This window comes from Sminthopsis crassicaudata, chromosome 5, assembly GCF_048593235.1.
Source record: "Sminthopsis crassicaudata isolate SCR6 chromosome 5, ASM4859323v1, whole genome shotgun sequence".
In the NCBI taxonomy this organism is placed as follows: domain Eukaryota; kingdom Metazoa; phylum Chordata; class Mammalia; order Dasyuromorphia; family Dasyuridae; genus Sminthopsis; species Sminthopsis crassicaudata.
In genome coordinates, this window is record NC_133621.1 from 273,392,129 (window position 1) to 273,536,307 (window position 144,179).

General features: G+C 34.3%; 1 pseudogene; it reads left to right on the forward strand.

The window, feature by feature from the left end:
* Positions 1-8,394: 8,394 nt before the first annotated feature.
* LOC141543995 (protein O-mannosyl-transferase TMTC3-like) lies at positions 8,395-66,132 on the forward strand (annotated as a pseudogene).
* The last annotated feature ends 78,047 nt before the right edge of the window (positions 66,133-144,179 follow it).

Consider the following 144,179-nt stretch of genomic DNA (forward strand, 5'->3'; position numbering starts at 1 on the left):
GAGAAAGATTTTTATGGAATAAAGAGCCTAGCTAGGGAGGGGAAAGCTGGTCTCAGCCTGCATTCTGCAGAATTTAAATTACCCTATTGGTGGTGTTATTGATGGAGTGGGCAGAAAGGAGGAGGGATTCCAGCAGTTCAATGGGGGGAAAATATATCACTTTTAATTGAAAGAGTAAAGCATATTCTAAGGCTATAGAGGATAATGGTCTCATTCAACTCTGGGCTGATGAGATCCTGTCCAGAGAATTGGGTTTATTTAAGGATGCCACATTGTAGAAGGGACATTGATGAATTCAGAGACAAAAGATACAGATAAGATAAAGAAGTCTAAAGGAAGCTATGATGACTATTTTCAAATATCCCCACACAGATACTTTGATTCTCTATATTAATTTATATCATTGTTGCAAGTTTTCTTTAGAAGAGATAATCAAAATCCGCTTTGTTTTTAAGTCACATATAATATAGAGTAGAAAATAGAAGTAATTTGTTTTACTGACCTCAGTTCAACCCCCAAACCATATGGAAATTTCTGCAAAAAGAAACAGTACTGGTTATTATCTAACTGGCCTTTGCCTTTCACCCCTGCTTCTTTATCAACTCCCTTCTCTACATTCTATTCCTGAGGTGAAATGTATTCTCTGCACTGCTAGCTCACATTAATTTCTTCTTTCAGCTCTAGGATCACTGAATTTGAAAATATAGAAATGATGCATTCGCACCCTGATGACAATTTGCTGCTGCTTTACCTCCTCCTTCTCCCTTCCTCCATCCATGTCTCTATTCCCTTTCCTCTTATCCCTTGTCTTCTCTCTCCCCTTTCCTCTTTCTTTTTTTTCCTTCTTCCCCCTCCCCTTTTCTTTTCCCCTTTGCCCCTCCTCTTTCTTCTCCTCCTTCTCCTTTTCCTTCTCCTATTCCCCCTTTCCCTTCCCTCCTTGTGCTTTTTTCCCTTTCCACCTTCTTTGCAAACAACCAAAATATCAGCTCATCCTGTAGGTCTTTTGGTCTCAGTAGGGACTATTTGTGATCCACTGTGTAAATCCAGTCAATATGTTGTTGATTATACCTGTGACATGCCTTGTCAAAATCTCTTTAAGAGATATACCCTTCCCATTACAAGTGTCATAACTGATGATATGCTATAAAACTTCAATGCTGTCTCAAAATTGCATATGATGTTCTATAACATTTTCTATCTTTTAGTACCATGATCTATTACTCTGAATACATTTGGACAATGGTTTGGCTACTTAGAAATCCCCTTCAACAAGTTACAGACTCCATTATTATATACTTATTATATTTTAACTAACTTGTAGAAAGAAAATTTGTCATAAATTATACAATAGATATACTTCTTATTGGAGAAAAGTTCCAAGGTATATGAAGAATAAATAAGTACATTTAGGTTGTTAATACTCCAAATATAGAGGCAAATCAATAATTAACATCTTATGACTTACATATATTTGACTAAAATCTAGTATGAAATCTGTGGAAGTTGAAAAACATTTTCATGATTTTTTATTGATTTTCATAATGAAAATAGAGTAGAAGAAAATGGAAAAATATATATATTTTTAATAATTCTTATTGGTGATACTAATAGCTCCCACATACCTATATCTTATGGTTCATATAGCCTTTACACATTTTATTTCAATTTTTACAGAATTTTACAACAAATAGGCATTTTAAATACATTTTTCTCACTTTCAAGGTTTGAACCCAGTTCTTTGGATATCAAATTTAATAAAGTCATTCTTTTGAAGTTTCTCCTTGGTTTTCCTACCTATAGGAAGTATCTGTATTGTATGCCCTTTTCTCTAGCTGTTTTTGAGAAGATATATATTATAACTATATCTGATTGAGTCTATATATGTTGTCTTCCCTTTGCTTCCCAAGCCAGAACTTACTTTAGTTCCAGTTAATGAAAATATTGAATCTTGTAAATTGGTCATATACATTAGTTGGATGCTTACAGCATGACTTAGCTAGTCTAGAACCAATGGGCATAGTTTGCATAAATGTAACTTCAAATACTCTGAATATGTGAGACAACTTCAAGGAAGTCATTATTTGTACTAACCAAGAGTTATCTGTATACCCACAATTCTACTAAAGAAGCAATAGGAAGGTTCAAACTCCTACTTCCCTCTTTCTTGCCCCCTTCATATTCCTTTTCTTTTATGGCTTCCATTCATAAGGACTCTTCAAAAAACTTCAAGGTAAAGTAGAGTAAGGGAATGGTGGAAGAGTTCTTTTCCAAAGTCAGTAGATGACTGATTCAAAACATCAAGATGAATGAGTCCAGATAACCTTGTAAATTTCAGGAAAGTCTGGAAACTTTGGAAGTCCACTAAAGCTGGATTAAAGTATTTACTGAAGTGGTCAATTGTAGTAATAGTAGCAGGCTAAACAAAAGGAAAAGTTGGCCCTTGAAAAAGAGAGGCCATTGAAGAAGACCTCCCTTTGAAACAAACACACACACACACACACACACACACACACACACACACACACACACACACCTTGTTTGCACCTTGTTCTTGAAAAATGTGAAATTGTTTATTAGAATTGTCAAACTGACAATGCTTGTTTTAAGCCTCCTGGAAGATATTTACAAATAACAACTTGGCTACAAGTTGAATTTACAAATCCTATTTTAGTTATTCTCTTAATGTACACTATAATTCCCTTATACTCATCATTGCTTTCTAACTGGGAAGAAAATGAATGTTCCTATTATCTTGTGCATGGGACAGCATTTTTACATTTTTCCTCTTTGGGGAAACTTTAGATTCCCAAAAGTAACACTATTATAAATAGCCATTTTCTCTCTGAAGCAGTATAAGGATGGGTAGAAGGGAGGGATAGGAGCCAAAGAATATTCTAATAGTTTTCACTTTCGTAGTTTTTCTCTACTATGTGAATGTCAAGCATCTCCCAAAATTGAACCTTGGGGAAAGGGTGAAGGCAGGTAAAGGACAAAAATTAATGGAGGTTGAGATTCTTTGTGGCTTCTACCAAGGGGCATGTAGCTAGCTAGACATTGCTACATGTGGGGACTTTACCATAATTTTGGAGTTCTTTGCATTTGTAGGGTAACTAGGGGGCACAGTGGATTGAGTGCAAGACAGGGAGTGAAAAAGACCTTATTCCAAGTCCAGCCTCAGATACTTACTAGATATATGATCCTGAACAAGTTAGTTACCTTCTGCTAGCCTCAGTTTCCTCTTCTGTAAAATCAAGATAATATTAGCATCCACTTCCCAGCATTGTTATGAGGATCAAATGAGATGACATTTACAAAGTGCTTAGTATAGGATCTGGCATGTAGTGAGTACTATATAAATATTAGTTATGATGACAGTAATGATAATTATTGGAGGGATTCTCCATAGAGGATTCTTGTAAATTGGGGGGGGGGGGGGCTTCCTATATGGAGAGTCTAGCATAGGCTCAACTAGCTAGATTTCTTCCAGAGCCTCTAGATTTCCTTTGACTTCCTTGTGTATTTTTTTTCCTTTAGCACTGACCTTGAAAATATTGTAAGAGGTGATGGTTATTGTCCTTCACTTTTGAAGAGGACCATAATGACATTTCTATGTTAGTGACATATTAATGTGTTCTGCGGTGGTTGATCAGACCAATATGAGCTTGGAATGCTCTGACTGAGATTGGATACATACAATTAGTCCCTATGAACATTTGGAATAGCTTCTTTGATTTTCACATTTCCTGCTTCTTCTAAGCTAATTTAATTCTGCTTTGCTCATGGAGCACAGCACTTTTCTTTGATGGGCCTACACCATGGTGGCCCAGTGTCAGTCAGTGTTTCCCATGTCAAACTATCAATTCTAAAGAGAAACCTTGAGAGTGTCTCTGTATTGCTTGTTCTGACCACTTTATGAGTGTTTGCCCTGTATGAGTTCTCCATAAAGTAGTCTTTTTGGCAAGCATACATAAGGCATTTGGAACAATGTGGTCAGCCCAATAGAGTTGCGTTCTTTGCAATAGAGTTTGAAGTTTAGTTAGAGAAAGAACCTCAGTGCTGGTATCTTATCCCACTAGCTGTGATCTTCAGAATCTCCTCAGAATTCAAGTGGAAGTGATTCCATTTTCTGTTATGGTCCAAGTTTTACAGGCATACAACAATGAGATCAGCACAACTATTCTGTAGTCTAATACTTCTCCTCTCCAGTGCTTTACCTCAAAGCCTCCCAAATACTGAGTTAGCTCTGGCAAAGTGAGTGTCAAACTCATAATGTGTACATTTCTGAAAGTATACTGCCAAGGTAAGTAAACTTATTCACAGCATATGAAACTTCTCCATTTGCTGGAACAGTAATTCCACATATGGATGGTTTGGTGTTGACTCATGGAGCACCTGAAATTTCTAGGTATTGTTAAGTCAAAATTAGTAGAAGCAGCAGAGAATCAATCCATATTTTGTTGCATCTGAGCTTCCCAAACTATGAGTACACAATCATCTGCAAACAAACAAACAACAAAAAAGAAGTAAATGCTTTCATTATTATGATTTTCATCTAATGTGATATGAGAAGCATTAGTCAACAATTTCAGGAATACTGAGTAGTGTTATTGACAATTATAGAGATTTAAATCCAGCCTCAAATTTTTTTCTAAATGTGTGAATGGATTATATGAGATTTACATATGTAAAGTACTTTAAGACCTCTATAAGTGCTAAATATTGTTATAAGGCGATTATAACTACAGCAGGAGGTATGAATTGGGACCAAAGGGAATAGTTTACACTGGGAGAGAAGAGACAAAAATTGAAAATGAAAAAGTCAGCAGAGACAGAGAGACTAAAAATCAGAAAATTCTACTGACTGTTAAATTGTCTTATGCCTTGTGAAGAACAGCACTGAGAAAACTGAATATTAGCTTCCTAAAGGATCTAAAACAATGAATTCTAGTCTAACCATTCTATAATTCTCTAATTGAGAAATCAAGTTTTCAAGCCCAATGTGGTTATATTGGCAAACCTGTTTGGCCCAAGTTGTTGATATTTGGAGCCTTAGCTAAACTGTACTTCACTAGCTGCTAGATGTTATGATGAATGGATGGAGAAGATCATTGACTGACTGGACTTCTGTGGAGCTAGGAAAAGGTAAGGAAGTTCATTTTATGATGCTGGAGAAACTGAAGCAAGATAGAGATTAGAGAGTTTTAATATTTTATTTATTGGAGAGTTTAATTGATTGACTGGACAGGACTCTTGTCTCAAAGTATTCAGTAGTGAATGTGAAATCTCAATGGCATATATACACAAATGGGTCAGCTACAGGGGTAGATCAAGACAAGGGCAGAGTCAGAACATTGAGTGTGGAAACGGGCTATCAATCTGGTTCTGACAGGGTGGTGGGAGACATGGGACATTCTGGTAAATTGGGATAAAGAACAATTAAAGGATAAGGGTTAGGACCATAAATTCTTGATCACAGAAGGAGTTAGGGGCCAGGAAGTCTGAACTCCCTTTTATTTGTTTATAATTGACAATTTATAACCTTAGAGTAAGTGGTCCTCAGTTTTAATGAACTAGTGGAGGGGAGAGGGGGATGGGGAAGGTTGCAAGTAAGGGGATTGAGGCAGAACAGTTAAGGAAACTGAGACAGAAAAAAATTAGGGAAACGGAGGCAGAACTAATTAGGGAAACTCATCACAATTAGGGAAATTTGAGTCAGGACAATTAGAACTGTGGCACAACAATTTTCTTCTAGGCAAAATAGTACCAACCTTGGGGAAACTTTTTAAATTCAACACCTTTCTCAGTGTCTCTCAAGGATTTGAATTCTTGTTCTTGTTTCATTCTCCCCACACAGAGCAGATTTTGTAGTTCTGCAGATGTTTGAGAGAATAAGGATCTTGTCTTGATTTTATAATATTATTATCCTGTGCTTTCTCTATTAAAAGCAAAAGCTACAGTGAATGAACAACTTCAAGATATGTTGTGGGTTTTTTGTTTTTCTGATTTTTGTTTGCCTACAACTTTTAAGTGGAAAAAAGTTGTTGCTATAACATTTTACACTAAAATGGCTGTTAGATCTGAGCAAGATAAAATAAGAATGAGGCAGCTTTTTAAAAAATATCTAATAAATAATTATAAGGTGATGATTTTTTATTTAGTAAAAGTAACTCATAAAAAACCGATCTAGGCATGACCTATTTTTTATTCAAAGAAACAGTTATATTAGTGAAATCATAGTTTTGCCACAAATTTCTTTTCTTGAAAATTATTTACTCATGGCAGAAACTAGGCATGGACCCCCTTTAACACCACATACTAAGATAAGATCAAAATGGGTACAAGATTTAGGCATAAATAATGAAATCATAAATAAATTGGAGGAACATGGGATGGTTTACCTCTTGGACTTGTGGAGGAGGAAGGAGTTTGTGTCCAATGGAGAACTAGAGATCATTATTGATCACAAAATAGAAATTTTTTATTATACCAAATTAAAAAGTTTCTGCACAAACAAAACTAATGCAAACAAGATTAGAAGGGAAGTAACAGATTGGGAAAACATTTTTACAGTTAAAGGTTCTGATAAAGGCCTCATCTCCAAAATATACAGAGAATTTAATTTATAAGAAATCAAGCCATTCTCCAATTGATAAATGGTCAAATGATATGAACAGACAATTTTCAGATGACGAAATTGAAACTATTTCCAGTCATATGAAAGAGTGTTCCAAATCACTATTGATCAAAGAAATGCAAATTAAGACAACTCTGAGATATCATTACACACCTGTCAGATTGGCTAAGATGACAGGAACAAAAAATGATGAATGTTGGAGGGACTGTGAGAAAACTGGGACACTGATGCATTGTTGATGGAGTTGTGAAAGAATCCAACCATTCTGGAGAGCAATCTGGAATTATGCCCAAAAAGTTTTCAAAATGTTCATACCCTTTGATCCAGCAGTGTTACTACTGGGCTTATATCCCAAAGAGATTTTAAAGAAGGGAAAGGGACCACCATGTGCAAGAATGTTTGTGGCAGCCCTCTTTGTAGTAGCCAGAAACTGGAAACAGAGTGGATGCCCATCAATTGGAGAATGGCTGAATAAATAAATTGTGGTATATGAATATTATGGAATATTATTATGCTCAGTGTGCTGTAGTATGATGTAGTAGATGAATTTAAGGGAGTCTCAGGTACAGAAGACTCTAAGCTACAGACACAAGAGAAGATGCCAGATTCCAGACTCCATCTTTGACCAGCCATGTGGCAATTCCTGCCTCCTTCACTCCTACATTAAGACCAAGGACTCAGGCTGATAGTGAGATCCTCTAAATGGCTAGTCCGGATTTTACAGAGAACCATATCCAGTGGGGGAAGGGCAAACTAGGCCTTTACCTTCCCAAACCAGCAGATCATGAAAATAACTATATGTAGTTTTCAATCCTAAATTTCAGATTAACTACCAAAAATCCCAATCAAAAACCTTCAGAAACCTAAAGGTAAAGAGACTGGAATTCTACACCCAAAACCAAACTTTTCCAAAACCCAGCAAGTTCACAGATAGGGTTGAGTCCACCTCCCCTGTCTGTACAACCCCACCTGAGAGTTCCAGAGACAGGGAGAAGACAGTGATAGAAACCAGGTTAGCTCCATGCTCCCACCCTTTGGGGAGGTGGCCATTCCTTGTGTCTATTGTAGCCTCCATTTTGTCTGTATCCTCTTCCCTAAATAAATGTACCTTTTGCCAAAAAGACTGGCCACTGAATCCTTCATATTACCAAATTCCAACTTTTGGTGCCTATCATCATCTGATATTCATATAACCCAACATGCTGTTCCTTGCTCTTCCATCTTGTGTCTATCTGTCTTTATCCAACATCCCATCCATCTCTCTGTCCATCATCCCATTTCTCTCTCTGCCTAATATCCTAATTCACATCAATAATATTTAACAATTTTAGGTTTTGATATTATCCACAACTCCAAATAACTTAACTAGCAATTTTACAATTTTCATAAGTGATAGCCAAATGGACATAACATAGCCTACCACAAAAATGGATAGGAATATCATGTAATTTACAGTCAAATTTCCAATTTTAACATACCAATTGAAAAAGAAGTTACTTTAAAAATCAATAATTTATCTTGTGAGATTCTCACAATGTTGCATTCAAACTAGCAATCTTTCTTGTCCCTTGTTTTAAAACTACTTTAAAAAACTTTTAAGATTTACAATATAAGTAATATCTAAATAACTTTGGGCCAAATTCCATAAAACTTATACATATATCTAGAAGAGATGACAAAACTTTAAAGCATAGCTCATAATTTTTTACAAGTGATCTAATATACATTTTAGAAAGCAATGTATTTCATCTAATGAAGAGATGCAAACATGGGACCTCTTTAGGTAAGTTACCAGAGAACTTTGTTTTAATAACCATTTTTTAACTTCAAACCAAATACAGATTTAAACTTTTAGTAGCAATTCTATAATATTAATGCACAGATATTTCTAAAATCTTACTCCCAAATGCATCAACTGAAAGGAATTCTATCATATACCATTTAAATTTAAAATCACAATAAATTAGTCACATTTTTGGGAGAGAACTCCTCTTTCCCCTTAAAAACTCCATTCTTCTAGCCTACCCAAAATCTTTGAAATGGCAGTAAACTATTTGAGACCCAAGATGGAGAAAAGGTCCCTGAGAGCAAAATGGCAATGGTTCCTACCTTTCCCACTAAATCTTGTACTTTTTTCCTTATGAACTGCTGTACTGAAAAGGGGGAAAGATATTAAAGTATAAACTGGATTTCCCTAGATTTCCTCAAGCCATGGGGAGAATTTTTACAGAATTCAGAGTGCCCAGAAATCTGGGGAACATTGGGACCCATCTAGAGAGATACTGAGGCTGACTCCAGAGCATAGGCTTTTTGGGAAACCTATCATGATGAAATGTGATTTGGGGATCCCTTGACCTTGGGGCTTCTGTTCTAACGGGTCTGTGATCCTAGGTCTTCTGGCTTGGAATCTGTCTTAGGAAACAGCACACCCAATCTGTCTGATTCTGACCACTCCTTAGATAGCTTTTTGCCTCAGGAAATTCTAACATATCAAACTCCTGAGACAATAGTGAATAAGACCACTCTTCAATTGATTGCTGAGAGGCCTTTGGTACTTCTTCCCAATTCTCTTCATTGATTGAGAGGATTTTGAGGAAATTGGCTTCTGGAAAATGAAGTGATATTGGCTAAAATTATATTCTAATGCAGTAAGATTATTCATTTGTCTTTGTAGATAGAGTAATGGAAGAAATAATTAACGTATTTCAAAGATTTAATTTACACTATTGTATCTCATTTGAATCAAGAAGATGTGTTTCTAAAGAGTTGTGTAAAAGTTCATTGAAAAGAACCCTAAATTTATTTTTTAAAAAGGAAAGAATACTTTCTCATCTTGGATAATGATTACTAATTTTTTTTAATTCAAATTTTCTTAAGTGCAAAACACATCTGTGAATAGAATAATACACAATAAAACTTTTTTTTTTTGCTAGCTTTAGGTTTGGTTGCTTTATTAGTTGGCTTTGTGTTCAAGGAAAGATTTCTGTGTGTGTTAAAGTATTCAAAAAAGTAAGAAATTTGGCCCCAGCTGGGTAAAGATGTATTTTACCATTAAATATATATATTTTTAGACTGGAATAATTTGAACAAGTAGAAGTTATGTACTCTCGCCACAAGAGGGCACTCAAAGAATGTTAATAACATTTATGGCATTTTTTTTTTTTTTTTTTTTTTTTTCCCCCCCACGGAAAATCAAGTATTTGAAGCATGGCTTATTAACTAATTTTCTATTTTACCTTCTTTCTGTTCTAGGTAATAGGTGTTATAGGAAGAGCTTAACTTTTATCATCAGTCTTTTTTCTAACTGCATTTTTGTCATAGACAGAATCTAAAGAGCTAAATAATACCATAAGTAAATGTCTACATTTTCTGTTACTATAGAGAAGTAAAGAAAACTACTTTGTAAGGGGATACAAGAATTGGTTTTATACACATACTTCTTTTGGATTTATCATTAAAACACCAGAGGAATGCTATATTTTTCATGAAGAAAGCATATCTATATATATTTATTTTCTCAATATAAATTTATGATATGTAGAAATGTCCTCTGATTCAAATGCTTTTATTTATTCCCAGCTTTATTTTTTAATATCTTTATTTGGGGTAATTAATTTAACCTTTACTGCTTTCCTTTAACCATGAGACTGAAGTAATAACGGTGGCACATTTCTGATGAAGAGCATTAATGATTCTTCAAAAATCTGTTGTGGATATACAATTGAAGTGAACTAAAAATTAATTTTTATCCTTCATGTATTTGACATAAATTAAAATGTGTAAAGAAAAATTTACTTTGGGTTCACTTCGTGTACTTATTAACAACATGTTTTTATTTCAAACTGGCATTCCAATATTTAATGTCCAATATATTCAGAACATCGTAATATTTTTATAAATTATGTACTGGCAGAACACAAAATGATTTTTTGATTATAAGTTGCAGAATATGTCAAGCATTTGAAAAGCAATTTTGATGTTGTTTGTACTTTTGAATTAGCCATGACATTATTTCCATCTTGGTTTGGGTATAAAAGAATGACTTGTGTGTAAAATAAGTTTAGAACCATACAATTTTAGAGCAGGAAGGGATATTAAGACTAGAAAAACGATCTAGGTTATATTGTAACACATGTAAAATTTATGGGATTGCCTGTCATCGGGGGGAGGGAGTAGAGGGAGGGGGGGATAATTTGGAAAAATGAATATAAGGGATAATATAAAAAAATATATAATAAAAATAAAAATAAAAAAAGTCTAGAAAAATGATTCAGAATATAAAATTGTTATGGTTTTATTTCCTCTACTAAGTCCAACTCACATTCATACCAGTGAAATCACAGATGTTTGAAGGAAGTTTCATATTTCTAGAATTTTCAGTATAAATGTATTTAAGCTGATTTCATTTATAGATGAAGAAACTGAAGCCCAGAGTAGTAAAGTAATGTAACCAACATTAAATCATAGTGAGAACTCGACTAGGACCCAGATTTAACAACTATACTTTTTTTTTTTTTTTTTTTTTTTTTTTTTTTGTAATTCAAGCAAACAAATTAAAAATACTCAGTTTTTGCAGAATTACATAGAGTTTTAGCTATACAGTCTGCCCATATAACAATGAATGTGTCTAATGTCATGTGCACCATGTTAGTTAGAAAGTCTTTACATGCAATAAATAACTGGTTGATAAACTAGAGTAACCAAAGTAATTTTTTCCTGGCATTCTCTTGGATCCCTTTGGAATGCCATTCCTTCTTAGTGTTCTCCCTTTTGTTAAGTAACTTAGGTGTCATTATAGAAAGTGAACTTGTCATTCTTATTTCTTCTCCATCACTTGTTCCTGTGTTGTCTTGTTCACTGAAAATTGCTTCTGTCAAACAAATTTTGCTTTGTTTTAATACATTTTAATTTTTGTTTTCCCGTCAGTCATTTCTGGATATGTTCCTCATGTTATGCCATCATGAACCTTCCTTTTAGAGAGAACACTCCCTTCTTTCTAAGAGCTGATAATCATGCAACATTCTGTCCTCCTAGACCCTGCTCTGTAGAGACAGTATTAGCTTTTTAGTTCACTTCCTATTAATTGTCTTTTTTACCTTGCTGTAGTAATTATGTTTGTTCCTTTGGTTATTTCACTATATCTATTTGTCCTTCTCTATTCCAAAGTTTTGCTGAATACTTGCTCTTTGTCATTTCTCATTTCACAATGATTTTCCATTACATTAACTTAGCGCAGTTTGTTCAATCATTTATCAGTCAATGGACACTCATTCTGGTTCCACTTCTTTGTTACCAAAAAAGAAAAAAAAAAAAAAAGAAGTAGTATTTGGAATATTTTAGGACATATTAGATCTTTCTCTTACTGACCTCATTAGGATTTGTACCCAGCAGTGGAATCTTTTGGTCAAAAGCAGACATTTCTAAAATATCTTTTCTGATCTCTTCCATATATTTATCCATTTGTCAAGGCCTGCATGAGGTCCTTTCCTCCAATAAATCTGCTCAGCACTGCAACTTAATTTTCTTCACTGACACTGTTGGAGGAGAAAAGGTGTTCTTATTTTAGAGTTGTCCTGGGGCACTCAGAGGTTAAGTGATCAGCTATTTTTTATGGCAGTATTTGAATGAGCCCAGTCCTCTACTGCACCAAGCTCCTCTGCAATTTAGATTAGAAGTGTAATATAGTTAACATTCCTGGCCAAGTGAAAGTGAAGAATTCTCATTAAAATGAAATACATATTACATTTTAAACAAGAAGGTTTTGGGGACAGTTTGCTACATAGGGCTCAAAAATATTGTTGAGGACTTTTTCATTAATCAAAAATAGCAGTCAAATCTAATTTATTCTGATGCTATGATCAGATTATTTCATAAATTATTTTTGTTCCTTATAGTATGAACTTCAATTGGATTGATTGTGGTTCTAGAAGCTATTTACACCTTATGTAAAAAGCAATGGGTCACTGGCATGGGGATATGCTGTCTCTATGAAGTGTTTATAGCACAAGGAGTAAGTAGACAACTAAACTTTTGCATTGCTTCGTTTTTTTAACAGTTCATTTAAATTTTAAGTAATATTTAATAAATAGGATTCAACTTTTTTTGCTTTAGAGGCAAATTAATTTTAATTACTATTTTAAGAGAATATTAACATGGCTTAATATTTTAAAATAGGAACTACTACCCTCTTCTTTACCAATTCTGAAAATTTGTTAATATAATTGTTAAAATCAATTTCAAACCAGAAGCTTATTATATAAAATATATTTTTTGGCCTTTATTATTTTGTTTTACATTTTCAGATTTCATCTCTCTCATATTTTAAAATTTCTGCTTTTTTCTCATATTTGCAAATTTGTTATAGTTTATATCTGTCTGATTTTGTGTTTAGCCTAGTGTTTAATGTTTTAAGTTTGTTAATGAACTAAGCTATTTAGCACTTTTCTCCTCACCAGTATACTTTACTATTATTATACAATATTACTATGCAGATTCTTTGTGGAAAGGGCAGTATTCCTTTTTCTCTGTTGCAGATACTGACAAAATTTATTGTCTTGATATTCAGCATACTTTTGCTTGTTGTGATTAGGTCCAGATTATTCAATCTCAGCTTCCAATATTTACAAGATAAAAAAACATACTAACAAGTTTATGCTTTTTGGGTTTTGTGGTAGATTACTACAACTATAAATGGTCAAATATTTCAGAAACACTTAATTTTAAATCAACATTTTGTATTTTTTTATTCCTAAAAACACTAGCTTTTAGAGTTTAGCCTTATGCTATTTGATTTGCTGTAAGTGAAAAACCTTTAGACAAACTGGCATTATAAGCAAAAATTCTGTTAAAGAGTCCTCTCTAGCTGACTGTAATGCTGTACCATTTACAAAGGCCTTATCCTTTATGGTTTAATCAATTAACTACACTAAATAAAGTATCTGGGAGGCAGTAGAGTCTAATTGATAAAGTTCTACACTTGGAAGCTTGTATTGCCTCTCATCTTAACTATTTTTGACCATGAGCAAGTTGCTTATCTCCAAGGTTTTTTTCCATATCTATAAAATAGATATGATAATATCTCACAGGGTTATCTTGAGGTTCAGATGACATTATTATATAAACATTTGCAAACCTAAAAGTCGTATGTAAATGTTATCTAATAGTATTATTCTAGGAGTTATGTCCTGGGTGGTGATTTTTCAACAACAAACAAAGATAATATTTATCTTGGATTCTAAGTAGGCATCTAGCTGAAGTATTTATTAATATTAGCACATTTTTAAAGTTAATTTTATTTGGTAATTTTTATTTAAGAGAAGCTTTAGGTATTCATTTTTTTGTTTGTTTTAACCAAAAAATTTTAAATAACAATATAACTGAGAGTTATGGTTTCTCATTGACTTAGAAAATAATTTTTAAATTGTTAATTAGGATTAAGATTTTGTTTTAATTCTTACTTATATGTATTGTTTTGAATACTTTAAAACTTAATTTAAAAACTCCTTTTTTCTCTCCTCTCATCCCTCTAGGTTTGATAATCCAGCAGCTGTAAATCCAACTCCTATAATTGACTTTTAACTCCCTCCTTCCTATAAATGCTTGACTTCTGTTTAATCCCTTAGAACTGTACTGTGTTTGGACAATGGGAACGATATCACTTATAGAATCCTTTTTAGACATTACAAATTTTGCCACATTTGTTTTCTTTTGCTTTTTGGGTCACTATTAGTATTCAGTGTTCATTATCCTGATAATTCTTCAGACTCTGTTAATGATAAGAAATTCTTTGTTACTAATAGTTTTATTGTTAAAAGTCTTATACTGATTATTTCTGGTGACATTTAATGAGTATTCCTTTTTTTTTTAAATTAAACTACAATAAAGCAGATAACTTATGAAAAAGGATGTTTTTTAATATTCTCTTTTATTTTTTTTTAAATTGTAGTTCCATGAAGGCAATTGCTTTATTTTAAACTTATCTATAAAGCTGAATCAGGTGTTTTGTGTTTCTCTTTGTCATTATTGTTTTTTCATTACTATACATTTACAAAAATTCACGAAGATCTTTCAGTTTTACTTATGTCTTGTATTGCTACTATAGAATTAAAAGGATTGAGTTAAAAAGCCATCTGTTTTATAAATCCTGAAGCAAGGAGAAAATGTTTTATCTCAAATCTTCTGAGGCCAGACCTACTTTTGGTTCACTCAATTAGCTACTCTGGATAATGATAGAATAGTGAAATAAGAATGCAAAAATCCTTAGAGAGAGTAAGGATTAAATTTATTTCACAGCACAAGGTTTTAGTATAACCATATGGTAACTTCAAGCAGTTAAGGAATATAATAGAGAACTGTCATGTTTTACTATTAATCCTCTGTGCTTATTTGCTGTTCTAATTTAAAAAAAAAATACTATTTGTCAGTCATCAATTCTTTGATTCAAAGTAATGTGTTAAATGTTTCAAGTTTTTGAGATTTAATAAGGAACTTTTATTTGTGTGCTTTAATGTAGAGATAGAAATATATGCTATTCTTAATTTTTTTAATAAAAGTTTGTAGAAATGGATGCATAGAAAACCAGTGAAACTGTATTCTATGAATAGTTCCACAATTCAGATTGAATCTGATGTTAATTATCCTCAATTTAAGTTTTTGTTGAATAATTAGAGTACATACATAGATGTATATACAGTAGAAATTACAATTTTTCCTTTTTCAATAAGTATTTATTGTTACTTATTACTAAACAAAATCCTTTTTGAGAGTCTAACATTAGCAAAAATTCTAGTATATTCATATGTGCTAATGTATTCTGTTACAGTACGAAGCCAGACTCTCCCCTCCAGGTAGTCTTAAGGTTTTCTTAGAGCTAGTAAAATATCCTTACTTTTGCTTTACTTAGTTTTATAATAATTTTCATGTGTAACTCTTCCACATTATAATCCTAGAGTCACTACATCATTTAAGTCAGTTAAGAAGATAGGTTTGGATGTTTTTTTAGTCTAATTGAATTTACTTAAATTTCTAGGCATTTTGTTTAATGACATTACAATTTATTCCTGCATAAAACCTCTTTTTTCTAATTGGATTTTTGGTTGCAGAACAAGTATTTTATGTACCAAGCATGGGATTCTGTTGCTCATGTTTTAGTTGCTCATGTTTGGCAGAAATTATCAAAAAAAACTAAGTTAAAATTTTAATTCATTTTGATGATTACCATTCATAGAACCAAATCCAACAGACCTAAGCATTTCAAAGTAAATGTGTAGATGTACTGGAATTATTCTTGTTTTGAGTTTTATTTTGATAGTTTTTTAAAACCCTTTTTTTTTAAGCTCTCTCTTTGGTATTTGCTTCATTCACTTCTATTGCTTGCTCTGTCAATTTTGGAAACCAAATATTTTTATCAAACTCTGTGATATGAACTATTGATTGATGTATATATTATGGAGATAATAGCATAGACTTAGAGACAAAAAAAAATCTGAGGAATCATAACTTTAGAGGTCATATAGTTTAATTCTTTCATTTTATGGAAGAAAAAACTTATTTGTCTAAAGTCACACATTAGTCATAAGTTGCAGAATCAAAATCTTACAATAAACTGTTGCCTTTCTAATCAAATATGAATATTCTTGGAAAAAGTATCTATGTGTTTAATAATTGGAATTTATCTTATTCTAGTTTAACCACCCTACTCCCTCTAAATAGAATTCCTGGTTTGGGATGGGCTTAGGGCTTTTTCCTTGCTTACAACTCCTTCTTTGGACCCTTTGTAGTGGCCCTTTGTTTGCTAGGTCTGTTGACATACTGATTGGCTAAAATGACAAGAAGAGATAATGATGAATGTTAAAGAGGCTATGGGAAAACTGGGACACTGATATATTGTTAGTGGAATTGTGAATAGATCCAACCATTTTGGAGAACAATTTGGAATTATGCTCAAAAAATTATCAAACTGTGCATACCCTTTGACCCAGCAGTGTTTCTCCTGGGCTTATATTCCAAAGAGATCTTAACGAAGGGAAAGGGACCCAGATGTGCAAAAATGTTTGTGGAGCCATTTTTTTTTAGTGGCTAGAAACTGGAAGTTGAATGGATGTCCATCAATTGGAGAATAGTTGAGTAAATTGTGGTATATGAATGTTATGGAATATTATTATTCTGTAAGAAATGACCAGCAGGATGAATACAGAGAGTCTTGGAGAGATTTACAAGAACTGATGCTGAGTGAAATGAGCAGAACCAGGAGATCATTGTATACTTCAACAACAATACTATATGTTGATCATTTCTGATGGATGTGGCTCTCTTCAACAATGAGAGGATCCAAATCAGTTTCAACTGATATGTAATGAACAGAACCAGCTACACCCAGAGAAAGAACATTGAGTATGGATCGCAACATAACATTTCCACTCTTTCTCTCTTTGTTTGCTTGCATTTTTGTTTTTTCTTCTCAGGTTATTTTTACCTTTGTTCTAAATCCAATCTTTCTTATACAGCAAGATAACTATATAAATATGTATACATATATTGTATTTAACATATACTTTAACATATTTAACATGTATTGGATTACCTGCCACCTAGGAGAGGGGGTGGAGGAGAAAAGTTGGAACAGAAGTTTTTGCAAGGGTCAGTGTTGAAAAATTATCCATGCATATGTTTTGTATATAAAAAGCTATAATTAAAAATATATAAAATATTCTTCCTGAAATGGACAAAAGACTGGCTCCCTCATCCCTGGGTCAAGGGACCTCAGGCTTATAGGAAAATATTGTTTAAACTAAATTAAGGGAAGTTGTGAGGGATAGAAAATCCTATCCAAAAATGACTTCTCAGAGACCTCTCAAAGTAAAAAGCAGAAAAGTTGTTTATTTAACAAATTCTCATGAGAATGAGCAATTCCACCCTGAGGAGGGAAAGAAAGAAAGCTCACAGTAGAAGGACTAAAGAACTAAGGGAAGATATACAGTTTTTATAGGTTTAATTGCAAAAGGATTACATCATGAGTTTGGGGAACATTAAGGGATAGGTGCCCCCTCTTCTTCACCAGTTAATTGAATGTTATCATTCATGTCAAAAACAACAGATTCTCCAGTTCAGGGAAGAACCATACATTAAACAATTAGTCGCCTAAACATTGACAGCCTGGACAAACATAAATGTCATCATATATCTCAAAAACTAAACAATTAGTAGCCCAAACATCGATAGCCTGGACAGACATAAATGTCACCAAAAAATCTAAGCAATTAGTAGCCTAAACATTGAACATACCTATGCAGGTCACAGAGACATAGAGAAGATAGAATACAGAAAAGGAATTTAACATTGCTGTAAGTTCTTCACCATATCCTTACTTCATACTTCCTCCACACAAAGTGTTATGTTAAGACTGGGCCCGATCCCCCAGTTCATGAGACCCCAGATTTTCTGAGAAGTGTGTGTCTAACAGAGTCAAGACAACATTACAAAACATGCCGACAGGTTCTGACACTTCCATCACTGTGTCAGTGATTCCCAAAATTTGTAACTGCAAGGTAGAACAAGAATTGCTTATAAGCCTGTCTCTACTTGGGTTGGGGACGGAACTCAATCTAGAGATCTGTCCTGGCCGGTAAATAAACTGCTCTCTAAATTGCAATTACCTTGCCTGTCCTGTATTTTATTGCCTGGGCTTTTTCACTTCCTTTTCATAAAACAAAAAGTTGCTGATGATTTATAATAGAGAAGATTTTTATCAGATTGAACTTGTTTGCTTCTGAAGTTACTTCTAACTGAGATTCTATGTAATTTTGATCTTTTTATTTTTTTTAAGAGTGTGCTTAAAAAAAAAAAAAAAAACAAAAACTGTCCTGGCTTTGTCTATCTATATATATATATCATCTTATAGTGATCTATAAAGCAAGATAACTCTTGCCTTAAAAATGCTTCACAGAAACTGGGACTAGGAATCTGAATATACCTTGTTTATGTCTACCTTAAGGGTAGGTAAAGTGTTTTTCAATTATTTTCCAAAGCATATTTCAAAACCACATTTGTGAACCACAATCAACTTGTTTTTGTTTTGTTTTATTTTTGACAGTAACAGAATTGATTTGTAAATGCCATAGAGAACTTATAAGCTTCACTAAGTCACATAGCATTTAAATACTCATTGTGATTGGTTCTGTGTTAAGCTAAGTAGGTGTTAATACAAAAATACATATTCAGACCATATATTAATACTTTCTCATGTTAAACAAAAAAGGTTATACTGGAATTAAAAATCAGAGAATTTATAATTTTTCATGGGTATGTATTTAGAATATATATTTCATATATTACTTTCGGATTGTAAATTGAAAATAAAATATTTCCTGCTAGTGTTAAAATTTAAGATTGAAAAGTTAGTTTGAATAATAATTTAAAAAATACAGTTCAAATTGAAAACTTGTTATTGAGATCCTTTGAGTAAATAAAAGTTTTGATACAATTAATTTGGATGGAAATAATCACTAAAGTACTTTGTTTCTGTGATGTGAATGCATCAAATAGAATAGGGCCACATGAAAGATAAACATATAAACCTGTTACAGGATAAAAAATATAATCTAAAAAGAGGATATTATGGAAACTTCTTACTTTGATAATATATAGATCACTTAAAGAAATGGTGAGACTTAGCTGGATACACCCAGGGAAAGAACTCTGGGAGATGACTATGAACCACTACATAAAATTCCCAAGTCTCTATTTTTATCCACTTGTATTTTTGATTTTCTTCACAGGCTAAGTGTACCCTATTTCAAAGTCCTATTCTTTTTGTACTGCAAAATAACTGTTTGGACATGTGTACCTATATTGTATTTAACTTATACGTTAACATTTTTAACGTGTATTAGTCAACCTGTCATCTGGGGGAAGGAGGGGAAAAGTTGGAACAGAAAGTTTGCAATGATCAATGCTAAAAAATTACCCATGCATATATCTTGTAAATAAAAAGCTATAAAAAACAAAAGAAAACAAAAGAAATGTGTGAAACTGATTCAGAACATTATCCCACTCGCCATAGTCCTGCCCAGAACACTTAAGAGTTTCAGTTTCCTTCCCTTGAACATAATCCTAGAAAAGGGAGTGGGGTTAAGGTATGAGAATGAAAAAACTGAGGGTGTTGATTGCACTATTCAAGGCAGGGCTTGGTGAGCATGGGTAAGGAAAATTATCTTTTTTAAGTTTTTCAATAAATAGTTTCATGTTTAGAAAAAAAAAAAAGAAAGAAAGAAAGAAATGGTGAGACTTAGCTAAAAACAGTAAGTACAAAATGAGGAATTAGGCCCAGTGATAATAATTAGAAGCCTTTCAAATTAATGAAATTTATGATAGTACATTATATCAATATAAAATTTTATTATATTTTATGTATTTTTTCATATCATGTCACCTGTTCCTTAGAATATTCCTTCATCTCTAAGTAATAGACTCATGGTCACAGATGGTATATGTCAGGGGCAGATTTTGAACCTGTGTCTTCCTAAATCTAAGACTAACTTTTTATTCACTATGCTATGTTGCCTATTGGCGTAAAATTTTTGACATGAGATAATTCTTCAATAGATATTTCTAGAATGTTTAAAGAAGTAAAATAAATTGAACTCAGTCCTAAGTAGTGAGTAGAAATTGCTATGGCTGAAAAATTGTAATGATCCCAACATTATTAATTCCTCACCATGAGAAAAAAGTAGATTTCATCATACAGATTGAGTTAAGTTGTAATGTATTATTAGGAAGTATTTGAAAGTTAAACTTTGGCAATTATGATCACCTTATTAAAAATACAAGATTAATGTCTATTAAGAATTGAAATTGCCAGATACTGTGGAGGATAGGAAAAGACCTAGGAAATAAGTAAAAAGATACCTATATACTAGATTCCCTTTATTCCCTGTATCTGTTTTTGGTTACTAGACTGCCCCTTCAGATTTCAAACTGTCCTTACTTATATTCCCAAAACTGTCCTAGAAGAGGACACTTCAGTGTTTCCTTTGCCCTGTCTTTTAATAATAACATAAGTCATTGTGGATATTTAAATGATCATTTATATATATACACTATAAAGCTCAATAGGGAAGCTTAAATTATAGAGAGAATTGGGGGTAGTAATGTTTTTAAAAGTATAAACAGTGCAGTTTATAAAGGTTCCTATAGTTTAATCCTCATCTTTTGTGGGTTAAATATATTTACTACTCTCCTTAGATTTCCTCCTGTCTAAAATTCTTTTCATTGCACTTCTTGATTTTAACGCAGTTTTGGTTTCTAGGTCTTCAAAATAGCAAAATGGCTCTCCTTAAGAGTCTGCTTCTCTGGCATCTGGGAGCTTCACAAGGATTTGGTTCTCCAGTCCTCCAATTCAATAAACTCATTGTTTGCCTACAACCCAATAGCCAGACTTTTCCTACTCTAATCATTTCCCCTCTCTAGCATTGCTATTTTTTCTTCAAGAAAGAAATCCTTCCTTCATAGGACCTCAAGCCTGGGTAGTAATCTTGTTGGGGATCCAGGCTTATGGTGTGTGAAAGAAGGCACAGGTCTAGTGAAAGAATTCACTCAGTCAATTCTCTGGCAAAGAAATAGGAGAGTTGATTTCTTAAAAATCACTAAGAATGCAAGTCTCTTAGCAGACAAAAGGTCCCAAGATAAGATTAGGAGTTTTGCAAGGTGGTTCATCCAGAGTACTTAGTTTTATGATCAGAATTCAGGTCTTGGGGACTTTTGAAACAATAGGGAAGTTTGGGTTTGAATAGGCTTCAGTTCAACTCTATAGAAAGTCTGATTAGGGTTAGTTCAACTCAATAGAGAGTTTAGTTCAACTCTATAGAAAGTTTAATTGGTGGTAGTTCAACTCTATATAAAGTTTAATTAGTGGTACTTAACATTTAGTTCAGCTCAATAGAAAGTGTCTGCTGAACTTTATAGAAAGCTTAATTAGTGGTAATTAACAGAAGTGGGGATTGGTTTCTAGAGTGAGATAGGATTAAGAAATCTGGGTGGGATAGGAAGACAAAGTTCAAGGTCACTGACTTCTAGGAACAAGGAGTCTCCCATGTCAATCTCACTAGAAAAATGTTTTGTTTTGTTTTGTTTTTGTTTTTGCATCTCACAATCCTTGTCTCTCTAGTTCTCTGAAATGAACTGTATAAGATAGATTTTTGTGAATATTTGAGCAAGTAAGATTTGGGGTCATATATCTTACTAATTGTGTGATTTTGAGCAGATTACTTTTTTTGTGACAATCTAGGTTCAAATTAGGAACATTATGTAAAATATTTCCTAAACACTAAAGTTATATATAAATATCATCAATCATTATTTTAACCAAGTCTGTTTTCAACCTGTGTTGTGAGGACAGTAACCTTTCTTAACCTGGCCAAAACTCTCCCACCTCCCCCTTGTTATTCTGAACATGAGGTTTAGGCCTTTGTGAACCAAACTGACCTGAGGATCTAGAGGTTAGATGTTTTTTCCTAATCTACACAACATGGTTAAATACTAATTAAAAGTGCATTAAAATGTTTGAAAATCATAAAATAGTAATTTAAGAATCTTGGCACAAATGGAAAGGAGGTAGAGAATGAATGATGAGGAAAACATTAAAGCAGATAGGAAAAGAATCCAAACTGTGTTAAAAATAATAAGAAGGGATCTAAGAAGAAAATAAAGTTCAGATCAATAGTTATCACTCTGGGGGGGGGGGGGGGGGGGCAGAGCCAAGATGGAAGAGAACATACACGAGAATCTGTAAGCTCCCTTCTTCCCTCATTACCAATTAGTTAAATCAGCCTCAAAAATAATGCTGGACTGATAGAGACCACAAGGACTGGAAGCATGACTTACCAGCTGAAGAGAATCTGGAGTTTCAACAGAAAAGGTCGGTTCCAAGGGGAGGAAGAAAAAAGTCCAACACAGACAGTTAGGTGCTAGCACACTGTGCCAATCTGAGGGATGCAGCTGTAATAAGCGGTAATAAGGGGAAATTTTATATCTTTAGAGGCTTATTTGAAGAAAATAGAGAAAGAGATTAACGAATTGGGCCTGCAACTTAAAAAGCTAGAAAAAGACCAAATTAAAACCCCCCAACAAAAAATCAAACTTGAAATACAAAAATTAAAAGGAGAAATCAATAATATTGAAAGTAAAAAAAAAAAAAAAAAAAAAACTATTGAATTAATAAATAAAACCAAGAGTTGGTTTTATGAAAAAGCCAATAAAATAGATAAACCTTTGGTAAATCTGATCAGACAAAGGAAAGAGGAAAATCAAAGTGTTAGTCTTACAAATGAAAAGGGGGATCTTTCCACCAATGAAGAGGAAATTAGAGAAATAATAAGGAATTACTTTGCCCAACTTTATGCCAATAAATTTGATAACTTAAGTGAAATGGATGACTTCCTCCAAAAATATAGGCTTCCTAGATTAACAGAGGAGGAGATTAATTGCTTAAATAGTCCCATTTCAGAAAAAGAAATAGAACAAGCTATTATTTGACTCCCCAGGAAAAAATCCACAGGACCAGATGGATTTACATGTGAATTCTACCAAACATTTAAAGAACAATTAGCTCCAATGTTATATAAACTATTTGAAAAAATAGGGGATGAAGGAGTCCTACCAAACTCCTTTTATGATACAGACATGGTACTGATACCTAAACCAGGTAGATCGAAAACTGAGAAAGAAAATTATAGACCAATTTCCTTAGTGAATATTGATGCTAAAATCTTAAATAAGATATTAGCAAAAAGACTTCAGAAAATCGTACCCGGGATAATACACTATGATCAATTAGGGTTTATACCAGGAATGCAGGGCTGGTTTAATATTAGGAAAACTATTAGTATAATTGACCATATTAATAATCAAATTATTAAAACCATATGATCATCTCAATAGATGCAGAAAAAGCATTTGATAAAATCCAACATCCATTCCTACTAAAAACGCTTGAGCGTATAGGAATTAATTGACTATTCCTTAGAATAATCAGGAGCATATATTTACAACTGTTAGTAAGCATAAAATGCAATAGAAATAAACTGCAACCTTTCCCAGTAAGATCAGGAATGAAACAAGGTTGCCCACTATCACCATTACTATTCAATATAGTACTAGAAACACTAGCCTAGGCAATAAGAGCCGAGAAAGAGATTCAAGGAATTAGAGTAGGAAATGAGGAAATCAAACTATCACTCTTTGCAGGTGACATGATGGTATACTTAGAGAACCCCAAAGACTCTGCTAAAAAGCTATTAGAAATAATTCAGAATTTTAGCAAAGTTGCAGGATACAAAATAAATCCACATAAATCCTCAGCATTTTTATATATCACCAACAAAATGCAACAGCAAGAGATACAAAGAGAAATTCCATTCCAAACAAATGTTGAGAGTATAAAATATTTGGGAATCCATCTACCTAAGAAAAGTCAGGAATTATATGAGCAAAATTATGAAACACTTGCCACAAAAATAAAGTCAGTTTTAAATAATTGGAAAGATATTCAGTGCTCTTGGATAGGCCGAGCGAATATAATAAAGATGACAATACTCCCCAAACTAATCTATTTATTTAGTGCTATACCAATCAGACTCCCAAGAAACTATTTTAATGACCTAGAAAAAATAACAACAAAATTCATATGGAAGAATAAAAGGTCGAGAATTGCAAGGGAACTAATGAAAAAAAAAAGTCAGAGGAAGGTGGTCTAAGTGTACCTGATCTAAAGCTATATTATATAGTGGCAGTCACCAAAACTATTTGGTATTGGCTAAGAAATAGACCAGTCAATCAGTGGAACAGATTAGATACAAAGGACAAAAAAGGGTACATCTATAGCAATCTAGTCTTTGACAAACCCAAAGATACCAATATTAGGGACAAAAATTCATTATTCGGAAGAAACTGTTGGGAAAACTGGAAATTAGTATGGCAGACATTAGATATGGATCCACACTTAACATCATATACCAAGATAAGATCAAAATGGGTCTATGATTTAGGCATAAAGAGTGAGATAATAAATAGATTAGAGGAACAGAGGATAATCTACCTCTCAGACTTGTGGAGGAGGAAGGAATTTATGACCAGAGGAGAACCAGAGATCATTATTGATCACAAAATAGAAGATTTTGATTACATCAAATTAAAAATTTCTGTACAAACAATACTAATCCAAACAAGATTAGAAGGGAAGTAACAAATTGGGAAAATATTTTTACAGTTAAAGGATCTGATAAAGGTCTCATTTCCAAAATATATAGAGAACTGACCCTAATTTATAAGAAATCAAACCATTCTCCAAATGATAAATGCTCAAATGCTCAGACAATTCTCAGATGATGAAATTGAAACTATATCCACTCATATGAAAGAGTGTTCCAAATCACTACTGATCAGAGAAATACAAATTAAGACAACTCTGTGATACCACTACACACCTGTCAGATTGGCTAAGATGACAGGAACAAATAATGATGAATGTTGGAGGGGATGTGGGAAAACTGGGACACTAATACATTGTTGGTGGAGTTATGAAAGAATCTAACCATTCTGGAGAGCAATTTGGAACTATGCCCAAAAAGTTATCAAACTGTGCATACCCTTTGATCCAGCAGTGCTGCTATTGGGCTTATATCCCAATGAAATACTAAAGAGGGGAAAGGGATCTGTGTGTGCCAAAATGTTTGTGGCAGCTCTTTTCGTAGTGGCTAGAAACTGGAAGATGAATGGATGTCCATCAATTGGAGAATGGTTGGTTAAATTATGGTATATGAAGGTTATGGAATATTACTGTTCTGTAAGAAATGACCACCAGGACGAATACAGAGAGGTTTGGAAAGACTTACATCAACTGATGCTTAGTGAAATGAATAGAGTCAGAAGATTGCTGTACACTTCAACTTTGTATAAGGATGTATTCTGATGGAAGTGGATATCTTCAACATAAAGAAGATCCCACTTATTTCCAGTTGATCAATAATGGACAGAAACAACTACACCCAGAGAATGAACACTGGGAAGTGAATGTAAATTGTTAGCACTACTGTCTATCTACCCAGGTTACTTATACCTTCGGAGTCTAATACATAATATGCAACAAGAAAATTGGATTTCCACACATATATTGTATCTAGGTTATACTGTAACACATGTAAAATGTATGGGATTGTCTGTCATCTAGGGGAGTGAGTAAAGGGAGGGAGGGGATAATTTGGGAAAATGATTACAAGGGATAATGTTATAAAAATATTACTCATGAATACATACTGTCAAAAATTTTTATAATAAAGTGACTTTGTTTTAAAAAAAAAAATTGTTATCACTCTTATGTTTGGGCATGGCAGGCTCTGTGACCCAGAATTCAGGAAACATAATTGATAAATCTGTAATATAAAGGGTAAAAAAATTATATTATCTTTGTCCTTGAGGGATCTTACAGCCTGACAGGGAAATTTAAATAATTTGTTAAGGAGTAGTTAAAGGGAAGTTAGTAAGTATAGTAGATAGAGTGCTGGACCTAGAATTAAGAAAAATTTGTGAGTTCAAATCTAGTTTCATAAACTTCCTAACTATGTGACCCTGGGCAAGTCACTTAACCTCTTTGCAAGTCCTCATATATAAAACAATCTGGAGAAAGAAATATCAAGCTATTCCAGTATCCTTGCCAAGAGAGGACCAAATAATGTCATGAAGAGTCAGACATAACTGAACACAAAGAATAGAATGGGCAAACTCACTTTGAGGTGACAAAGGTAGAATTGTGCAAAATTACATAGTGGAGGTAGTTCCTCATCTGAGTCTTAATGAAAGAAAAGGATTTTTATAGAAGCATGAAGAGTGCTTGTAAGTAATCAGATATGAAATTAGATTAAATTGAAAGGCTACTTTTTATTTAGAGTCACTAGAAAAATGGGACAGGAAAAAAAAACTCTTAGAAGATAGGTTACAGACATTGTGGAAAGCATTATACATGAAGTTTAGGACCTTAATTTTCTAAGTAATAGAGATCTCTGTACATTTTCAACAGGATATAATAAGACCTCTGTAAAAGGAGGATTATGTTCTCATCAGATTATAAGGTAGGTTGGAATCAAAAGGGGATGTCAGTGGTGGATTATGGAAGGGGAAACCACTAATAAAAATTCCTCTAAAATTCCTAAAAATTCCATAACAGACAATGAATCTCTTAGATACATTTGCAGTGGAGCCAGATTCATATTTACCCTTCATAAGGAATCAAGACATTATCTGATTGAAAAACATCAAGAACCATAACTATCTCAAGTAGGGATATCTTATAAATTGTCCTAGAATGCTTTCAGGGCTCCCCAGAAGTAGTTACATTTATAGACCCTTTTCAATGAGAGATCTTCATTTAGCAATTAGAAATAAAAGATTTAAACACAAATGCTATGCCTTTCATTTATATTGTAGTATAATAAGACATTTCAAGCAAAATATGAGTCTTATTGGGTCTCATATTATTAATTTTTCCCCCTGTATTCCAGAGTTTCAAAAGCTTTGGAACTCACCAGCACTTTGTTCTTCTTGATTCATGCTTAATCATAATTCATCTTTTTTTAGTACTTATTTGTATACATTTTCTATCACCTCTTTTAAAAAGGAAAAAGACAGTGGTAAGATTGAGGGATTTTTTTGTTTATAAACACTTAGGGATGCGTTAATTATTAAAAGCTAACATGACTTTATCAGAAATAAGTCATACAAGACTAACCCTGACCTTTCCTGTTTTAGTAAGTGTATTAGACCTATGAGATCCCTTCCAACTTTAAGATTCTGTGATTTTACTGAACCAGAGGCAAGACATATGGATGAATTGGTGATGACTTCTCTATGGCCTTAGCAGTGCTGTGTTGGATGTTACTTGTTCTTTCTACATTTATAAATCAGTGCTTATCTCATAGGAAACATAATACACACATAAGTATAAAACAAGACAAAACATGATTAAATACTTAAAAGAAAAGTATAAATTTCTCTTATTAGTCCTTTGAGAGTTGACCACAGCAACAGGACAGTGACATCAGGACTTGCAAGTGAATTAGATTTAAGTTAGGGAGGGCTGTGCCTCACTTTCTCCTGAGCCATGTGGATGAGGTGGCCCCAAGAAAGAACTGTAGGTGCACAAGAGGAAGAGGTCCCCTCAATTTGGAGAGGGACAGGATTCAGGGAAATGACAAAGGATGTTCAGTCTCCTTTGAAGGATCACTAAGATATGATCAAGTGGAGAGGGAAATAATCAGAGTTTAGGGCTTTACAATTGGAAGGAATGAATAGAATGTTGTGAGGTCAGGAGATTTGTATGAGATAAAGCTGGAAATATAAGTTAAGTCCAGATGATGGAAAACACTTTGAAAACAAACTAAGTAAGGGATTTTTATAGTCTTTATATAGTGTTTTCACAATAATTGTGAGACATTAATTAGTATGAATGCTATTATTCCCATTATGTAAATGAGGAAATTAAGTGGATTGTTCAGCATCACACAACTAATGTGTGATGCAGAGCCAAGACAGATTCAAGTTCCCTGATTCAAAATCCACCACTCTTGTTACTACATCATGCTCTTTTCCTATTACTAAACAGTAAAATCCTATAAAAATTGTTCAACAGAAGAGTTAAATGATCAAAGCTGTATTTAAAAAGATTAATCTGTGGCAAAATTTAGAATGGTTTGGGATGAGACAGACTGATATTATACTTGTCTTACCAGCAATGTAGAACTGATTCAATATTGGGGAGAAAAAAAAAAAAACTGTGATAGTAAATAACCATGTTAATAATAAAAACAACAGAAGTAATGTGATTATCTCAAAAGAGGCAGAAAGGACTATAGACAAATTCAGTACCCATTATTTTTTTTTTAATTAAAATAACACTAAAATGGCAGAATCAGTGAAGCCTTTCTCAGAATGTTTAGTATTATCAACCTAAAATCAAGGGCAAATGTTATCTATATTGGGGATAAATTTGAAACCTAGTAAGGTCATGGGTAAAGCAAAAATACCCATTATTCTTTGATATTGTACTAGAAACTAGCTAATTATAACAAGATAAAACTCATTTATTACAAATAATATGATAGTATACTTAGAGAATCAACTGAAAAAGTGGTTGAAATAATTGACAATTTTACCATAAATCATTAGCACTTCAATAAAATCCTGAAGGAAGAGATAGAAAGAGAAATTCCATTTAAACTAACTGCAAACAATTTAAAGTAATTGATAGTTCACCTTCCAAGAAAAACCCATGGATTATATGAACATAATTATAAAACACTTCTCATGCAAAGATAGCTCTAGACAACTAAAGAAATATTAATTACTTATAGATAGGCTGAGCCAATAAAATAAAAATAACAGTTCTATTTAACTTACTTATTCAGTGCCATATCAATCAGACTACTAAAATATGTTATGGAATTATAAAAAATAATAACAATTTATCTAGAAGAAGAAAAGGCCAAAAATATCAAGGGAATTGTTGAAAACATGTGGACAAAAGTGGCCTAGCAGTTCTAAGTTTCAAACTATATTATAACATGGTAATCATTTAGTTCTGTGGTACTGGCTAAGAAATAAGAGTGGTGAAACAGTGCAAAAGTTTAGGTATACAATACACAGTAGTAAATTGCTCATAGAATCTAGTTTTTTGTAAACTCAAAAATCTAGGCTTTTGAGGTAAGGGCTCATTATTATGACAAATTACTGGGAAAACTAGAAAGTAGTTTGGCAGAAACTAAGCACAAAGCAATATCTCATTGCAATTGTGTAATACTGGAGAAACTTAGCAAGATAGAGATTAGAGAGTATTTAATAATTTATTAAATAGAGATACTGTGATCAAATGGATCCATGGCTTGATCTCAAGTGCTGAATGAGACTATCGTCTTCAAGAATCCAGCAAACAATGTGAGTTTTCAAAAACATATATACACGTGGCTCAGATGCAGGGGGTAGACTGAGGCATGGGCAGAGTCAGGGTGCTGAAAGTGGGAAAGGGACTCTGACAGGTTGGAGTGAGCCACTGAAGATGAGATGACATAATCAGGGGGAGGCACCCTGGACATGGGGAGAGGCATTTTGATAAGACAGTATCTGATATTCTAATAGCTTGGGATGGAGAGAGGCATTCTGATATTCTAAAACATAAGATCTTTTATCCTTATCAAGTATTTTGACAAAGAGGGAGGGGAGGTTTTGCAGAACTGAGAAGCAGGGAAACCAAGGCAGGACTGAGTCAGGATAATTAGGGAAACTGAGTCAGGACAATAAAAGAGAACTGTGGCATAACATTCCACATTCTCTCTCTTCTGAATATTCAAATCATCGAATTACCTTTCTCTAGAAGGTCTTAGCACCACAATTTTGACCAACACTATGTAAAGCAAATAAACCAAAAGAAAACTAGAAAAATGCAAGAACTTATGGCAAGGACCAGCCTCTCCCTCATAACCCCAGAGTTATTAGCATTTAACAGCATTACTCATTTAGGGAAACACACAGGCCTCCCTGTTCAGGTCCTCTGCAATTGGGGAGCATCTCAACCAGAGAATTCATTTTGAGATGGACAGTTCACTGTGAGTTAGGTTTGTGGTCATTTGTGCATTTAACTCACCCTCTGCTGAGTCAAGACAGTCCTGTTGTCTATCCTAAGAGGAGCACCCCAAGTCTGTCAGCGACTTCAAAGAGGGAAAAAGTAGGGCCTGGAGTAGCTCCACCTGTCCCCTCTAATAGAACAGAAGCTGGTACTAGGAAACAGATTTCTGAGCAAATTATGCAGTTAGACCAAGGCAGGCAACCCCGAACTATTATCAATACCACAAGGTCCTTTTAAGTATGCTTAAATACTAATTAAGGAACTGGGCTAACAGGAGTGGAGAAACAGATCACAGAGACTGCCAGTCCCAAGACAGGTGTCTGATTTCTGGTTGTTTCTAAAAAAATAATCCCCAAAACTGAGTCTGCCAGGGCAATTCCAATAAAATAAGGGATTTCAAAGTTAAACCATAACCAGCAAATCATAATCCAGCAAATTTTAAGCAAGGGGTTAAATAATTTCCAATTCAATCTGAACTAATGAAATAGGGGGCAGGGCAGAAGTGCCTAAGAAAAATCATCAGTTTCCCAATTTCCTGACCAGCTACAACACACATCAGTTTCCTTCCTCTCCTCTCTTTTATTTACATGGAAAAGAAATTATCAAATGACCATTCCACATATAAATCCCAAGAGTGAATCAAAACTTCTATACATAACAGACTAGAATAGTAAGTTTCCTAAAAATCTCTGGGAGGATAAAGAGGGCAGCTCTGGAGGAAAAAGGGAGTTGTTTCTGGACCAGACTTGAGGCTGCTCTCTGCAGGAAGGGAAATCGGCTCTCTACAGGAAGAAGAATCTATCCAAAAAATTTAAGTTGACACAGCAGATCTCCTCCCAGATAATGGGTGTGGGATAATGCAAGGGCTTCTGGGAAGAATTACTTCAACCAATGAACTTGCTCCTCCTAAGCATGCAAGCTCTTCCCCAGGAAAGGCCAGAACTAGAGAATTGTCAAGTACCAACTTAGCACTTAGTAAGAACCTAATACCTCATTATCTCATTAGCACTAAGTAAGAACCTAACATTAGTCAACCTGCCATTTTGGGGGGGGGAGAAGGAGGGGAAAAATTAGAACAAAAGGTTTGGCAATTGTCAATGCTGCAAAATTACCCATGCATATATCTGGTAAATAAAAACTATTTAAAAAAAAAAAAAAAAAGGAAACTTTAAAATGCTGAAAAAAATATATTTTTCACAATTTTTAAAATCAGCCTAAAATTTCTAATCAGATATTTTCTCCAGCCAGAGTTCAAAGCAATTAACATAAACTCCTTTTGTTCTCCAGAGACCTTATCTAGGCTAGCTCAACCCAAGCCCCTCCTGAATGTAAACTATCAGAATGCCAGTTTTTTTAAAGTTTAAAATCACAAGTAAATTTTAACTAATTACCAAATTTCTTAATTTAGCAGAGCTCTGAACCAACAGGACAGACAAACAGCACATAAAACACAGACATTGACTGAGCAGTTATATCATAAAACAAAACATTTAACACAGCTCCTGAGCTATCTAGAAATTTTAGACTAGCCCTGAGGGAAGTTGTCAGCTCCCTCCCAGATGACTTCTTAAAAAAAAAAAGACACTAGATTTATACTCTGGAATGTCCAGAGTTGTACCAACTGGCATTCAGAACCAGATGTGTCTTTGGACACCAGGTAGGGTCCCCTGCATTCAGAGGACCCTACTCACAGAATTTATGCCCGTCAGCACTTCATATTTCTGGGAATCCAGATGGCCGCATACACAGACAGAACAGAACAGTTCTTAAGACTTTATCAGATGGTATTCCAAAAGGTACACAGACAGACTTATTTTCCATTGGCTGAAATGGGGGTGTCTACCATCAGGCTGTTGTGGCTGGAAACTGCTCTCTTTCCTGGAGGCTCTAGAAATAAAAAATCCAGGGGGCTGGCCTCTCCAGGCCAAGAATCCAGATCCCCAACCATCCTGAGGCCCAAGGCAGAGACCCAAAAGTCTCTTATCTCTAATCCAGTTCATTTTCTAACATCTCAGCAGAACCTCCAAAATGTAAATGCTAGAGAAACTGAGCAAGATGGAGATTAGAGCGTACTTAATAATTTATTAAATGGAGAGATAAACTGATATCAAATGGATTCATGGTTTGATCTCAAGGGCTGAATGAGACTATTGTCTCCAAGAATCCAGCAAAACAATGTGAGTTTTCAAAAACATATATACACGTGGCTCAGATGCAGGGGGTAGACTGAGGCATGGGCAGAGTCAGGGTGCTGAAAGTGGGAAAGGGACTCTGACATGTTGGAGTGAGCCACTGAAGATGAGATGACATAATCAGGGGGAGGCACCCTGGACATAGGGAGAGGCATTTTGATAAGACAGTATCTGATATTCTAATAGCTTGGGATGGAGAGAGGCATTCTGATATTTTAAAACATAAGATCTTTTATCCTTATCAAGTATTTTGGTAAAGAGGGAAGAGAGGTTTGCAGAACTGAGAAGCAGAAAAACCGAGGCAGGACTGAGTCAGAATAATTAGGGAAACTGAGTCAAGAAATAAAAGAGAATTATGGCCTAACAATTGGAAGAGGTCAAAGTGGTGAAATGACTTAAATATAAAGGGTAATAACCAATAAATTAAGGGAGCATGGAAAAATGGATTTTTCAGACCTATGGATACAGGTCTTATGACAAAAGAAGAGATAGAGAACATCATGGGAAGCAAAATAGATAATTTTGATTACCTGAAATGAAAAAGCCTTTTATACAAACAAAACTAATACAGTCAAAATTAGAAATAAGATGGGAAGCTGGGAAGAAAAAATATATATATAGGAACCTACTTTTATAAAGGCTTCATTTTTCAAATATCTAGGGAACTGGTACAAATTTATTTTAAAAAATGAGTCATTCAGTGGTCAAAGAATATGAAGAAGTAATTTTCAGAAGAAGATATCAAAGCTATTAATAATCACATTAGAATGTTCAAAATTACTTCTGACTAGAGAAATGCTGATTAAGACAACTCTGAAATACTACTTCATTCTTATCATCAGATTGTCAAGAAATGAAAAATACTAGAGGAGATATGGTAAATTAGGGACACTAGTGCCCTAATGGTGGAGTTGTGAATTAGTCCAGCCATTCTGAAGAACAAGTTGGATTTACTTCTATAAAACTGGGTATATATAGTCTTGGGCATACCACCATGAAGTTTGTATCCCAAAGAGAATAAGAGAAAAGGAAAAGGAAGTGTTTGAACAAAAATAGGGCAGGATATTTTTGGTGGGATTGTGTGTGTGTGTGTGTGTGTGTGTGTGTGTGTGTGTGTGTGTGTTGGCAAAGAATTGGAGATTTAAGGGATGCTTATTACTTGAGGAATGGCTGAACTTGTGGTGTATAATTTTGATGAAACATATTGTACTGCAAGAAATGACAAGAGGTATTATTTCAGAAAAATCTGGGAAGACAAATATGAATTCCTGCAAAGTGAAGTGAGCAGAACCAGGAGATTATTGTACACAGTAACACTGTAAGGATGATCAATTTAAAGACCTAGCTACTCATCTATTTAAGTATTTGGGGGTCTGTTGGGATAGGGAAGATTGTTAAAAGGAAACTTTTCTTTCCACTTAATAAAGACTCATTGTTTCTTCATTTTTATTGACCCTTTTAGAAAGGTGCCATGCACTTAAACAAAGTTGCAAGTACTCCTAGTAGTACAGGTCACAATATATCTATGCCTTGTCTTTCTGTAATTCTTATCTCAGAGTTTTCTGTAGAGAATTATCCAATATGCAGTCCTCTGATTTTTTTGATATTTATTGATACCAAAGTAAATACTGTTTATATTATTCATGATTCTTTATTAGATCATAAAGCTCCTAAAAGTGTGTTTTTCTTTAATGTTAAGAATACAATCCTGTTAGGAATACACTATTACAAATGTAAAATGGGAATTAACTATAATTACTATTTTCATATAGCTGAATCCCCTGGTAGGAGAGACTGTAGTTAATTCCCAACCACAAAGTTCCACTAACCCAGTTTTCTGGGTGGATAATTCACTGTTTCTTAGTCTACATAGTAAAAAGTGATCTCGCTTCTTTTATTCCCCCCACCCAAAAAAAGGGGGATTTCATGCCTTCTAAACAATCCTATATTAAAAAGCCAGTACAACTTTTGCATTTTAATATATTTTCAACTGAGAATATTTGATGCCTTAAAGTATATTGTACTTCATGGTGTAGTTAAAAAATAATAGATTTGGTGTTAGAAGATCGTTTGTGTTTTGAGTAACAGCTTCCATCACTTAGTAATTATGTAACCATAGTCAGAACTCTATTTCCTCATTGGTAAAGTAGAAATATTGATATTCATACTACCTATTAACATCAAAGTATTGATATACACACAGATACACACACATATATATTTGTAAACCTTAAAAGATGCTATATAAATGTAAGCTAGGACTATGTTAGCATTAATGTTATCATTAAAAAGAGCTATGTAAACTCGATATCTCATATTTATATCATATTTTCATGTGCTTTATATATTTAAGGTAAATAAAAATAATGCCAAACTGCAATAATGTGGGTCATGTTTTGGAAAATGAAAAGAATTTTGAGAGAGCGTTAAAATACTTCTTACAAGCAACATATGTTCAGCCAGGTAAGTAGTATGTATTAAGTCAAAATCATTCTCAAGTAATTATTAGTAGTTTATTATTATTATTATTTTAACTTTGACAATATTTGAAGAGTAAAGGGTTTTTTTTGTTTTTTTTTCAGTAAGTCATAACTGAGCTTTCCAAAGGTTCTATCCCATCCAATGCTTCATTGCAATCCTGAATTGCTGAATTGCTGTGGATTTGAAACAGTTTTTACCTTAGGGATATGAAAGGTAAAGTTCATATTATCTTGGTTGCTTACTATCTGTGAAGTCTTGAGCAAACCTCTTAAATTCCTTTGTGATTCAATTTTCTTAATTTATCAGTGGGAGAGGTAAACTAGATGATTTTTTGCTCCTTTCCCCCACTTTTGACTGAGTCTATAATTTCCTTGGTATAGGAACTCACAGTAAAGAAACTCCTTACTAATGCAGATCAACTGCTCTCCTTTTTATAGTTATAGAAAAGTGTTTGAAGCCCTAAGAGGTTAACATTTCCTCTAGTTCACATATCCATTAAGTATCAGAGGAGAAATTTAAATCTAAATCTTTCTGATTGATTGCACCCTGCCTTTCAGGCAAGTTGATCTTTAATAAGTCTACTACATTAATATTAATTCAGGGTGAATTAAGCAGGACTAGGAAAATAGTATTCTCAATAACTACAATAGTATATCACCAAAATTGCTCTGAATAAGGAGTATGTATTTTCCGCCTTTTTTCTATAAAGTCCTGAGCAACTACAAAGATGGTACACAGCATATTAGTATATTGGTTAGTTTCCCTTTACTGCTTTTTTTTTTTTCTTTGTTAATTCTCATTATAGGGTAGCTCTCTAGGTGAGGTTAGGAAATTAACATGATGAAAAAAGTATATATGTGTGAGTATGTGTGTATATATATATATATATATATATATATATATATATATATATATATACACATACACACACACACAAATACATCTAATAAAATTTTTAAAAGTAAAGTTAAATCATTCCTAGTTTCAATATGATGTTTCATGGGGAGCTCTCCAAAGAACTCAGATTTTAGAAAAAAAATACATAAAAATTAGAATTAGTAGATTATAAGCAGTAAAGAGTACAAAGGGATAAACACAGACTTGTAACAATTTTACCAAACTAAAAAATCCATGCTCGAGTAAAACTTTCCAGAATATTGCTAAGGAAAAAAAAATTCTTTGGAGAAGGAAAACAAACAAGGAAGGAATAAGTCTAATACCTAAGACAGATGTTACAAGGTTAAGGTGTAGTGTTCTGGTTAATTTTCTGGAGGTCTCTGGACCAGCCTTCCTTTCAGTTGAATAATCACCACGAGAATAGTCAGAGATAAAGTCCAAAAATCTTTATGGTCTACTTCACAGTTTTGTCTCCTTGCTTGGGGCCTGAACTAGCATTCTGGAGGTCCTCCAGAATGTGTCTTGGCTTCTGTGAGGAAGGAAGACAGGAGAATCACCATGATGGTGTCTGTCTTGAAGTCTCCCTGAGTCTGAAAGCTTGTACTCTTGTCTCCAGTCCTTTGTCTTCCCCAAGTCTGTTCCAGTTCCCTTTAAGTCTGACTCTGATCTCTTAAATACTCTATTACAATTAAATCCATTCATCATACTGAGTATAAACCAATCATTATATCACTAGGGAACCATTATTTGTTTTAAGATTAATTCAGTTATACTGAACTAGAGAACTATTAATCACTATGCTAAACTAGATGATTGTCTTATCAATTCCAGTTGAGTTAACACCTTGTTTAAATCAATCATACAGAGTTTCAGCCCTTTACATTAAGGGATGATTAAGTAGAAATACCCAGTTTTCTTTTGCTTCTATTTCTGTCAGAAAATAATCTTTAATTTTCTTAACTATTTGTGTAATAATTTCTTATGATACATAATTTTAATGATTTTGACATTTTTGCTAAATTGTTGAATCTTAAAGGAAATCTGAAGAGTAAAGACCAATAATAGATACAATAATAATACAAAAGGTAAATGTTCACATGTTTTTTTGTTTTTTGTTTTTAAATTTTTGAATAATGAGAATTTGGGAGATAATAATGAGAGAAGATAGCTTATAACTTTGTTTTACAGAATTAGAATCCAAAAAGAGTCCTAGGCCAGGGAGACAGGTGAAATTAATTTATTTATTGCATATAATTATTATTAATTGCTACAATTACTATTCAGAGAAGTTTGAGAGATTGGGCAAAGATTAAAAATTAGATAAAATTCAGTAAGAATACATTTAAAGTCTTGTACTTAGGTTTTAAAAAATAAAATTGAGAATAAGTTAAAAACAGCAAATTCATATGAAAAATACAAGTGTTCTTAAATTGATTGCTAGGTTTAATGGGAACCAGTTATAGGATACTGTTGACCTGAAATGTTAAAAAGATTTTAGCCTGCACTAGTAGAAATATTTCTAAGTTTCTAAGATAATTGCAGTGACTATGCCTCTCTTCTATGTTGGTTAAAGACCTTTTAAAGTATAGTAGTTTAGAATACTCCATTTTAGTTGGGACATTGTCAAACAGGAATTAAGTCTACAAAAAAAAAAAAAAAAGAATGAGAAGACTTTGTACCATGTAATAAATTCCATGTTATGCAACCAACAAGATGAAGGATTTGAGGTTTTCTCCAATAGGAACTGTGGCAGGGTACCAGTATGATAGCTGTCAGGCATTCCACTAAACTTCAGGGAAAGAAAAGCTTCCCCAAAAGTCACTTGAGGCATTGAGAGGATATTGAGAAAGAAGTCTACCCCCCTGGGTAGACTCCAAAAAACTCCAAAAGAGAACAATAGGGATATATGAGGAAAAGAGACTGAAATCACTAAAGATCTCATGAGTAAGAAAACCTTGGGCAGAAGCAAATAAACCAACAAGGAAGATATTAATTGGAGTAAAGAAATATGACCTCCAGATCAACAAATGAGAGCAGATATGTGAATAAATGTTGCAATACAAAGCAAAATAAATCACCTTGTGGATTCTTAAGAGTGTTTAGAACTACAACAGGATGTTTCTACATGGTTTAAAAGAGAAAGAAGAATTATAAAAACAACATATGGTCTGCAAGGCAGAAATAATGGCATAATAAAAAAAAAATCTGAATCCAAGCACTAGGCCTGAAATAAGGAAAACCTGAGTTTAAATCTAGTCTCAGACTTTAACACTTCCTAGCTGTGTGATCCTGGGCAAGTTATTTAATCCCAATTGCCTCAGAAAAAAAAAAAAAAATTAAATTAAAAAAAAGCTCTGAATTCAAGATTAAACTATATTATATGAAAAGTAATTAACGAAACAAGGAATGCTTGTTCTGAACATGTTGGCTTAATATGAAGAATGTCCTAGGAGTTAAACTTACAAATGGAACAGACTGCCTTTTAAGATAATAAAGTTCCTGTCACCATTGATATTCAAGTAGGGACCAGATGGTCATTTTTATTTATCATAAATATTCTAGAAGAGCTTTCTGAACTGGGTGATTTGTGGGGATCCTTGAAACTCTATAAAGAAATAAACTCAATTTAATTTTTTTTTTTTTTTTTTGCATTTTTGCAGTGTGCCTTGGTAAAGAAATGCCTGTCTTGCTCTCCCTATTCTTCTGTCCTCTTTGTGCTTTGTAATTTGCTCAACTTAATGCACTGGATTCTTGGGAGAAGTGGTCTTTTACTCACTGGTCAGTTAGGAAAACTGAATGCACAGAAAGGTTGAAGCTAGGTAAAATGCTGTCACTCTTTTTTTTTTTATTTTTTTTATTTTTTATTTTTTTTTTTTACCATATTCCAGTTCTTAACTTCAACTATTGGCATAGGAACACTTTTCCTCCAAAATTATTAGTATATGGTCCCTCAAAACATGGTCCCTGCCTTAAAGGAGGTTTCAATTTAATAAGAGAGAAAATAACCATAAAACAAGTTAGAATAAAAATGAGTGTAAAGTGATCTGATCTGACCATCATTATCTCTTCCCCCTTTTCCCTACAGGATGAACTATAGTACCTATTAAATACCTATTGTATGTACTGGGTGAAGTCCGGTTTTTGTTTTGTTTATATGTGTGTTAATATAATGCTGTCTTATTAATCATATATTATATAATTAGTACTGTTCATGAGATACATGAGTTTTATTTTAGATGATATTAGGGCCCTCATGAATATAGGAAGAACTTATAAAAATTTAAATAGAACCAAAGAAGACGAGAGATTTTGTATGATCACTAAATCACTGATGCCACAAATAAATAATATTATTAGTTAAATGATAATATAACACAAACATTATCTATTTTTAAATTATCCTTTTCTTGCATTTGCAATTCAATAAAATAGACATTCCAAAGAAATATATCATTTCCCATCATTTTACTCTTTTAAAGTCCAAAAGTTCAGGGTGCCTCAAAGTCTTAGAGTAGTTTTAAACAATAATAACTCAAAACTACATTAAGATTTTGGGGAAACATTCTTTATATTTTAATTAATTCATTAAGTTACTCAAGTTATAAATATTTTCTACAGACTTATTAAATTTTACATTTCATAATTAATTTTATTAAAGTATTACTTTTCTATGTATTTTAACAGACCAACATTTTTTAATTTTTTAAAAAATGAAGGGATCTTTTTTTAAATATAACCTAGTTTCTAAACTCCCATTTGTTCAAAACTCAGTGAGGTCTGAGATATCCAAAATGTTTTCCCTATACATCACTTCATTGTTATAAAAGATAAATAATAAACCACCTTTTACAGGGGATTTATTCAGAAAAAGCCTTCTAGAGGGCTAGTACAGATCTTTTCCTGTAGAGTATAGGCTAGCTCTCTGGAGGGCTTCAGGGTCAGCCAGAGTCAGAATAGATCAAAATGTTTGGTCTTTAGGGGGAGAAGTGAAAGAAGCAGTCAATCACAATCCTGGATTTGGGACTCTGGGGTCACCAACTTTTCCTCATTCTGCTACCAAGTGACTCTGCCTTTCTCCCTCCCCCTCCAATCCTTGCCCCTGATTATCTTAACACCAAATATTCAGCAAGCACAACAGTGAAAAGAGCCATTTATACAAACATATAGTAATAGAGCCATTGTCTCATATCAAATAGGTAATTAGCCTTAAGTGCTCCATTGTCTAATTCAGGCATAATGTTTTGGAGTTTCAGTCCTCTTGATCTCCCACTTTCTTTTGTTTTAGAACTTTTATTTTAGAACCACCTGGTCATGCTATCCCTAACTTCTCAAGGAGGCAAAAATTCCAAAAAGGAGGTGATTATGCCTTCCCTGACTTCTCAGGAAGGGAGGTGAAAGCACTAAAAAAGGAAATGATCACACCCTCCCTGATTTCTCAGGAAAAGAGATGAAAAACACCAAAGGGAAGTGGGGAGTCAAGCCAGTGAATTTCTGGGCTGAAGGGTCTTACTAGAAAAAGATATATACAAACCCATCAGCATGGGAGGTATTACATAAGCACATAGCAATAAAGCACAGCTGGTGCAGGCTCAGTAACAAACATACATGCAGGTAGTGATATAACAAACTATATGAATCAATATGGTGTTGTAAAAGATTTCCAGAAGTCCTAGAAGAAGGGTATATAAATAACAATCACACATACACCTCCTTCGGCAGCAGAGTGATAGTCCAAAATCAGTCTATTGTCCATTATGTCAGGAAATCCAATGATCTCTGCAAGTTTTTGAAGTCCTGCAATAGTCTTTTTATGTATTAGGGAATCCAATGATTCCTGAAGATTTTGAAGTCTTGCAACAGTCTTATCATGTTTCAGGGAATCCAATGATTCTTGAAGGTTTTGAAGTCCTGCATCAGTCTCATAAACAATTTTTGATGTCCATGAGTCAATTGCCATAACTGCCATGCTTTTTCAGTGGTGGGCACAATCAGTGATGGAACCACCCAATGTTTCTTGAGTCTTCTCTTTTGTTTCAAGGGTCTGCTCCATCTCTCTCCAATGGACAAGGCTAATATGGCTCATTGGCACCCATATGATTCTTTCTCCATTTGTAGAGATACAAGCAAGTCCTCTCCTCCAAGCAGTTAATCTATCTGGTCCCTTCCATTCACCACTTTCTGGATCTCTCCACATCATCTGGCAATTATCTAAAGATAGCGGAGCTGCTCGCACTGGACACTGCCCTTCTATCTGCCAGAGCCTTTGTCAAAAATCAAGAAGTTAATTGTATAAAGAGCTAAATTTAGAAGTTTTCTAGGATTACCTGTGGCTCCCCCTTTCTTTTGTTTTTGGAGGAGTGTCTTGATGTCTCTGTTTCTCCTCTCTACTATTGCCTGTCCTTGCGGATTAAAGGGTATGCCAGTAGTGTGTAAAATCTTATACTGTGCACAAAAGGATGCAAAATGTTTAGAAGTATATTCAGGTCCATACATCCATAATTGCAAAAGCTTGTATAAGGAATTCAGTGATCATTAAGCTGTCTCTTTTGCTTCTGGTATTGCAAAAGTAAATCCTGAAAAGGAGTCTACTACAATATGGATAAAAGACAGACGGCCAAAGATTTATAATGGGTCACATCCATTTGCCAAATTTCATTGGGTCTCAAACCACAAAGGTTCTTCCATGGAAGGAGAGAAGGAGCATAGAAAGGAAGGCAAGCTGTACAGGCTTTTACTATGCTCCTAGCTTCCTCTCTTGTTATCCCAAATTGCAAATGTAAAGCTCGAGCAGCCTGATGATATTTATTTATTTATTTGTTTGTTTTAAAATAATTATAACTTTTTATTGACAGTACATATGCTTGGATAATTTTTTGCAACATTATCCCTTGCACTCATATTTCTGTTCTGATTTTTCCCTCCCCTCCCTCCACTCCCTCCCCTACATGGCAAGCAGTCTTATACATGTTAAATATGTTATAGTATATCCTAGATACAATATATGTATGCAGAACCAAATAGCTCTCGTGTTGCACACAAAGAATTGGATTCAGAAGGTAAAAATAACCTGGGAAGAAAAACAAAAATGGAAACAGTTTACACTCATTTCCCAGTGTTCCTTCTCTGGGTGTAGCTGATTCTGTCCATCATTGATAAATTGGAAGTGAATTAGATCTTCTCTTTGTCAAAGATATCTATTTCCATCAGAAAACATCCTCATACAGTATTGTTGTTGAAGTATATAATGATCTCCTGGTTCTTCTGCTCATTTTACTCAGCAAGCCTGATGATATTTAGAATGAGATCCTTGGGCTTCCTGAAATAAAGGAATATTGGCCAACATAGTTAGAAGGCTATCTGCCTTTGAATTACCATCAAAAATAGGACCTGTAAGATCACTATGAGAGTGGACATGCAAGATATAAATCTTACCTGGATGCTTTCTCACTTGCTCTTAAAGTTCCTCAATATATAAATAATATATATTGGAAGCTACAAATTTTATTTGGGCTGTGTCAATTCTTTGTACCACACCTACTGAATAGGCCAAATCAGATATTATATTTATATCTCCTGGATAATAAGTAAGAGCTAGAATGATTGCATACAATTAATTCTGCTGAGTGGACTGAAAAGGAGTTCTGACTACTCTATAGTTAAATCAGGAGAGTAAACAACACAAATGTTATGTTTGGATGCATTTGTAAAAATACTTGGACCTTTAAAAGGAACTTTAGAAACCTTTTCTTCAAAAATCCATTGCTAATTATGTAATAGCCAGGTTATCTTTAATGGAGACCTGTGTGTAAAATTCAGTGACCACTTTGGCTCTTTTGCTGCTGGTATTGCCAGAATAATAATTTGCCACTCTGGGATGGTTTCACAGCATACATCAATTTGTGCATTGGTATAAAAACTGTATATCTTGTCAGGTCTTATCCCAGATCATTGTACTCCTTGCTTAATGGCCTTTATTAAAATTCTAGCCATAAGCACTGGGTAAGGAGTAAGGCTTTGTTCTAATTGTGCTGGGAGGTTTGCCCACTCTATCACACTGGCTCCTTGATGAAGGACTTTTGTGGGTACCTCTTTTGTAGTAAAAACTGATATCTCCAAGGTGACTCTTTCAACCACACTGAATAATGGTTGCAATTGATAAGTAGTCAAGCCTAAAACTGGACACATCCATTAGATATCTCCTATCAGTTTCTGAAAGTCACTTAAGGTGTTTAGCTTTTCTGTTCTTAATGAAAGTTTTTGTATTGTAAGCACCTTATGGAATACTTCATATCCTAAATATTGAAAAAGAGCATGTCTTTGAATTTTTTCTGGAGCTATATGCAATTTGTAGTTCCTTAGTGTTTCTATGGTCTTTTGTAGGCATGCTTCTAACATTTGCTGTTCAGGTGCACATGCCAATATATCATCCATGTAATGTAATAACATTACTTTTGGAAATGCTTTTCTTACTGAAGTAAGAGCAGCAGCAACATACATTTGACACATAGTAGGGCTATTTTTCATTCACTGTGGCAAAACTGTCTAATCATATCTTTTATAAGGCTCAGCTAAGCTAACACTGGGCACTGAAAAGGCAAGTCTTTTCATATCCTCCTTATCTAGAGGGGTAGAATAGAAACAATCCTTAATGTCTATAACCCAAAAAGGCCATTCTCTAGACAACTGAGTAGGAGATTCCCATAGTTTCCAACTGTTCATTTACCTTTCTTACAACAAATACAGGAGAATTCTAAGAACTTAGAGAAGATTGTAAGTGTCCTTGGTCCAGTACCATATCTAATAAGGTCTGAATTTTATCATTAGCTAAGGGCCACTGTTCTATACACATTGGTGTATCATTTTTAGGAACAGGTGAGAGTGTTGGCAGGCCTTCAACCGCAGCCCTGCCTAAAAAGTACTCATTTGTAATTCTGACGTGTAAAATGTCACTTCCATTTTGCCCAAAAAGTTATCAAACTGGGCTTATATCCCAAGGAAATACTAAAGAAGGGAAAGGGACCTGTATGTGCCAAAATGTTTGTGGCAGCCCTTTTTGTAGTGGCTAGAAACTGGAAAATGAATGGATGCCCATTAATTGGAGAATAGTTGGGTAAATTGTGGTATATGAATGTTATGGAACATTATTGTTCTGTAAGAAATGACTATCAGGATGAATACAGAGAGGCTTGGAGAGACTTACATGAACTGATGCTGAGTGAAATGAGCAGAACCAGGAGATCATTATACACTTCAACAACAATACTATATGAGGATGTTTTCTGATGGAATTGGATATCTTCAACAAAGAGAAGATCTAATTCAGATCCAATTGATCAATGATGGACAGAATAAACTATACCCAGAGAAGGAACACTGGGAAATGAGTGTAAACTGTTAGCATTTTTGTTTTAATTCCCAGGTGATTTCTACCTTCTGAATCCAATTTTTCCTGTGCAACAAAAAATTTGGTTCTGCACACATATATTGTATCTAGGATATACTATAGCATATTTAACAGGTATGGGAATGCCTACCATCTAGGGGAGGGAAGGATGAGAATATTCGGAACAGAAGTGAGTGCAAGGATTATCCATGCATATGTACTGTCAAAAAAAAGTTATAATTATAAAATTAATTTTTAAAAATGTCTCTTTCCCACAGATTGATGGGGATTTTTTCAACTATAAAAGGAGTAAAAACTCCTGTTTCTCCTTCAGATGTCCATCTCAAAGGAGTAGCACTAATTTCAGCTGCTATTGATCTTCCTATGCCAGACATATAGGTGTCTGTCTTAATCTTTGGCCAGTGAGTGGGCCAGTTGGCACCTCTAATGACAACTGTAAAATCTGGACCTATGTCTACCAATCCTTCTAATGGTATGCCATTTATATAGATAGTGAGCATAGGAAGGTCAGTTCTAACTGCTGCAGTTTAGAATATTCCTGGATTCTGTTGCTTGGAGTCAAAATCTGGGCAATTATCACCAGATTGCCTATTAGGGATCTGTATCAGTAAACCTGATCACTACTTCTCCTGGTTGATAAATCACATATTGTCTACATGTATTAGTTACTGGGATATTGTCTACACATTTCCCAGTCTCCCTCATCAGTGCATGGATGAACACTGTTTTGTAATTACTCTCAGGAGGTGAAATGGTCAAGCCTACTGTGCCTGGAGGCAAGGGATTCTTAGGCTGGAGAGGAACAGATTTCACCTCTCCAAAGGGTATCTCAGTAGACCCAGATCTCTTCTTCCCAATTGTAATCCCTTTCTCCCATCAGGATGGTTCCTGCCTTATTGATTATGTAATCCCTTTTTCCCATCAGATTGCTTCTTGGCTGATTGGTCATGCCTGAGTACTGAACTTCTAAAGGCTCTCTGGGTGTAGCTTCAGCTGCCATAATGCCCCAGGTATTTATTGCTTTGGGCCCTGGGGTTGGGCCCCCTATCCCATTTCCCTGAATCAGTCTACATTCTGATGCCCAATGGAAGACTCTGTTGCATTTTGTTCATGGGATTTTGGGTCTTGTTCTCCTACCCTCTTTTCTCACTCTGTCTCTATACTAACATTGAGCTTTCAGATGCCTACTTTACCACATTGAAAGCATTGACAAATCTCTCTGGAAGTCTCTTACCTAAAAGGACCCTGTCTTCCCAAGTTCGGTTCTTGGAAAGTCTGCATCATAGCCTAGGGATAAAAGGTATTGTGCCCACTGTAGCACAGCTTCTTATGATCTTCTTTCATAGTCCTAGTAGAATCCTTCTATAAACCTCATTAGCATTTTCTTTAGCAAGTTGCCTTATCATAATTTCTGTTACTGCATTTTCACCAATAGTTTGTGTGGCATCTGTCTGCAAATGTCCCACAAAATCAGCAAAGGGAGGACTCCAACTTGGCTCTTTTATAATGAGAGATTTAGCTAAAGGGGCCCATGGGTGGAGTCCCAAATTGGCTCCTTGATGGGTTTCAGTGAGAGTGAGAATTTGCTTGGTGGGAGTTGGGAAACCTGAGCAAATCATTAGAATGGGGGGTGGGATAGCCAAGTTGGCTCAGAACCAATGGGGGGTTGTTAGAGCCCGGGTATCTCCTACTGGAATTCAAAGGGATGCTTTTGACTAGGATTTGTGAATCAAAGGTCCTAGCTTCTTGAATTGGTAATGCATCACCTAGGAGGGGTTAAGAATCAGAAAGGAATAAATCAGTTTGAAAGGACTAGTTTCTTAAAGGGACCATAACCCACATCACTCTGATGTGATCAATCATCAAAAGATCAATCAGATAGAAGAAAGGGATTACACAATCAACCATTCAAAAAGCAATCAGATGGGTGAAAGGAATTACATGATCAATCAGAAGAAAAGCAATCAGATATCAGAAAGGTATTACAACTGGGGAGAATATAGGCTTTTTTAACCCAACAGAAGGGCAGTGTCCAGTGAGAGCAGCTCTAATATAATGAGCAGCTCCAACGTAATTGCTAGGTGATGAGGAGAGATCTAGAAAGTAGTAAATAGAAGGGAATTAGATAGGTTAACTTGTTGGGAGAAAGAGTTTGCTTGTATTCCTACAGATGGAGAAGAAAACAGATGGGTGGCAATGAGCACCTGGAAAGAAACAGAAAAAGAGAAAAACCTTGAAACAAAGGAGAAGACCTAAGAACAAAATCTGCAGTAATCATTGGATTCTCTAACACAAGATGAGACTGTTGCAGGACTTATAAACCAGCAGAAATCATTGGATTCCTTGAGATGAAAAATTGTTGATGAGACTATTGCAGGACTTTAAAACTTGCAGGAATTATTGGATTCCTGGCACTTGAACTAATGGACAATAGATTTCTTTTGGACTATTTCTAGGACTTATGGACATGTATAATTCCTCATGTTGATTCATGTTATTTGTTACATCACTACTAGCTTGTTATATTACTATGTGCTTATGTAATTTATGTAATTATGTGTAATACCTCCCATATTGATCGATTTACATATACTTGTTTTAGAGTGAGCCCCTTCAGAAACCCACTAATCTGATTTGATTTCCCATTTTCTTTGGTATTTTCATCTCCCTTCCTGAGACATCAGGGAAGGTATGATCACCTCCTTTTGTGGTGTTTTCACCCCTTTTTTGAACAGTCAGGGAAGGTGTGATCACCTTCTTTTTTGGGCTTCTCACCTCCTTGAGGAGGTGTATCTCTTACCAAAATTACTGATCTAGATCATTACTGAATATCTGTAATTATTGAATCAGCTGTTTATAGAATCATATCATCAACTGGTTAGGTCAAAATTAACACCAGCTTATTAGAGAAAAGATCAAAATTAATAAAAAGTTAGAAGAAAGAAAAAAATCATGATAAATTATGAACAGTTAGAATCACTTAATCCTGGCCTATTCAAACAAGATATTAATAACCCAAAAAATAAGTATTGTGTACAGAAGGTTGATATATTAATAACTGTTTATTTGATAGATTTATATTATTATAACAGTTACCATAACAAGGCAAATAAAAGAATTATAAAAGTCCTTAGTTGGGAAACACCAACTTGTCCAGTGGAGAAAGATGGCTGCCAAAGGCACCATTAGTTTAGTATAATAATGATTTATTAAATCCTTAAAAGATGAAAAATGCCATCTATCCCCAGAGAAAGAACTGATGGTATTTAAAGAGAGATCGCAGCATACTTTTTAAACTTCATTTTTCTTGTGGTTGAAGTTCCCCCCCCCCTGCTTTGGTCTGTGTTTTCTTTTACAGTATGGCTAATATGGAATTACATGACTACACATGTATAACATATCAGATTGCTTGCCATCTCATTGAGAGGGATAGGGGATGAAGAAATTTGGAACTCATAATTTTAAATGAATATTAAAAATTGTTTTTACATATAATTGGGTAAAAATGAAATACTAAATAAACTTTATACAACAGTGAAAATCTTATGAAGAATAACAGTGATGTTGAGTGCAGCAAAGAAGCTCACATTCTAAGTTGAGGGAGACAGCACATATAGGACATTATTATTGAAAGAGCAGTCTATATCCCTTGCCAATTTCCATCTCATTGAAATTGCTCTTGTCTCATGTATAGAAAATACTTGTGGCCAGCTACCTACATACTTTTGCTTACAGAAAACAGGAAGGAAAAGAGATAGGTGAGAGTGACATTAAAGAAAATTTACTGTAATCTATAATGCTAGGAGAACATAAACTATTGGATGTGAAAGATAGTGAGGGGATTTTTTTCAAGGAGAAGGGACCCAAAAAGTTTATTGGGGCTGGAAATAACCTACTTCTACAAAACAGAATATAGCAAGAGACCCGTCCTAAAGACATATGAGAGAGGTAATTTCAGAGCATCTTTAATAACCACAAACTTCTTCAAATAAGTTTTTTTGTTGTTGTTGTTTCAATATTCTGCTTTATGGTTTTGAATCACATAACACTACAGCCTCCAATAGATTAAAATTGAATCAAGCACTTTGTTGAAATATACAGGAGAGCTGTTGGAATACATTGAAGCCACCTGATAGTGGCTGCCAGAGATCCAACCCAGAATAGATCTCCTCTTGTGAGAGGATGATACAAGGAGACTGGAAGGCCACTGCATTGTCTGACCTTTCTCTTCTTCCCTCTGCCTCTAATTAATCTCATTCCTAGTCCACAACACCTGTGTCAGCAAAGGCTATCCTGCAACTCCTTCAGATGCTAAGATCCACAGCTATGGAGGATCCTGGAGAATTGACCTGCCCCTAAACAGCACTTCAAATCTTTGATTTTTGTTATACTTTCAGTTTCTCAGTGGATATTAGAATAAATGAATTAATGAATAAATGGAAAAGAATTGAATATACTCGCTGTGTGCCAATGACTGAGGATCCAAATTGAAAATCTAAATTTAGGAGACAACACATATAGGAAGGATTTTACTTCAGGAAATGCACAGAGTTTCATGGTAGGGAAGATGACACAGCTAAGGAATCTGAAGGTCTTAACTGCAAGGAAGGTGGTAAGATCTAGTAGTCTTGAAAGTGTTGAAAAGATGGCTTCTTAACTTTTGAAGTAGTTTTACTAGCTATGTATACTCTCCAGACCTAAGGTGGAGCAGCCCAGGTTCTGGGAAGAAACAGAAGTTAGGAGTTCAACCTTTTCTGCTTCTAGTGCCCAGAAATAAAATATTATTAATGGGCTGGTCATATGCTGAGAGTGAGGGATGTTCTATTAGTATTTTTATGATGTGTTTTAAACAAGAAAGACAAACCCTGTGACAAATTTATGGGAAGATATAATGGCGTCCAGAGGGATAAACAGGCATGGATGGATCAAAATAATGTGTTTTTTAAGGGCAAATTCATGCCAAGATCATAGATCATTTGTATATCATGTTAATACTCTAGGTGGTGTAGTGGATGGAGCCTTGAATTCAGGAGAACCCGAGTTCAATGTGGTCTCAGACACTTAACACTTCCCAGCTGTGTGACCCTGGGCAACTAACTTAACCCCAGCCTGGGGTGTGGGGAATGATTTTAAATGGTTAGAAATGTCATTTATTATTAAAATCATCTTGTGTGGATATTCTATATATGATTTTTAATTTAGTCACATGATATTAATTTCTTTTGCCCTAGTAGCATAAATCATAAAAAAGTATTTTTTTAAACATCATTCTGGGCAAAAAAAAAAAATATGTTGCACAAATTGCTCCTAATCCTTTAAATATTTATATTAATCTTGTTAACATCATTTGTGTAAATGAGTCTCAACTTAAAGAAGCAGATTAGTTATATCAACAAGCAATTAGCATGCAGCCAGATTTCAGACAAGCTTATATTAGCAGGTATTGATTTTAATTTCATCCTGTTCTTATATGATTGTTTTTTTGTCTTTGCAAATACTTGTAGCTGAATTATGTCATTTTTTTCCATAATCTATAGTTTGAGGGGGTAAAAACAAAAACCTTTAAAGATTCATCTCGTAATAGTTCCTTAATTATGAATGATGTGTGTGTGTGTCTTCTAGTTCTCTGCTTCTCACCTCCACCAAAAACCTTTTTCAAAGTACCCAGGAAATAGTTGAAATAATAAATTCTTTTTAATGTAAATTTTGAGACTCAACTAGTCAGAGCTTTTAGGGCCTATTTTTTTTTTTTTATGTTCATCAAATCTTCTTAGAGTTCCTATATTGCCAGAGTTTGGAAGAATTTTGTTTCTGGCATCCCAAATTGGTGTTTAGAATTTTTTTGCTTTTATTCTGCACTTCTACCTTTTCCCACTATAGCATTCCATCTGAGTCTAATTTTCACTCTCATCATGATATCTTTATATTAAATTAGAATATTTTCCTGTTCTTTTATCCTGATTTGACTTTTTGACTTTATGGATTCAATTTATTGCCTTCAAATTCTTTTTGTTTTTGTTTTTGATTGTTGTTTGTTTTTTTTGTTTTTGTTTTTGTTTTTTAGTGAGACAATTAGGGTTAAGTGACTTGCCCAAGGTCATTTCCTTCAAATTTTTAACACTATCCTCCTATCAAAATAATTTATTTGTGTGTGTGAGATGTTATCTGTCTCACTTGCACTCTCTTTCTCTTGCTCTCTCTTATACATGTATGCAATCAATCTATCAATTCACTGCCACCTGCCTTTGAATATCTTGCTTCTATCCTAGATCTTGCTAATCCTCAGATCTAGGAATCATGCCCATCATCTGTCTTTTCTATCTTTTCAAATTATTGAACACTACTGGGGGGGAAATCATAAAGTTATCCAAAAAGGATACATTATAAATTTATGCTACCCAGCCTGAATGAGATCCTCACTCAGGGGCAATCCTGTTCATTCCTGTTTGACTCCCTTTCATATTATCAAAGCTGCTGTTAGAAACCTGCTTCTTTCTCCTAAAACCCCAAACTCAATGATGCTCAAGAAAGGCTTCAACTGGAGCTGCCTCTATTCTCATTCATATAATCTATGTCCACAGTGTTCTTGGGTGCCTGTCTATATGGCATCTACCTAGTGCCTTTTTTTTTCTTTTTTGATAAAATCTATCTCGTTCAGCAATCATGTTTAATAATATTTACTTTGACAAGTTATTTAAGTCCTTCCTTAAAATATCAGGGCAGATCTTTCTTCTTCCCTTCTCCCTATCTTCTTCTCCTTCCTTTCTTTCTTTCCTTCTGTTCAGCTAACATTTTAAGCTGAGGTACATTTTTCTCCTGTTTTTTAAATTACTTCATGCCCTATCTAACAAAGCAAAATGAATGGTAAACATAGGAGTAACAGACATTGCTGTAATCTCTAATTAAGATTAAATTATTTTTGAGAAAAAATTTGAAAGGTTGTAGAGTGAGTACCTAGGAAAGCTTACTTTGTCAAACCTTTTTAAGTTGCAAGTGTAAAGGTAATATTCTAAACTAAAGTTTTGGTTTTCTTCTTCCACAGAAGAGTATTACTTTTAAAAATGAATAAACTTCTAAAAGCAAAGGAATCATATCTTAGGGCATTGGATCTTGACTGAAGCAATGCAGACCTCTGGTACAACTTAGCAGTGGTTAATATTGAACTTAAAGAATCAACTGAAGGCTTCAAAACTGACTGGGCTTTGAAGATAAATCCTAATCATAAACTAACACAATTCAATTCTGCCCTGCTCATGCAAGAAACAGGTATATTGGCATATTTAAAATGTATTTCTAGTTAAATCAGGGTCATCTCCCAGTGTCCCAATAAATAATTTTTATTTATTATATTTATTTGTCATAATTCGGAAATATAACTAGTATATACTTACCCCTTTAACAAACTTCACATATATGTGGAAAATTGGTGACCTAAATAAAATTATATAATAATAGAATGAATGAATTTTTCAAGTTCTTGAAATAAAGCATTTAAATGCAATATTATACTAAATACACATAATTCTTAGATATTTGTTAGAATGATATTCTTAGGAAGTAATGTTTTACCATAATAGTTTTTCTACTCCCTAATGATATTTTTCATTTTTCCCAATTACCTATTTATGCCTCTTTCTACACCACTCCCACTCCAGCTTCCACAACTGTATAAAAGCACATGAGGGAAAACACTTTATCTTAACTGAGCAATATATCCACCCCCAGACCTAGTAGAGTAAGTGCTTTTATGTTTATTTAAATACATGATTATTTTGGAAGGGAAATCTTATTCAAAATAACTACAAACTTCATAAAATATCTAGAAATTTAGTCTACTAAGAAACACTTGGAAGGGGAAAAAAAAGACTGGAATCTCAAGAGAAGTAATAGGAAAAAAAATAAGAATATAGGGAAATAGTACTTCCAGGTCTTAAATTATATGATGAAACAGTAATCATCAAAACTAATTGGTATTGTTTAAAAATAGAAATATAGATAATTAGATTAGACTAGGAAGAATCTGGAGTTATTAAGATTGATATTGTGCAGTGTTTGATAAAGTCAAAAAATACTAAACTTTTTGAGATTTCTTATTTGAAGAGAAATTTTAGGAAAACCTGAAAGCAGTTTGACAAATTAGGTTTTAGACCTGTATCTCAAGCCATATGATACAATAAGCTCAAAATAAAGTCAAGATCTGAAAATTAAAAGTCATAACATTAAAAACATCAGAGAACAGCATTTCACAAATAATGGTTTGGAAAATAGTTCTGAACCAAAGGATAGAAGCAATTGGAACTTTTAAAAAAAATAGATACTTCTATGTACATGAAATAGTAAAACTTTTGCATGAACAAAATCATTGCAGATAGATTAAGGAGAGAGTTTTGTCATTTGGGAAAACAACTTCATCTTTAGTATTTTAGGATTTTGCTATCCAAGATGGAATATAAAATCATTTATTAAGTACTTATTGTTTGTCAAACACTGCTTTATGCAAGAGATATAAGTAGAAAAACAATAGTCCCAGCTCTCAAAGAGTTCCTGTAGAAGTCAGTCAAATGGCAAAACCTAGTGGTTATGCAGTTGGCACTGCCCCAAGGTCTGAAGCCTGAATGAGTAGGGAAGGGAAGTACAGTTGTCTTTAGAGCAGGATGGCTGCTGCAGGACACATGACAAAATATAAATCTTTCATCATGCCAGGATCATAGGATGTAGAGGGAGGGAACTTTGGAGAAGTATACTTGAAACAAGGATACTTATAACAAGGTGTTAACTCAGTGAAATCGATGAGATAACGGTTCTTTAGTTATATATACTTACTTAGATCTTAGCATGGTGATGTAATGGTTCTCTAGTTCATACATAATCTGTATGCTGTAATGATGTAATTATAATAAGGTATTATAATATATAATATATATTATATATAAATATATAATAAGGGCTAAGAAGGACGGGAAATGAGACATTCCATTTTTGACCATCCTCCTGGTGGCTCTCCTGCCTCTCACACTCCTCCACTAAGATCAAGATTGGGCCAAAATAAAGACTCTAGACTCTATTCCTGACCATTCTTGTAGTGTTTATCCTGCTGCCATCTGAAGGACCTCCAGAAAGCTAGCTCGAACATTACAGGAGTTCATGATTGCCCACTTATCAGAGAATTAACATGAATATGTCCATCCAAAAACTGGGACTTTATGGGACTTGGGCACATCACTTGGAAAGGGGAGAACATGGAGGGCTCTCTGGGTAGATAGAGTCTGCCTGATACTATTCAGAGGAGTAATGTAAGTTATTTCAGTGCTGTTACCTAATTTTGATTTTATTCTCTATGAGATTTATCCTAAGCCTAAATGTTTGAGAATGATATTTTATTAACAGTAAAATATTTAACATATTTGAAAGGCTTAAAATTAATTTTGTTCAAAATTATATTCATACTTTAGAAAGAGAGTTTCATTCATCTGATAACAAAGTTTTATTAGCTCTTTGGAGATCAGAGATAATTTTAGACATCATCTAGTCTAGCCCAATGACATGCAGATGAGAAAGCTAGAGGGTCTGAGAGATTTGACTTAGAACCAAATTTTGCTGACTAATAAGATAAATGTTATTTTATTATAGCACACTACCAAAAACTAATTAAGGATGCCATCTTTGTGCCTAGATCCTTTTCTTTTTGGTAATTCAGTTCAACAATTTGTTAGAGATAAGATGAAATATTTACTTTCATAGAAAAAGCTGTGAACTCAGTGAAGTAAAAAAATCCCTTTTAATAGAGTACCTATTAATAGGATGCTTCCAGATTTACTATTTTTAAAATGACTCTAAGTTTTAAGAGAGCTTAGATATCAACTTCCTCATTTTCAGATGAGCTTGGAAGAGTGCCTAAAAAATAAGGTGCTCCAGAGAGAGGACTGTGGAAACTGAGTGTGGACCACAAAATAGTATTTTCACTTTTTTTTAATTGTTGTTTGTGTACATTTGTTTTCTTTCTCATTTTCTTTTTCTTTTTTGATCTGCTATTTCTTGTGCAGCATGAAAATTGTGGAAATACATATAAAAGAATTATACATGTTTAACATATATTGAATTACTTGCCATCTAGAGAGGGGATGGGGGAATAATAGGAGGGAGGAAATTTGGAACACAAGGTTTGTAAGGGCAAATGTTGAAAATTATTCATGCAAGCCTCGGCAATAAGAGCCGAGAAAGAGATTCAAGGAATTAGAGTAGGAAATGAAGAAATCAAATTATCACTTTTCGCAGATGACATGATGGTATACTTAGAGAACCCCAAAGACTCTGCTAAAAAGCTATTAGAAATAATTCAGAATTTTAGCAAAGTGGCAGGATACAAAATAAATCCACATAAATCCTCAGCATTTTTATATATCACCAACAAAATGCAACAGCAAGAGATACAAAGATAAATTCCATTCCAAACAAATGTTGAGAGTATAAAGTATTTGGGAATCCATCTACCAAAGAATAGTCGGGAATCCATCTACCAAAGAATAGTCAGGAATTATATGAGAAAAATTATAAAACACTTGCCACAAAAATAAAGTCAGATTTAAATAATTGGAAAGACATTCAGTGCTCTTGGATAGGCCGAGCAAATATAATAAAGATGACAATACTCCCCAAACTAATCTATTTATTTAGTGCTATACCAATCAGACTCCCAAGAAACTATTTTAATGACCTAGAAAAAATAACAACAAAATTCATATGGAAGAATAAAAGGTCGAGAAATGCAAGGGAACTAATGAAAAAAAAAGTCAGAGGAAGGTGGTCTAAGTGTACCTGACCTAAAGCTATATTATATAGCAGCAGTCACCAAAACCATTTGGTATTGGCTAAGAAATAGACCGGTAGATCAGTGGAACAGATTAGATACAAAGGACAAAAAAGGGTACATCTATAGCAATCTAATCTTTGACAAACCCAAAGATACCCACATTAGGGACAAAAATTCATTATTCGGAAAAATTGTTGGGAAAACTGGAAATTAGTATGGCAGAAATTAGATATGGATCCACAATTAACACCATATACCAAGATAAGATCAAAATGGGTCCATGATTTGGGCATAAAGAATGAAATCATAAACAGATTAGAGGAACAGAGGATAGTCTACCTCTAGACCTGTGGAGTAGGAAGGAATTTATGACCAGAGGAGAACTAGAGATCATTATTGATCACAAAATAGAAGATTTTGATTACATCAAACTAAAAAGTTTCTGTACAAACAATACTAATGCAAACAAGATTAGAAGGGAAGTAACAAATTGGGAAAATATTTTTAAAAGTAAAGGTTCTGACAAAGGTCTCATTTCCAAAATATATAGAGAACTGACCCTGATTTATAGGAAACCAAACCATTCTCCTATTGATATATGGTCAAGGGATATGAATATACAATTCTCAGATGATGAAATTGAAACTATTTCCACTCATATGAAAGAGTGTTCCAAATCACTACTGATCAGAGAAATGCAAATTAAGACAACTCTGATATACCACTACACACCTGTCAGGTTGGCTATGATGACAGGAACAAATAATGATGAATGTTGGAGGGGATGTGAGAAAACTGGGACACTGATACATTGTTGAAAGAATCCAGCCATTCTGGAGAGCAATTTGGAACTATGCCCAAAAAGTTGTCAAACTGTGCATACCCTTTGACCCAGCATTGCTGTTATTGGGATTATATCCCAAAGAAATACTAAAGAGTGGAAAGGGACCTGTATGTGCCAAAATGTTTGTGGCAGCTCTTTTTGTTGTAGCTAGAAACTGGAAGTTGAATGGATGTCCATCAATTGGAGAATGGTTGGGTAAATTGTGGTATATGAAGGTTATGGAATATTATTGCTCTGTAAGAAATGACCAGCAGGAGGAATACAGAGAGGCTTGGAGAGATTTAAATCAACTGTTGCTGAGTGAAATGAGCAGAACCAGAAGATCACTATACACTTCAACAACAATATTATATGAGGATGTATTCTGATGGAAGTGGAAATCTTCAACATAAAGAAGATGCAACTCACTTCCAGTTGATCAATGATGGACAGAAATAACTACACCCAGAGAAGGAACATTGGGAAGCGAATGTAAATTGTTGGCACTACTGTCTACCCAGGTTACTTATACCTTCGGAAGCTAATAATTAATGTGCAACAAGAAAATGGTATTTACACACATATATTGTATCTAGGTTATATTGTAACACATGTAAAATGTATGGGATTACCTGTCATGGGAGGAGGGAGTGGAGGGAGGGAGGGGATAATTTGGAAAAATGAATAAAAAAAAATTATTCATGCATATGTTTTGAAAATAAAAGCTTTAATAAAGAAAATAAGTGCTTAGTTAGGATTTAAACTCAACTCTTCTGATTTTAGATAAGCACAATGAATCACTTGCTCCTATCGATTAATAGTTACTGTCCCGGATGGTGGAGAAGAAACGCACGACCCTGTGAACGTCCTCACTCCCTCACAACCAATTAGATAAATCAGCCTCAGAAATAGAACTGGACTGATAGATACCACAAGGACTGGAAGCACGACTTACCAGCTGAAGAGAATCTGGAGTTTCAACAGAAAAGGTCAGTTCCCAGGGGAGGAAGAAGAGAGGCCAGCACAGACGGCTGGGTGCTAGCATACTGCGCAGATTGCGCTGGGAAGGGCTCTGGGATCAGAGAAGCCACTGAGATAAAGGAATCTGGCACAGGCTGTTAGCTCTTCTCTGCTTATAATATAGCAGTGCAGAAGGGAAAGCTAAAATACCTTAAAAATTCAGATAGATTAGATTTTCCAGGACCCTGGGGGTGACTTGGCAGATCTCGGCACCAGGGGGCGTGGCCTCAGCTACCACCTGAGAATAGTTAAGAGATTGACAAGTGGGCAGATACAGCCCAAGGCAACACACACTGCCTAGCTTAGCTGGAGGGTGTGGAACTCAGCTCCAGGAAGTCCCAGAGAAGCAGAACCTTTGAAGTAGGGGCCATGGTTTCTGGAAGACACTTCCAGTTTGAGCACAGGGGCTTTTCACGTCACCTGCTGCAGACATCCACGCCCCACCAGGAACTATAGGCTGGGCTTTGTGCCTTCTTTACTTCAATCTCAAACATCAGGGAAGCTGCTAGAACACAACGCTCTCAAGGCAAAGCAGTGCTAGTCACCTCTGAGGCACTTCCAGGGAGGGGGTGGGGAACTCTCTTCCAGAGCTCTATCTTAGCTCAGGCCCAAGAGCCGCTGCATCCATCCGGTCTGGGAGGAAGCTGGTAAAGAAGTAAATAAATAATTTCCTACCCCAGGGACAGACCCCAAAAGATTTTTTAAGTATGAACAAAAAAGCCAGAAAAACTATAGATTCCTTCTACACAGAGAAAGAGCGGGTATCCAACCCCGAGGAAGTTAACAGCAAAGAGTCAGCAGATAACAAACTAAAGGGGAACGGTTCCTGCCCCCCATCACATAACTCTCTCCTAGAAGAGACTATTAAAAAGTTAAGAGAGTTTGAAGAAAAATGGGGAAAGGAAAGGGAAGGTATGATAGAGAATAACAATATCCTGAAATTGGAGTTGGAAAAAATAAAGAATTCACAGGAGATGCAGGGAAACAAAATTTGTGAATTAGAAAAGGTTAAAAAATCACAGGAAAGTAGGATTTCTGAATTGGAAAAGATAAAAAAGTCTCAAGAAAATAGAATTTCTGAATTGGAAAAAGAAAATAATTCTCAAAAAAAAAATTAGGGAAATGGAAAAAAATTCAATAGAGCAAAAAAATTCATTTAAAAACAAAATTGGGCATTTACAAAAAGAACTAAAACTGTGAAAGAAGAAAATAGCTCCTTAAAAGTCAGGATGGAACAAATAGAAATGAATGATTCACAGAGAACCCAAGAATCAGTCAAACAAAACAAAACAAAAAAAAAAAAAAAAAAAAAAAGAGAAGCTGGAGAACAACGTCAAATACTTACTGGGAAAATCTATAGACCTGGAAAATAGATCTAGAGAGATAATCTGCAGATCATTGGACTTCCAGAAAACTATGACCAAAAAAAGAGCCTAGATTCTATTTTACAGGAAATTATCAAAGAGAACTGTCCAGAAATAATAGAAACAGAAGGGAAAGTAGATGTGGAAAGAATTCATCGAACTCCTTCTGAAATAGACCCTAAAAAAAGAACACCACGGAATATTGTGGCTAAGCTGCAGAATTACCACACAAAGGAGAAAATCCTGCAAGCAACTAGAAAAAAACAATTTAAATACCAAGGTGCCACAATAAGGGTCACCCAAGATCTGGCTGCCTCCACATTAAAAGATAGAAGGGCCTGGAACCTGATATTCCGAAAGGCAAAAGATCAAGGACTGCAACCAAGAATGAACAACCCAGCTAAGTTTAGCATCTTTTTCCATGGAAGAAGATGGTCATTCAATGAAATAGAGGAATTCTATATGTTTCTAAGAAAAAAACCAGACTTAAACAAAAAATTTGATCTACATCCACAAGACTGAAGAGAAACAGAAAAAGGTACACAGAACCCTTGAGAACTGTAACTCTGTTGTGGTTATATAAAAAGTACTCAAGGATAATTTGATTTTACTGACATAAAAGAAAAAAAGGGGGGTGTAGTAAAGGGAAGGAGGTCGTTTCAGAAAAAGGGGAAGGAATGATAAAAAAAAAAAGGGAAACTACATCCCAGGAAGAGGCATAGAAAATACACCATATCTGAGGGAATTTAGTGAGGGGGAGAATCATTGTGTGAATCTTACTCTCATCAGGAGAGGCTCAAAGAGTAAATAATTAACATATTTGTTTTTCAGAGACTTTTCTCTCACCTCATTAAAAGGGGGGAGAGAAAAAGGGAAAAGGAAAAGGAGAATAAGTGAAGGGACTTGGAGGGAGGGATACTAAAAAAAAGGGAGGGTTGCACGTCACAAGTGGGGTCTGTAAATTAAATATCGGGGAGAGGGATCAGGGGGGTCAAGGGAAAAAGCATAATCTGGGGATAATATGATGGCAGGAAATACAGAATTAGTAATTTTAACTGTAAATGTGAATGGGATGAACGATCCCATCAAATGGAGACGGATAGCAGATTGGATCAAAAATCAGAACCCTACAATATGTTGTCTGCAGGAAACACACTTAAAGCAGGCAGATACATACAGAGTAAAGGTAAAAGGTTGGAGCAGAATCTATTATGCTTCAGGAAAAGCCAAAAAAGCAGGGGTAGCTATCCTTATCTCAGATCAAGCAAAAGCAGAAGTTGATCTCGTTAAAAAAGATAAGGAAGGAAATTATATCCTGCTGAAAGGTAGCATAAATAATGAAGCCATATCGATACTAAACATATATGCACCAAGTGGTATAGCATCTAACTTTCTAAAGGAAAAGTTAAGAGAGTTGCAAGAAGAAATAGACAGTAAAACTATAATAGTGGGAGATCTCAACCTTGCACTCTCAGATTTAGACAAATCAAACCACAAAACAAACAAGAAAGAAATTAAAAAAGTAAATAGAACATTAGAAAAACTAGGTATGATAGACCTTTGGAGAAAACTGAATGGCAATAGAAAGGAATATACTTTCTTCTCAGCAGTTCATGGATCCTATACAAAAATTGACCATATATTAGGACATAAAGATCTCAAAATTAAATGTAGGAAGGCAGAAATAATAAATGCCTTCTTCTCAGACCACAATTCAATAAAAGCTACATTCAGTAAAAAGTTAGGGATAAAAAGACCAAAAAGTAATTGGAAACTGAATAATCTCATCTTAAAGAATGACTGGGTGAAAGAGCAAATTATAGAAACAATTAATAATTTCACCCAAGATAATGACAATGATGAGACATCATACCAAAATCTGTGGGATGCAGCTAAAGCAGTAATAAGGGGAAATTTTATATCTTTAGAGGCTTATTTGAAGAAAATAGAGAAAGAGAAGATTAATGAATTGGGCTTGCAACTTAAAAGGCTAGAAAAAGACCAAATTAAAAACCCCCAACCAAATATTAAACTTGAAATACAAAAATTAAAAGGAGAAATCAATAATATTGAAAGTAAAAAAACTATTGAATTAATAAATAAAACCAAGAGTTGGTTTTATGAAAAAAACAATAAAATAGATAAACCTTTGGTAAATCTGATCAGAAAAAAGAAAGAGGAAAATCAAATTATTAGTCTTACAAATGAAAAGGGGGATCTTACCACCAATGAAGAGGAAATTAGAGAAATAATAAGGAGTTATTTTGCCCAACTTTATGCCAATAAATTTGATAACTTAAGTGAAATGGATGACTTCTTCCAATAATATAGGCTCCCTAGATTAACAGAGGAGGAAATAAATTGCTTAAATAGTCCCATTTCAGAAAAAGAAATAGAACAAGTTATTAATCAACTCCCCAGGAAAAAATCCCCTGGACCAGATGGATTCACATGTGAATTCTACCAAACATTTAAAGAACAGGTAGCCCCAATGTTATATAAATTATTTGAAAAAATAGAGGATGAAGGAGTCCTACCAAACTCTTTTTATGACACAGACATGGTACTGATACCTAAACCAGGCAGATCGAAAACTGAGAAAGAAAATTATAGACCAATATCCTTAATGAATATTGATGCTAAAATCTTAAATAAGATATTAGCAAAAAGACTTCAGAAAATCATCTCCAGGATAATACACTATGATCAAGTAGGATTTATTCCAGGAATGCAGGGCTGGTTTAATATTAGGAAAACTATTAATATAATTGACCATATTAATAATCAAATTAATAAAAAACCATATGATCATCTCAATAGATGCAGAAAAAGCATTTGATAAAATCCAACACCCATTCCTATTAAAAACACTTGAGAGTATAGGAATAAATGGACTATTCCTTAAAATAATAAGGAGCATATATTTAAAACCGTCAGTAAACATCATATGTAATGGTGATAAACTGGAACCTTTCCCTGTAAGATCAGGAAACAAGGTTGCCCACTATCACCATTACTATTCAATATAGTACTAGAAATGCTAGCCTTGGCAATAAGAACCAAGAAAGAAATTCAAGGAATTAGAGTAGGAAATGAGGAAATCAAACTATCACTCTTTGCAGATGACATGATGGTATACTTAGAGAACCCCAAAGACTCTGCTAAAAAGCTATTCGAATTAATTCAGAACTTTAGCAAAGTTGCAGGATACAAAATGAATCACACATAAATTCCTCAGCATTTTTATATATCACCAACAAAATGCAACAGCAAGAGATATAAAGAGAAATTCCATTCCAAACAAATGTTGAGAGTATAAAGTATTTGGGAATTCATCTACCAAAGAAGTCAGGAATTATATGAGAAAAATTACAAAACACTTGCCACAAAAATAAAGTCAGATTTAAATAATTGGAAAGACATTCAGTGCTCTTGGATAGGCTGAGCGAATATAATAAAGATGATAATACTCCCCAAACTAATCTATTTAGTCAATGCTATACCAATCAGACTCCCAAGAAACTATTTTAATGACCTAGAAAAAATAACAACAAAATTCATATGGAAGAATAAAAGGTCGAGAATTGCAAGGGAACTAATGAAAAAAAAGTCAGAGGAAGGTGGTCTAAGTGTACCTGATCTAAAGCTATATTATATAGCGGCAGTCACCAAAACCATTTGGTATTGGTTAAGAAATAGACCGGTAGATCAGTGGAACAGATTAGATACAAAGGACAAAAAAGGGTACATATATAGCAACCTAATCTTTGACAAACCCAAAGATACCAACATTAGGGATAAAAATTCATTATTTGGAAAAAAACTGTTGGGAAAACTGGAAATTAATATGGCAGAAATTAGATATGGATCCACAATTAACACCATATACCAAGATAAGATCAAAATGGGTCCATGATTTGGGCATAAAGAATGAAATCATAAACAGATTAGAGGAACAGAGGATAGTCTACCTCTCAGACCTGTGGAGGAGGAAGGAATTTATGACCAGAGGAGAACTAGAGATCATTATTGATCACAAAATAGAAGATTTTGATTACATCAAACTAAAAAGTTTCTGTACAAACAATACTAATGCAAACAAGATTAGAAGGGAAGTAACAAATTGGGAAAATATTTTTAAAAGTAAAGGTTCTGACAAAGGTCTCATTTCCAAAATATATAGAGAACTGACCCTGATTTATAGGAAACCAAACCATTCTCCTATTGATATATGGTCAAGGGATATGAATATACAATTCTCAGATGATGAAATTGAAACTATTTCCACTCATATGAAAGAGTGTCCCAAATCACTACTGATCAGAGAAATGCAAATTAAGACAACTCTGATATACCACTACACACCTGTCAGGTTGGCTAAGATGACATTAACAAATAATGATGAATGTTGGAGGGGATGTGAGAAAACTGGGACACTGATACATTGTTGAAAGAATCCAGCCATTCTGGAGAGCAATTTGGAACTATGCCCAAAAAGTTATCAAACTCTGCATACTCTTTGACCCAGCAGTGCTACTACTGGGCTTATATCTCAAAGAAATACTAATGAGCGGAAAGAGACATATATGTGCCAAAATGTTTGTGGCAGCTCATTTTGTTGTAGCTAGAAACTGGAAGATGAATGCATGTCCATCAGTTGGAGAATGGTTGGGTAAATTATGGTATATGAAGGTTATGGAATATTATTGCTCTGTAAGAAATGACCAGCAGGAGGAATACAGAGAGGCCTGGAGAGACTTAAATCAACTGATGCTGAGTGAAATGAGCAGAACCAGAAGATCACTGTACACTTCAACCACAATACTGTATGAGGATGTATTCTGATGGAAGTGGAAATCTTCAACATAAAGAAGAGCCAACTCACTTCCAGTTGATCAATGATGGACAGAAGTAGCTACACCCAGAGAAGAAACACTGGGAAATGAATGTAAATTGTTAGCACTAATATCTGTCTGCCCAGGTTACATGTACCTTCGGAATCTAATGCTTATTGTGCAACAAGAAAATGGTATTTACACACATGTATTGTATCTAGGTTATATTGTAACACAAGTAAAATTTATGGGATTGCCTATCATTGGGTGGAGGGAGTAGAGGGAAGGGGGGATAATTTGGAAAAATGAATACAAGGGATAATATTATAAAAAATATATAATAAAAATTATTAAAATAAAAAAAATAGTTACTGTCCCAATGATTTTCTTAAACATATTAGAATATTTTGTGTCAGTAGCTTATTTTCCTTTCATCCTTATAATATCCCTGAGGTAGAAAGGACAGATACTATATTTTCTGCAAATTAATCAGGTGTTTATCAAGTGCTTTCTAATGCCAATAAGGAAAATGAGGCTTAAAAAAGTGAATGGCTTTGCAATCATCTAAGTAGTGATAGAACCAAAATTCAAACCTCTGGTTCTTGTCCCCACATTTCAGTCTCTTCTTACTATCACATACCATTTTGCTTTCTTTTTTTTTTTTTTTTTAATTTTTTATTTTATTTTATAATTATAACATTTTTGACAGTACATATGCATGGGTAATTTTTTACAACATTATCCCTTGCACTTACTTCTATTCAGATTTTTTCCCTTCCTCCCCCAACCCCCTCCCCCAGATGGCAAGCAGTCTTATATATGTTAAATATATTACAGTATAATTTAGATACAATATATGTGTGTAGAACCGAATTTTTTGTTGCACAGGAAGAATTGGATTCAGAAGGTAAAAATAACAGTTTACATTCATTTCCCAGTGTTCCTTTTCTGGATGTAGCTGGTTCTGTCCATCATTAATCAATTGGAATTGGATTAGCTCTTCTCTATGTTGAAGAAATCCACTTTCATCAGCATACATCCTCGTACAGTATCATTGTTGAAGTGTATAATGATCTTCTGGTTCTGCTCGTTTCACTCAGCATCAGTGGATGTAAGTCTCTCCAAGCCTCTCTGTATTTCTCCTGTTGGTCATTTCTTATAGAACAATAATATTCCATAACATTCATATACCATAGTTTACCCAACCATTCTCCAATTGATGGACATCCATTCATCTTCCAGCTTCTAGCCACTATGAAAAGGGCTGCCACAAACATTTTGGCACATACAGGACCCTTTCCCTTCTCTAGTAGTTCCTTGGGATATAAGCCCAGTAGTAGTATGGCTGGGTCAAAGGGTATGCACATTTTGATAACTTTTTGGGCATAATTCCAGATGGCTCTCCAGAATGGTTGGATTCTTTCACAACTCCACCAACAATGCATCAGTGTCCCAGTTTTCCCACAGCCCCTCCAACATTCATCGTTATTTGTTCCTGTCATCTTAGCCAATCTGACAGGTGTGTAATGATACCTCAGAGTTGTCTTAATTTGCATTTCTCTGATCAATAGTGATTTGGAACACTCTTTCATATGAGTGGAAATAGTTTTAATTTCATCATCTGAAAATTGTCTGTTCATATCCTTTGACCATTTATCAATTGGAGAACGGCTTGATTTCTTATAAATTAAAGTCAATTCTCTGTATATTTTGGAGATGAGGCCTTTATCAGAACCCCATTTTGCTTTCTTATTAAGAAAGTGAAATGTTCATCTACCTCACTCCAAATTAACAGCCTTCATTTACTTAAAGTTTTGTCTAAATTTCTATATTTGATCTACTTATGTGGCTATCTGTGCTAGTAATACAATTTTTAAAACCTTTATCTAGGCAAATCACTTCTTTATGAATGCTCAGGGCACCATTTCTGTGTTGCATAAGAATAATGATTTTGAGAATTTGGCAAATTTTTCACTGCATTGCTTATTCAAAGTTAATATAACATTTTATATTTTATTTTACGTGTAACAAACTAATTGTGCTCTCCCAAACCTTCTAGTCACACCCTGATGATGGATTCATTTGTGCCACAAGCACGAGGGAAGAGTTTCATAAAAGGTGATTATATTGCTTTCCCAGGCTCCTGTTATCTCACCAAAAGTTTTGGTAAAAAATAGGTTTACCGAGTTATCTCATTGGTGACAAAAAAGATGAAAAGTTTTTGTTGTTGCCTTTGTTGAAGCTAAAGTAAGGCCTGAAGTGAAGAAATAACTGTTCATCTATGTAGGATGAACCCCATGTATAAAGAACCCCATGATGCAAATGGCTACTTCAATCTGGGCATGCTAGCTATGGATGACAAAAAGGGCAGTGAAGCTGAGATGTGGATGAAGAAAGCCATCAAGCTTCAGGTAGGCTTCAGAAGTGCTTTGTTTAACTTGATTCTTCTAAATTCTCAGTCCTCAAAGGAATTAATGGCTTTGCCCTTGCTGGAAGAGCTTCTTTGCTACTATTCAGATCACATCAAATATCTTATCTTAAAGGGAGATATTCTGATAAATCAGAAGAGAGACATAGTTGAAGCAAAGGAGTGTTTTGAAACACAATCTTTGTATTGTTTATTTTTAGGAGGGGGACTTGATCAAAACAGAAAAATGCCTTCTTGAGACACTTGATAGCACCACATGAAGAATATATATATATATATATATATATATATATATATCATCATTTGAATATAATAAGATTTAAATTTTCTTCCTCTGGTAGTGGATGATGGTTGTATCTTCCTATAGCTCAGACCATGTGTGTAAAAACTTATACAAAATAAAAGTGAACATAAATACACTGAGACAGTGAAAAATGATAATAAAAACCAGTCTAAGTTGAACACAGAAGAAAATGCAAATTAAAAAACAACAACAAAAGAAATCAGGGACATTGAAAAAAAAAAGTTGCTGCTTTAAAAAGACTAGAGGGGATTGAACATATTTAAAATGGTGAATAACCTTATTCATTATTATGATAACAATAGTGTGAAAATACCGTAAATTGTGGCATTTAAATTAAAGTTTGCTCAAACTGGATGTTTTATAAAATAGAAAGAATAAAAAACAGTCTATAATAAGTTGTTTATCATGGAGAATAATAGATCAACTAAATTTTATGTATTAGGTTGAATGTGGGGTTGTTTAAAATATGACCGAAATTTGTTAAGTCAAAAATGTAGGGGCAGCTAGGTGGTGCAGTGGATAGAGCACTGCCTTGAATTCAGGAGGACCTGAGTTCAAATCTAGTCTCAGACACTTAACACTTCCTAGCTGTGTGACCCTGGGCAAGTCACTTAACCCCAGCCTCAGGGGGAAAAAATGTAGAAATCACCATTTTTAAAAAGCCCAGAGAAAATGTTTAATGGCAGAAAAATTTTCAGATGTATATTCTCAATTAGAAACTATTTCAGTAGTTTCAATATGTGCAGCTTTATACTAAGCAACCCTTTTTGATTTTTCTATTTCTTATGGATTCCAGTCTGTTTTCACACAGTGGAATCTGACTGTAGTTTTAAAATACTACTTGATCATATTTTTCTGTGTATCACTAGTGTTTAGCCAGAAACTTCCCTCTGAAAAAAAACACTAGGTTCATTTTTATGTGGCTTTAAGTATTTTCAAAAGAAATAATGAAACAATTTCTCTAAGCAATTAATGTTTAAGATGTAAATAAATTATTTCAGTAAATATTTTCACATTATCACTATCATTAGCACAGTATAAAATGTTTTTAAAGCCTCTGACTGGCATGGTAAAGAAACTTTCTGCATTTTCTTTTGAGGAAGCATATTTATTAAGCTAGTAAATCATACAGTTGTTATAATTCTACCTTATTCTTTGTCTTTCACTCTGCAAATCCTTAAATTTTAGTTCATATAACTTCATGAAGCTAGAGAATCATAAATCTAGGGTGGGAGAGGATTAAAGAGGCTATCTAGTCCAACTTCTTCATTTTGCAGATTGAGGAAATGTGTGTTTGATGTCACAAAAGTAGGGAAGTGGGATGGGATTGATGCATGGCTTCTAACTCTAATGTTATTGTTCCTTCCATTGTATCAAGCTTCCTCACATAATTTTGTACCACATAACTATAATTTCATTCAAAGCTTATAACTTTTCTGTGAGCAAGTAGGTAGCACAGTGGATAGAATCCCAAAGAATCAGGAAGACTCACCTTTCTGAATTCCCCAAAGTTTTGAAATTAGATGCTCATTGAACAAATATTTATTAAGCTAATACATGTGAACAATGAACCACTAAAGCCAGTGTTACTTGTGAGGAAAAGAAAATGACACTTGGTTTCTTTTAAAGCACTAAATTCTACTATTTTAATTAAATATTTATTTTGACTACTGATTCATTAAAACATTCATATTGCTTTATTAAATACACCTGTTTCATTCCTTCTCTGAACTTTTTCCTCAAACTATTACTTCAATGAGTTTATCTTTCATATATGTTTCAGTGGATTAACTAAAAATGCTTCTTTATCCACTTATTGATAGCTGTTTTCCAAAATATTGTGAATTTCAGAAGAGTCAATTTGATGATCATTTTGAATATTTAACTTTTTGGAATTTCAACCCCAGAAAAAATGCATGTTTCAAAATAAATATTTTTATTTTAAATTTAATTTTTTGTTAATGTTTCTATAAAGAAATGTTTTAAATCTGTTCAAAGGTGGTTTTCATTTAGAATATGCTAAAACTTCAATATGTCATTGAATAGGGCTTATGATTTCTAGCTAAATATTTCAGAAAATAATTCATGGTATTTTTAGGACAGTTTTATAAACTGTTTTAATAGACATGGATTGTACTGGTGACCCAATTTTGTAGAGGATTTACTGCAAATCTTTTTAGAGTCACTGAAGAAAACCTCTATACCCTCTACTAAAAGCCTTTTAGATAGAGATTCTTAATTTCTAGGCTTACCTCCTATGCTTGTATCTAGGGATATAGGATGCCTATTAATAGCCATTTGTGAAAATGAAACATAATGGACTTAATAATCCTTACATTTATTAGAAATTTCTGAGTGGAGATTGCAATAAGATCTAGTAAGGAAAACTGAGGATAAAAAAACAGTTCTTATGGGCTGTGGCAGGGGGAAATGTCTTCATAAAGCACTATCGTTAGGTTGTGGAAAAATATATATTGATGTTGCTAAAAACAATAAGGATTTTTTTTTAGTGAAAAAAAAGATATAAGTAGACATGCTATTTGGTGTGTAATTAGGGCAGTCTACTAAATAATATATCCTCTCTAAATGAAAATTTCACAATTTTAAAAAATGTCAAAACCTTGATATTCATTTAGTAAATTGGTTAATCTCCAACTAATGCTGTGATTCCAAAGTAATTTACTTCTTGAAAGCTATTTGTGTTGCACACCAATTAAAATTTCAGCAGAATTTTTGGCTATAAGAAATATGTTTCATCACATTATTTTTTGGAATTTTAAATTTTGATAGTTAATATTACTTTGGGACCTATGTGTAAAAATGATTATTTATTTTTATTCCTTCAGAAAAATTTAGTAAAATTTAAAGTTTTAAAATGAAATATATTTTAAGATTTTTGGTGTTTCTTCAGTTGTTTTGGGGCAACATTAAGTCCATTTCTCTAAGAATTCAAAGAGAGTTTGAGTAATCCCAACAAAAGAAAAAATTTCACAGGTTTGTAGGAAGGTGAGAGTTATTTTAAAAAAAATCTCATTACCACTTCCCTTTACCCCAAGAAGTAGAATCTGAATATTCCCATAAGGAATAAGCTAATGCTTACACTATATAGGTATTCAGGAAAAGCAATGACAATAGGCTGATGCTTTCTATGTCACTTTCTTTACTGCTTCTTAAAAGGAGGATTTGTCACTAAATAGCTTTTCATAGATTACATAAATTGGTAGAATTGTTCTATAATTACTCAAGTCTTTTTGGAACCTATTGGTTAAGGTACAAAATTCTTAGTATGCACTTCTATATTTACCTTTTCTGTATTTAGGTTTTAAAAACTTGGAGGGGGAGGCAGCTAGGTGGCACAGTGGCACCAGCCCTGAAGTCAGGAGGACCTGAGTTCAAATCTGGTTTTAGCCACTTAACACTTCCTGTCTGTGTGACCCTGGGCAAGTCACTTAACCCCGATTGCCTCAGCAAAAAGACAAAAAAAAATGGAGGGGGGAGTTTAAAAGTTAAACATAATTTAATACATTTAACCAATACCAAGAAAATATTTTGACTTATTTAGGGTCACATTTTAGTTCATTTAAACTTCAGGAATTCATATATTTGTCATATTTATCTTTAATCTTTTTTTTTAAACTTCTGCCTGACTAAATGCTATATAAAATGAGCCACTATCTATTATTAGAATCCAACATTATTTGAGCTGTGTTTCAAAACCGTTAGCCATTAGTACCTGGGACCCCTTAAAAAGAAGTGATTTTTACATTGTCTTATAAAAAAACAATACTGTGTAGTGTCAATGTGTTCTCTTTAATATTAAATTGATTCTTCAACAACCTGCTTTGTCTCTGTGCCTTAAACAAAAAAACAGTGATGTATTTGGAGAAAATCTTATAATTCTCATCTCCCCCCCAAAAAAAAAAATCTAGTACAGTTATGTTTGCAATGTGAAAAGAGTGTTCCACAAAATTATCTGGGATCATTATCCCAGGATCATTTTAAGAACTACACTAAGAAAGTTAGAATAACTCAGGTTAGATGTATTTAAAATATTACAGAAAGTAAGAATGTTCTGGAGTATGCATTAACACATCATGTTTCTGTTTAGCATATATTGTATTATTTATCATCTAAGGGAAAGGGTAAAGGAAATGGGGGGGGGGATCTGGAACACAAGGTTTTGCAAGGGTCAGTGCTGAAAAATTACCAATACATATGTTTTGAAAATAAAAAAAAGCTTTAATTTAAAAAAACCTTGTATATAGTAAGCACTTAATACATGTTAATGGAATTAATTTAAAAAATTTTAAAAGGCATCATATTTCTCAGTCTGCAGGGTTCTTAAATCTTAAATGAAAATGGGATTAACACCAACTACACAAGAATCCAACATTAACTTTTGTTCCTCATCTTAGATTAAACCAAACATGTAAACTAGAACCCCTAAAATAATTAAAATCAAATTAGGCAGATTATTTTAATATGTCCCAAAGCAATTGTATTTGAGCTTTTTTTATATTGTTTCTAATACTACTTCCATTTATGAAGGTCTTCCAATATTTGGTGCTCTTTCTCTGCTCATCTCCAGGAAACATTTCTCAGGTACGTCACCATTTAATGAAGCTCCCAATGAAAATCCTTGCCCAATATAAATCCATCACCTTCTCTACTAACAAGATAAGTAGTCAGCTTCCTTTCCTTTTAGATTCCTGGTAACATCACGTTATCCTTTGAAAATCCTAAATAAGACAAGAAAAGAGGAAAAAAGGAGGCAGAATCAACATTGCTAAATATTCTACAATTATCTTATTTGATCCTCACAACAATCCTCAGAGAGAACTGCTATTATCCCAATTTTATAAATGAGGAAGCTGAGGCAAACAGACAAAGTGACTTTCTGACAGTCACAGTGAGAATGTCTAACCATAAAAGAAATGGTTAGGCAGTTGTAATTTAACAGATGCACCTTCTACCTGAAATGTAGGTAAGCCTGTAGAATTGTAAATCTAGGTTTATGCAGACAGCCAGGTTCTAATGGCTAATAGTTCCAGCAATCCCCAAGAAGTGGAGGTTAGGATAAGGACAGGTTATTTGTGTCTGATGGCTGAGCATAATCTAAAAATTATATCAATGTAATGGTAAATGTTATTCCACAGAAGCTTTGGTTTCTTGCTCTGACCAGTATGGGGAACAGCAGGCTTGGGGAGAAGGAGAGGAGATTATTATAGGGAGAGATGATCCTCATAACTTCTCTTTTTAGAGGTAATGTGGCTGGAAATCCTAAATTCATCTTTCCCTTCCTAAATACACTGACAGTTTTTCCCATTGGGGGTATTGATACGTTGGCATAATTTAAGGGATGATTCCTTCTGCTCCTATAATACCCACACAAAGTCTAAAATGGATTAAGAAATCCAATGGCAAAGGTTATGGTATATATGCTGCATGCTTCCTATTCCATATTAACCTCTCAGTGTATCCAACAAGTATTTAAATACCTTTATGCATCAAAGTAATCCAATTTCATCTTGTTTTGTACGTCAGATTGTTGCCTCTAAGCTTCAACCACACTGTGTATTATATTCCATCTCCCATCGATGGATGCTCTTATTTTTCACCTCAACCTCTTAGAACCCTTAGTCCCATGCAATGTGTCTTTCCTGACTCTCTCAATGATTAATGTCTCACCTTCAACCTTATGTGTTTTACACATGACTTGCATTTATTTACCTGTGTTAGTGTTGAAAAGCAGATTGATATAGTGCCTACAGCACTGGACTTACTCTCAGAAATGCCAGGGTTTGAACCATGGCTTTTATTAGGTGTGTGATACTGAGCAATCACATAACCTTTCTGGGACTAAAATTCCTCCTTCAGAAAATGAAGAGATTCTACTAGCTTTAAATCTATTTTCTTAAGCTGTATCACTCCAGAATGTGAACATAGTTAGCCTGTGCTTTAGGAATATTATATTAGAACCATATAGCAGTTGGATCAAATGGGAGACTTGAGGCAGGGAACTTATTAAGAGACCACTGCAGTAATCCATATGGGAGGAGTTGGAGGGCTTAGACCAGGGTGGTTGTGGTATGAGTAGAGAAAAGGGAAAAGGTGTCAGAAATATTGAGAAGGTAAAATCATTATGACTTGATGAGACTTAGGGAGTGAAGAACTGAAGAATGACAATGTCTTCTACAGAAATAAGATTTCTGTTTAGGATATGTTAAATTTGTGATCCAGGTCATCCAACTGGAGATATCAAACAGAAATTCTGGAAAGGGATAGGAGCTGGATGTTTGTGTACATTTGTGAGTCATCTGCATAGAGATGATCATTGACCATGAAAGCTAATGAGATCACCAAGAAAACTCCACCAAACTTCAATATCAATATTTTTGTTGCTTTTTAGGAAAATAGTTGGAGATACATGAAGATAGTAAAAAACTGCTGACTATTGTTTTGAATCCATCTATTATGGTGAGGAGTATTGTATGATCTGGATAAAAGAAATTAGCATGAATGTATCATTGCAAATATGATCCATTCATCACCAAGAAGAATATGAAGAGAAGGAAGAGAAGAGGGCTCAAGAGTACCATATTTTTTTTTAGATTGGGATATGTATCTAAATCTACAAAGTTGCCTGATAATCAGGAAAGAAAAAAAAAAAAACATAAGAGAGTAGTAATCACAAAAATTCAGGAAGTGAAGAGTATCTGGAAGGAAGAAATCAAAAGTGTCACATTCTGCAAGGAAGTTAAGAAGATTGAGGACTTGGCAAAAGCCATTGGATTTAGCAAAACAAACAAAAACAGGTCATTGGTGACCTTGAAGAAAGTAGTTCCCTGAAAGGCATTGAGAGGTACAAATTACTCAACATCATCTGAAATTGGTTCTGAGGTGAAGCCTATATAAATGTAGTAAATTATGCAAATCATGGCCATACTTTAGGGCTCTATCCTGGGCCCTTTCCACTTCTTTTTCTCTACTTTCTTGGAGATCTCATCAGTTCTGATGGATTTGACTATTATCTTTAAGAAGATAATTCCCAAAGCCTTATATCAAGTCCTCATCTTTGCTGATTTTATATATATATATATATATTAATATATATATATATATGTGTGTGTGTGTGTGTGTGTGTATATACACAGACACACACACACACACACACACACACACACACACATATATATATATATATATATATATACACATAATAACAAATAAGTTATGCTCACCACAACCTTGGCAGTGCCTTGGAAAGCTTTTTCTATCATTGAAGAATTCTCATGAAGTTTCTTTTAGACAAAATTATCTTCAGGCCCTGAGGAGTGATACTTTTCTATACTATTAGCTGAAAAATTAAAATCCTTAAAGCCACTACAGTATCCATATGTATTTCTTTTCTGCAAGGGTTTCCTCTGTTACTGGTCACTACCACTCTAGCAACAACTACCACCGACTCCAGGGGAGTCTGCTGTCAACTCGAATTATGGGCGAGACCCCTGATTACTTAAATAGACCTATTCCAGTCATCTGGCCATTCCTTTCAGAATACTCATTCAATAGGGATCATGAAAGAATAAGCACAAACAAAACAGATATACTACATGTTTACATGTTAACACATCATCAACAGTGCTGATTGATAAATGGAGCAATCACTTTTCCAATTTCACAAAAGGGAAAAATGAGAAATTGGGGGCATCATTTATTTTATGGTCAAACTGAGCTCCAGCTGGGTACCTCCTGAATCATCAGTCCTTCTGGCTTTCCAGCCAATTGAAAGATTTTTTTTTTGGTCATCACACAATACCAAGTTCTGATTCACAAATGGCTGGAAAGAGGATCACTCAACCTTTTTCACCATCTGGAACTTTCCAAGAAGACAAGGAATATCAATGCATGTTTTTGCAGCCTACCAGAAAGGGCAGATATAAGGCCAGACCTTCAATGACAAGTTTCCCTCATCATGGCACTCTCTTTCACCACACCACAGCTTAAAACACACATTTATATATATATATATATATCATTAAATAGATCATCTCTAAACTTACAGTTCAAAATCTTGTGGTTTTCTCATTAAATAGATCATCTCTAAACTTACAGTTCAAAATCTTGTGGTTTTCTCATTAAATAGATCATCTCTAAACTTACAGTTCAAAATCTTGTGGTTTTCCCAGCTAGTCAAACTCCACCAAAATTCAACCAATATTTTTGTTACTTTTTAGGAACATAGTTGGAGATACATGACGATAGTAAAATCTGCTGACTACTGTTTTGAATTCACCTATTATGGTTCGGGGTACTGTATGATCTGGACAGAAGAAATTAGCATTAATATATAACTGTAAGTATGATCCATTCATCAGTATGTTCACTTCCAAACAGCTGTTAGTTTCCTCTAAAAACAATAGGTAAACAAGAATGATGAAAGACTTATATGATGTTGTATTTTATTTTATTTTATTTTATTTTTTTTTATTATATATATATTTTATAATATTATCCCTTGTATTCATTTTTCCAAATTGCCCCCCCTCCCTCTATTCCCTCCCCCCGACGACAGGCAATACCATACATTTTACATGTGTTACAATATAGTCTAGGTACAATACATGTGTGTGAATATCATTTTCTTGTTGCACAATAAGGTACATGCAACCTGGGCAGACAGATATTAGTGCTAACAATTTACATTCGCTTCCCAGTGTTCCTTCTCTGGGTATAGTTATTTCTGTCCATCATTGATCAACTGGAAGTGAGTTGGATCTTCTTTATGTTGAAGATTTCCACTTCCATCAGAATACATCCTCATACAGTATTGTTGTTGAAGTATACAGTGATCTTCTGGTTCTGCTCATTTCACTCAGCATCAGTTGACCTAAGTCTCTCCAGGCCTCTCTGTATTCCTCCTGCTGGTCATTTCTTACAGAGCAATAATATTCCATAACCTTCATATACCACAATTTACCCAACCATTCTCCAACTGATGGACATCCATTCATCCTCCAGTTTCTAGCTACAATAAAAAGAGCTGCTACAAACATTTTGGCACATATATGTCTCTTTCCGCTCTTTAGTATTTCTTTGGGATATAATCCCAGTAGTAGCGCTGTTGGGTCAAAGGGTATGCACAGTTTGATAACTTTTGGGGCATAATTCCAGATTGCTCTCCAGAATGGCTGGATTCTTTCACAACTCCACCAGCAATGTATCAGTGTCCCAATTTCCCCACATCCCCTCCAACATTTGTCATTATTTGTTCCTGTCATCTTAGCCAATCTGACAGGTGTGTAGTGGTATCTCAGAGTGGTCTTAATTTGCATTTCTCTGATCAGTAGTGATTTGGAACACTCTTTCATGTGAGTGGATATAGTTTCAATTTCTTCCTCTGAGAATTGTCTGTTCATATCCTTTGACCATTTATCAATTGGAGAATGGTTCGGTTTCTTATAAATTATGGTCAGTTCTCTATATATTTTGGAAATGAGACCTTTGTCAGAACCTTTGTTTTTAAAAATATTTTCCCAATTTGTTACTTCCCTTCTAATCTTGTTTGCATTAGTATTATTTGTACAGAAACTTTTTAGTTTGATGTAATCAAAATCTTCTATTTTGTGATCAATAATGATCTCTAGTTCTCCTCTGGTCATAAATTCCTTCCTCCTCCACAAGTCTGAGAGGTAGACTATTCTCTGTTCCTCTAATCTATTTATTATCTCCCTCTTTATGCCTAAATCATGGACCCATTTTGATCTTATCTTGGTATATGGTGTTAAGTGTGGATCCATATCTAATTTCTGCCATACTAATTTCCAGTTTTCCCAACAGTTTTTTCCAAATAATGAATTTTTATCCCTAATGTTGGAATCTTTGGGTTTGTCAAAGATTAGATTGCTATAGATGTACCCTTTTTTGTCCTTTGTATCTAATCTGTTCCACTGATCTACCGGTCTATTTCTTAGCCAATACCAAATGGTTTTGGTGACTGCTGCTATATAATATAGCTTTAGATCAGGTACACTTAGACCACCTTCCTCTGAGTTTTTTTTCATTAGTTCCCTTGCAATTCTTGACCTTTTATTCTTCCATATGAATTTTGTTGTTATTTTTTCTAGGTCATTAAAATAGTTTCTTGGGAGTCTGATTGGTATAGCACTAAATAAATAGATTAGTTTGGGGAGTATTGTCATCTTTATTATATTCGCTCGGCCTATCCAAGAGCACTGAATGTCTTTCCAATTATTTAAATCTGATTTTATTTTTGTGGCAAGTGTTTTGTAATTTTTCTCATATAATTCCTGACTTTTCTTTGGTAGATGGATTCCCAAATATTTTATACTCTCAACATTTGTTTGGAATGGAATTTCTCTTTGTATCTCTTGCTGTTGCATTTTGTTAGTGATATATAAAAATGCCGAGGATTTATGTGGATTTATTTTGTATCCTGCCACTTTGCTGAAATTTTGAATTATTTCTAGTAGCTTTTTAGCAGAGTCTTTGGGGTTCTCTAAGTATACCATCATGTCATCTGCAAAAAGTGATAGTTTAATTTCCTCATTTCCTACTCTAATTCCTTGAATCTCTTTCTCGGCTCTTATTGCCGAGGCTAGCGTTTCTAGTACTATATTGAATAGTAATGGTGATAGTGGGCAACCTTGTTTCACTCCTGATCTTACTGGGAAAGGTTGCAGTTTATTTCTATTGCATATTATGCTTACTGATGGTCTTAAATATATACTCCTGATTATTCTAAGGAATAATCCATTTATTCCTATACTCTCAAGAGTTTTTAGTAGGAATGGATGTTGGATTTTGTCAAATGCTTTTTCTGCATCTATTGAGATGATCATATGGTTCTTATTAATTTGATTATTAATATGGTCAATTATATTAATAGTTTTCCTAATATTAAACCAGCCCTGCATTCCTGGAATAAATCCTACTTGATCATAGTGTATTATCTTGGAGATAATTTTCTGAAGTCTTTTTGCTAATATCTTATTTAAGATTTTAGCATCAATATTCATTAAGGAGATTGGTCTATAATTTTCTTTCTCAGTTTTCGATCTACCAGGTTTAGGTATCAGTACCATGTCTGTGTCATAAAAGGAATTTGGTAGGACTCCTTCATCCCCTATTTTTTCAAATAATTTATATAACATTGGGGCTAATTGTTCTTTAAATGTTTGGTAGAATTCACATGTGAATCCATCTGGCCCTAGGGATTTTTTCCTGGGGAGTTGATTAATAGCTTGTTCTATTTCTTTTTCTGAAATGGGACTATTTAAGCAATTTATCTCCTCCTCTGTTAATCTAGGGAGCCTATATTTTTGGAGGAAGTCATCCATTTCACTTAAGTTATCAAATTTATTGGCATAAAGTTGGGCAAAGTAACTCCTTATTATTTCTCTAATTTCCTCTTCATTGGTGGAAAGATCCCCCTTTTCATTTGTAAGACTATCAATTTGATTTTCGTCTTTCTTTTTTTTGATCAAATTTACCAAAGGTTTATCTATTTTATTGGCTTTTTCATAAAACCAACTCTTGGTTTTATTTATTAATTCAATAGTTTTTTTACTTTCAATTTTATTGATTTCTCCTTTTAATTTTTGTATTTCGAGTTTAATTTTTGGTTGGGGGTTTACAATTTGGTCTTTTTCTAGCCTTTTAAGTTGTAAGCCCAATTCGTTAATCTTCTCTTTCTCAATTTTCTTCAAATAAGCCTCTAAAGATATAAAATTTCCCCTTATTACTGCTTTAGCTGCATCCCAAAGATTTTGATATGATGTCTCATCATTATCATTATCTTGGGTGAAATTATTAATTGTTTCTATAATTTGCTCTTTCACCCAGTCATTCTTTAAGATGAGATTATTCAGTTTCCAATTACTTTTTGGTCTATTTACCCCTAACTTTTTACTGAATGTAGCTTTTATTGCATTGTGATCTGAGAAGAAGGCATTTATTATTTCTGCCTTCCTACATTTAATTTTGAGATCTTTATGTCCTAGTATATGGTCAATTTTTGTATAGGATCCATGAACTGCTGAGAAGAAAGTATATTCCTTCCTATTGCCATTCAGTTTTCTCCAAAGGTCTATCATACCTAGTTTTTCTAATGTTCTATTTACTTTTTTAATTTCTTTCTTGTTTGTTTTGTGGTTTGATTTGTCTAAATCTGAGAGTGCAAGGTTGAGATCTCCCACTATTATAGTTTTACTGTCTATTTCTTCTTGCAGTTCTCCTAACTTTTCCTTTAGAAAGTTAGATGCTATACCACTTGGTGCATATATGTTTAGTATTGATATGGCTTCATTATTTATGCTACCTTTCAGCAGGATATAGTTTCCTTCCTTATCTTTTTTAACAAGATCTACTTCTGCTTTTGCTTGATCTGAGATAAGGATAGCTACCCCTGCTTTTTTGGCTTTACCTGAAGCATAATAGGCTCTGTTCCAACCTTTTACCTTTACTCTGTATGTATCTCCCTGCTTTAAGTGTGTTTCCTGTAGGCAACATATTGTAGGGTTCTGCTTTTTGATCCAATCTACTATCCGTCTCCGTTTGATGGGATCGTTCATCCCATTTACATTTACAGTTAAAATTACTAATTCTGTATTTCCTGCCATCGTATTATCCCCAGCTTATGCTTTTTTCCCTTGACCCCCCTGATCCCCCTCCCCGATATTTAATTTACAGACCCCCCTTGTGCCGCACAACCCTCCCTCTTTTTTTTTTTTGGATCCCTCCCCCCTCCCTCCAAGTCCCTTCACTTATTCTCCTTTTCCTTTTCCCTTTTCCTCTCCCCCCTTTTAATGAGGTGAGAGAAAATTCTCTAAAAAACAAATATGTTAATTATTTACTCTTTGAGCCTCTTCTGATGAGAGTAAGATTCACACAATGATTCTCCCCCTCACTAAGTTCCCTCAGATATGGTGTATTTTCTATGTCTCTTCCTGGGATGTAGTTTCCCTCTTTTTATCATTCCTTCCCCTTTTTCTGAACCGACCTCCTTCCCTTTACTACACCCCCCTTTTTTTCTTTTATATCAGTAAAATCAAATTATCCTTGAGTATTTTTTATATACCCACAACAGAGTTACAGTTCTCAAGGGTTCTGTGTACCTTTTTCTGTTTCTCTTCAGTCTTGTGGATGTAGATCAAATTTTTTGTTTAAGTCTGGTTTTTTCTTAGAAACATATAGAATTCCTCTGTTTCATTGAATGACCATCTTCTTCCATGGAAAAAGATGCTAAACTTAGCTGGGTAGTTCATTCTCGGTTGCAGTCCTTGATCTTTTGCCTTTCGGAATATCAGGTTCCAGGCCCTTCTATCTTTTAATGTGGAGGCAGCCAGATCTTGGGTGACCCTTATTGTGGCACCTTGGTATTTAAATTGTTTTTTTCTAGCTGCTTGCAGGATTTTCTCTTTTGTGTGGTAATTCTGCAGCTTAGCCACAATATTCCGTGGTGTTCTTTTTTTAGGGTCTATTTCAGAAGGAGTTCGATGAATTCTTTCCACATCTACTTTCCCTTCTGTTTCTATTATCTCTGGACAGTTCTCTTTGATAATTTCCTGTAAAATAGAATCTAGGCTCTTTTTTTGGTCATAGTTTTCTGGAAGTCCAATAATCCGCAGATTATCTCTCCTAGATCTATTTTCCAGGTCTATAGATTTTCCCAGTAAGTATTTGACGTTGTTCTCCAGCTTCTCATTTTTTTTGTTTTGTTTGACTCATTCTTGGGTTCTCTGTGAATCATTCATTTCTATTTGTTCCATCCTGACTTTTAAGGAGTTATTTTCTTCTTTCACAGTTTTTAGTTCTTTTTGTAAATGCCCAATTTCGTTTTTAAATGAGTTATTTTGCTCTATTGAATTTTTTTCCATTTCCCTAATTTTTTTTTTGAGAATTATTTTCTTTTTCCAATTCAGAAATTCTATTTTCTTGAGACTTTTTTATCTTTTCCAATTCAGAAATCCTACTTTCCTGTGTTTTTTTAACCTTTTCTAATTCACTAATTTTGTTTCCCTGCATCTCCTGTGAATTCTTTATTTTTTCCAACTCCAATTTCAGGACGTTGTTATTCTCTATCATAACTTCTCTTTCCTTTCCCCATTTTTCTTCGATCTCCCTCAATTTCTTAAGAGCTTCTTCTAGGAGAGAGTTATGTGATGGGGGGCAGGAATCGTTCCCCTTTAGGTTGTTATCTTCTGAATCTTTGCTGTTAACTTCCTCGGGGTTGGATACCCGCTCTTTCTCTGTATAGAAGGAATCTATAGTTTTTCTAGCTTTTTTGCTCATACTTAAAAAATGTTTTGGGGTCTGTCCCTGGGGTAGGAAATTATTTACTTCTTTACCAGCTTCCTCCCAGACCGGATGGATGCAGCCGCCCCTGCGCCCGCGCTATGAGAGAGCTCTGGGAGAGAGTTCCCCACCCCCTCCCTGGAAGTGCCTCAGAGGTGATTAGCACTGCTGTGCTTCGAGGGCGTAGAATAGTGAAGACAGCACGAAGCCCAGCCTATGTGTCCTGGTGGGGAGTGGATGTCTGCAGCAGGTGACGTGAGAAGCCCCTGCGCTCAAACTGGAAGTGTCTGCCAGAAACCGCGGTCCCTAGTTCAAAGGTTCCGCTTCTCTGGGACTTCCTGGAGCTGAGTTCCACCCCCTCCAGCTAAGCTAGGCAGTGTGTGTTGCCTTGGGCCGTATCCACCCACTTGTCAGTCTCTTAACTATTCTCAGGAGGTAGCTGAGGCCACACCCCCTGGTGCCGAGTCTACTGAGTCACCCCCAGGGTGGGGGGGGGGGAATCTAATCTGAGTTTTAAAATATTTTGGCTTTCTCTTCTGAACTGCTAAATAATTAGCAGAGAAGAGCTAACAGCCTGTGCCAGATTCCTTTACCTCAGTGGCTTCTCTGATCCCAGAGCCCCTCCCAGCGCAATGGGCGCAGTGTGCCCCTACCCCACCGTCTGTGCTGGTCTTTCTTATTCCTCCCCTGAGAACTGACCTTTCCTGTTGAAACTCCAGATTCTCTTCAGCTGGTAAGTCGTGCTTCCAGTCCTTGTGGTATCTATCAGTCCTGAGCTAATTTTGAGACTTAATTTATCTAATTGGTTGTGAGGGAGTGAGGACGTTCACTGAGTCGTGTTTTTCTTCTCCGCCATCTTGGCTCCGCCCCTATGATGTTGTATTTTAAAGTAAACCAAATGAAAAGCTTCCATCTCATTTTTCTATCTTGATCTAAGTGCTCTCTAATGGAAAGGGGAAAAAATTCAAATTGCTACCTATTATATAAAATTCTTTGGATGGATTCAAGTGACATTATAGAACCTTGAAAATGTCAATAGTAATCAACTCATCTTTTAAATCTTAATATGTAACTTAAGGGCAAGTGATAATTTTATTCATTTACCAATCATATAGAATTAGAATCATTTAATAATACTATCCTTGTATAGTACTTTTAAAAAAGTACATTTCTTTTTTTTCATTTTATCCTCTTGGGAGATTTTATTATCAAAAGCTGTATGCCTATTTTAGGGGTAGCTAGGTTTCACAATGGATAGCGTGCTGGCCCAAGAATCAGGAGGATCTGAATTCAAATCTGGCTCTGAGACTAGCTATATGATCCTGGATAAATCATTTTACCTTTTTTGCCTCAGTTTCCTCCTCTGTAAAATGAGCTGAAAAAGAAAATGACAAACCACTTCAGTATTTTGTGAAAAATGAAAAACAAACAAACAAAAAAAAAAAAAACAAATGGGATCATGGAGAGTTGGACAAGACTAATGAAGAAAGTAATGGTATGTGAAAGTAATGGAATATTATTGTTCTATTTTAAAAATATCAAACAAGCTGATTTTAGAAAGGCCTAGAAAAATTTACATGAACTGATGCTGAGTGAAACAAGCAGAACGAGGAATACATTGTACACAATAACATCAAGAATGTGCAATGATCAATTATGAAAGACTTGTTTTTTCTCAGTGGTTCAGTGATCCAAAACAATCCCAATAGACTTTGGACAGAAAATGTCATTTGCATCCATAAAAAGGACCAAGGAGACTAAATGTAAATCAGCACAAGCTATGTTCACTTTTTTTCTGTTTTTTTTTTTTTAATCTCCCCCATGGTTTTTTCCTTTTGCTCTGACTTTTTTCTTCCAACATGATTGATGAAACAATGTGTGTTAAAAATTAATAAATTACAAATAAATCAAATAAATAAATAAGACAATCAACTAAATGAGACATTTATCTATTCAAGGGACATTTAGATGGTTAGAATATGGAATTGGAATTAGGAAGACTTATCGTCTTGCAATCAAATCTGACCTCAGACACTTATTAGCTCTGTGAGCAGCCAATTTCATTCTTGTTTTCCTCAGTTTTCTCATCTGTAAAATATACTGGAGAAGAAAATAACAAACTACTCCAGCTTTTTTGCCAAGAAAATCCAAAATTGAATCACAAAACAGTCAGATAGAAGTGGAAACAATGAACAACAGCAATTTACCTGTTTTACAATTTTTTTTTCCCCTGTCCTGAAGTGATTTCATTGGGGTATATGGTCTGTTCCAGTTTCAGAATGCTATCCTCTGATCTTGTTATAGGGACCCCCATACAGATTTTCCCTACCAATAAAAACAGTCTGTTGCTTTGCAACTTATAGTCTTTAGCTGTCTGGGGCACTGAGGGGTCAAGAAACCTGTCTGATCACATAGGCAATTTATGTTAGGGGGAGCCAAACCCATACCTTTCTGATTAGGAAAGCTAACCACTCTGCCATATAGAAATAAGAAAGAATTTGAGGACCATCTAGTCCAACCCTCTCATTTAACAGTTTAAGAAACTAAGGCTTAGGGAGAGTCCCACAGGTGTATGGTTTGCACCTAAATCCTCTGATCCAGAGGAATTATTGATTCCATTGTGACAATCTACAAAGCCTCTCTTTTCTTGTAGAGAAAAAAAATTCCAGAGATTTCATTTTAATTACTTCGATAAAGAAAAAAACCATTTACTTCATCTTTCAATTGTTCTCCCTCTGTGTGGTTCAGACCCATTTTTATACTATTCATGATCCTGCATCTAAATTTTTTGACACATTTATAGAACTTTGTTTTTCTGTATCAAATTTGACATTTATAGGATTAGAATTCTTCTTTTCCTTTATCCATTTAATAAAATATAGTTCAGAGCTAGCCTCAGACACTCCTGAGCTGTGTGATCCCGGGCAATTAATTTAATTCTTGTCTGCCTCAGTTTTGCTGATTCTAATGTAGGATTAATAACAGCAGCTACCTCCCAGGATTGTATTTTTTTTAATTAAAGCTTTTTTATTTTCAAAACATTTGCATAGATAATTTTCAACATTCATCCTTGTAAAACCTTGTGTTCCAATTTTTTTTCCAGGATTGTTTTGAGAAGTAAATGAGATAATTTTATAAAGTATTAAGCACAGATGTTTAATAAATGTTTATTCCTCTTATAACTTCCTCCCTTCTACCATTACCACTATCTTGGTTAATTGACCATTAATTTAAAAAATTAATAAAAACATTTTGCTTTGGCATATTTGGAGAATGTGTTACTCTTCTACCCATACACCTCTCTAGGACAGGTTGTAGAAGACTAAGTCTAACTTCATCTGTACCTCTGGGAATTTAGGTATGTTACTGGAATAAATAAATTTAAATACTTCTAGGCAATTTAACATTTAACAAAAAGAGTGTTTAGTCACAACATAGAAAGGATAATTGACAAAGGATTATAGTACTCAGACATGACCCCTTCACCCTGAACCTCCTTTTCATTCCATATGGAAAATGGTCTGGTTTGCAGAATATGACATGTCCCTTGGCCTTGGGTTATATCTATCAAGTGAACAGAGTGACCCAGAAGCCCCTTCAATATGCTTTGCCACATAAATTAGGCAATCTCACTTCAGCCTCTTGGCCAATCAAAGCTCAGGACAGATTCTTTAGCATTTAGAAAAAAAGTTAAATAATATAAATGGGGTTGGATTGAATGGGAAGGCAAACTATGGCCCAATACTTTATATTAACTTTAACAAAAACTCTGTCCCAGAAAATATGCCATATGGTATCTATATCTCATCCTATAATCTATTTCCTATGGCTTCTGAAAGATCTGTTTAATGTCTTCAATGTTAGATTCATCTATTTCCATTGTATAAGGATAAGTCTTTGACATTTTTAAATATTATGTTCTCTTTATTTTCTTTTATATCTCCTCTGACTTGAACTTCCTCTTTGCCTTCCTCATCAAATTCTTTTAATAAGTTTCTCCCTTCTATTTTCAAAAGTTTTGTCAGGGAACTTTTCTTAGCACAAGTCTTTCAACAAGGGGAAGTAGAATTTAAAGCTTGTTTCCCAAGATATTGTTTTTTTTTAAATAGTCTTAAAGTTCAAGAACAAACTATTAAACTGTAAATCCTGCATTTATTGCCTTCTTTATTCCTGTGACAGATATAAAAGCTAATAGGTTTGCCTTGTTGTTCCATGGGTCCATCCAGAGTGAGTTGGGAGGGCAAGAAGGAGGAATGTGTCTCTCACCTGGGACAAAACATACTATTTGTTGATTAAAACAATGCATAAATAATAGCCAAGAAAGCATTTGTCTTTTTGTGGTGGCGAAGAATTGGAAACTGAGGGAATGCCTATTAATTGGCAAATGACTAAACAAATTGTAATATATGAATGTAATAGAATACTCTTGTTCTATAAGAAATGTTAAGCAGGCAGATTTCAGAAAAATCTGGAAAGACCTACATGTTATACACAATAACAGCAATATTGTGCAATGATCAACTTTGATAGACTTAGTTCTTCTTGGCAATACAATGATGATCTAAGATCATTCCAAAAGACTCATGATAGAAAATGCAATCCAGATCCAGAAAAAGAACCATGGCGCTTGAATGAAGATCAAAGCATACTATTTTCATTTTTTGCCTTTTTTCTTTCTTGTATTTTTTCCTTTTGTTTTTGTTCTTGTTTTACAATACAAATAATGTGGAAATATGTTTAAAATTATTACACTTGTATCGGACTGCTTGCCATCTTTCACCCCAAGCTTTGGTATCTCAGTATGCATAGAGGGGTAAAAGGAGGGGGTAAATGGTAATTAAAATCTTATAATAGTAATAAATTGTCTTCACATGTAATCAGAAAAATAAAATACTATTAAGTGGGGAAATAGAAAAATAAGAAAAATAAAATTGTCCAATAGTGGGAGGGAGGGAGGGAGGGAGGGGGAGAGAGAGAGAGAGAGAGAGAGAGAGAGAGAGAGAGAGAGAGAGAGAGAGAGAGAGAGAGAGAGATTCTGCTTTTGATCCATATTACCTGATTTTCTAAGCTTCTAAATTCTTAACATGGGGATAGTAACAACTGAGTTACCGTCCAAAAAAAAAAAAAAAAAATCAAACGATCTATCTGAGAGTTACATTCATTGTTAATCAATTGCTATCATAGCATAGAAAGGAGGTGGAAGGAATCTTCAAATCCCGACTATATTTATAGATTCTGGTCAGGGAGTAACTGGTGAGAAAGGGAAAAGTTGATTCAAAAAACAAACAATAATGAGAAGCTTTTCTATATAGCAGCTGGTGGATACCAAAGGCCAGCATCAACATCACAGAATAGTTGAAAAATCTTAGAGCCTGAAAACCAGCAGATGGCAGCAGAAAGCAACGTTGGGTCATTATTGATGCTCAGAACACTTGCTGAAAGCAATTCCACAGAGAGCAGATCAGCAAAGGACAGTGTCTCAGTAAAGAAATCAGCAGGTGACTTCACTAGATGAAAATAATTTTCCTTTGCCCATCTGCTATTTTTATATAATTGGTCTTCTTTTATTTCTTCCCTTCCTTCCTTCCTTCCTTCCTTCCTTCCTTCCTTCCTTCCTTCCTTCCTTCCTTCCTTCCTTCCTTCCTTCCTTCCTTCCTTCCTTCCTTCCTTCCTTCCTTCCTTCCTTCCTTCCTTCCTTCCTTCCTTCTTCCTTCTTTCCTTCTTTCCTTCTTTCTTTCTTTCTTTCTTTCTTTCTTTCTTTCTTTCTTTCTTTCTTTCTTTCTTTCTTTCTTTCTTTCTTTCTTTCTTTCTTTCTTTCTTTCTTTCTTTCTTTCTTTCTTTCTTTCTTTCTTTCTTTCTTTCTTTCTTTCTTTTTTTCTTTCTTTCTTTCTTTCTTTCCTTTTTTTCCTTTTCTTTTTTTAGGGTTTCGCCCTTTTCCTTTTTTGTGGGAGGGGAATAAAATCAAGGGTATTATTGTAATAGCTGGGCTCAGTTTTCAATCCCATTTTCAACTTTACCCTTCATTTTCAAAAAATTTGATATATTTTATTTTTAGAAGTCCTATAGACCTAAAGGGACTCTTTGAGTCACTTCCACTCTTTATTTTTCAACCTCTCAGTTGGACAAAGGTATGGTAGGACATAGCATATTTCTATTCTTAAAAAAAAAATCAAATTTTGTCAACCAAAAAGCTCTTTCTTGGTCCATATGTAATAAATATCCTTTTCACAATAAATATCCTTTCCACTTCCTTCTTTTGTCACATTCTGCAATTGTTCTATTCCAGCTTTCGTAGAAAGGCTCTTATAAAAAAATTAGCCATCATGCAATCATGTGGGTTCTAATTTCTAATATTTCTTATTCCACTCCAAGTTTTGGTTATCTCAGTATACAAAAGATCCAGAAATACTTAGCAAGAGCTAAGAACTTTGAAAAGCTTAAAATTGTCTCAATCTTAGGTATTATTATCATCCACAATCAGTGTGATGAGATTAATCCATTCATGCACAAATGCCAGGGGAATGAAGAAAACATATTATACAAGTGGTTGAAAAACTCACTGGGTAGATCCATCTACATTTCTTCTATCCCAATACTTGCATAAACAATGAGCAGGACCACAGTTCACCAACTGAATAGGAAAAGGAAATTTGGCTGAATGGAATTTGGGAAATCATAGTGTTTTCAATGGTCAAAAGATGTCAATTGTTACAAAAGTCCATCTTTGTATCCTCAACATTTTCATTAGAATCTACATGGCTTCGTGGAAAAGAAGTCACCCAGAGAACAATGGAAAGGTGCACAATGGCATGAGTAGAATAGGGCATATTATTGATGATGATTACAAGTAGAAAGTGATGTAAAAACATCATTAAAAATATGTAGCTGTATAAGATTGTACATATCTGTGCATATGGAAGTGTATATGTATATATACATATATATGTATATGTATGTATATATATATATCTGTGCTTAATATAAATTATTTTAACATATGTATTATGTTATATTATCATATTATATATTTTATTATATTATATATTATCTATATCTATATCTGGCCCTTTTGGGAGAAGGGTGAAAGAAGAGGGAATAATAAAGTAGAGAGTACATAACAGAAAACAAAACAAAAAAAAAACCTACAAGGAAGCAATGATGGACAGCTCTGAACACCATGTATAGTATATATTATATAGGTTTTCTTGAAATGGAAATTTATTACTTTATATTTTTAATCCTCTCAAATTCTGCTGTGCAAATGGTAATATTTTTATTTTTATTTTCATAAAGTTTTAAAGAAATAATTTAAAAATATGTAACACTGGAAAAAGTGCCTGGGTCAGCCATGTAGTATGATTAAGGAATAATAAACTGCCCACATATTGGACTTGAATCCACAAAATTTTTAGATTTTTCTTAAGTACAACCTCATGGGTCTTTATGGAAAAACTTGGGTCAGAGTTATAAAGATTGCAATGAGATTCACTGAAACATTGAAGTGTATGTATACTTACAATTTGCAAAAAACATTTTGCCTTTTTTTAAACAACCTCTACCTTTACTTTATCCTTTAAGAGCTTTTTAAAAATCATTTTTACAAAATCTCACTATTTTCTGATACCTAGGGAAATTAAAAGGAATTGATTATACTTCTTAGATTTTAAAATTATCTGTTTTTATAATAATTCGTATTCTAATAACAATTAATACTTAGTAATGTAGTCTTTGGAGGCATCCTTGACTTGGAGAGGGAGGGATCTCCAGACAAAGAAGAGATGAAATCTCTAATATGTGGAGCAGCAAGTAGTAGTTTTACTGGAAGGCAGAGTATATGAAGGTCAAATGAAATGCCATAAGCTTGGTAAGGTGTTATTATTTATATTTCATTTTTGAAGAGGACCAATGTAATCACAGGATGATGTTTTAACTTAAATGTTAATTGAATTTAAGTAAGGCAGAGTTAACCAAGATTATTAGCCTCAACCTCTCTTCCAGAGTCACTGAAGTACAGTGGCAAGATAAAAGTCAAAATGCTGGTGATGGCTTGGGATGCATTGGATGACCGTAGTGATTTTCAATGTCTGACCAAGCTCTAACCCACTCTACAAAACCTGTTTCAACTGTCTTCATAGTCACTGGAATAAAATCTCCCCAAATTTGGCATAGATATCCCCTTTATTCACCATCCCCTCAACCTAGTTTAGCCAATCTGCTGAGAGATTTTGCCAGGATGTGGCTTTGTGCATGCTACTGATTTAGAACAGGAACTTTAATCCACCCATCCTGTTCCCATTGTATTGGCTTACAAAGGTAAGCCAACTCCTTCGACTGATTGTTAGCAATATCTAAAAAAGTCTCAATTGTCTCACATGCATCCTCCAACTACTCAAGTAGATGGAATGTGCTTTTGAGTTTGTTCTTGACTAGGCTCTTCCCTTGTCCTCCCTAACTCCTCCTCCCTAATTCTTCCCTAATTGCCTATATCCTGTCCTTACTCCCCTGCCCCTTCCATCTGACTTTAAAAATTCATGTCACTCAAAACAGATTGCTTAGTCATGTGTGATTTATCCATGCTTAATTTCATTTGATTTAGCCCAGGAATGTTTCACATTAATAAATAGCATCCTTTGGGGCTGTGATAAATATCTGCATGAGGAGTTCTTGCTCTCTCACTGGTATCCGAGTACTTTATTTATCTGGTACTTCTTCACTACAATTTTTTGGAGCCACAGTTGAGAACTGATTCAACTAGATTGGGAAGATAGGTAGGCTCCAACTCATGAAGAACTTTATATACCAAGCTGAAGAGTTTGTATTTTTCACCTACAGACAATAAAACTCAGTGGCTTCTAAAGTGCACAAGTGACAATGAGTGTGGATTGGAGAGGACAGAGACATTAGGTGGCTCTCCCAATCTGATAGGGAGGAGAGCTAAGAATCCTAGCTACTTTTTTTTTTCATGTTATTCTTACAATAATTTAGGGAATTAGGTGGAACTATTCTGCCCCAGCTCCTCCTTTAGTCAGGACTTTCCTCCAGTTAAAGATTTACTAGTCCCTTCAGTGACCAGCCTTCAGAGAGACACCCAGGAAAGAAGTTCCTGCTTCTGAGGGAAACTTAACTCCTCTTCTACCACTTAAATTGACTTCCTCAGGTAGATTCTTTTTATCCAGAAGTCAGGAATGGGGAACCTAGATTTACTTTTACTTTGCTTTAGAATATTTATCAAATATTATTAAATAAAAATCACTGATATTCTTTGTCATTTGGGGCAAGCCTCCAATCAGGATAAAGCCTAGAACTTGTGATTCTAACCTCTAATCTTCCCCCATTTAAAAAAATATTTGCATATTCACTGTTCACTGTCACTATTCTCTCTATTTCTCTTTTATCAAAAACAGATGGGTTCTTAACCTTTTTTTTTTTTTTTTTTTCTGACATGGACACTTTGACAGGCTAGTGATATGTATGGACCTTTCTCAGAATAGTATTTTAATATAATAGAACTACAAAGAAGACCTTTTATAGTAAAATACAAATATCAAATTTTAAAAAAAAGTTTATGGACCATAGGTTAGGAACCCTATGATAATAAAAAAAACCTTCAAAGTGCTAATCAAAGCATAACTTTGAAGACTAGACTCTTACCCCCCTTGTAGCATCCTATGACAGTTCCCTTCATCAAGATAATAGCAACAAGCACTGCAGTACACTGCAGTTCAGAAATTAAAAAAAAAATGTCAAGGATCATGCCTAGGTGAAAGAGTAGGTCAATTCTCCGAGAGCCTCCACAGCTGTAAATCATAGACTTGAAGGAGCTGCAAAGCAGCCTTCACAAATATTCCTTGTGGATTGGGAATGAAATAAATTGGAGGCAAGAGGGAAGAGGAGAGAGGTTAGAGAATAGCAACTGCCTCTCAGTCTTCTTGTGTTGTCGTTGTCATCATCATCATCATCATCATCATCATCATCATCATCATCAACTCACATGAAGAGATCCATTCTACAGGTCTGAGTTAGACCTCCAGCAGTCACTGGCATGTGGCTCATGGCAGTATCAGTTGACTAGGTTGGAAATTCAGATGGTATGGAAGAATAAAGTTTTTCCTTAGGCCAAAATTTTCAAATAGACAAGATCTCTATTTCCTCTTGTACTCTGGGAACTAGATGAAGTCAGGTGAATTAATAAAAAATATAGTGACCCCCAAGGGAAAAGTCTTGAGAAGGAGAAAGCAATTTGAAAGAAGTCAAACAGAGAGTTTGATGCTATTTGGTATTATAACTTGTGTCAAACCAATTAAGTAATGTGAAAGTATTTCTGTAAATAACTTGTTTCCTGAGACTTCCTCATGCTATAATAAAAGTAGTTCTTCATTTGAATAGAATGTGTATGTATCCTGACTGCTGTAGATACAGAGAAATGAAAAGATCAGACTAAAACCCAGAAGCTCATTCTTTGCCTCATTCATACCACATATCTAGTCAGGCCCTGTGTTTTACCAATTTTATTTTTCCAACATCTATCCTATCCTTCCTTTTCACTCATATTACTAAGAGGACTTCTTTTCCCTTCTTGGACTCTGACATTAGATTCTTAATTGATTCCTTTGCCTCTTATCTTTTTCTACTCTAATCTACCCTTCATATACTTGCCAAAATGATTTTTTAAATTCCATTGCTCTATCAACTCCAATGGCTCCCTATTTCCACTAGGATAAAATATAACTCTTTCCTGTATCCTCTGGCATTTAAAGAGCTTCACAAGCATTTGCCAAACCTAACTTGCCAATCAATATATATATATATTACTCTCTTTCATGACTTCTACAATCTAAGTCAAATTGTCCATCTTGCTGATCCTCCTCACTCATGACACTCCATTTCTTGCCTTTGATGAGTAGTTCTTCATCCCCAAAATGCACTTCTTTTTTATTTCTGCCTCTGAAAATTGGTAATTAGTCTCAAAACTCAATTAAAGTACCTTTTCTGATTTCCCTACTTGCTAATATCTCCTCCCCACCCTGAAATAATCTTATTTGCATTAAGAATATATTTGTGGCCCCAGAAAAAAAAAAGTGAGCTCTTTGAGGGAAGGGAATTGCTTAAGTTTTGTATTTGCAGCTTCCACACTTTATATATGCTTAGTAAATAGTGTACTTAAGAAAATGATCACTGAATGACTGATGCAATGAAGAAACATTATCCATTGCACCCTTATGGATAATTTAGTAGGATGAATTGTTTGTTGTTTGTCCTTACCATGACATGCAAATAAATTGGAGTTGAGGGAGGGAGGGAGGGCTTTGCAAAGTCACCTGACTCACTTTCTCCTCCAGAACCATTTGGGTCCAGTGATCAGAAACAAATCAGGACCACTGGAAATGTCCTTGGGTGCAATGGGAGACCTTGACATTTTTAAGGTAAGGTCTTTAATGAGTCTCAGTTTGACTAAGAAAATGTCGAGTTAATGGTTAAAACTAGGTAAGCAATGGCTTTTTTTTTACTACCTCAAACAAACAAACAAACAAAAAAAATCCAATCTGGGTGGGTAGACCCAGTTGCTATTTACATTGACTCTGAGTCAATCAGGGCCAAAATTATGACCAAATGGTGATTGACCTAGAGCTTGTTGTTGGCCAATCAGTGAGATCCAGAGAGATTTGGGTTTTAGTGGAGAGTTCCTCAAAGACATCACCAGAGTCCTAACTAGCTGTGAAAGTCTTCTTGTTAGGATTTTCAAGTCAAATCAATAAATCAACCAAGAACTGTGATAAGCTGGCTGTTCAGACAATACTCACTTTTGTCATATTGCTGTAACTTGATTTCTTTTTATGTGGACTCAAACATAATGATAATACTCTGTATTCATGATTTTTTTTTTTTTTGCACTGTGTTCACACCCATTTTCTCCTTTGATTCTTCCAACAGCTCTGTGAAGTGTTATATAACCCCTCAGTCAGACACTTTCCTGACCAAAGGGCCCAGTTGTATATTTTGATGAGTATTTTCACCTCCTTGGCTCTTAGCTCTGACCCAGAAAATGGGGGTTAACAGATTCACAGTACTACTGAGAATGATTCCCTGTTAACAAGCATACAATTCATAGCACTGGAGGGGGATATCATCTTATAAGAAAACAACAAAAAAGAACTCTTGGGAAATAAAAGCACCTTTTACTGAATAACTCCTTCTTGGAGCTTTATAGTTTATATATCATTCAATATAGTTGAATAAGATATATATATTGCTCTCTATTATGGATCTTCCTATAGCTCTCCATATCTCCTAACACATAATAGCCTTTATACACCTAACCCTTAGCACAATGCCTGATACATGGTAGATATTTAATAAATGCTGTTGACCTTAGGAACACAACTAGAAGGGATCTCAGAATTTATCTGGTCCAAATTCCTCATTTCTTATGAAGAAGTTGAGACTCAAGGAAGATAGATTACTAGTTTACAATAGTATAAGTAGTTAATTTACAGACAATACTGTAAGCCATATTCTGTATCAAAACCTTGGTCAGAAAACAAAGATATCACCCTTTTTTTTTTTTTTTTTTTTTTTTTGTCTTCAAAAGAGTTCCACTATCTGTATAACGACTATCAATCTTGAGTCTATTTGCCCCAGCCCATTCTCACCAAGGAGAAATATTTTCCCTCCCAAGGAGGTATTCTCCAACCTCTTGAGAAGCTAATCAAGTATCCCAACTCTTCTCTAAATTCCAAATAATCTCTAAAATAAAGTGGCTGGATTGTTTAAATTAGATTATCAGCCAAACCCAATACTGAAATGGAAAGAATGAATTAGTTGAATTGTTGTTTGTCATGAAGAGTTCAGTCTTGAAAATGACTGAATAATATCACAGTAAGGTATCTGCTTTGGATGGGAGCTAATAGCCTTCCATGAAAAAGTGGAAAAATGGCCTATATTGTTATTGTTTGTTATAGCCTAAACTCCATATCTTCAGATTGTTTGTCTGCCATGGTTGAAATATTCTCTCTCCTTACCTCTAGTTCTCAGAATCTTTGATTTTCTCCAGGACTTAGCTCAGGGTCACCCTTCCCCAAATTACTTTATATTCATTTTATATCTAGAATCCCTCAGCTTCTTGTTCCCTCTTTTTCACAATACCTTGCATTTGCTATATAAATGTTTAAAAGTGCTATAGAAATGCTAACTGCTATTTTTAATAACTTTGTGAATATTTCTATTTGTTTTACTGTGTATATTTTCATAGGTACTGTGTACCCTCTTCCTTGCCACCCGTTACAGTATAATAAGCTTCTTTATAAGTAATGTTTTATTCTTCATGCTTGCAACCCCAAAGCTTAGTATAGCACCTTGTTTTTATTTGCTCCTTTTCAGTCATGTCCAATTCTTCATGACCCTGTTTGGCAGGAATAGTGGAGTAATTTGCCATTTCCTTTTCCAGCTCATTTTACAAATGACTTGCTCAATGTCATATAGCCAGTGTCTGAAGCTAGATTTGAACTCAGGTCTTCTTGACTCCATGCCTGGCATTCCATCCATCATGCCCCCTAAATGCCCCTTAAATTAGTAAATGCTTACTAAATAATTGATTGATATATACTCATACGTATACTTGTTGCCTTAAAGGGTAAGGGCTGTTTTTGTTTTTTTTGTTTTGTTTTGTTTTGTTTTGTTTTGTTTTGTTTTGTTTTGTTTTTGTTTTGTCTCTAATTCCTCCCAAGTACAATGCCTGGTATATAGTAGGTACTTAAATACCTATTGATTGATTGCTAGCCATCAGGATTCTTCCCTGATCTTGACATATTGTAGTCCAAAGTTAGATGATACACAGGGGTGACCAAATAGGTTGGCTTTTATGTATTTTCTAATAACATGAGTTAATAAATAAATGTATATTCCTAAAGCAATCAGTCTTTAGCATGGCAAAATAATATAATCCTAAATAAAGCATGATAGTAAGGTTCAATAATGGGTGGTCATTACAAAATGTCTAACTGGTGGTAAGGGCATGCTCTAATCAGTAAATTACAAATATGCTAAGCAGAGCATAAAACACATGCCAAGTGTAATGGATATTCTAGCAAGCATCATTTGCCTTGGGTTGGGCCCAGAACATCTACATCTGGACCAGATGTAGGCTGCATTCCTGAGTGAGGGAAGGAGATGGGAAGCTGGTCCAGGAATTGGCTGGAATTGGCTGGGCAGGTGCCATGATTACAAGTATGCTGAGTCAAGAAACAGATAGCTTGTTGAAAACAAGTCCTTAGGCCTCTGAGGCCTGAGTTTGCCAGAGCTCCTGGCCTGCTCCATCAATGTTTTTATACTATTACACTACATTTCATCAATGTTTTACACTATTGTACTCCCCTATTACACTCATTATTATAAATTTGGCCCTTCATTGAATCAAAACCTCCCAATATTAACAACTTTACTAATGAGGAACTTTCAGAAACCATAGAGAGTTAGTTTAAGAGATTAATTCAGTGCTAAGAGCTCTCATCTGAAAATCAGTCAAACCTTTTTTCTGGTCCTGGATAGACTGTTAGTCATTCTGTAACTTTTGAGAAGCCTCTTAACATGAGCTCATATCTCCATTTCAACATCTGCAAATGTGGATCCCCTTAGTTTACCATCTTCATAAGATTGCTATTATTTAATCTCTTATCGTCATGCCTTTGCAGAGAATGTTTCCTATGTCCAGAATGCAATTCCTTCTCAACTTTGCCTCTAGAAATGCCTCAGTTTTTCTATAACTCAGTCCAATCAGGTACTTTCCACATGAGACCCTATCTTGATCTAAATTAACTTCTATTTGTTTTGCAATCCCCTTACTGAAAAGACCATTTTTAATTAAAGCCTTGTGGAATCCTTCTTAATTCTATTACCTTCCCTTGATTAATTAGGTTTTTTTGGTACATAGATTAATATGTAGTTATTTATATGTATATCATCCCCCCTATCAGATTACAAGCTGTGAGAGAAATTATTATGACTTATGGTAGTAATAAATTATTTAATTGCATTAAAATTAATGGCATTGTTGATAGATGAAATAGTCCAAATATCTAGGGTATATGCCTTTTGATCTTGGGTGAGAAACCCCAACCAACTATTTAACAATAATCAAATCTGAATGAAATCTGGCCTCATTGTGTTCTAAGTTAGTCAGGTCTGACTGTTCAAAGTCACAGCCCCTCATTAGAAGAAGTCCATTTCTCATCATAATAATCATTTTCTCTTTATTTATTAACCAATCAGAATCAATTGTTACCCTTGGGAGTAACACCCATTCCAAGGGTTTCATGAAGGGTCGTTGGCATTCAAGAGTGTTTCTGACCTATTATTATAGCATGATTAGTAAAATGATTAATTTTCCTGAAACTATGGCTCTTGAACTTTTATATACCAGAGTCCCTTGAGGGTAGGAACTGACTTCCATCTCTTTTTGTTTCCCCCACACATAGAATAACATCATGAACATAATAAGAGCTTATAAATAATTGGTGGATTGATTGATATGCAGAATGTAATCTTCTTAAGAAGAAAAACTATTTCATTCTTTTACTTGTATCCCAGATAGCTAGTATGTAGTATGTACTAAATAAATACTTATTGATTGATTGTAAAGTATAACAAATATTGCTGTTTGTCCTTTGTTCTTTAAGAAGATCATGACATCAGAGAGGTGACACCATGACATGCAAGTGAATTGGATTTAATTGAGAGAAGACTGTACAAGGTTACCTAGCTCACTTTCTCCTCCAAAGCCATCTGGGTCTGTGACATCCTGTTGTACTGAGAATAAAATAATAGCTGTAAATATGAGTGACTTTTGTTCACTGATTTATTCCCTGTTGCCTATAAACATATCCAAATTTCCCCCATCCTTAATACATCTTCACTTGATTCTCAAACTCACACATGACATCTTTCTCCTTTTTCATAAACATATTAGAAAAAGCCAAGAACATTTCTTGATTATATTATCTCCTATCACTCTTCAATTCCTTGCAGTCTTGGGCTCCAACATTTCTCTGAAATTACTCTTGCCAATGTTATTAATGATCTCCTAACTACATTCTAAAGGTATCTTATCAGATCTCATCCCTCTTAATCTCTCTACAGCTTTTGACAGTGCGAACCACTACCACCTCTTGGAAGCTTTCTCTTTCTTTTTTTTTTTTCCCATGACACTGGATTATTATTATTATTATTATTATTTTAGGTTTCCAGAGAGTTATTTTTAATTTTTTTAATTATAGCTTTTTATTTACAAGATAATCATGGGTAATTTTTCAGCATTGACAGCTGCAAAACCTTTTGTTCCAATTTTTCTCCTCCTTCCCCTCATCCCTTCCCCCAGATGGCAGGTAGGCCAATAAATGTTAAATATGTTAAAGTATATATTAAATACAATACACACACATGTATATATATATATGTATATATATATTCATGTCCATACAGTTATTTTGCTGCACAAGAAGAATTGGACTTTGAAATAATGTACAATTAACCTATGAAGGAAAGCAAAAATGCAAGCGTACAAAAACAGAGTGATTGGAAATGCCCAGAGTTCTTTTGCTGGGTATAGCTGGTTCAGTTCATTACTGCTCTATAGGAATTATTTGGTTCATCTCATTGTTGAAGAGGGCCTCGTCCATCAGAATTGATCATCATACAGTATTGTTGTTGAAGTATATAATGATCTCCTTGTCCTGCTCATTTCACTCAGCATCAGTTCATGTAAATCTCTCCAGGCCTTTCTGAAATCATCCTGCTGATGACACTGTATTCTTTTGGCTTCCCTTTTACCTATTGGACCATTTCTTTTTAGCCTCCCAGGGTGGGTTTTATCTGCATTTCATCTCCTAACTTTTGGTATTCCATAATCCTATGCACTGGGCACCTTTCTCTCATGAGTTCATAAATTGTGGACCTGGGAAGGATTTCTGATACCAATTAGTGTACTTTCCCTTCAGTTTACAGATGGGGAAACTGAGGCACAGAAAGGTTAAGTGACTGGCTTTAAGGTCACAAGGTATTAAGGGGGAATTTGAACCCAATTTGAACTCCTTGGCTGGTGCTTTTTCCACTTCATCATGGTGGAGTTTGATGAAATTAGATCATATAGAAAGATGTTATTGTTTGAACTTCATTATTGAAGAAGTGATGCCATGATATCAGGGAGGTGAGTTGTATTTAAGTGCAGAGGGGCTAGGAATGGTCACCAGTCTCCCTTTCCCCTCCAAAGCCAACTGGGTCCAGTGGCAAGATATAAATTAGAACTCCTAAAGATGGCCCTGGAAGCTATGGGAGACTTTGGCCTTTTTTAAGTAAAGTCTTTACCAGGTCCCAGTTTGGCTATTGTATTGCTGGATAGTACAGTAAAATTTCACTAAGAGCTCAAGAAAAATACTTTGTCCCTAAACAAATGCTACAATTTATAAGTCTTAGGCTAAAATATGTGAATAAAAACATACTTGTTCATAGGCAGAGGTGGTGTGTTTTTATACTTTTATTTTATTTCCTAAACCATAGGTAGTTGCTGCTGGTGAGGAACCTGACGCACCCACATAGATAAGCAACTCATATTAATCTGCAAGGTTAAAGTTTCCTGGGGGCACTGAGGGAGGAAGAGATTTCTCCACAATCCTATAATCTGTGCATGTTAGAGGAGGTACTTAAACCTAGGGCTCTCTGATCCTGACCTTTACTCTAAATCCAATAAACTAATTCTCAAAGGCACATACATACATACAAACCCATAGGTATATGAATGGGTATACTTACATATGTATATGTATGTGTATATTTGTATACATAGGAATATGTATTAAATGTATATTCCTTTGAGGAGCAGATAATGAATAAAAGCAGTTTGTGTATAAATTATATGTGCATGTGCACATATATGTGCATATAAATGCTTGTGTGCATGTATGTACACACATATACATACTACATAGAAGACATAGTGGATAGAATGCCCAGCCAAAAATCAGGAAAAGCAAAATCAGCTTTAGAAACTTACAAGCCATATGACCCTGGGCAAGTCATGTAATCCTATTTACCTCGGTTTCCTTATCTGTAAAATGAGCTAAAGGAGGAAATGGTGAACCACTTCAGTATCTTTCCCAAGAAAACCTAAAAGTGGGATTATGAAGTTGGACATGACTGAAATGATTGAATGACATACATATATATACTCATATGTTTTGTAGATTATTTTAAAAAAAGTATTAATGCTGAGTAAGTACTATTTTGGCTAAATATATTAAGAACAAGGAACTTTTAGAGTAGGTAGACTAAACTACATGTTGTTACAGAGTGTATATGTGTGAATGTTAAAGCATGGAAAACAGGAAAATGAGTTTCTTGAAAGATGGAAGAATTATCACTGTCAGCTATTCTGACACAAGTAGAAAAAGTTTAAGAAATCCTGGTCTAAATGTTCCTCTTCCTGTCAGTGTAATAGTCACATCCCTATAAAAGGGATAATAACATTGAACACATATGAATATTGTGAATATTTTATCAAAGCCCAATTATTAAATATTTACCATATACATATATATACACATTATATATGTATATGTGTGTATAAGTACATACATATGCATACATTTCTTCCTCCTTACTATCTGCATTCCTCCCTCCCTTCCTTCTTTCTTCTTACTTAGCTCTCTCTTTCCCTTCTTTCTTTCTTCCTTCCTTCTTTTTCTCCTTGTTTCCTTCCTCCTTCCCTCCTTTTCTCCTTTCTCTCCTTCATTTCTTTCTTCCTCCTTCCCTTCCTTCCTCAAATACCCTGATGAGAATTAGGTAAGGAGTACCTGAAAGAAAAAAAACACAGCAGGTTCGGGGTACAGGGAGTCAAATAGAGCTCTTTTGCAACCCCTTTGAATTCGCCACAAGGATACATAGTTAAATGAGATCTAGTGGCAGTGCAAGAGTTCTCTGTAAAGGAATTTACAGACCTGAAAACCTAGATTAATAAAAGAGGTTTATTTTGGGGTTTGGAAGTAAGGTTAAAGGTAGAAAGACACCAGGGCCAAGGCTGGCACCAGGCAGACAGGAACCCTTAACATGGCCGGTGTAAGGATGCCATGTTTGGTGCTCCTGCAAAGAGTGGACTCCAGTTTCCCTCTTTTATAATGGGGGGCTTTTGGTAATGTGGAAGGGGCCCGTGGGTAGAGTCCCAGGTGGGTTTCTGGCTGGTTTCAGCCAGGGTTAGAATTTGAATAGAATTCAATGGGTTTTTAGATAAGAAACTGTTTGTGCTTGGGGTAGGAGTTGAGGAAACCTGAGTAGGTCATTAGAATAGGGGTTGGGGTAGCCCAAGTTAGCTCAGATCCAATGGGGGCTGGGAATTAGAAAGGAATCTTAACTCACATCAACCCAAAAAGAAAATCTGGAATTTAGGAGACAATTGGGAAGAGAGCTCTACTTAACAGTTTTCCATATATATATATATGTGTGTGTGTGTGTGTGTGTGTGTGTGTGTGTGTGTGTGTGTGTGTGTATATATGTATATATATATATACATATATATATATAATATATATATGTGTGTATATATATATATGTATATATTACTATTTTTAATAAATTATGGTAAATTAACTTTGTCCTATAAGGGTATAGGAGGAGGATCATTTATTGGGGGTAGAAAATGGAAAGGAGAGTTAGAGATATTAGAACCACATTTTTCATATTTAAATAATTATAAGTCATATTTAATATCATCATTCCCTTTGCTTAAATTCAGAATCCATTAGCTCCACTTTGAAAAGCCATAAAGTGTGTGGTGGGAAGGATATTAATCTGCATATCTGTAGGCTGCTGATCCTCTGATGAGCTTTTAAGATGGCTATTTCTTGAAGGGGCAAATCAATGTAGACAGGGTTATAGGACTATAAACTAAGAGCTGGAAGGGAACTCCTCTGTTTACTAGTGTTGGAACTGAGAAGCAATAACTTGCTCAAATCACTTAACTGTTGTTGTTTAGTCATTTTTCAGTTGTGTCCAACTTTTCATAACTCCGTTTGAGGTTTTCTTGGTAAAGATACTAGAGCAGTTTGCCATTTTCTTTTTCAACTCTTTTGTCAGCTGAGAAAACTGAGGCAAACAGGGTTAAAGTAATTTGCCTAAAGTCACATAATTAGCACAAATTTAGTACAAGGCCGTGTTTGAATTTACGTCTTACTGATTCCAGTTCTCTGTTTACTATTCCACCACTACCTTAGTGGAAAACTAAATTATTGCATTATTTCTTTAAGTAATCAAGTGACATCCTGACATCTTGCAGACAATGAGGAGTGTTTACATGAATACAAATATAAAATACAAATATAAAATAAACCATTGCCTTTACAATACCAAGTCTGCATTCTACAGTGGGCAAAGCACTGACTTAGAGTTAGAAGATGTAGGATCAAGTTGCCATTTATTTATTGGCAAATTACTTTGGATATCAATTTCCTCTTGTGTCATATGAGGGAAGCAGAGAAAGTAGCAGATAAATCTTGATGTCCCTTCCAGCTCAAGATGTGTGATCTTATGTTTCAGTAATACTTTTTTATTAACAGTTTGTTAATAAAAACACTTCTCTATAACCCCCTACTCAGTAGTCTCTTCCCTTGTAACACAGAAGTAAAGCAAATTAAACAAAGCAATATATTGTACAAGTCTAAAAATGTATACCCCATTCTCTATTCAAATGTAAACTTCTAACCCAAATAATTTATACTCATTCTTATCCCCAATGGAAAATAGTTAGTGAATATGAAAAGTAAAATACTGTTCCCCAAAAGAAATCTCCAACTTACAAAGTGCATATAAGATTGTTCTAAATTACTAATAATAAGAGAAATAAAAATCAAAATAACTTTGAGCCTCAGCAATTAGCAAAGTTGTTAAAAGAGAGGAATTAGTCAGTGTTACAAGGATTATAAAAAGGCAAGTATATTTATATTCCCTTAGTGAAGCTGCTAAATGGACTGATTATTCTCAAGAGCAATTTGGAATTATCCAAATAAAATATTTTTTTTTCTGATGTGGCCAATATGGAAATTTGTCTTGCTTATTTTCTTTCCATGAGATTCATAAAGACTTTACTCAAAGGAATTTCCAAATACATTGAAAGTTTGCAAGTTAATGAGGTTTAAAAAAAGACAGACTCAGCTGCTATGTGCTGCTATGTATTCACCACAAATTAGTAGTGCAAGAAATTATCCATTTGTTCAGTTAAAGTCACCTAAGGCAGAATTAAAGCAGAAACATTTCACATTGCCTAAGGTCAAGAGACATTCATCTATCCAGAGCTCCTGGTAACTTGAACACTGACAGATATAGAAATTAGGATCAGGGATTAGTCATACCAGATGTTAGATAAGAATGTTAGATTCATAAAGAAGGACTTTGGTCAAAAAGCTTAGAGATCTATTATCCCACCTGTATTACCACAGTTTAGATTTGAGTCTCATGGCTCAATGTCAACTTCTTAGACATCTCAAGACATCCTGTCCTGAGGTTAGCTTCCTCTTGTAACTTCCCTATGCCAAGTGCAAAGAATGCTAATAACTGAACATGTTTTTACTCTCCTAACTCATATGATGTTGCTGCATATTTTTAGATCTTACAATAAGGAGGGTTTAGATGTATAAATCCCTTTCTTATGTCACATGTTTTATCTTTTTCATTTTTCCCCAAAAATCCATCTACCCACTCTTATTCCCTCTCATCCTGATACAACATATTGGTGAGCTATAACAGCTCATTAATTTATATGATTTTTATTGGGCTCTCCCAGAAGAAGAATTTTCTTTGTTATTTATAATAATTGCAAAGGCTTTGCTTTTCTTTCTTTCTTTTTTTTCAACAAGAGGTGGAAGATAAAGGGGATTTTTCTTCTTAGAAATTAATTATTCAATTAATTATTCAAATTAGGTGATTAGGCAATTAAAATGTCTATATTTTGTCTCATACTCCAAAGATGAAAAAAATGAAAAGAAAAATCCCATATATAACAAAATTTTATAGCAGTCCTTTTGTAGTAGTAAAGAATTCGAAACAGATATCCATTGATTGGAAAATAGGTAAATAAATAATGGAACATTAATTTGTGAGATATTACTGTGCTGTTAGAAAAAAAATGAATATAAGGAACATGCAGACACATGGGAAGATGTAAAAACTGATGCAAAGTGAAATAAGCAGAATCAAGAAGAAAATATAATTTCAATTACATAAATATAGAAGTGATTGGGAATGGTATGGTAATCAAAATTTTGTATTATTTCTAATTTAGGCTAAATAGAGACTGCTAAGGATACGGTATGATTTCCTTTGATTTTTAGTTCATGTAGAAGCATTTTTTATGTTTTGTCATGGTGATGAATAATCTTATACGATTTGAATTGTGATAACTTGCTAAATGATATTTTTCTTTCTTGTTGCTATTCCATCATTTATGACTTTTTGTGACTCTATTTGCATTTTTCTTGACAAAGATACTGGAATGATTTTCCATTTTTTTCTCCAGATCATTTTATAGATAAGGAATTGGGGTAAACAGGGTTAAGTGACTTGCCCAGGATCATATAGCTAATAATATCTGAGGTTGGATTTGAACTCAGGTTTTTCTGATTCCAGGCCTGGTATCAACTGTGCCATCTAGCTGTACCATGTATTTAAGTGAGTTTTAAAATACAAAATGATCTGAACTCTGTCTTGATATTCCTAGTTAATTGACTTTTTCTTGATGAATATCCAAAAAAAATGACGGTTAAGATCTTTCTATAAATTTTGAGTAATTTGATAATTATTAGATAGTCTTTCCAAGTTTTGCCTTATACTTTTATTACTTTTGCTTTTAAAGTTTTCAAGCATTTTTCAAATTGAGCTCTTTTTTGGTAACCATTTAGGTCTTTCTTCTATTGCTTCAGCTAATGGTTGTCCAGCCTGAGAATTCTATTCCCCATTAATTTTATTTCTTTATTCAAATTCATTACTTTATTCTTCAAGGTGTTTTAACTATCCTACTCTCTTTTTAACTGATTTAAAAAATTGTCTCTAATTACAAACACAATATTTTCCCTTGCCAATACTAGATTGTTTCTAATTTCCTGTAAAATGTTTATTATCTAATTTGGTGTGTCCTGTAGTAGGCACATCCTAATTCTGTTGTTGAAGTTAATTAGATATATTACTTTCTGATAACTTTTTTTCAGGATTTCCTAATCCATAATATTTGTTCATCATGTTGGAAATTGTTTTTTTCTTTTCCTGCTTCTTATTTATTTCCCTGTCTTTTACTTTTCCTTACCTTGGAGGCTATTCTATTTTGAAATTCTTGTTAGTGCTCTTCTTTTATTTCCTCTCCTCTTTATTTACTCATTAATTTGGCGGCCTTTTCAATTGGGAAGGAGGGGAATTGAGCTGTCACTTCTAGAACCTTTCACTCTGTTGGAACTCTTCATCAATTTTTGTTTGTTTAATTTTAAATAGATTTCATATTTGCCTTTTTAATCCTATAGAAATATGAGTTATACAGTTTCAGAGAAAACTAGGAAGACCTGTATGAATTTATGCAGGAAGAAATCATCAGAACTAGGTGAATAATTTATAAAGTAATAATACAATGTGAAGAAAATGACATGCAAAAACTTTAGAATTCTAATCAATATAATAGGAAGTCATGATTCCAGAAGACTAAATATGCAACATGCTAGTTAACATTTGATAGTAAAGTGAAGGATGAAAAATACATGAAACATACATTTTTGGACATGGCCAATGAGGAAACTTGTGTTAAAATTCAAATTTTATTTTTCTTTCTTCCTCCTTTCCATCTTTCCTTCTCCCCTTTCTTTATCCTTTCTCTGACTTTCTTCCAATCTTCCTATTTTCCCTCTTCTCTTCTTCCCTCCCTTCCTTCTTTCTTTCCAACCTTCCTTTTTTGTTACTTCACTGTTTAATTGAAAAAAGGAGAAAGTGGGAAAGAAAATAAATATTAATGAGAAAGAACATTATTAAACAATCATAAATAATTGAGGTTACAAAGATCTATGTATTTAAAGCAAGAGTTGTCCCATTTTAAACCAACTAAAGAAGCCCAGAATCCCAGAATTCCAGAGATGGAAGGGGCCTCAGAGACCACTATGTCAAACCCATACTTGAACAAGAATGCATTTACAACACACCCAACAAGTGATCTCCAACTTTTGCTTAAAAACCTGCAGCAGTGAAGAAAAATGAACTACTTCCTAAAAGAGCCGCTTTCACTTTTGGACAGCTTAGATGAAGCATTTTTTGTTTCTTTCTTGAGATGGCTTAGATGAACCAACCCTTTAATAATATTTGTTGATTTTTCCTGATTACAGAAACAGCAATACTTATGGGCTTTTGGGAGGGCTACGTTTTTGCTCAAATGACATTCATCTAATATTATTCAATATTCCCTTTGTAATGAACTAGTTAAGAAAAACAGCTGCACAAAGTCTATGGCATCATGGAATTTGTTAAAAGCATCCTTTTGCAATCTTATGTCTTGCCAGCATGACCACAATGATTTAAAGGCTACATAAAATGCAACATGTGGAAATTTCAAGTTCATTAGAATTTTATGCACTTTCCAAGTTCTCTGACAAAAAGTAGGGAGTATTTTATCTATTTAGCCTTGACCCACTTGAGTTGGAGGATGTACCACAACCTGTTCTGGATTCATGAAGGTAGTTTCCATGATGTTTTATTGTGGGAACCTGGTTTCTGATTAAGAAAGGACTCTCTTTTCTCAAATCCAGTGTCTTGTTAAGTCTCCACCCAAAACATACTACTTAAAGTTTAGGTTATTGCTCACATGTACAAGTTGCTCCAAAGGAGCAATAGAAAAGATGCTAAATATGGAACCGGTAATTGATTCCTGCATTGACAAGAAAAGCTAAAGAAATAAAAATTTCAAAACCACACAATAACAAAACAGGATCCATCAATTTATTTGATCACTATTGGTAGAACTTTTTTCCCAGTAGCAGACACAACTCCCTCCTCTACCTTCATAAAGAAGCTACCAAATCCTCTGAGATGTTCTATCAAAGATTTTTGATAACTGACAAACCCTCACCTCTCCTGGTCAGGGGAGTTTAAATATCAACTAGCCACTAATTCTCCAGATGTTGTCTCCAACATAAATTAGAACCAGTACTGACTGTTTCTCTGCATACCAGGTCTGTGTTCCCATTAATAGTTGTGCTTGCTTGGTTCCAGTAAGAACAACTTTTTGAAAACATAAATAGTTCCCCCGTAAAACTATTTTGTTTTATTCTCTAATGACTGTTTTGTGGTGCTTAGGTGCTTGTGTTGAATCTTTGAATCCTGAAATAAAGTCCTTTTGGGATGTGTGTGATTCTTTACCTGCATAAAGACATATAGTAATGAATTCGCTTTGTTTTTGCACTGTTCATCTATTTCAAACCTTAACCTCCTCTGAATTTCACAGTTGCTAACTTAATTCTAGCATCTGTTACAATGAATTTCTCTTCTCACTGAACTAAGGATCTTTGGACTTCTCCAACTCACAAAGTCACCTGAAATCTTAGACATGTCTATCATGGGGTACTCCATGATCAAAGATCAGGGCCAAACAAATAGCAAAGGTGACTGGGGCCTTGCATAACTTAGACCAACTTTCCTTAGTTGGTTCATGGGAGACTCCATGATGTCAGGATAAAGAAGGGCCAATCCTTCTTCACGTATAAATACAATAACATGATGATAACCAGAGAGTTGAAGCTAAGACAGACCGAGCTGGAAGCTCTTTCTTCTGCAATTAGTTCACTTTTCTGCCACTGTCATAATGTGAGAGTATGAACTAGAAAATATGAAGTATATTACATTATATTAAAACATAAAATGACATAAAAACATAAGATGAGGTGGGATCTTTCAAGATAGTTGTGAAAATCGAGTAAGGTACATCTACTTCAGAGTTTGATTAGGCCTGAAGGACTTTGAGGATTGAGTCAAAGGCATACTTGAATCCCCTTCCTGCTATCCTCCCATGACATAATTTCCTCCCTATTTCAGTCAAATATGGGCAACTATGTACTTATTGGTCAAGTTCAATTTCTTGGGTAGATCTCGAGTTTAAAATATGAGATCCTCAGCCAATGAGGATGAGGGTTAGTGGTGGGAGTGGGTATTTGCATTAGGGATTAAAGGTGCTAATCTTGCCCCAGAAGGCACTTCCTCCCTTCCGTTCTCTGCTGGAGAGTGGGATGCTCTTCTCTCTAGAATATACAATAAACTTTGCTTTGCTTCTAGAAATCTCTCCAGCTTTTTTACTAAATGATGACCCCTCACCATTTCTGTACCACACTTTTAATTCTGAGTCTTCTCACGACTGGATACAGATAAGAAAAGTATTATCCCCAAGAGATCTACAAGATGAATTCTTGAGATTTCTGAAAGTTTTCAGATCTCAGGGAACACATTTCCTGGGATAGTCTCTACAGGTCAATCAATTCTCAATGCACAAAGAACATCTCTGCCCCAAGCATAGACTTCCCATTGTACTTCCAAAAGAGAGTTTTTTAAACAAATGCTTTGTCTTTGGCACTGAGAGGAACTTGTCAAGGGAAAACAATTTTAGCAGAGAAGAAAAAATGGAATTTGTTTAAAGAAATGAGTGTAATGCATAGGGAACTCCAAAACAAACTTAGATTTTATTTTTAAAAAATTTAATTATTTAAAAAAATATCCAAAAGATTAAAGCAAGGATAAGTAACAGAAGAAAGATGTGTATGGCATGGAGCTATAAAAAATAGTTTCAGGAATGCTAAATCTCAGAATGAGCTGAAGTTGGCAAGGCTAGCTAAGGACAATGTTTTGTCCTTGTTATTGTTGTTAATAGTTAAACTGAGGGGAGAAAAGAGGGAATGAAAAGGGAAATCCTTTGCTTGGAGATTGACATTGATAACTGACAACAGAAAGAAGGCAAAGATGCTTTTTGCAAAAAGTGAACAACTTTTCCACTGAAAAAATTAGAGAACCATAACCATTAACAGAGAGTTGATTGTCAATATATACAGGTATACAGTAAGAGAGTTTTTAGATGCCCTCAATAGATAAAAATGGAATTACTTCCTCATGACCTGAAAGAAATGGCAGTTGTGATTGTTGAAATCACTGTGTGTGACATCATGGAAAATGGAAGAGGTACTACAAGACTGAAGAAGGACAAGTCTTTTCTTACTTTTAGAAAAAGAAAAGAAAATAGGATATGCAAACTAAAAGCAAGTTAACAGGATATTGCATACTGAGAAGATCTTAGAACAAATGATTAAAGAGATGATTGTTAAACATCTACATTTCAAAGCAGTGATTACAAAGGGCCAGCATAGTTTCATTAAGAATAGGTCATACTAGACTCATTTGTTTTTTGACAGGACTAATAAACTAGCAGAGAAGGAGAATGTTGTGGATATGGTTTATTTAAATTACAACAAAACTTTTGGTTATGTATTTTTTAAGTATTTTTAGAAGATTAAAAATATGATTTGACAATATAATCAGATGTATTCAAATGGCCAGATCATTGCTCAGACAGAAATTGTTAATATTTCAATATGAATGTTACAGAAGTTTGCAGTGGAGTATACCCAAGCATCTATTCTTAGTCCAGTATTTTTTATTTTTTTATAATTATAGTTTTTTCCCCAAAATACATGTAAAGATAGTTTTCAACATTCACCATTGCAAAACTCCAATATTTTTCCTTAATATTTTTTTTCAATTACTTGGATGAAAGTATAGATGGACTATTCATGAAATTGTCCTCTGCATAGGTGGAGTCAAGGGTGGTGGATAGGGAGATGTGAAAGAAGGAAAGCTGCTTTGATCTGGCTAATAACACTTATATTAAAGAGAGAGAGTAGATATTTTGACCTTTTATCTTCAAACCCATACAAAGAAGGAACAAATTCTATATTAGAAAAAGTGTCATTTATATGATTTATTATATTCTTTATAAACTACATTATACACATTATGCTATATGTAATTCTTATAATAATTATTGTATATATTGTGATTATGTTATAACAACATTATATGTTATGCTATATTTTATTATATGTTATATAATACAATATTACAATATATTACTATTCTATTCTATTGTTATATTATTATAATGTTATATATTATATATGCTATAATGGCATAATATATATGTAATAATGGAGTTATTACCATATTATATATATATATATTATATATATACATATTCATATATGTATATACATATATATATATATATAATTACTGGGAGGTGAAAATATATGAATTATGTTTATTAGATACTAAAACTTTAACAACTCTGTATATGTTTGTATTTTAGCTATATATTTTTTAAAATATGAAATTGTTGTTTCTCCCATTAAAATAAAACCTCCTTACAAATAGAGATTTTTCTTTTTGTACTTGTATCTTCAGCACCTAACAGCATCTGGCATATAGTTTAATAAATACTTGTTGATTAGTTGACGGATTAATTCACTGACTTAACTTCTTTGAATATTTTTAAATTCATTCTTGGAACACTTGGTACCCAGGCTGGATGCATAGGTGAGATTAGGAGCCAGCTGTCTAAAGTTGTTGTGTGATTTGGGAAGAAAAACCAAATGATAAAATTTTGCCTCGAATAATTTATCTTGGTGAGTCACCTTCCCCAGTATGCAGTCTAATTTGTCAAAGGCTTTCCTCAAATATGGAACTCAGAAGCAAACACAATCCTCCAGAGGTAAGATGACCAGAACATAATTCAAAACTATCACCTCCCTCATAAGAGCAAAAGTTTGATCAACCGAGGAGGAACAAGGAAAGCCATAGGAATCTGAGACCTTCTAGGCGGAAGCACTATCTTAATTTCTATTTTAGTGATAAAATCAATTTGAAATTCATCTAAGTATAATTTTTATAGCCCACATTTCTCCATCTTTTCTATAAGAATAACATGAAAAGCTTTGTCAAACACTTTACTGAAATTTAAATGGACTATATTTATAGGATTACACTGATCTACCTGCTTAGCAATTTGCCTCTGTGAAGTTGGAAGAAGTAGAGGTTCTAGAAACTTGAAAAGAGATACATATATGCATACAAGCCCTACAGGGAATTACAAAAACTTAGCATTTGGTCTCAGAAGGAAATGCTAAAAGGCAGACAGAATCATGACAGGAAGGAAGCAAACCCACTGCATATTAGTGTTTTCATTGCAGGAAAATATGTACTAAGGAAAAATCTAAACACCTCTTTGTTGCTACTGTGAGTCATGTGGACTCTTTTAAGTCCCAAAGCAAGGTAGGACTTACAAAAGTCCCAATTTGTAGTACTTGCTAATTTCTATGTAATGTTAATTTCTGTATAATACACTGACAATTTAATAATTGATTCCTATAAACTGATTTAAGCTAGATCCAACATAATCCTTGCAACGATAATCTCTCAATAATCTCTGGACAAACGTCAGAATAGGAACATGAGAGCAGGTACTTTAGTATGACTTCCTTCTTTGTTTCCAACGTAGTGTTCTAACTCTAAACACATGAACCTTTATTTTGAGTTTTTTCAATTCTTTATCTCCATCTCCTGAGTCTGGGGATTACAGTAAGGAGGGCAGTTTGGTTCCTGTCTCTTCATGTTCTTGGTTAACTTTTTGATGTTTTTGTCTTCACTATTAAGCTCTATATAAACTATGGCTGATAAATTATATCACCTTTAATCTTTCCCTACTTCAATATAACTAAAGTGATTGGATTATTATGTTTAGTGGTAATGTACTAATGGGTAATTATGACCTAGAAAAATTTTAAAAACACTAGCTTGGTTCTAGTGGATGAATAGGGAACAATCCCTGGCTGGTCCAACTTTTGAATATAATCATGAACAGTTTTAAGAATAAGAAATTCAGTGAATTATGTGACTGATGAAAACAAGAAGCTATGTGAGAGCACACTAAGAGTTTCTCCATGACTTGAATTCAAACATACACAATATTGTTAACTGGGTCTTGGCAACTCTTTTTATTCTTTTATAAACAGTCAGAAAGTAACTCTGGTTTATTTAATTCTCAGAAGAGAAAAATTAGAACTATCCAGTCTGTTTAATATCAAACTCATCTCATCTAAAGGAGAATCCTAGGAAATGTCAAAGGGCTCTTTATTTAAGTTGCATCATTCTATCCACAAGCTAGGTAACACAAGAATGAATTTTTTTAAAGATGTATTTGTATTTTTGACAGTCTGTTTCTGCTTTTGTTTCTATTTTGCTTTCTGAATTCTTTTTCTCTTGTGTCCCTGCAACTTAGGCAGTATATTTTTTGTCTTTGATTTTTGAAGAGGACCAATAGCATCACTGCTGATGTTTGGACTTGTGTATGAATTGGATATAAGTGAAGCAGAGTTATACAAAATCAATAGCTGTCTGTATTCATTATTCTAGAGTTATCAAAGCCCAGTGCTAAGGCAAAAGTCAAGATACTGGTGATAGCGTTGGATGCAGTGTATAATCTCGGCATAGTCAATGTTGGAGCAAACTCTGTGTGCACCTCCTTCATTTCTCATCTGCCTAACCTACAGGGAAATCTTTACATGCTTGGAGAAAACATCCCACTAAATTACTTATAGATTCATGGCCTGTGGGTTACCCACAACCTGGCAATGGTTTACCAAGGTGTAGCCCCACTGTTATTAAAGTGAATATAATATTTTGGGACCTGAAGTCAGAAAGTCCTGTCTTTTCTCTGATATGATACTTGCTAGCTTTATGATCTTGGACTGGTCCCTCCAGCTTTCTCTGTCTCAATTTCTTCATCTGCAAACTGGGATTGATAATTGTACTTACCTCAAAGAGTTGTTGTGAGAATCAAATGAGATAATGAGGGTAAAATGCTTTTTAAATGCTATAAACTACTTCCCTTTAACAATGGCTCATTTGATCTACTAACCTTATCCCTCCAGAGCAGTAGCAGTGCAAGTTGCAAATTTTGATGCCTTGGCGAGCAATATTAAACATGTCTACTGAAAATCATGGTACATCTATCCTCAAATCAACTTTGTAATTTGTGAAAATAATACAAAAGTAAAGTATTACAATTCTCCTTCCTCATGATTCTCAGATTTTTAATCTTGAAGTTACTTCTGAGCCATCTCTCTTTTTTACTTCTAATGTACTTTATAATAAGAATTAGGAAATCCTGGTTATATTCTCAATACAATCAATCCGTAGATTTATTGTTTTAGGCAAATCACTTAACTTCTCTGGGCCTCTGGTTCCCTATCTGTCAAATGTTATTTTCTTACCTTCCTGTTGTAGTGAGGTGTTCAGGGAGACCTATTCAAGTGTTCTATGGGATAGATAATTAAGATTTGCAAAGTAATCACAATAAGATATAAATAAAACTATTTTCTATCTCCCACTTCTATGTTTTTGCATAAACTTTCCTGCATAAGTAGAATATGTATTTTCTTTCTTTTATATCCTTCAGAATCCTAAGGCTTCTTTAAGGCTCAATCCATATACTTCTCCTTTCTTGATTGTTGGTGAATGAAAGTCTATGTAACAAAGCATTTATTAAGAGTTTACTATATACTCAATACTGAGCTAAGTGATAGGATATGAGCCGGAATAAAAGCAAGATAGTTTCTGCTTTCAGAAAGCTCATCCTCTAATTAAGGAAGACAGAACTTACAAAAAGTTTCAGATACAAGGCAGGAAAAAAACCTAAAAGTCCTAAGACTGGATGGTAATGCCCAACCAGGGATCATTAGGATGTATCAGCAGGTCAATTGGAAATGCACAGAAGTTTGTAGCATATATATAACATATGCGCAGGGCATATATAAAGGTCTGGTGAACCTTAAGATACACTGGCAGGGCAGATGATAAAGTCTAATAGTCCTCCATTTATGTCAAAGATTGTAGTTGGCAAATCCAAGTTCATCCAAATAGACATGTCTGTTCTGCAGAATAGAAGCTGGGCTTAGAGGTACCCAGACTACCAGCACTGGGAAAAGGGGAAGATCCAAATTGGTAAAGAATTCTAGGTTCCTTCTTACAAGAGTAGAAATGAGAGATCCCTGTCTAACCAAGATGAGTAAAAGCAATAGGGGCATTGGCAGATAAGCTGGAGAATGGTTCTTATTAATAGCTGTTCTTTACTGGTTCCCTCAATGGATGTCTTGGGTCATTCCAACTTAGCCACTTAATATGCCATGGAGGTAACTGAAGCATGTGCACATAGAGCTTGATAAGACATTGAAGATATCAGTCATCACCATACCCTGAGATTCCTTTGGACATTTGAATGCAATTGACATGTCCTTGACCACTTCTTTCTCTTCAAATTAGCATTTTACATGTCATAACCACTGAGGAGAATGTGATGTCCTTTGGGATAGGGATAGGTTTGTATTTGTATTTTTAATGCCTAGCACACAGTAGACACTTAATAAGTATTTATTGGATTGATTGATGATGATGATGATGTGCAAAATGGATTGGAAGGATATGTTTGATATAGATATTCTAGGTTTTCGCATCAATCTAGTTATGAGCCAATGGAAATTTATCTGGAATTGTGGAAGTAAGAACAGAAGGAATAGAAACAAACATGTTTACTAAATAAAGGCAGATTACATTATGTTGCTCTGTTTTCCTCAACTAAACAAGTATTCCTGCCTACTTCCATTCTGACATTAAGGTGCTAGAAAGTCATTATTCTTTACATATACCACTGAGTAACTTAATTCAAAGACTGCTTAAAGAATCTTAATAAGGGGCAGAGCCAAGATGGCAGAGAGGACACATGTCTCTTTCTGACCTCTTCCCATGACCCTCAGATTAACTAGCAAATCCAGCCTCTGAATTAATTCTGGACTGGAAGAACCCACAAATATTGAGAGTATAACAACTTATCAGCAGAAGATAATTTCAAAGATCTCCAGAAAAGATCTGTTTCAATCCAGGACAGAGGATATGGGCCAACTGTAAAAAGGCTGAGCACAGAAGCCAGTGCAGGCATTGCATAGACCTGGGACAGTGTGGGTTCCACATGCAGGAGAATTTATGGGGAGAAGTATACAGCAGTGTTAGCTATTCTGCCCTGGTTGCAAGCCAGAAATTTAGCAGAGAAGTTATAAAATATCCAACACAAACACAAAAGATAAATAGTGGACCCTGAAATGTTAGAATTTCAATGGGACCTAGCCACGCCCAGAACAGCTGCTGCCACTTGTAGAGGAAGCTTGAATAATCTCCCTTGCCCTAAAAGCAGATCTCAACTTTTTAAAAAATGAGTAAAAAAGCAAAAAGAACTCTGATCATTGATAGTTTTTAGGGTGAAAGAAAAGAACAGATTTCAAAGCCTTAGGAGACTAAAAGCAGATTGTCTCCAGATGAAGCTCCAAAAGAGTGGTAGAAATTGGTCCCATCACACAAGGCTCTCCTAGAAGAAATTTTAAAAGATCTTAAGATACAGGTAGAAGAAAAATGGGGAAAGGGAGTAAGAACTTTACAAGAGTGTTTAGAAAAGGAAACAGAAATTATCTGAAGAAAATTCATTACAAAATAGACTTAATGAAATGGTAAAACCATATAACTCCTTAAAAATAGATTTGAAAAAAATGGAAAAACAAAACAACACCCTCAAAAGTGGAATTTGTGAAATGGAAAAAAAAAACTCCATAGAACAAAGCAACTCATTTAAAAATTCAATTGGACAAATACAAAAAGAACTAAAAAAAGTAAATGAAGAAAATAATTCACTAAAAATCAGAACTGAACAAATGAAAATCAATAACACAATAACACATCAAGAATCAGTCAAGCAGAATAAAAAAAAATGAAAAAAAAATAGAAGAAAATGTAAAATTCCTTCTTGGGAAAACAACTGACCCGGAAAACAGATCTAGAAGAGACAATCTTAGGATTATTGGACTTCCTGAAAACCATGATTAAAAAAAAAAGAATCTACACATAATTTTTCAGGAAATCATCAAAAAGAACTTCCCTGATGTCCTATAATCAGAAGGTGAATATCTATTGAAAGAATTCACTGAACACTTCCTGAAAGAAACCCCAAAATTAAAACTCTAAGGAATATTATGGCTAAATTTCAGAACCATTGTACTAAAGAAAAAATATTGCAAGCAGCCATAAAGAAACAATTAAAATACTGAGGAGTCACAATAAGGATTACCCAGGACTTAGCAGCTTCCATCTTAAAGGATCGAAGGGGCTGGAATCTTATATTCCAAAAGGCAAAGGAACTTGGAATGCAGCCAAGAATAAACTACCCCATTAACCTGAGCCTTTTCTTGCAGGGAAGAAGATGGACATTCAAGGAAAAAGGTGAATTCCATTTATTTCTGATGAAAAGAGCAGAGCTGAACAAAAAATTTGATCTCCAAATATGGAACTCAAGAGAAGCATAAAAAGGTGAAAAGAAAAGAACTTTTGAGACTGTATTTCTGTTATGGATATACATAGCGAGTGCATGTATAATTTGATTTTACCGTTATAATATAAAAGGAAACTAGAGGTGGAAAGGGGATTGTACTGAAAAAAAGGGAAAGTGGAGGTAAAATGAGGAAAATTGCATTTCACAAAGGGGCAAAGAAAACCATTTGAAAGCCATTTGAGGGAAAAAAGAGAGGGGAATGAACATTGTGTGAATTCTTACTCTCATCAAATTTGGCTCAAAGAGGGAATATTAGACATATTTGAAACTTCTGTCATCTTATAGGAAAGTGGGAGGGGGAAATGAAAAAGCAAGGGGTAATAAGCTAATGTAAGGGAAAAGAGAAATATTAGGGGAAAGGCATAAGAATGGGGAAGGGGCTCTAAAAGGGCAGGACTGCTTGAGGTAAGTGATGCTCATAAGTAAAATACTGGGAGGAGGGAAAGGGGAAAAGGAAAGAGAAAAGTATAATTTAGAGTAAATAACATGGTGGAAAATACAGAATCAGGAGGTTAACCATAAATGTGAATGGAGTAAACTCTCCCATAAAGTGGAAGTGGATAGGAGACTGGATTAAAAGCCAGTCCTACAATATGTTGTTTGCAAGAAATACATTTAAAGAAGAGTGATCCACACAGAGTAAAAGTAAAAGGCTGGAGCAAAAACTATAATGCTTTAGGTGAAGTAAAAAAAGCAGGGGTAGCTATCCTGATCTCAGATCAAGCAAAAGCAAAAATTGATCTAATTAAAAGAGATAAGGAAGGAAACTATATTTTGCTGAAGGGTACCATAGATAATGAAGCAATATCCATACTAAATATATATGCACCAAGTAGTATAGCATCTAAATTCCTAAAGGAGAACTTAAGAGAGCTGCAAAAAGAAATAGACAGTAAGTATAATATATATATATATATATATATATATATATATATATATATACATACATATATATAAATATATTATAATAATAATAATAATAATGGGAGATCTCAACCTTGCTCTCTCAGAACTAGATACATCAAACCACAAAATAAATAAGAAAAAAGTTAAAGAGGTAAATAGAATACTAGAAAAGTTAGGTATAATAAATCTTTGGAGAAAATTGAATGGAGACAGAAAGTAATACACTTTCTTCTCAGCAGTTCATGGAATCTATACAAAAACTGACCATATATTAGGACATAAAAACCTCAAAATAAAATGAAGAAAGTAAGAAATAGTAATGCAGTTTTTTTAGATCACAATGCAACAAAAATTACATTCAATAAAAGGCCAGGGAAAAATAGACCCAAAAGTAATTGGAAACTAAATAATCTCATCCTAAAGATTGAATGGGTGAAACAACAAATCATAGACACAATTAATAATTTCATCCAAGCAAATTACAATAATAAGACAACATACCAAAATTTGTGGCATTCAACCAAAGTGGTAATAAGAGGAAATTTTACACCTCTAGATGCTTACTTGCATAAAATAGAGAAAGAGATGATCAATGAACTGGGCTTACAACTAAAAAAAGCTAGAAAAAAGAACAAATTAAACCATCCTCAATAAAATACCAAACTTGAATTTCTTTTTTTTTTTTAATTTTTTATTATATATATATATATTTTTATAATATTATCCCTTGTATTCATTTTTCCACATTATCCCCCCCTCCCTCCATTCCCTCCCCCCGATGACAGGCAATCCCATACATTTTACATGTGTTACAATATAGTCTAGGTACAATACATGTGTGTGAATATCATTTTCTTGTTGCACAATAAACATTAGAATTCGAAGGTACATGTAACCTGGGCAGACAGATATTAGTGCTAACAATTTACATTCACTTCCCAGTGTTTCTTCTCTGGGTGTAGCTACCTCTGTCCATCATTGATCAACTGGAAGTGAGTTGGATCTTCTTTATGTTGAAGATTTCCACCTCCATCAGAATACATTCTCATACAGTATTGTTGTTGAAGTGTACAGTGATCTTCTGGTTCTGCTCATTTCACTCAGCATCAGTTGATTTAAGTCTCTCCCAGCCTCTCTGTATTCCTCCTGCTGGTCATTTCTTACAGAGCAATAATATTCCATAACCTTCATATACCACAATTTACCCAACCATTCTCCAACTGATGGACATCCATTCAACTTCCAGTTTCTAGCTACAACAAAAAGAGCTGCCACAAACATTTTGGCACATATATGTCTCTTTCCGCTCTTTAGTATTTCTTTGGGATATAAGCCCAGTAGTAGCGCTGCTGGGTCAAAGGGTATGCACAGTTTGATAACTTTTTGGGCATAATTCCAGATTGCTCTCCAGAATGGCTGGATTCTTTCACAACTCCACCAGCAATGTATTAGTGTCCCAGTTTCCCCACATCCCCTCCAACATTTATCATTATTTGTTCTTGTCATCTTAGCCAATCTGACAGGTGTGTAGTGGTATCTCAGAGTGGTCTTAATTTGCATTTCTCTGATCAGTAGTGATTTGGAACACTCTTTCATGTGAGTGGATATAGTTTCAATTTCTTCCTCTGAGAATTGTCTGTTCATATCCTTTGACCATTTATCAATTGGAGAATGGTTCGGTTTCTTATAAATTAGGGTCAGTTCTCTATATATTTTGGAAATGAGACCTTTGTCGGAACCTTTGTTTTTAAAAATATTTTCCCAATTTGTTACTTCCCTTCTAATCTTGTTTGCATTAGTATTATTTGTACAGAAACTTTTTAGTTTGATGTAATCAAAATCTTCTATTTTGTGATCAATAATGATCTCTAGTTCTCCTCTGGTCATAAATTCCTTCCTCCTCCACAAGTCTGAGAGGTAGATTATCTTCTGTTCCTCTAATCTATTTATTATCTCCCTCTTTATGCCTAAATCATGGACCCATTTTGATCTTATCTTGGTATATGGTGTTAAGTGTGGATCCATATCTAATTTCTGCCATATTAATTTCCAGTTTTCCCAACAGTTTTTTCCGAATAATGAATTTTTATCCCTAATGTTGGTATCTTTGGGTTTGTCAAAGATTAGGTTGCTGTATCCTTTTTTGTCCTTTGTATCTAATCTGTTCCACTGATCTACAGGTCTATTTCTTAGCCAATACCAAATGGTTTTGGTGACTGCTGCTATATAATATAGCTTTAGATCAGGTACACTTAGACCACCTTCCTCTGAGTTTTTTTTTCATTAGTTCCCTTGCAATTCTCGACCTTTTATTCTTCCATATGAATTTTGTTGTTATTTTTTCTAGGTCATTGAAATAGTTTCTTGGGAGTCTGATTGGTATAGCACTAAATAAATAGATTAGTTTGGGGAGTATTGTCATCTTTATTATATTCGCTCAGCCTATCCAAGAGCACTGAATGTCTTTCCAATTATTTAAATATGATTTTATTTTTGTGGCAAGTGTTTTGTAATTTTTCTCATATAATTCCTGACTTTTCTTTGGTAGCTGGATTCCCAAATACTTTATACTCTCAACATTTGTTTGGAATGGAATTTCTCTTTGTATCTCTTGCTGTTGCATTTTGTTAGTGATATATAAAAATGCCGAGGATTTATGTGGATTTATTTTGTATCCTGCCACTTTGCTGAAATTTTGAATTATTTCTAGTAGCTTTTTAGCAGAGTCTTTGGGGTTCTCTAAGTATACCATCATGTCATCTGCAAAAAGTGACAGTTTAATTTCCTCATTTCCTACTCTAATTCCTTGAATCTCTTTCTCGGCTCTTATTGCCGAGGCTAGCGTTTCTAGTACTATATTGAATAGTAATGGTGATAGTGGGCAACCTTGTTTCACTCCTGATCTTACTGGGAAAGGTTGCAGTTTATTTCTATTGCATATTATGCTTACTGAAGGTCTTAAATACATGCTCCTGATTATTCTAAGGAATAGTCCATTTATTCCTATACTCTCAAGAGTTTTTAGTAGGAATGGATGTTGGATTTTGTCAAATGCTTTTTCTGCATCTATTGAGATGATCATTATTCTTATTAATTTGATTATTAATATGGTCAATTATATTAATAGTTTTCCTAATATTAAACCAACCCTGCATTCCTGGAATAAATCCTACTTGATCATAGTGTATTATCCTGGAGATGATTATCTGAAGTCTTTTTGCTAATATCTTATTTAAGATTTTAGCATCAATATTCATTAAGGAGATTGGTCTATAATTTTCTTTCTCAGTTTTCGATCTACCTGGTTTAGGTATCAGTACCATGTCTGTGTCATAAAAGGAGTTTGGTAGGACTCCTTCATCCCCTATTTTTTCAAATAATTTATATAACATTGGGACTAATTGTTCTTTAAATGTTTGGTAGAATTCACATGTGAATCCATCTGGCCCTGGGGATTTTTTCCTGGGGAGTTGATTAATAGCTTGTTCTATTTCTTTTTCTGAAATGGGACTATTTAAGCAATTTATCTCCTCCTCTGTTAATCTAGGGAGCCTATATTTTTGGAGGAAGTCATCCATTTCACTTAAATTATCAAATTTATTGGCATAAAGTTGGGCAAAGTAACTCCTTATTATTTCTCTAATTTCCTCTTCATTGGTGGAAAGATCCCCCTTTTCATTTGTAAGACTATCAATTTGATTTTCCTCTTTCTTTTTTTTGATCAAATTTACCAAAGGTTTATCTATTTTATTGGCTTTTTCATAAAACCAACTCTTGGTTTTATTTATTAATTCAATAGTTTTTTTACTTTCAATATTATTGATTTCTCCTTTTAATTTTTGTATTTCAAGTTTAATTTTTGGTTGGGGGTTTATAATTTGGTCTTTTTCTAGCCTTTTAAGTTGTAAGCCCAATTCGTTAATCTTCTCTTTCTCTATTTTCTTCAGATAAGCCTCTAAAGATATAAAATTTCCCCTTATTACTGCTTTAGCTGCATCCCAAAGATTTTGATATGATGTCTCATCATTGTCATTATCTTGGGTGAAATTGTTAATTGTTTCTATAATTTGCTCTTTCACCCAGTCATTCTTTAAGATGAGATTATTCAGTTTCCAATTACTTTTTGGTCTATTTACCCCTAACTTTTTACTGAATGTAGCTTTTATTGCATTGTGATCTGAGAAGAAGGCATTTATTATTTCTGCCTTCCTACATTTAATTTTGAGATCTTTATGTCCTAATATATGGTCTATTTTTGTATAGGATCCATAAACTGCTGAGAAGAAAGTATATTCCTTTCTATTGCCATTCAGTTTTCTCCAAAGGTCTATCATACCTAGTTTTTCTAATGTTCTATTTATTTTTTAATTTCTTCCTTGTTTGTTTTGTGGTTTGATTTGTCTAAATCTGAGAGTGCAAGGTTGAGATCTCCCACTATTATAGTTTTACTGTCTATTTCTTCTTGCAGTTCTCTTAACTTTTCCTTTAGAAAGTTAGATGCTATACCACTTGGTGCATATATGTTTAGTATTGATATGGCTTCATTATTTATGCTACCTTTCAGCAGGATATAGTTGCCTTCCTTATCTTTTTTAACCAGATCTACATCTGCTTTTGCTTGATCTGAGATAAGGATAGCTACCCCTGCTTTTTTGGCTTTACCTGAAGCGTAATAGGCTCTGTTCCAACCTTTTACCTTTACTCTGTATGTATCTCCCTGCTTTAAGTGTGTTTCCTGTAGACAACATATTGTAGGGTTCTGCTTTTTGATCCAATCTGCTATCCGTCTCCATTTGATGGGATCGTTCATCCCATTTACATTTATAGTTAAAATTACTAATTCTGTATTTCCTGCCATTGTATTATTCCCCAGATTATGCTTTTTCCCTTGACCCCCCTGATCCCCCTCCCCTATATTTAATTTACAGACCCCCCTTGTGACGCGCAACCCTCCCTCTTTTTTTTTTTTTTTTTTTTTTTTTGGATCCCTCCCCCCTCCCTTCAAGTCCCTTCACTTATTCTCCTTTTCCTTTTCCCTTTTCCTCTCCCCCCTTTTAATGAGGTGAGAGAAAATTCTCTAAAAAACAAATATGTTAATTATTTACTCTTTGAGCCTCTCCTGATGAGAGTAAGATTCACACAGTGATTCTCCCCCTCACTAAGTTCCCTCAGATATGGTGTATTTTCTATGCCTCTTCCTGGTATGTAGTTTCCCTCTTTTTATCATTCCTTCCCCTTTTTTTGAACCGACCTCCTTCCCTTTACTACACCCCCCTTTTTTTCTTTTATATCAGTAAAATCAAATTATCCTTGAGTACTTTTTATATACCCACAACAGAGTTACAGTTCTCAAGGGTTCTGTGTACCTTTTTCTGTTTCTCTTCAGTCTTGTGGATGTAGATCAAATTTTTTGTTTAAGTCTGGTTTTTTTTCTTAGAAACATATAGAATTCCTCTGTTTCATTGAATGACCATCTTCTTCCATGGAAAAAGATGCTAAACTTAGCTGGGTAGTTCATTCTTGGTTGCAGTCCTTGATCTTTTGCCTTACGGAATATCAGGTTCCAGGCCCTTCTATATTTTAATGTGGAGGCAGCCAGATCTTGGGTGACCCTTATTGTGGCACCTTGGTATTTAAATTGTTCTTTTCTAGCTACTTGCAGGATTTTCTCCTTTGTGTGGTAATTCTGCAGCTTAGCCACTATATTCCGTGGTGTTCTTTTTTTAGGGTCTATTTCAGAAGGAGTTCGATGAATTCTTTCCACATCTACTTTCCCTTCTGTTTCTATTATCTCTGGACAGTTCTCTTTGATAATTTCCTGTAAAATAGAATCTAGGCTCTTTTTTTGGTCATAGATTTCTGGAAGTCCAATGATCCGCAGATTATCTCTCCTAGATCTATTTTCCAGGTCTATAGATTTTCCCAGTAAGTATTTGACGTTGTTCTCCAGCTTCTCATTTTTTTTGTTTTGTTTGACTGATTCTTGGGTTCTCTGTGAATCATTCATTTCTATTTGTTCCATCCTGACTTTTAAGGAGTTATTTTCTTCTTTCACAGTTTTTAGTTCTTTTTGTAAATGCCCAATTTCGTTTTTAAATGAATTATTTTGCTCTATTGAATTTTTTTCCATTTCCCTAATTTTTTTTTTGAGAATTATTTTCTTTTTCCAATTCAGAAATTCTATTTTCTTGAGACTTTTTTATCTTTTCCAATTCAGAAATCCTACTTTCCTGTGTTTTTTTAACCTTTTCTAATTCATAAATTTTGTTTCCCTGCATCTCCTGTGAATTCTTTATTTTTTCCAACTCCAATTTCAGGACGTTGTTATTCTCTATCATAGCTTCCCTTTCCTTTCCCCATTTTTCTTCAATCTCCCTTAACTTTTTAATAGTCTCTTCAAGGAGAGAGTTATGTGATGGGGGGCAGGGATCGTTCCCCTTTGGGTTGTTATCTGCTGACTCTCTGCTGTTAACTTCCTCGGGATTGGATACCCGCTCTTTCTCTGTATAGAAGGAATCTATAGTTTTTTTGGCTTTTTTGCTCATACTTAAAAAAATCTTTTGGGGTCTGTCCCTGGGGTAGGAAATTATTTATTTACTTCTTTACCAGCTTCCTCCCAGCCCGGATGGATGCAGCGGCTCCTGCGCCTGAGCTAAGATAGAGCTCTGGGAGAGAGTTCCCCACCCCCTCCCTGGAGGTGCCTCAGAGGTGACTAGCACTACTGTGCCCCAAGGGCGCTGTGTTTTAGAGGCTTCCCTGAGATTTGAGACTGAACAGTAAAGGCAGCACAAAGCCTAGTCTATGTGTCTGGGTGGGGAGTCGATGTCTGCAGCAGGTGACGTGAAAAGCCCCTGTGCTCAAACTGGAAGTGTCTGCCAGAAACCGCGGTCCCTAGTTCAAAGGTTCCGCTTCTCTGGGACTTCCTGGAGCTGAGTTCCACTCCCTCCAGCTAAACTAGGCAGTGTGTGTTGCCTTGGGCCATATCCACCCACTTGTCAATCTCTTAACTATTCTCAGGTGGTAGCTGAGGCCACGCCCCCTGGTGCTGAGATCTGCTGAGTCACCTCCAGGATCCAGGGAAAATCTAATCTGAGTTTTAAAATATTTTGGCTTTCTCGTCTGAACTGCTAAATAATTAGCAGAGAAGAGCTAACAGCCTGTGCCAGATTCCTTTACCTCAGTGGCTTCTCTGATCCCAGAGCCCTCCCCAGCGCAATGGGCGCAGTGTGCCACTACCCCACCGTCTGTGCTGGTCTCTCTTCTTCCTCCCCTGAGAACTGACCTTCTCTGTTGAAACTCCAGATTCTCTTCAGCTGGTAAGTCGTGCTTCCAGTCCTTGTGGTATCTATCAGTCCTGAGCTAATTCTGAGACTTAATTTATCTAATTGGTTGCGAGGGAGTGAGGACGTTCACAGAGATGTGTGTTTCTTCTCCGCCATCTTGGCTCCGCCCAAACTTGAATTTCTAAAAATAAAAGGAGGCACTAATAAAATTGAAAGTAAAAAAAAGTATTGAATTAATAAATAAGCCTGGGTTGGTTTTATGGAAAAAAAAAATAGATAAACCTTTAGTTAATTTGATTAGAAAAAGGAAGGAGGAAAATCAAATTGTTAGTCTCAAAAATAAAAAGAAAGAACTTCCCACTAGTTAAGAGGAAATTAAAACAGTAATTAGGGGTTACTTTGCCCAACTTTATGCCAATAAATTTGATACCTCAAATGAAATAGAGGAATACCTACCAAAAATATAGATTGCCCAGATTAACAGAAGAGGAAATAAATTACTTCAATAGTCCTAATTTAGAAAAAAAATAAATAGAACAAGCTATTAATCAACTCCCTAAGAAAAAATCTCCAGGGCCAGATGGATTTACATGTGAATTCTACCAAACATTTAAAGAACAATTAACTCCAATACTACATAAACTATGTGAAAAAAATAGGGAAAGAAGGACTCCTACCAAATTCTTTTTATGACACAGACATGGTAGTGATGCCTAAACCAGGTAGGATGAAAACAGAGAAAAAAAAATTATAGATGGTGGCAGGTAGGTGGTAGAATTGCATGAAATCAGAACCTTAGTTCAAATCTGATCTGAAATATTTAACACTGCGCAGCTGTGCAACCCTGAGCAAAGTCACTTAACCACAATTGCCTCAGGAAAAAAAATATAGACCAATTTCTCTAAGGAATATTGATGCAAAAAATCTTTTAAAAAATGGGAAAATTGGAAAATAGTATGGCAGAAATTAGGCATTCACCCACACCTAACCCCATATACCAAGATAAGTAGAAATAGTTTCATGATCTAGACATAAAAATGATATTATAAATAAATAAGAAGAACATAGAATAGTTTACCTCTCAGATCTGTAGAGGAGAAATAAATTTATGACCAAAGAAAAACTGGAGATCATTACTGATCACAAAATAGATAATTTTTTATATTAAGTTTAAAAAGTTTTTATATAAACAAAACTAATGCAGACAAGTTTTAGAAGAAAAGCAATAAACTGGCAAACATTTTTACATTCAAAGGTTCTGATAAAGGCCTCATTTAAAAAATATATAGAGAATTTATAAGATAAATGGTCAAAAGATATGAACAATTTTCAGATGAAGAAATTGAAATTATTTCTAGTCATATAAAAAGGTGCTCTAAATCAATATTGATCAGAGAAATATAAATTAAGACAACTCTGAGATACCACTACACATCTCAGATTGGCTAAGATGACAGGAAAAGATAATGACAGATATTGGAGAGGATGTGGGAAAACTGGGACACTGAGACATTATTGGTGCAATTATGAACACATCCAGCCATTCTGAAGAGTGATTGGAATTATGCTCAAAAAGTTATCATACTGTGCATACCCTTCGTATGCAGTGTTTATACGAGGATTATATCCTAAAGAGATCTTAAAGGAGGAAAAGGGACCCACATGTGTAAAAATGTTTATGGCAGCTCTTTTTGTAGTGACAAGAAACTGGAAACTAAATGGATGCCCATCAGTTGGAGAATGGCTGAATAAATCATGGTATATGAATGTTATGGAATATTATTGTTTAAGAAATGATCAGCAGAATGATGTCAGAAATGTCTGTAGAGACTTACATTAACTGTTGCTAAGTGAAAAGAGCTGAACCAGGAGATCATTATACAGACAACAAGAAGATTATATGATGATCAATTGTGATGGACTTGGCTATCTTCAACAATGAGATGATTCAAACCAGTTACAATTGTTTAGTGATAAAGAAAACCATATACATCCAGAGAGAGGACTGTGGAAATTGAGTGTGGTTCACAACATTGCATTTTCACTCTTTTTGTTTTTGTTTACTTGCATTTTACTCTCTCTCTCTCTCTCTCTCTCTCTCTCTCTCTCTCTCTCTCTCTCTCTCTCTCTTAACTGGTGATGTAGAGAGCTGGAACTTTGATTTGATTTTTCTTTTTGGCACAATAATTGTATAAATATGTATGCATATATTGGGTTTAACATACATTTCTACAATGTGTAACATTTATTGGACTCCTTGCCATCTAGGGGAGGGTATAGGGGAAAGAGGGGAATTGGAACACAAGGTTTTGCAAGGGCTAATGTTGAGGAATTGTCCACATATGTGTTTTGAAAAATAAAGAGCTTTAATAATTAAAAAAAGAACCTGAGAAAAAAGAACATGAGTATGTTATACCATTTGAAACTTCATGGTGGTAAATCTGGACTCCAGTACTGGGTAATCTGTTATTAATTTTATGGCTTATCTGTATCATCATTGGCTCTTTAGAGAAATATTTCAGGAAACAGAAAGATAAAAGATTATGCAGCTATTCTATGAAAAGAATTTATTTTTTGAATTTCAGAAGGTCCCTGTCAAGAAAATTTCCCTCCAGGCCACTGAAGAAATGTCTTCAATTAACAAAAGTGTTGGTTGCTGCTTTTATCATTGGAATGCAGGGACTGGAGGCAGGAAGGAGCATTTGAGGACATCTCTAGCTGTATATACATATACATATACATCTCAGGATCTGTATATAATAAGCTCTCAATTGATACTTGTTTGCTTGCCTTGCAGACTTTTTAAATTAAGTCCACATCCTTTATTACATATGTAAGGAAACTAAAAACTGGAAAAGTGATTTCCCTAAGGTCATACAGCTACCTAGTAGCAAATCAAAGAGAAAAAACTCAAACATTACTTATCTGTCATTAAAAATCCTGTATATTTTGAGTTTAAGGAGATTTTCCTTTTGGCAAACATTTGGGTCAATGTGGTTTCCATTTCAACACTTTTCTTGATGCATTAATAAAATATAAATCTCACAATAAACTGAGGAGAGTGCTAAAAAATAACCCTATAATAATTGCAGTCATTCATTATTTCTCAGGACCTAGAAAAAGAAAAAAAAGTTGAGTTCTGGAATCATTTAAATTTTCTTGTATTTTTTTCTTTTCCATTATATTTCTAAATACAAAGAGTTTCAGATTTCGTTAGGATGGGCTGTCCCTAGAATGCAGATTATAGATCATTTATATCTAACAATTGCTACATCTATGTCTTTGAGAGATGACAATAGCATCATTGTTCCCATTTTCTCTTTTCTTTTCATTGGTGCCAGAACTTTAGGGACTTTAAAACTCATAAGTTCTCCTCCAAGTCTAGATAGGTCTACTATGGGATACTCTTTAGCCTTAAACCAGGAAAAATAAGCCCAAAGGAGCCAGAGTGATTGTGTGCTCAGAACCACAAGGAGGCCATGGGAGAGGACAATCACTTTTTTCCCTAATTCATTTCTCAAGAGAAAGTTTGAATCTTTGTATTTTACAGTGAAAGGAGGCAAGATCACTATTTCACTTTTATGCATCCAATGAATCATCAGCTCTTTCAATTCACCTAATGATTAGGGGGCATTTTATTACCTCTCATTTAAAACTTCTCATCTATGAGTTACATGTAGTTGGAAGAATGAACATCCCTCAATTTCTGTATGGTCACTTAGAAGCATGAATGGTAATTTACACTATGTGGCGAGGAAGGAGGTCCAAGCTAGGTATGACTCAATAAGTGTATATCAAGGACTTATTCAAAATTTATAAGGTTAATTGATTTGCCTGAAATCACACAGCGACCTAGAGCAAAAATGATCTTTGAATTCATGCTTTCCTGACTTCAAATCCAGGTCTTTAATTTTGGCACTCATATTGACTTTAGCCCTTCTGTACATGAATTACTTTTTACTTTCTGAACTAGGTCATCTAACCTATTTTGAGCTCATCAATATTTGCTATGGTTCATAATGAGGACCATTCAAGAAATATTAATCAAAGTATGTGTTTAGTCATTTCAGTCATGTCTGATTCTTTGTGACCCATTTTCTTGGCAGGGATATTACAGTGATTTGTCTTTTCTTTCTTCAACTCATTTTACAGATGAGGAACTGAGGCAAACAAAGTTAAGAGATTTGCTCGGAATCACACAGCTAGTAAGTGTCTGAAGCCGATTTGAACTCATAAAGATGAGTCTTCTTGACTCCAGGTCTGTGCTATCTAGCTGGTCCCCATTAATTCAAGTAAGGGAAAGAAAATGAAGAACCATAGGAATATTGATTTTGAGATAGAAGCAATTGAATAAGAGCTGAAGATAAATACACACACATACACACACATTTCATTTGATATATTAAAGTTCCCATGGCTAGTTGACTTAACCATAGTCATACATGTCATAAGTTAGCATTAGAGGCAGGATATGAATTTTAATTCTCTGACTCTGAGTCAGTTCTCTTTCAATGTTCAGCATTGATTTGTGCAAGCCCATTACTAAAAATCCAACTCAATTTTTATCTTTAATGATAAAGCAGAAAAATCTTTTAGCTTCAAATCTAGCTTGAAGCCAAAGAGGTCCCAGGGAGACTGAATTTCTAAAGTTTTGTCCTGTGATGTTGTGAGGAGTAAATTCTAGCTAGTTTGGGTAAACACCATCCTGTCCAAAGATTCATGGTGAAGATCACCTCTCCTGGGAACTAACTTAGCCTTGTTGATTGATGACTATAATGTAGATTAATGCTTTCCATCTGCAAATTTTCAAATGATTCATAATCTTCTAACAACAATTGAAGTTTCCCATAAGCATTCCTTCCCTACAAAATAAGATTTAACTCCTTCACAAGGTATTAAGGTCCTTCATAGTCAGTCTTTCATTCCTATATTTCTCTTTCCTTATACTCCATAATATTCATTTCAATCAAACTGAACTGTTCTGCTTCATTTAAACATGCTTTTGTTTTTATGGTTCTATGACTTAAAAAAGTAAAAATTATTTTCTCTGTTTGTAATATTTTCTGGCATGACCCACTGGGAAAAAAGTACTGGTTCTGAAAACAGAACTTGGGTCTGAATGTTGTTTATATCATGGACTACTAGTGTGGTCTTGGACAAAGCATTTTTGTCTTTCTAGATCAGAGTTTCTTCATCTGTAAAAAAGAGAGGGGTGAGCTAAATGGCATTTAAGGCTCCTAGCTTTAAATCTACTATTATATAATTGAACTCTTTGAGACTGTTTCTGCCTTCACTCATCAAAATTCTACCCATTCTTCAAGGCCAAACTGAAGTTGCCACTTCCATGAAGTCTTTCTTGATACCTTCAGCTAGAAGTAATCTTTACTTCTTTTGTATAATATATAGACTCTTAATGCAGGAATCTTTCTTAAAAAGGAATATAGGTTCATACAGTGGAAGTGGAACTTAGTCTTAAAGTAAAGAAATTTAAATTTGAACCCCAAGTTTGATACTTTCTGTGTTACCAGAGGAAAAGAATCCAATCTTTTTGAGTCTCAGGCTCATTTCTAAAAAGTGAGGTTAACATTATTTACACTACAGATCTCACAATGTTATTTGTAATGTTAGGCTTTGTAAGCCTTGAAGTTGTGATCAGTTGTTATTGCATTGCGTTATTTAATGATTGCATTTTTTTAATGATAATTGTTAACACACATATAGCATTTATGGTCTACTAAACGTCTTACATACATTGTTCCATTTTATCCTCAGAATTAACTCTAGGGGTTTTTTTTTTTTTTTTTTGTTTTGTTTTGTTTTGTTTTTTGCTCATTTTATAGTTGAAGAAAACAAAACTTAGATGGATTTGTGATTTGTCTAGGGTTAAATATTAAATGCTAGAGTGTCTAGAGTGCTAGAGATAGAATTTGAACCCAGACCTTTCCTGGCTCCACAAACTTTTCCATTTTCTCATGATGCCTCTACACCATGATTTCTTCATCTTGTTTCTAGCAGTCTGATAGAGTCTATGATCTATTTTTGAATCCTCTTTGCCTGTTTTCCACAAAATCTGTAAAATTAGCAGGAAAAAGAAACTGTGAACCCTCTAGTACCCACATGAGCAACTGAAGCAAAAGTAAGTGACTAGCCCAGAGTCACACAGCTAGCAAATTCTGAAGCCAGATTTGAAGTCATGAAGGAAAGCTTACCAAGGAAGTGTTCTATCCACTGCACTATCTAGCTGCTTAGTACACAGTAGGTGCTTAATACTTATTGACTGTTTCATTGATCTGACTTTTCTTATACTTCTCAGAATTTTCTCCAAATCAATCCCAGGTATATGTGTATAGATAGATAGAAAGAGGTGTATATATATATATATATGTATATATATACATATATATACATATATATGTATATATATATAAATAAATAGATAGATATAGATAAATATATGCACACACACACACATACACACACTCATATACAGTCTCCAAAGGTTTTCCTAAATATTTGTTGCTTTGCACCCTGGAACTGCTATGCCTCAAAAAAATTAAATACCCATGCTGACCACAAAACTCAAAAGGATAATTAACATTTTAGGTGGCACAGTCAATTATTTTGTTTTATTTTTTAAATATTTTGATAGAGTTGAACACATCTTACTCTTATGTTAAAAATTCAGGTTTATAAACAGAATATTAGGGGATGACATGGATATTTAAAAGTTCATCTGAAACAGTGCTGGAGACTTTAGACTAAAAACCTCTATATAAGTCAACAGAATCATACAACTGTCAAGAAGATAATGTAATCACAGGCTACATTAAGTATTAGGGGAGTGATATTCTCTTCCCAGTTCAATCCACACCTGGACTATTGATGCAATGTTGGATGCCAGATATTAGGAAGAACATTGATAAGAAGAAATTCCAGAGGACGATAACAAGTTGATGAAGTAGCCATACCAAGATTAGATGAAAGAACCATAGACATTTGGACAAACTAAGAAAACATTCAAAGGGTACGTGAAGATTGTCTTCATTTTTTTAGAAAGGTTGTTATGTGAAAGATTGATTAGATTTGTTTCATTTGGCCTCAAAGGAAAAATGTAGAAGCAATGGGTAGTTATTTTAAAGGTAAATATAAGAGGAAACTCCTAACAATGAAAATTACATAAAAGTAGATTGGGCTTCCCAGTAACTGTTCAAGCAAAAGCCAAATAATCACATGCTGGATATGATGTTAAGGTATTTTTATTCAAGTATTAGTTAAGTAAGGTCACCTCTAATAATTCTCCCAATATTGCTATTCTATTGGTGATTCCATTGGTTTCCAGTATACATTTGAAGAGTTGGACACACCTGGAAAATGATTCAACAACAAAATAAATTTGATTTGGAGTGTAAGGTTTTTTTGCAATAATGATGTAATAATATGCCAACTCAAAGGCACTAAGGAGGAATACAAATGAATGATCACTGGACTTCAAAGCATTTATTTAGCACTACTGTATGTTAGGTGCTATGTGATTCACTGGGGATTTAGGGGAGGAAATGAAATACATGCTTTTAAGGAGCTTACATTCTAGAGGATGAGGAATGAAGTAAGAAGAGAAAATAAACATATATGTATATACATATTTAATATAGGGAGACGGCATTAACAGCTGAGGGATCAGAAAAGGTTCATGAAAAATGTCGTGTTGGCTTAAGCTGAATCCTGAAGGATTCTATGAGGTAGAAGAAAGGAGGAAGTGTATATCAATTATGGGGAACAGATAGTGCCAAGATATGGAGATGGGAGATAAAATATCATGTAGGACATAAAGAGAAAATCAATGTAGTTTGACCAAAAACTTTGGACAAAAGCTAATATATAAAATGAAACTGAGAAGATAGGGTAGAGCCAGATACTGTACCAAAAAGCTCTTTGATGCTGGCTGTGTATGCTATAAGGACACCAAAAAGGACTGTTGAATCTGTGTTTTGAGCAGAAACAAAGTCAAAGAAGGCATATATCTGATATGTTTTATACTACAGAGAGTAGTTGGTACAACAAAGAAAAGAATAGATGAAAGAATTTGTAATTTATGGAAGGAGAGAGCCAATAATCAAACATATAAAACAGTTGTCTATGTATAAATGCCTAATATACAAGAAATAAATGGCATACATTATTAATCTTAACAAAAGGAGGCAAATTTGACTGATACCTAGAATAAAGAAGTAGATACATTTTTAAAAGAAATACTATAGATAAGAAGAATGGAAGAATCACATTCTATATCTAGCACCTCTGCGATCCAGGAATCCCTCATTATTGTTCAATCATGTCTGATGTGAAACCACATCTGGAGTTTTCTTTGAAAAGATGATGGAGTGGTTTACAATTTCCTTCTCTAGCTAATTTGACAGATGAGGAAACTATAGCAGTGTTAGGTGATTGGCCAGAGTCACACATCTAGGAAGTATCTGGGATCAGATTTGAACTCAGAAAGATGAACCTTTCTAACTCCAGTCTTGGCATTCAATCTGCTTAACTGGATGTCATGTCAAGTTCAATGTGAGATATTTTGGATAATCAACAAAGATTTTTGAACTTCCTATTCTTTGCTTATCAAAGCTCCCACCTCCAAGGAAATTGGGCTATTTATTGTCCCCTGAAAATATGCAAATATAACATCCCCACCATCTTCACACTCTGTCAAGGGATAAAGAAACAAAACTTAGATAGTGAAAGCTTTACTTAGGGAAGAATAGCAAAGTAACTTACAAAGGAAAATCTATAAATAAACAAGATACCATCTATATTAGATTTTTATGCTTTATGTGGTAGAGGGAATACTCTTTGGACAACTTACATTTTGAGGTCAGTCAACAAGTACTTACTAGGCATTGTGATCAATCTTGTCTCTTTGTGACCCCATTTGGAGTTTTCTTGGCCAAGACACTGGAATAATTTGCTATTTCCTTGTTCAGGTCATTTTACAGATGAGGAAATTGAGGCAAATAGAGTTAAATGATTTGTCTGGGATCACATAGGTAGGAAATAACTGTGGTCAGTTTTGAAGTCAGGAAGATACTCTATATACTGCTGCCTAATTAAGCATATACTCTGAGTCAACAAAGACAAAAACAGTGCTTATTCTCAAGAAGGTTACAATCTGGAAAGCAGGGATGATTCAATATCAGGAAAACCATCATTGATCTTTGATTGATCATTCAATATCAGGAAAACTATCAATGATCATAATTGATCATATCTATAACCAAACTAACAGAAAATCATATGATTATTTCAAGAGATGCAGAAAAAGCATCTAACAAAATACAGAACACTAGAATACATGGGAATAAATAGAGTTTTCCTAAAATGATAAGTAACATCTATTCAAAACCATCAACAAGCATTAGACATGATGAAGATAAGTTAGAAGTATTCCCAATAAGATCAGGGGTGAATCAAGGTTGCCCATTATCACTATTGTTATTGAATATTGTATTAGAAATTTCAGCTTTAGCAATAAAAGAAAAAGAAACTGACAGAATTAGAGTAGGTAATGAGGTAACAAAATTATTACTCTTTGTAGATGTTGTGATAGTATATTTAGAGAATCCTAGAGAATCAACTAAAAACTACTAGAAACAACAACTTTAGTAAAGTTGCAGGATATAAAATAAACCCACATAAATCATCAGCATATCTCTATATTCCCAATATAGCCCAACAACATGAGATAGAAAGAAAAATATAATTTAAAATAACTGTAGACAATATAAAATATTTGTAAGCCCAACTGCCAAGACAAAGCCAGGAGATGTATGAACAAAATTATAAAACTTTTCATACAAATAAAGTTATATCAGAACAATAGGAAGAATATCAATTGTTTATGGGTAAGCTAAGCTAGTATAATAAAAATAACAATTCTATCTAAATCTACTTAGTGCCATAACAATAAAACTGCCAAGAAATCACTTTGTAGAGCTAGAAAAAATAATAACAAACTCATCTGGATGAACAACAAATGAAGAATATCAAGGGAATTAATGAAAAAAAGATGCAAAAGAAGGTTGCCTACCTGCACCAGGCTTAAAACTATTTTATAAAGCAGCAGTCATCAAAACCATTTGATAGTAGCTAAAAGTTGTACATTATTGTGTACTAAGGTACACAAGACACAATAGTCAGTAATTATAATAATCTAGTGTAGGATAAACCCAAAGACTCCAGCTTCTGGGATAAGAACTCATGATTTGACAAAATTTGTTGGGAAAATTAGAAAATAGTATGGCAGAAACTAGACACTGACCAACATCCAACATCTAAACCCTATACAAAGATAAGGTTGAAATGGATACATGATTTAGAAATAAAGGGTGATACTATAAGCACAGTAAGAAAACAAGGGATAATCTACCTCTCAGATCTGTGAAGAAGGGAGGAATTTATGGCCAAAGAAGAACTAACAAACACCGTGAAATACAAAATGGACAATTTTGATTAAAGTTAAAAGTTTTTGTTCAAACAAAACCAATGCAACCAATTTTAGAATGGAAGCAGAAAGGTGGAAAAGAATTTGTTTTTACAGTCAATGTTTTGATGAAGGCTTCATTTCTAAAATATATAGAGAACTGACTCAAATGTATAAGACTACAAGTCATTCTCCAGTTGATAAATGGTCAAAGGATATGAACAGAAAATTTTCAAATAAAAAATTAAAGACATTTCTAGTTTTATGAAAAAAAGTTCTAAGTCACTATTGATTAGAGAAATACAAATTAAAACAACTTTGACATACCATTTCATACCTCTTAGATTGGCTAAGATTACAGGCAAAGATAATCATAAGTATTAGAGGGGATGGGGGAAAACTGGAATACTAATGCATTTTTGGTAGAGCTGTGAAATGACATGACCATTCTGGAGAATAATTTGAAACTATACCCAAAGGGCTATAAATTGGTCACACCCTTTGATCACTAATAGGTCTGTATCCCAAAGAGATTATAAAAGAAGGAAAAGGACCCATATGTACAAAAATGTTTGTAGCAGCCCCAGTGGCAAAGAACTGGAAATTGAGCGGATGCTTATCAGTTGGGGAATGACTGGTTGAATAAATTATGATATATGAAGCTAATGGAATATTATTGTTTCATAAGAAATGATAAGCAGGCTGATTTCAGAAAAGTCTGGAAAGACTTGCATAAACTGACGCTAAGTGAAGTGAGGAAAACCAAAAAAACATCATCAATAGTAACAAGAAGATTACATGATAATAACGAATGATGGACCAGTCTCTTCTCAACAATGTGATGATTCAAAGAAATTCCAGTAGACTTGGGATGGAAAATATCAATCACATCCAGAAAGAGAACTATGGAGATTGAATATGCATCGAAGCATAGTATTTTCATCTTGTTTGTTTTTTCTTTCTCATGTTTTTTTCCCTTCTGGTCTGATTTTTCTTGCACAATATGACAAATATGGAAATATGTTTAAAAGAAGTTCACAAATTTAATCTATATCACACTACTTGCTATATTGAGAAGAGAGAAAGGAAAGGAGGGAGGAAGAAAAATCTGGAACACAGTCTTACAAAATATGAATTTTGAAAATTATCTTTACATGTATTTGGAAAAATAAAACACTATTGAAAATTTTAAAAGAAAAAAATGCTCAGTCTAATGAAGACGATAATATGTAAATAACTCACGATTTAGATGTACACAAAGTAGGTAGAAGGTGATCTGAAAAGGGAAGGCATCAACCAGAAGTGAGATGTCTCCTGCAGTGGGGGAAAAAAAGGGTTAGAGGCAGACCACTCTAGACATGGGAGACAACTTGTGCTAAGTCACAGGCTGGATCATATGGATCATAGTGTATGGGCAACCATAAAATATAAGAAGACTGGAAAGATGGGAAGGAGTGAGATTAAGAAGAAGATTTAATTTTAGATCCTGGAGGTACTGGGGAGCTATTCAAATTTATTGAGTAGTGTGGATGAGATGACATAATTAGACCCATAGTTAGAGAGAAAGAAAGAGGGGAGGAGAGAAGAGAATGGAAGAGAAAAGAAGGGAAGGGAAAGGAAGGGAGGGGAAGGGAGGAGAAGGGAAGAACTTGAAAAGAAAGATAATAAGTTCTTTCCTGGGACATGTATCATTTAAGAAGGCTGTAGGATGTCTAATTTAAAATGGCTAAAAGACAATTGTTGACAGAGACCTGTAGCTCAGCAAAAGACTGAATAATGGATATATATATTTGGAAATAAACTGCCAAGAGAGGATAACTGAATCAAGGGAGTTGATACTATCACTTCTTGGATAACTTAATATATCTAGTTTTGTACTATACTTGATTTTTCTCTGCTTCCCAACAACTGACAGCTCTTTAACTACAGTTGTGTGGCTGCCTTTTTTTTTTTTTTTTTGATTTGTTTGTTTCTCTGCTGTCATCTCCTAGGACAGACTCTTAACTGCTCCCAGAGCTTCTTCTGAATTGAATTGCTATTGCCATTTAAGGAAAATATAATAAGCTTCTTGACTTCCTCCTCAAAAGGACTGTTATCAGCTCTTGTGTTAGCTGGCTACAATGCCTGAGAGTAATCAACACATTTTCAAATTTTATTTCAAATCAGATCCACAGCAACACAAAAAGGCCCCTTAGGTGGAGATCAAAATCTTTTCCTATGAACCCTGCCCATAACAACAAAAATTCCATTTAAATCCACTTTTAAATCTGTGTAAAGATACACAGATTAGAGTGAACAAATTCCTTCTAGCTCCTAGTTCCAGAGCTACGTAAATTACCTTATGGTTTTGGTAAACCTTAAGGAACATTTTATCATTCCTGGAAAAAGAATTAAGCAGAACTTTGCTTTGAATTTATACTGTTGTGGCTCAGGTTCTTATTTACCTTACATACTGGTGGTCCTACATGCTTAAAAATCTACAGCAAGGTTTCTAGCATTTTGATTAGTTTCTCGAATAAGAATTTGTGGGGAAAAAATCAAATAGGATAACTCTATGAAGATGGGTAATGTTCTTCACCAGTGAAGGAAGTATCTTATCGGTGACATAACTGATTCTTTATAAATGCCTGAAAGTAGAGGATTTTAGAACATCCCCAATGAAAGGGAGTCAAAAGTATTTTATATTTGAGTTTAGTATTGCTAGATGGTCTTCTTTCAAGCTCTCACCAATTCTACTCTTCTCCTTGGCACAGACCAACTTTAGCAATGAAGAGAGTCTTAGGCAAATGAACCTCAAGCCCCTTATTACAATTATTATTACTAGTTATGTATGTATGAATATATGTATAAATAAACTTGGGGTCAGTTGTTTTACCCTCTTGGGTCCCAATTTCCTCCACTATAAAATTGGAGATTTAAAACCAAAAACAGAGCTGTTGGGAAGATGAAATTAGAAAAAATTTTAAAGCACTTTATAATCCTTCAAACACTATCCAACTTATTTTTTCCTTCAGCAGATTAAATGATTTATTTAAGTTTTTACTTGACTACAATACAATTAATTTACATCCCCTAAGCATATAACAAATAGTTGCTCATTAAACCCCAATCTTGTTGATTGGCAAAGCCTTGGAGAAGGTGAGGAACATGCTGTAATTAGATATGTGTTTAAATATCTAAATGCATTTCATGGAAAGGTGTGATAGAAACAATACACAGCTCCATTTAGATTGTTAGTTTTTACATAAAAGATATTAAATTCATTCTTAAGACTTGATTGGTTCAGAATGCTAAAGACTAAAGCTGCTGACATCACTCTTTAGGCACCTGAATACAAAACAGGGAACTCCACGTGCCTGAGTAGTAAAAAACAATGGGCAACTCAGATGCAGGAAAACTTTTCTCCACCAAATCAACACAAATGTCTCAATGCTGATCTTTGTTGAATATCATTTTCTTGTATCCTCAATACCTATCCTTGTTGAATAGTCTTTTTTTTTTTGTTTTGTGCTTAAGTGAATCTCCTTTAGTCCCTTCCCTTTTCCCCCCTGAAAGGGGGATATTAGAGGTAATTTGGTCAAACTTTTTAATTTTATAGATGAGTAAACTAAGTCCCAGAAGAAAAATAAAAATATCATGTTGAGGATAATGATATACAAATTGAAAATATGTTTCACACTATCCGAGAGAAACCTAAAGATGTTTTATCTCAGTCCAGAGTAAGCAAGCATGGAATGAATCTAGATGTTCTTTGAAAATGCCAAGAGGAGTCATGTGAATCATATTAATTGTTGAAAGCTGCTAGAAATTACACAAGGCTTCAAGTTAATGCATTAGCACTTCTATACAAACCCACCTAAAGAATACTGTATATGTTTGCATAATTTGACTTTCCGTTCTCCTTAGTAACAAGATTCTTTATATATTAGTTGGGGAAGAATTATTCCAGAATGTGAGGCAAAACTTGTACCACCCTTAGCTGAGAGTAGAAAAAGTCCTTGAGTGAGAAATCCAAGTGCTGGTACCATAAATTAAGGTGTCCATCATGTACATGTGCCAAAGTGATTCTGAGATAGATGTCATTTGCAAGTAGTTTGAAAAGGGGCTCTTTTGCTATTTACATTTATAATTTCCTCAGGATGGCAGTATTGAGAGCTGAAAGGAACCTCAGACTTCATCTAGTCCAACTTCCTCATTTTAATAAGTTAATTTTGCTTTATGAATGTGAAAAGTGCTTGAAGATTGTGAAGTGTTTTAAAAATGACTTCATTTAATCTTCCCAACAGCTCTGTTATTGGTTTTATATCTCCATTTTTATAGTGGAGGAAATTGAGACCCAGGGAGGTAAAACAGCTAGCCCCAAGTTTATTCATATATATGGATATAAATATAGATAAATAGATAGATAGATAGATAGATAGATAGATAGATAGATAGATAGATAGATAACTAGTAATAATCATTGGAACCAAGAGCTTGAAACTCATTTGCATAAAAGTCTATTCATTGTTAGAGTTTGATTACTCAATGGTCTGTGCCAAGGTGAAGAGTGGAGTTGGTGAGCTCCAAAGGAGAGATCCTTGGGGCAACTAGATGGTGCAGTACATAGAGCATTGGCCCTAAATTCAAGAGGATTTAAGATCAAATACAGCCTCACTTAATACTTTCTAGCTATATGATGAAAAAAAGAAAAGGCTCCAGAGAGATCCTAGTCTTCTTGCTTTTAGTTTTGAGACAGACACACAGAGTCTTTGAGTCCTGAGTTATATCATCATCATCATCATATCGTGATCACTAACATTTTCATAGTACTTTAAAGTTTGCAAGTGCTTTACATCACATATCTTACATATTATATTGCATGCATATTATTTTATCTTATTTTCATAACAATCCTGTGAAGAAGATGCTTGTTGTTCAGTCATTTTTCAGTTGTTTTTGAGTCTCTGTGACCTCATTTAAGGTTTTCTTGGCGAAGCCACTGGTTTGCCATTTCCTTTTCCAGCTCATTTTTCAGATGAGGAAATTGAGGCAAAAAAATAAATAAATACAGTGGCTTTTATAGGCTCACACAGCTAGTAAGTATATGAAGCCATCTACCATGCTATCCGCTGTGCCACCTTGCTACCCAAGTAGAAGCTATTATTATGCAAAATTGAAGCTGAGATAGTTTAAATACTGTGGCAGAATTTTAACTCAGATATTCTTGACTCCAAGTCCCTATGCTCCACATCAGGGCTTTTTAATTTTTTTGCACTCATGACCCCTTTTTACCTGAGAAATCTTTATGTGACCTTGGGTATGTAGGTATACAAAATAGGCATACAGATCAAACACTGATAATACATCATAATTTCATGACCCTCATATTCAGTGCCATATCCCACAATTTAACAAGTTTTGCCATATATCACAAAGTAATAATGTAGGATATGAATTTGTAATGGTACAATGGAAAGAGTCTTAGTTTCAAATCCTGTCTTGAGGATGTTAAATAGTGGAGAAAGCATTAAATTTGGAGTTAGGATTCAGAATTGGTTTCAGATTGGCTTCAGCAAGTTATTTATACTTTCTCAGCCTCAATTTACTCATCTACAAAATGAAAACAATAGACCCTATAATCTGCATCCTTCCTTTCAGTGCATTGTGCTTCTATAATCCTACTTCTGTTACTTTATGCAAATCATTTAATTTCTTTGTATTCCAATGTCTTCATCTGCAAAATTAAAGTTCTTTTTCTTCTTTTTCTAAATCAGGGGTTCTTCACCTTTCTCTGAATCCTGGATTCATTGGGAATTCCAGTGAAGTCTGTGGAACCTTTCTCAGAATATGTTTTAGAATGCATAAAAAAAAAATACAAAAGATTATAAAGAAAATTAATTACATTGAAAAAGTTAATGATTTTTTTTTTGCTGAGGCAATTGGGGCTAAGTGACTTGCCTAGGGTCACATAGCTAGGAAGTGTTAAGTATCTGAGACCAGATTTGAACTCAGGTCCTCCTGACTTCAGAACTGGTGCTCTATCCATTATACTATCTAGCTACCCCAATGAATTTTTTTTAATTAAGGAACCCAGATATCTATAAAGTTCCTTCTAGCTCTAAATTGTCTGTTCTTCTAGGTCCAAGTCTAGTGCACTTTCCATCATTCCCTGTTGCTCTTTCGATCAAGAAAAGGATAGGCTTCACATTCCTTTTCCTGTGTTTCTCTGTAGGGACAGGGATCAGACAAACAAATGTCTAAACAAACCATTACTCAGATTTTCCCCTAAGTCAAGCCTGTTCAATGTTTGACCCTATAGATCATAACTAGCCAAACTCAGTGTCGACAATTTAGAAAAGGTGATAATGGTTGAGAATAGAAGGGAAAAAGAAGTCGTGATTCAGGGTCCTAGTTGTCCTTCTCTCTCTCTCTCTCTCTCTCTCTCTCTCTCTCTCTCTCTCTCTCTCTCTCTCTCTCTCTCTCTCTCTCTCTCTCTTCTCTCTCTCTGTCTCTCTGTGTCTCTATTTCTCTTTGTCTCTGTCTCTATCTGTCTGTCTGTCTCTCTTCTTTCTTCTTCTACATCTTCCCCCTTCATTTACCCCCATGACATCCCTATTCTTTCTGTGTATTTTCATTATCACCAAAGGATCCTACACTTAGGTAGCTAACCCAACAAACATAGATTCCAAATGATTTTCCTGAAAGGGACCATGTCATCAATCCCACTAAATAAACTTTGATGACTCCATAGTATCTTTAGGATCAAAATGCAATCTCCTTTTTTGGCATGTATAACACTTTATAACTAGTCCTCTCTTCTCTTTCTATTCTTCTTACACATCATTTCCATGTACTTCACTTTCTGCTCCATATACCACCATCATGCTTTTTCATTGGTTGTCACACATACCCTATATGTTCTCCCAACTTACCTTAGCATTTTAGAATCCTCAATCCTTTAAAAGCAGCTCAGATCCCAGCTACCACAGCCCCTACTTTTGATGTATGTTGTATATGAATAATGTAGTGTACAATAATGTAGTGTACCAGTCAATATGAAGGATGGATAAAGATCCTTGAAAAATGGAAAAAATGTGCAGATATTCCCTAGTTGCTTTCAAATCATTAGTATAAGGGATAGAGATTCTTTTTTATTTATTTAATTTTTTCTCCCAGTTACATTCAAAACTTTTTTTGAATGTTTGTATATTATTTTGTATGCAGTATATTTCACTTTTTTCATGGAGGACTTTACAGGTTGTTTTTGTTTTTTGTTTTTTTTTTCCTGAGAGCATCCTGTTCATCATTTTCTAGAGTACAGTAATATTCCATCAGAGAAAATTGCTTCAATTTTTTTTACAATTATTATTTCTAATTCTATTTTTTCCATTTATTCTCTTTCCTTTCACCCTATCCCCCCTCAAAAGTTTTGCTACTTACCACTCCCTCCCCTAATATACCCTTTCTTTTTATCACCTTCCCCCCTTCCCATGTCTTATTCCCCTCCTATTTCTGTAGAGTAAGATGCATTTCTATAATCCTATTGAGTATACATGTTATTTCCTAATTGAGTCAATTTTTGTGAGATAAGGATCACTCACTTTCTTCCCCTTCTCTTCTCCTCCACTGTAAAAGTTGTTTCTTGCCTCTTTTTTAAGGGAAGAAATTCTTACCTAAGGTCCATTAACTTAAAAAAAAAAAAGTTAACAACTATATTTCAATATAATTTATTTCCTTTGTAATGCTAGGGATTCAATGCATTTAAAAACTGTACCAGATTCCTCAAGGTATTTGTGATCCAAAAAAGGTTAAGAATGATTCCCTGCCAATAACTGAATCCTATGGAAGCTTGGAAGATCCAATTTCTATCCAAAAGAGAATTGAGAATCAGGAGTCCATAAGTACTCTGAAACAGATATATGCCTATTGAGTTCAGGAAATCTAGAGGTTTCATCAAAAATTCCATGGACAACTAAAGTTCATAGAGTAGATCATTGAAAGCACCAGTCGCAGCAGCAGCCAAACATGACTCCCTTACCATTCCTTCCTTTTCATATAAGTTCCATCACAAAGTGTCATTATCTAAGCCTCTATACTCATATGTCTCTTCACATAGAATACTTTTGAACAATTCTTATTCAATATAAAGCATTAATATCTTAAAATCCCAATTTATATTATCCCAATTTCTCTTCCAACTAGACCATATGGTTAGTGTGTGGATATTTGGGGTGTGGATGAATGTGTCACTATAAAATTTTGAGTCATATTCCCTAAAAGAAAAGCCAAATGAAATAGAAGGTCCAAAAAAAAAAAGTAAATTGGGAACTTTCTTGGATTTATAGCATTTTCCACTTCCAGATGTGAAACTAGATGCTTTTCTCTTTTAAAATCCCCAAGAAGCCTACTTTGAAAGCTATTGTTTTTAATTCAAAATAGAAAAAAGAGGGGGTTGGGAGGTGGAGCCAATATGGCAGAGAAAAGCCAGAAAGTTGCCTGAACCCTCCCCACTTTTCTTCAGAAATAAAATTAAATCAAGATTCTAAAAGAATTCTGGAATGACAGAATCCACAAAATATAAAATAAAAAAGTTTTCTAATCCAAGATAACTTAGAAGGTTTTCAGGAACAGTCTGTTTCATTTGGCTATAAAAGGAGTGGCACCCAGCCCGGTACTGTCTGGGCAAGCCAGGAGAAGGTTCTTAGCCACAATAAAGATTAGCATGCCACGTCCTTTAGTCCTAGGTCAGCAAGCCAATGATATGGCTGACTAGCTATAAGGCCTCCCAAACAGCAGGCAATCTGCCAGCTTTAGAACCCAGACAGAACAGGCACTCTAGATCAACACACTCTAGCACAGTGGGCAAGCTGTCATCGTCAAAGGCCCTGGTCAGAAAGCCAGGTAGGTCCAGTTCAAGAAACTTGGGACAAGGAGCAAAAAAAAAAAAAAAAAAAAAAAAAAAAAAAACAAAAGGCTCTGATTTTAGAAAAAATAGTATTGTAATATTCTGGCTAGCTTTCTGGAGATCTTGGGACCAGCCTTGATTTCAGGAGAATAATCACTATGAGAATAGTCGGGGATAAAGTCCAAAGTCTTTATTATCTCTTTCACAGTCTGTCTCCTTAGTCTGGGGCTGGGCTAGTTTTTCTGGGGGACTTTCAGGTGAACCTTGGTCTTAGTGGAAAAATGAAGGAGACAAGACACCATCACAAGGGTCTTTGTCTTTGAGTCTGAGCTCCAGACTCCAGACTCCAGACTCCAAACTCCAGTCCTCTGCCTTCTCTATCTTCTCTGTCTATCTCTGAGTCTGTCTTCCCTCCCAGATCTCTTAGCTTTGATATACTTTAAGTACATCATCATAGGTACAATCTTGTAGAACTATATTAAGTACTAGGTACATGTAAACCAGAGAATCATTATCTCAATTCCAATGAGTTAACACCTTGGTGTAGGATTAAATAAATCATACTGAGCCTTAAGTATACTTTTTCAGAATCCCTTTCCTCTACATAATATGATGATAGGGAAAATCAAAAACACAAACTCAGAAGAGGACAATATCAAAATGCCTACATGTGAAGCCTCAAAGGAGAATATGAATTGGTTGCAAGCCCAAAAAGTCCTTTTGAAAAAGCTCAAAAAGGTTAAAAATCAAGAGAGATAGAAGAAAAATTGGGAAAAGAAATGAGTTATGCAGGAAAATTATAGGAGAAAAGAATGAACAGTTTGGGGAAAAAAGGACAAAATAGAATGAAGGAAACAACTTTTTAAAAAGTAGGATTGGCCAAATGGAAAAGAAGAGATTTTTTATTGAAAAAAATTACTGAAAAAATAAAATTAAGCAAGTAAAAGCTAAGCAAAAGACTTTAAAATACAACAAGAACTAGTCAAACAAAATTAAAAGAATGAAAAAAATAGAAGAAAATATATATATATCCTTATGAGAATATAGTATGTATATGTACTTATGAGAATATATATATGTATATATATATATATATATATATATATATATATATATATATATATATATATATATATATATATATATATATATATATATATATATATATATATATACATATATATATATATATATATGTACTTATGAGAATAAGGTTCACTCACTCTCTTCTTTTTCTCTTCCCCTCTACTGTAAAAGCTGTTTCTTGCTTTTTTTTTTTTTTTAGGGTATAAATTCTTAACCTGGGGTCCATTAACTTTTTTTTTAAATTAACAACTGTATTTCAATGTAATTTATTTTCTTTGTTATATTATGGATTCAATGCATTTAAAAACATTGTTTAAGAAGTTCATTGACCATACCAGACTCCTCAAGGGGTGTGACCCAAAAAGGTTAAGAATGACTCCATGCCAATAACTGAACCCTATGGAAAATGTATACATACATATATATATACATACATACATACACACACACACATATATATACATACACACACATATACATATACATATACATATACATATACATATACATATACATATACATATACATATACATATACATATACATATACATATACATATACATATATATATACAAAACAACTGACCTGAAAAATAGATCCGGGAGAGATAATTTAAAAATTATTCAACTATCTGAAAGCCATGACCAAAAAAAGTCTAGATAGCATCTCACAAGATGCCCTGATATCCTAAAACCAGAAAGTAAAATAGCACTGAAAGAATCTTCCAATTACCTCCTGAAGAGATCCCCAAATGAAAACTCCAAGGAATATTGTAGCCAAATTCCAGGTCAAGGAGAAAATACTCCAAGCTACAGGAAACAATTCAAATATTAAAGAGCCA